Raw genomic sequence first — 144179 nt, forward strand, 5'->3', positions numbered from 1 at the left:
TGGTGTATGATACATCTTTATGTGCTCATTTCTCGAGGCTAGGCATAATACAAGTACTATACTTCTGTGTTAAGGATATAGCGAATCTTCTGTTAATTTTGTTATTAAATCGAAGTTCGTATTAAAAGTATCAACAATAATTTTCTTTGTTTCAGTAGAGTTTTGTGACAAAATTTTCTAAGGCAACCGCAGTCTGAGTTAATTCCTTTGTTTACGTTCTTCGTGCCTATGGTAGATTTACTGATTCCAAAGTCTCGGATTGTAGCGTATAGTTTCACCGTTTAGAAGCCATACTAATTAAGCCATACTAATAATGAATAGTAGAGGAACGTGATGACACTACGTTACAAGTACTTTTTAATATTTTAAATGCATTTTTCTAATGTATTTTCCAAATGTGTCAATATGTACTCTACTTTTGATATTTTACTGATTTTTGCACTCGTGCACATCCTTGTACAATTTTATATATTTACACTTGTCATAAATAAACATCCACAATATAATCGTATCCCACCAAACTGTCGCCAGCTTAAACTGCAAACTCTAAGCTCTGCCAATAACTTAGAACATGGTTCGATGGTAAACAGTGTTCTCAGTGAGATACTGTACCACGGAAGACGGCCAAGTTCCGGAATCATAAAACGTAATTGGTAATAAAGACGGAAGCAGTTAACAACGATGGATTCTCGGTTGATCGAAGACAGAGATTCTCGCTGTTTTTGGCGACAAAGTTTCCGGATGGAATAACCGTTAAGCCGAGTCGAACTAGGGAGAAACGTGGATGGTTTTGGGTCAAGGCTGCGATACTGTCACACTCGAACGCCTTTGTCCACCCTTCTCAAGGTGATCCCCGTCGTTCGCTGAATCAGGTTGATTCTGAGTTTCCGTCTATTGGCAGACGACGTCCAATCGTCGCCGTTTGTAATTCTATAATTAGGCTCGCGCGTTAATTAGAGAACTTCGAACGAACGTAGCGAAAGTGGGCTGTCCACTTGTGCTTTAGCTCCAAGTTTACCTGCCTTTGCTGATAAGCGAAGTTTCGTTGCTCAACAGGAGAACGTTGCTTTCTACTCGTTTGATCGATCGACCAACGTAGAGTGGACTTGGTTTCTGATTTAGCGGCTTTGTCGGTAAACCAAGATGTGATGAAGATTGAGAAGGGCATTGCTTGATACTCCGTTGAATTAGCCGATGCTATCAGGTTACAAAAAATTCGTCTGCTTGTGTACTTATTTTCTTCTAGATAAATTCAAATGAAGTTATTATTGATATGTTTCTTGGAAGTTCTAAATGTCAGGTTTTGAAAGTATAAAAATTTGTTTGTCTTTTATTTATTGATCTTTAATCTACTGCCATAAATATTCGACGTATAAACAATATTCGATAATATATATAGGTAAATGTACGACATAATTATCGCATAGAGAGAAACCAAGTAATGCAAAGTAACACTATATGCAGTATGCGGCGGAATAACATGTACAAGTGGCACATGTAACGATTCTTTCTTCTACACGAGTGTGAAGCAATTTTTTACGAAAAAAATGAGAAAAAAATATAGGATAGAATCTTTTTATTTCCGATTTAGTTTTTGAGAAAATCGAATTTGAAAATTTATCAAATACGCTCGAACGTGGCTAATTCTGGATTGAACAGAAGTAAATAATCGAAAATGTAGGATAAAGTTTATTTCTAAAACGCTTTGTCTACGAGAAGAATAAATTTGAAATTTTTCCTATACACGTGTATTAGACAAATTTCTGACCAAACATGCTTACACTCTATTTTCTTAAAAATGAAACTTCAAACGGATAAATTTCTCTTCACATTTTCTATTTATTTTAAGGATAATCTTTTATTGATTGTTTACTCATATCCAATCGGTAATTAGCCAAGTTTAAGCATACTTGACAAGTTTTTAAATTTGATTTTCTTGAAAACGAAGAATTGTATGAAGAAATTTTATTCTACATCTTCTTACTTTTTCCATAAAGGATCGCCTTATGCTCTCTCGTACATGTTATTCGAATACATCCTGTATAATTACCGAGCTGTAGTAGAGTACGATGAACATATGACATACATATAGGAAGGAATTACTAGGAATTATACATAATAGAAATCTATAGTACGAATTAAACATTATAATCATAACATTTGATATTAAAATATCAAAATTGAGAAATCCTTAGAAAATATAATTGATCAGTGTTTGTGCCCAAATGAAAATCAAGATTAATTTTGTCAGAAACATTTGCATACTTTTAGTGGATATTTGTAAAAGCAATCTAATCATTATTCTCTATGTACTACTTTTTAAATCTGTCAATTATCTCCTATTTTCAATGTTTGTAACAGGCACACTTTTCTGCTTTAGGTGAGAATTTACGAATTTACAAAAACATTCAACTCTTCTGGTAAAGTATACAATTTGAGATTTTCTATGCTGTAAGTCAAACATTCGTGCTTTCCTGGTCAGGAAGAAATAATTCTTAACATAATACTTCCAGGACATATTACCTTTCATTTATATATTCATAGTAATTAGAGTTTCATAATAAATCTCTTTCCAAATTACAAAAGGCCTAGAATTTCCTTCACAGGAAAATGTTATTATTCAAAGATAACCTAACACAGACTAAGATACGCTTTATATTCTTCCTTATTATGTAACATTTGAAATGGAACAAGGCTTAAATCGATTGCCAAAATCATTTTAATCTGATCCTCATTGGAAAGCATTGATGCATTGAATTTTCAAAATTCATCGAGATTTTCGAAGAGGAGATCTGAAAATATCGTATGGTTTACAATAGTTCGCGTAGTATTTGTTATAAGCAACGCATGTCGCAGCGGCGTACGACACTTGCGTGACATCGGTGTGCATGTTCACGAATACGCGAAGAGAGCGTCGCCGATGGAACGTGCAATTTAATTGAAACACGCTCTGTTCATATGCATACGATTAACGTTGGTCGGCGTGCGTGCCTCTCGCGAGCTATTCGCGTGAATAACGGAACGACTAGAAACGGTGCGGTTAACGTGCGTGAAAATTCACGGTGTTCCTTGTACGCTGTTGATTGTTGATTGTATGCTAAACAGCCCGTTGCTTGTGATTTGCTAGACTGTTGGTTACCGCGATGGAAAAAGCTTGTCGGTTTAGAATATCACATGTGTTACGTTCCAACGCTAGTGTGAAGTAATTTAAGCGGGAATTTCTTGAACCATTCTTTTGTTGAACTTTTGTCTCGTGTGATAAATAGCAGTTGCATTCACGATCAAGTTCAATTTCTAGCATAATTTCAGAGTGAAATCGAAGTATGGATTGTTTGGTAGAATATAGCGTAGTATGTATACGTAGAACTAACATTCCACTGAATAATGTATGATACTGTTTATTTTGCTGACCTTTCAATATCAGGTATCTTCACCTTTAACTTTTAACTTTTCACATCTAAACTATGCATTTTTAAAGTAGTTTTAAGGTATTCAATTGCCCGTTATTAGAATATAAATGATAATGAATCTGTGTTATTATTCGACGAATGAATGCATGAAAGTTTAACAATTTTCACCTATTTCTCATCGATACACGAAATACTAGTTTGTATAACAACGTAATACTGTTTCTATCGACTACTTCCGGATACTGCTTTCTAATTCTATCTTGTTGCATTTACTATGCAACTAGGAGCAGTATTTATCTAAATTCCATATTTAATTATTTGGCAGGTATGCAGAATAATTCTCCCTCAAATATACAGCAGAATTTAATGATTCTTAATAATGCAACGCGACGCTATAAACTATCTGAATAAATTGACGGTAATAAAATGAAAGATTATTAAATATGAGTAATAGGTTTCATATTTTAAACTGTCCTATTTGTTATTTTAATCTAAACAATTATAGTATTTAGTCACTAAAAAGCTGATTCAAAGAAATGTATACATTAGAAGAGGTGTAGCATAAGTGGTTAAAGACGATCGTATCCAGCCACTTTTGTACACTATATGATACGTGATGACCTTCAATTATTCTCCAATTAATGGACTGATCGAAATTCCTTTTACATTTAGAGGAGCTTTTTTTTATCAATATTCTCTCTTTTTTCTTGCATCTTCTCTCATTTCTTTCATCTTGCAATAAATCCATTATATACACGACTGCTTTATTGAGACAAAATTAAAATGAAGTACGCAAATCTATATGTTCTATGTGATTAAAATTATTATAAAGGACGCTACTATAAAGAACGCCATAGCTTAAAAAATTGAAATTAAAATTACTACGAAAGAGAATACCATTAGAATATGATACTTCGTTTATTAATTTACTAAATATCTAAATCCTCAAATGGGGGCTAATAATGAAAAATGAGTCAAGCTCTGATGAACTAATATGTAGCTCAACATTTTTTCAAACAAGAAAATTACTTCAAAGGAGAAACAAATAATTTGCACTATCGATGGTTCGCAAACTACTAAAACATCCGTTGAATATTAATCACCTGCGAATAAACTTCTTATCACGGTCGTCCTGTATTCAATACTTGACCGCGTGTAAATCGCTCGCTCAGACGGGTCCAGGTTAATCTCGAAATTTCCTCTCGGCGAACTTGATCGATCAACGGTGCAGAACACGTGTACTGGGAATTTCGGCCATGCAATTATTCTGGGGAAAAGTGCGACCTTGCGAGCAGCACCGTTAGCGATAATGCATGGTCGCTTTTCGGTTGACCCATATCCAGTTTCCGTAGGTTTCGTTGAAAAGGGAGTTTCTATTACGTTAAATCTACTCGACGGATCACGAGGAAAAAGAAAAAATCGGCCTTGTACTGTTGGCGAAGGAACGTGGCATTTTCAACGAAGTGTCGTAGTATCAGGTTACTGGTAATTTAGAGGAGTTTCAAACTGGAAACTTTGCAGTGTATTGAGCAATAAATTTTAATAAATTTGAAGGAAACTTAGTTTAGTAAAACTTATTGTTAGTGAGCTTCGCTGCATTACTTCTTATTCTTCCCTTATCTTTCTTTGCTGTTAATTCTGTTGCGTTTCTCGAATTGTCGTGCTTTAATCTTAATCTCGTGTTAACAAATGAAATAACATTTTTATATCGATAAGAATTTCATTTTCAAACTTAAGCGCATTTAATATATCTGTTGTACTTGTGCATTTAGTATGTTAATAGCAATTTTATTTCTAAACTTATGAAATTTTTTACTAATAGAAAGATATAGTTGAGCCGAGAAAACGGAGAACACAACAAGGTTAAATTAACATAATGATGAAAAATTCTTCTATTGAAAATAGAAATAAATATTAAGAAAGTGAATCTTTATATATTTGGGTATAAGATTGTTTGTATTGTTCATAAATAAGAATTTTTACATTTATAGTAATGTGTTTCGTTGACATAAAGAATAGATGAGAGTTAAGTAAGGTTCATGATATTGAAACAAAATATTAACTTTAGTTGGAGATACGAGCTTTACATAAGAGAGACATACAATGGGTTTTGTTCTATTAAGATAGCACATAGTTGCATAAATTCTGAGAATTAGAGTGAGAAATTGGGTTTCATTCTCGTTACGTACCAATGTTACCTCGAATGATCGTAATCCCCTTTGAAAGCTCGTGTGCATGTACATCGAAGTATCAAAGTTAGTTACATAGGTTCGTAGAACTACGAAGGTGTAATGAGAAACTGTAGATTATAATAAAACCATCTTCCGTTGAATTAATATTTGTTTGTATTATATTAATATGTAGTTAATTGCTCCAGCATTATCTGAATTTGTTGCAATTAAACATCCCCGTAACGAGCAAGCGAATTCGAAAATTTTTCTGGTTTCGATAAGTCAAAAAGACGCATTGTCTGTCCTTTTTTGAAACATCTTTACACATTAAAATAACATATTAATACTAAACAGTATATTTTTTAATATTTCATAACGCAAAAGAAGTAATATATTCTTTCAAAGTCCTCAATAATATATTTCAAAAAAATTAGACAGAAGGAAACGTAAAATCCCATGCACGTGTGACACGGTCCACATAAATTCCAAAGCTATTTCTCCTGTCCAAACAGTCTCCATCGTACCGATCATCCCATTGCTCTCCGCCTTTTCAACCCTCCAAACCAAACACTATTTCCATATTATGCCACCTCCTTTCCTCTGGTTCACAGTCGTTCACTTCTCCCCTTCGACGTTTCACGCTTGTTTCATTACCCAGTTGAAGCCAACTCATCTAAACTGAAAACCCAGAGCCCGAGATCAAATAATCGAAAGCTCCTTATCTCCTTTACCAAACGGCTCACCGTGACCAGGCGAAATTGGCGTGCACACAGGCGAAATACAACCACGCGTTCAGCATCCTGGCACACGATCCCAGCAGGCAGATATAAGCTGCCTCTCGAGCCGCATGCTTCCGGAGCCAGCACCCATCCCTTGCTGCTCGATTTCCTGACCCCTTGTTTCCCTCTGCAGTTTAGGATCCATCGGGACTCCTCTACGGGGCCACGATAAGCGTCCAGAGTTTCGAAACTCATCCCGGTCACGGCGAAGAGTGCACATTCGAAAGCAATCGTATTGGCGTTCGTCGATGCGCCTCCTCCTCCCTCCGGACGATTATGCGGGTCCGGCCACTAGATGGAAAATAAACGTACTCGCCAAGTTCCTGCTAACTTTCAACTCTCCTCGCTGTTTCTCTCCGATTTTCCATTGTATTATTTTTTTCTTGAACATTCTTCCCTTTGAGTTGCATCGTAGTTTGGAGAAAATAGATTTAGCAGTTTGTGATTCGGATCTGTTATATTTTGAATTTTATAAATTACTTTAATTCGTAGTTGATATCGTCGTTTATAGATGATCGTTACACTGTGGATTATTATAATTTTATAGGAGCGGATAGAAAATAATTAAAAATCGACGCGCTTTTTGCCATTTCCATAACAATCGTGTATTCTGTTCGATATATTATATTTATTCGTTGCTCCTGCTTAAAATAAATCCATTTCGTAAAATTATCGCGCCTTCTCGTACTTTTCACTTTACGAACTTTCTTCTGTCTGCCACTGTGCGTGAAATGTGTAAGATGCGGAAACGTTTTTGAGTTTGATCATCGTTGCAGTAGACACGTATTCGAAGAAACTGGTACTCCGATGAACGAAACATGACGAAAAGTTTGAAGACTGCAGTTCATATATTCACAAAAATCTATTTCAGATTTGATTACATTGACGTATTGAGTTCGTTAGAACGTCAATTCGTCGGAATACGTAATCGATGTAACCTTAGAAGTTAGAGTTATCGAGGTTCATTAGTATTGTCTTTAAGAAATTGAAAATGTGATTGGCCGGTTAATTCGTTTTCGTCTATTAAAATTTGATAAATCCGCTTTGGTTAATAATCGATAATAATTTCCTATTCGATCGCGATTTACGTTCCCTTTTTGTATTATACGCATGATAATAGAGGTCAAAGCGCGTGTCAGGTCCACGTTTCGAGGTATCCAGAAACAGTGCAGCGTATCCAGCTGGGATTTCCAGGACGTCGACGAGCTGAAATACAGATCCGTCCGTTGTTGCAAAATAATTCGCTTTTCCGTGTCGGTGAAATTGAAGCTTGTTTGAAGCCAACCGAGTTTACGTTGTTAAGGTGTCATATCTTTGATGAATAGTTTGTCACGTTTATCACTAGTGAATAAAATCTGATATTTGATAAAAGAGATATGGAAATACTATTTTTAAATAGTCGAGAGATTTTATATTATACAAATATTTCCGAATGTGTGTTGGATTGGATTATAATTGTATTGTTTGCGGTGGTTTGAAGTATTTATGAGGTGCAAAGTTATTTTCTCTTTCTTTATTTTAAAATGTAGGTTAAAACAATTTTTATACCTGTTAATTCCGTGGAATCAACGTTCCTGTGACAATTTATTTTTGATTTACTTACGAATGAATAGAGCTTAAAATCGGACAATCATAACTTCGGTGAATTGTCAGGTTTGTCACGAATAAATAGAATCTATAGTTGGTGATGAAATTATTTAAAAAACCGTCTATTTTACATGATAAAGTATCTCTTTTATCATTGAAAATGGGTTAATCTTGTGTGACATGTCCCAATTTTTTAAATTACGACCTAGTTCTAGTTTCGGAAAGAAATTTCACAGTTTGTTTCCACAGAAATTAAAAAAAAAGGAAAGAAAAAGAGCGAGAAAACAGAAAGATTAAAAATTACAAAATAAGAGAAGCCAATAAGATCTTTTAATTTAAATACCACATAAGATGTCCTTCTTTCATATCGGTGAATTATGATCACCAAGAACAAAAAAGCTTTTTCAGATTATAAATCGCCAGAAAGAGTCTATTGGGCAAAGACCATATCATCGAGCATAGCGAGAGGCACATGATCGTATGTTGGTCGTTGTACACGCGTACATACTAACGAGATATTTCATAACGGCAGATTAGCGGGTTCCATAGTCCCCGTGGCGGCAATTAATCCCGAGGCTACGAGCGGGTGCAGCCGCGAGCACGAACAATTTACTGTGCCCCCGAAATTAATTTCACTCGTTCGACATCGACGCTTCGTAGAAAACGCTTTGTGGCCTTTTTCCCTTCTCCGAATTGCAGATTGAAAACCACATTTTTTGCTTTTGCCATTCGAATTCGGATCCACCTTTCGTTCAATGGTACACGATATCGGCGACGCGTGCTTCTTTTAGTAGACAGGAAATAAACGTGAACGTATAAATTTCGTTTGTCTGAAATTCTGGTCAAACAGTTTTTCGTACGCGTGAATGAAACTCGAAATGAAGTTTCAATTTCACTAAAGCGATTTTCATTCTCTTTGGTTTTGGCTCCTGTTCGACACTGATGGTTTTTGCCGAACGTCGGTTCTAAAATTTGTGTCAGTTCTAAGATAATAGCAAAGTATTATATCGTACTGGTAATTTATTTCGTGGCTCATACGTATTTGTCACGTATATTATTTAACATCATATTATATATCATCATGAAATTTAGAATGAAAATATAATGTTAAAATTGTCTAACAAATACATAGGAACCATGTAAATGCCAAATAATGTCAACTCCATCAATAATAATTATTTGGTTTACGAAAGATTAAATACAAATCATATCCATATCATAATAGTATAATTAAAATTAAGAACTTTACCAGAAGTGGATCAGTTTAACTTTTGAGTGGTTCGTAGTGAAACTTTGTAGTAAAATTGAAAAATATTAGTGTGATAATATCGTAAAAAGATAACAGAGAAAATATGATAAAAGTCACAAGGATAAAAATGTTTTAACGACAAAAATTCATGTAAATAAAAAATCAGGCTCAGATAAAACGATATTTCATTTTCACATGTTTTTTCGCTCAATTTTAAATTAATCTCACATCAAGCACGATTAATTCACAACAACATTTTATTCAGATTCCTGCTGGAATTCCATCCTCTATCCTTACACACCTCAGATAGAATCGACTCGTTATTTTAATCCGTGAATGACGTCAAAACCGTCGACCATTGTTCGATACTCATTCGGAGCGAACGGCAATTTTATTCAAATTGGTGCAAATCGTTCCCGTGGAAACATGACACACGTCAGATCATAAAATGTCGCCGTGTTCGCGACCCCTTCGACTTCAACCCTTTTCCCTCCTGTCACATTTAATTATCCCGGCCATTTACGTAACCCAATTCTCCAGTAAATTATTGCGGGGCCACCTGTTAAATCACGCATACGGGAATGCTTAATTGTGCCTTCACCGCGGTGAATAAATCAGGCGATTAAAAGAACGAGAAAACGAGCTGGAGAACAGGGAACCATGAGTAACTCGTCCTCTGCGAAGTCCTGGAATTTATTTGGATCGCAAAATACGTTCTACATTTTGTTATTAGATTATAGCACCAGAGAAAAAGTTTCATGAAAATTCTTTAATTTCTTCAATCTCTAGACCTTCTTCGAAACGATTTTTATTGCAGAGTGAGGTATCAGATATATATAGACGTATAGACTACGTCATGTCTAGTTTCTTTTCAGGACGCTGCTTGGTAAAGGATTTTCCTCCATAATCAAACGGGATCTCTGAGCATCTTTTGAGGATTCCTAGAAACTGCAAACAACTCTACCTGAAAATAAAAATCCACCTTTAGTATTCGTCTTGTTCCGGAAGTGGGGGAATTTAGATCCAGTCGAGTATATTAAGGAGATCACAGACGGTTGACATATAATTTGCGGGAAAGTGCGTTAGAAGATTGGTTTTCCGTTCTCGGTCTTTCGATTTTTGGGTGATTTTTACTTGTTCGTTTTGGTAGTAATTGTTAATTGAGAATGGCAGTGGGGTGGATTAGAAATAATATGCTATTTTTCGACAATGAACGCGTAAGTTGATTTTATGAATTTGAATCTGAGATTGCAAATTTCTTCCTTTTCAAGTGGTTCTCTTATTCGAAATGTACTATTTGTTATAATTTGTAACTGACGATATTAGAACATCGAGGAATTTTACGTATACATGATTTTTGTTACAGAATCAAGTCTTATTTGATTTGAATATTTTCATAATTTTTGTTTCTTATTTTCCTTTAATAGAATATGCAATTGAGGGAAGTCGAATTGAAAGTTCAGCAGTCTCTTCAAAAACTTTCCATCCCATATCGATATTTAAGCAAACGTTCGAATCCACCAAAGATACTAAACGCCGATTGAATATCGTCTACCATCATGGAAGAGTCCTATTTCTAGAAGAAACTGTACATCAAATTCATCGTCTTTCGATTCAATAGGTATTTGTTAATGTTCGATTTTTATGAAAATATAAAGAACAAATGACAGATTTTGGAATTGTAAGTCATGGTCCTTTTTTTAAAGAAGTATGTCAGTTATATCGACTGTGTTATATTAACAATATAATTTTGAATTTCAAATATATTTTCACATGTGAAGGAAAATGTATATAAATGTATACAAAATATTTTATCAGCAAATGTCACCAGAAACACGAGATCCTCGACTACGTCATGTCGTTTCCTGTAAGTTACAATTACGGTTTTAGTGGTGGTTTTACTTTTTCTTTATTTAATATACTGATATATTAGACTGAAACTCGATCAAAACTATTATTATACAGAATAATATAATTTTATATTGCCTGTAACTTGGTTATATAAATTGAATGTAGTATATGAACAAATGCAGTAGTATACAGTAATGTAATAGAGTAGATAAATATCATTGGATCGAGGCTATTATCATACAATATAATATAACTTTCTGCCACTTGATTAAACAGAATACATACGAACTGAATTGTAGAAGGTACGTGAAACAAATATGATCCTTAACGAGATACTTTCATTTATGGGGCTTCTTTTCAAAACGTATACGCGTCTAACAACAGTATTCTTTGCTGAGTACGCTGATCAGAGAGCAGCTTCTGTTCTTTAGGGTAGCAGAGATTGTTTCGTACGGAATGTTCTCTTTGTTCAGGAAAAGTGGAGCGTCGTGTTCTGTGGATCAGCAAAGATTCGTGATTTTGCTACGGGCATGTTGTTCAACTTTGTGGTTTCTCGAGCGTCATCATTTCTGAAATTCGGGACATCTCGTTCCATGAGTCTTTCAGTTCTTCAACGTACACCTTCCATAAATCATTCTTGTTATGAAATTCATTGAGAAAAATAGAACGCTTTGTTCGTTTTTTTTAGTATTTTTCAAATTCTTTGACACTAAAATTACCTAAATCTGGGAAATCCTTAGGAATTTATTAAAACCTCCGATATTATTGTTTGGTGTATAGCCTTGGGCTAAGAAACATTCGTAAATTCTGATAAATAATAGAATTTTTCTTGTTTCCTTCTTTCTGCTCTACACCTGTTTCTTAATTATCGACTTAATTATTTATGTAAACATGCATATGTATATATTTATTATATTTTTGCAAATATTTTGGCATTCGTGTTCTTTTTGCATTAAATTTGTTTTTCTCTGATTCCGCCCTTTATAAATGATTGTTCAAGTCATGAAGTCACACGATGGTCTCATATAAGCCAGTTTAGTTCTCTTTTCAATTTTGTTTAAATTACATCTAATTCGTGAAATAATTTTTTTCAATCTGTTGACATGAAATTTTCAGCTCGTCGATAGTTTATTGTTAATAAACTGTTATTTATTATTGGAGATTTATATCTGCAGTCACGTAGGTTTCATTTATACGTGGTATACAGATTACACGAATTTATATTTAAACATGAGCAGAGACAGATTACCCTATATTTCAAACAAGCTATAATTGGCAACCGGGAAACCAAAATTCGTCGAGCCTCCTTCGGCCAGATTTAATCCAGGAATTGCCGTTTCCGTAGCCACATCAAACGGACTCGTTCCCGCGTAGCAAACCCATTTAATTAATGAATTAATTATCGCGAACCGGTGTAATAACGACCATTAGTCCGTGACTCAAAGCTTCTCAATTATTTACGTCATTTTCATACAACGATTGTTAAGACGTCGAGCATACACTTAACAATATTTCATTACAAAATTTCCCCAGCTGAAGTTCAACGTGACTGGAACAATATTCTTATCATGAATATGAAACATGTATATTTTATGAATATTATTAAAATTCCTCATTATTAATTTAAGGAAAGGAGCTAAGTTTTAATTTTAAATCTGAATCGATACCACAGATAAAAATTCACCTAATCCGCCATTTGCATGCTGGGTCGTTTTCAAACAGTAATTTTAAGTAGTTTCCTATTCTTCCCATATTTTTGGTTGAATTTTGCTTCGCTTAAAAAGACCGAGGTAGCATGTCACAGTAAAAACTATCGGATGATATTCTAGAAACTTGGAAGAGTATTCGAGAATTTTGGAGGGTTCTAAACCCCAGAAGCCTAAGAAAGAACTGCATAGACTTAAACGACCAAGTATGCAGGAAACGCCAGTAAAAATAAGTTTGCAGTTAGAAGGTGAAATTAAAAATTATAGTATATGGTTCATACTGTATTATTTTATTAGTTAAATTTTCTACTTATCTTTCTTCTATTAATAAATGCGTGTTTCAATTGGCATGTAATTGGCACGATCGCTGATATTTCAAATATTAATATAAGCAACGACTGATAAAATTGCAGTACATTGAAAGTATTTAAATTTGTAAATTATTGCAGTACATTATTATAGAAATATTCCAGTTTCTCATAATTCGACTCTCGCTACTCTTTCTCAAAAATTTAATCAGAATTTCATTACCTATTCCATGACTAATTTCAAATAATATCCACCGTTGCTGTATTGTATCTGCATGAAATACTTTAACATCGAAATCAGGTTACAAAGCTTCATTAGCCTGTAGATGCGATTAATCGTTTCCACGCTTCTGCATTCCTTTATCTCCGGAATAAATAATTTCTCGCACGGCAGATGAACCGTGCGATCGGAAAGTAATAAAAGGGAACTTCCCAGATGCTAATTACTTGGAAATCGTTAGGCGACGAAGGGACCGACGGCGTTGCATCGCTTAAAGTCCCTCGGAACTTTATTATATTAGGATGAATCGGCGAACCGTGAGATAGTTAAGTAAAGTAGAGTTTAATGTGCTGAAAGGTTTAAACGGCGGCGAAGTGTGGACGGTGAGCTAGTACTTCTTTCGACCCGAATAACGATTCCATAGTCCACGTTCTCTATTATTAAATCGTTGGATAAAGGAATTCTGTTCTCTGCAATCGGCCAAGCACGCGCCGATGTTCCAACAAAGGAGACGCAAAATTCAATAATAAAACGAATTCTGTAAAATTTTCTTAATCATTTGTGATAAAAAAAAGCGAACACACGCACGCATTTTCACATGTTTATTTTTTAGTAACTATTCCTTCTAATTACGACAAGCGTATAAATGATATATCGAGTAAAAACTTACTGTTCCACTGATATTTGCGATAATTGCACATAAGTGGCTATAGTGAATGAAATAAATAGATACAACCTAAATTAAATTGTAACAGTATCGTACGTTAAAATAAAATTTCATGTCACGGATGGCAGGGTCAGAACAAACCTCCTTGTTCACTTATTTCGCTCTTTTGCTGGTAACAATCGCAGTAACTCCGCGAGTAAAAACAGAATAAATTCCAGAAACTTCATGTATCGAATAATTTCCCAATTCACAATCCTATCTTACGAGCCCCTATTCCACGATTCCTCAATTATTCATGACAAAAGATCCCAACAACAGTCAGCCTGCATCCTAAATAATGCATTAACAAAGAGGCCGAAGAAAAGATGGAGCAACAATCAATTTTCAATGAAAATCACACCGCTCCTTATCCGTCTGAAACAAGTGTAAGCCCTGTCCTGGCGACAGGTCGCTTTGTTTATCGCAAGAGCCGACGCACCAGACCATTTCAGCTTATCCACCCCCTCGTTGTCCCAACCCCCCGACCGTTCCGGACGCAGCGTTCGCGAACAAACGATACTCTTTCTGCCTGGCGGGACACGGCACATTCGTGAGTATGAAAAAGAATTGCCACCCCCCGCCCTCACCGTGCTACCCTCGCCCAACGGTAACAAGAGCTTAATCTCTGCAGCTTTTCTCCCTTTCCGAAAGCTACGATGGAGACTCGGCGTTTGTACGCGCACACTGTAGCGGACGATTCACGCAACCGACGTCGGATTATACCCCTTTTTCAGTCGAAGATAGGGAGGAGGCAGGAAGGGGCAGGAGGAAACGGGAACAGAGAGCGGGCTGAATGGTTTAGCGAAGTTTAACGCTTCGCGGTATCACTATTTTCTTCGATTTTTCATCGTCTTTCTCCAACTCTTTCACGGTAAATCGGTAAAATGGTATTTTTTGAACTTTTCGCTTAGGTCTTGTTTGTTTTTCGTTATCATAGCTCAGACTTAAGCGAGTGGCTCGCAATTTCAATGGGAGAGTAGTTTTCAATCTGTTTCGATAGCCTCGGGGGTTTTCAAAGATCTTTGAAGATATTTGACTTTCTCTTTTGGCATTGCAGTGCGGAGCTTGGAGTTTGGAACTCAATGTATTTAAAACAACCGTACATGTAATTGTTATAATGAATGCTGCAGTACAGTTTCACTATTGATTCCTTTAGTGTCGATTGTAATCAACCTTAACGAGAACTATAGAATTTTCGAAACCTAGAAGCAAACATTTCTATTATACCAGTAATAAAAGATGGGACCAACGGGTTATCAATTTAAATCGTTTCTTAGGAATTTTATTGAGAATAACAAATATTTCTGACGAATCCAAACAAGAACTATATTCTCAATAATATTCCCAAAAACCGGAAACAAATATTAACCAATTCTAATCGTTCTTTAAGAACTGTCATTGAGGACCTCTGTAATAAACCCTGTAATTTGTAACCGCTAGAAAATTGTATAATTTTAGAAAATAACACAATTTTAGAAAATTATACGATTCTTACAGTGAATAATTCCAATTTCACGCGTAATTACCAGGGTTTCCATACGATGGCCCCATAAAGCTCCGAAAATCAAAATCATATTTTCATCCTTCCCCATCAACTCGCCATCTCTTTTACGCGAGATCGCATCCCTCTGGAATCCCTGCCTAAGACCTTCATTCGTCAAAAGAAAAAGCTTCAGAAAGAGGCCCGTCGAAGGTTGCCGATGTGATCGTGAAAAGAACACGCGGACGTGAATCGACGAGCAGGATCTTCTCCTTTCGGATATTATTAATCCATGCCAGCAGCGGGTTTAACCCTTTCGCAGAAAGGATTATCCCGGTAATGCAGCTTCTTCCGTTGGTCCATCACGGTTCTTCTCCGCCGTTTCTTTCCAGTTGGATCTCGCTCGGAGGGATGATGAAAACGCCCCGTTGAGTTGCCGCTGCGCGCACCCCCTAACAACGACGACGAGGGAGGGCTGAGAAGGGGATATAGGGGTGGCGTTCGCGTGATACGTAGAAAGCACGCTCGCCTACTACCACGAATTAGGTCACGAGCCAGCTGCGGGGCACGCGGAGAAAAATACCAACGGGCTACGAGAATGACGAGGGATGGCGGGGGTGGCGTACATCGATCGCGATTGTCCCACGAGCTCGACTTTTGCCAGGTCGCCGGCGAGGGTGGTAGTAAACAAGCGTGGAGACGACCTGCCTTTGTTAAAGAGAAGGACTCGTTACTTCTCGTTCTCCATTCCCTCTGTTTTTATTCTTTTCTCGTTTTGTTTCTTTTCACCTTTATTATTTTGATGTTGTTCCGATTCGTTTTGTTACAGTCGTTCGTGCTTTCGAATAGGTGTAAGGATATTTTCTTTGAGTTAGGAAAACGATTGCGGCAGGAGTTTGTAAGGAGGGTTGTTTGTGGTTCGCTTGCTGTGTATGGTAGTTTTCCAGAATTGTTATACGGAGGGTTATACGTTTTAGACTTATACGTTTGAGACTTTGCTAGTGAGACTTAGGAAGTTGTGTTAGGTAAGCAAGTTATTATTATTATTTATAACGTATAACGGAGAGGAATATGTTACATAATTATCATTTGAAATGTTAGTACTTAATAGTGTACTGTAATATATTCTATATCGTATTTCGTGGTATTTTGTTTTTAATATCGCGAGCGATATTGTTACTCGTATTTCTGCCACTCGATACTATGTTAAATTAATTAATGCTGTATTTTCAATGACCGAAATGTTGTTACTATACATACTATAGTATTCTGCATACCGTTTACCTACTGAGCTGGTATTGTATTTTTAACGCTAAAAACACTATTCTAAATTCCAGTATTTGCATTTTACCGCTTTGTTTGATGAAGTTATTAGATTTTTGGTAAAAAGAACAAGCGTGACGCTAGTGCAACGTTTTCCGTGATACATTTTCGGTTTTATCAGTTTTTAACGGAGTCGACGCAGTTTGCCTGCGAGGTGATAAATATAAAAGTAGGATAAACTCGGGCTTTGTTTCGCCTCGTTTTATCATTTTTTAATCGCGTTGCGATATCTTTCACGAGTGCGCCGATGAAACCAAATAGCTATTTGCTTTTCATTATATTCTTATGGCAATTTTGTACATCGTAAATATGCCAATAAAAGTGGGCGGTCCTTTTTGTGACGCGCATTTTATTTACCTGCCGTTCATAGTCTTTTTATATTTACTGATAAGAGTGGCCATTCGCCAGCCATTCGCTAAAATGGAACATAAACGCCCACCTATACAAGCAATCACAGATGACATTCATATATTTTTTTATGCTTTTTTAGGATCGTTTGCTTCCCCCGTGTTGTGATTCAAGTGACCTTTTCGTTTCGAGTGTCGAATTTGTACTAATCCCCCAGGTATAGTACGCTGTTCGAGTTTAATTAGTTGAACACTCCGTTGAAGATGTACTCTCGAGGTTACAAAGTGTGCTATAATTAACGTTAAATGTTTCAGCTGCCGCTAAATTTGTTTAAATGTCAAGCGTTCCTGACATTACTCCTTATAAAACCAACGATATAAACAAATGGATAGCTTTATGTTTGGAATCATCTGCAACGCAACCTCGTCGTTTGAATTTCACAGTAACATGTTTCCTGATTCATTGTGAGTTTTCATTTCAATTTCACGTTAAAGTCTTCTTCAAATCATTCAAAGTCTTTTTACTTGCCGAAATGAGAACGAGTTTGAATCGTAAACGTAGGAGATTAATATAAAATAAATACAAGTTACACTTTAAAATGTTGAACAGATCTCTGCCCAAATTCTATTTCTTTAATTGTGCTTATAAGAGTATGAATTTGCATAAACATATTTATTCTTCCTCTATTACAATACTCTATTTGACACATTTTTCATCGCTTTGTCCCAACACATTCTATTTTAAACCATTCAACCAATGATTGAAATGCAAAGTAAAATTCGCATCCAGCTCAAAGCTTCTTCCACCAAATCGATTCCCGCCTCGATTATTCGAAAATCATCCGAAAATTCGATGTTTTTCAAGAGCCGGATTCAGGTCAAGAGAAGCATTTCCCCGAAGTATGTTTGCGTGACGATAAAGCAAACGAAAAATTCGCTCGGCCAATCGAGTTCAGAATGAAAGGCGATGCAACGGATTCAGAGAAACTTCTGCAAGATTGCGTGACTTCCTTGCAACGCGTATGTGTGTCGATTCAGAGTAAGGTGGTCTGGTCATGATTTCGCGGCAGTAAGGCTCGTAAAAGATCTAGACGAATCGGCCGGAATCCGAGCTTTCGAATCTTCGTCTTTTACTATGTCATAATATCGACGTTGCGTTGGAACGACCAGGAATATCGATTCTCTATCCTGAATGGATCATTTCTCCCGAGGGAAGATGGTGCAATTTGCGTCACGAGACCCGGAGCACGTTTATTTTGCGTGTTCCCGCTAGAGCAGCTTTATGGTCGCGTATCACTTAGTTTAGAGACGAGCTGACGGAAGAGAATCGTCTCGATAGTCTTGGCATAGGCGTAACCGGGTTGAGAAGCCACGTCGGCTCTGAACGGGGGATGAACTAATAAAAGTCGACAAGAAGAATTTCACCTGGAATGAGAACGTTATGTTAAACGTTTTCATTTATCTCTGGCTGGCTACCGAGTAAGGCAGAAGGTGGAAGAATTCTTCTTCCTATTTTTTTGCAGGTTACTTTATGGAGGAGCAGTTGGCGCTGGTTGTATTCTTCGCTATGGTGTTGGAAGTAATTACTTCGAGTACTCTGTAACGAATAACAGTGATAACTGTTTGAAATTTATTTGTTTCGAACAACGAATAATAGCGTAGGACAAGGGAATGAAATTGGCCATATGCCAGTAATACGTGGGTCTGTTCCAAATTAGTCATAATTTGCTATTATTGCTTTAAAAATTTGAAGTTATAAACTTGTTTGGCTCACCAAAAAACGAACGATGAAATAATGAAGAAGTTGTACGAATGTGACATTATTAGAAGGTAATTTATCTAGTATTTTATTAAGACACGAAAAGTCTACTAAAATAGTAAACATTTTACAAAATACTGTCAAAAACATTGTAAATGCTACCAAAATTTTTGTAACTTAAACATCATGGAAATATCATAGTAATCTTTAAGAAGAACTTAAATTATTATTCTTAAACGTTAATTAAAAGCAAGCAGATCTGGGAGAGAGAACATAAAGCAGTTGGTAATTAAATATATTTTCTCTGCATATCTTTCTAATGCAATGGTAAAGATGAACAAAGTTCAATGTTCACAGAAACGATATCTTTTTAGTCTATTCTTAAATCTACCCTTTTATATTGTACGTGACTGTGAACACAATAAAATTGTCGCAAGATTATCTATTTATGTGATCTTTAAATACTGTCAGTTACGCATCAATCTCCTTTGCAATCAAATTCGTAACAGTTCCATTAGCATTTTCATATAGAATGATAGACGACTGTCAACGCTGGAGACCTCAATGAGTATTGAAAGAAATCACGCGACACGCGACAGAAACGAACGCAAGCAGCATTCGAACAAGAACGTGGAGGTAAACCGTGAACTAAGTCCGAACGCTACGTGTGCAACGAAACGTAAGTAGACTACAATAGATTGCTAGATTGGTCTAGAAACTCCGTAATGCTGAAAACGTAGGCACCGTGAACGTGTGTGAAAGAAGCTGACGGAAGATGTGAACGAGGGCGAAAGGAAAGGTGGCTGAAAAGCGAATGAAAAGTATAAAATGCGACAAAGGCGGCAATGTTGGAGCAGCTCATCAGCGTTCGTCCAGAGAACGAAATTTTTTTGTCTTTGTCGAGATGCTGCTTATTTAAAGTCAGCCCTCCTTTACAATTGCAGCGTAAAAAAAAAAAAAAAAAAAAAACTGAAATTTCGCTTGTTCCCAGGCGTATCTTTAACGTATAAGCATTGTAATACGTGTTTTTGTTTTAACGACTCTTAGTTCTTGTAGTAGGTGCTTTGCCTTTTCTTTCTCCCCATATTGAAATATCGTGCTCGAGAGATTTTGAAGTCAAAAGTTGGTTTCAGTGAAAAATGTTCTAACCTTGCTATGGCAGTGGTAATTAAAAAAGGTAATTTTTTAAATGAATCGCGAGACGTTAAATTATAATTGTGAACATTTAATATCGTATCTTAATTATAATGCATATAATTCTAACTTAAATTCGACTTTATAGAAACATTTGAAATTGCCATTATCGAAATAATTGTTCCGTCGTACGTACTTTTGCTGGTTAAAATGTGGATTAATAGAAGCATTTCGCGACGTAATCTTGAAAATGAGATATACGAGTTTAACGTAAATTAGTACGTACGTATCTACGAATCTGCATCTACAGATCAGACGAGAGGTATTTAGAGCATATTTCTTGCCCCTGCATCGTCTCACTAGCTAACTTTCTAACGATGTACAGTATCAAACACCTAATCACTCACGCCCTCAATTTTTGTAATCATTCATCCATTCACCCTTAACGATCTTACCAAACTCAAAAATCTATACCTTCTAATTAATTCAATGTCTCCAATGTGCATCTACTATGAAATTTACATATCTACAATAGCTACATTCAAATCTGTCGATCATTCATTCATTCATCCATTCGTGTTTATCAGACAAGACTCAAAAATCCAACTTACTCGATACTCCAATAACTACAACACTTACATGTCAATAGCTGAATGCATGTCTGTAATCAAATTTGTTTATACACCAGATAATTCTCATATTCTAACAACATAGCAAATCACCTTATAACATTTACATATAAATAACAATATCCAAACGTGCTTTACTCGCCAGTTTACGAATTGAAAGAGGGGATAACCAGGCAAAAGGCCAATATCGTCGTTCTTATTACCTTAAAGAAACTCGTAGGCTACTCTTCGAGAGGAGGAGCGACACGCTGCCGTAGTTTCGCATTTACGATTATTATAATGGCGACCGGTGGGCTCCATTACCAGGATAGCCAGGCGCGTTCCTGGTTTCCACCATTAGGCCCCTTCTTCTTCTTCCTCTGCGTTTTCTCACCCAGTCCGCGTCCGCTTTCTTTTCTCTAGAAACGATCCCTGTAATAAACCGGCCACGCTAAAACGCCGCTATAAGCTGCCCTCCTAATATCGCGGTGACTTTGCCAGATGGTATTAATAACGTGCCTTTAGTATTCATGGCTTTAGCTCCCCCTTTTCAGCCGCTGGATAATCGTTGAACCCCTCCAGAATGCTCTTTTCCTGGCGGACTTTGTCTTCGGTCCTCCCATCAAGACGTTTTCTTTCCACAAGACAATGATCTGGATTTGTTCCTCGTGGATGATTCGCGGACCCCTGGTTTTGATTTTAGTGGTTCGTTGTAAGGGTTATACGATAAGGATTTTTGGGGTGGATGGCGATTAAGACTTTATTACAGAGATAATTTTTGAAGAAAGCTGCGCGGATTAGGGTGAACGATACACAAGCGTTTCTCGCTTGTTAGATGTAATTAGGTTCGTTGTAGAATGGATCTTTGACCATATTAGTTTGTATGAATTGTGACTTAGGACGTGTTTGAAAAATTTTTAGCTTTAGTAGAAAGTTTCCATTTCTTTAAGAATATTCGAATGAAACATGGTATAAATGGAACGCTTGATTAATATAATTCTCCAGGTCTGAGTAAATCTAACACTAAGAACATGTAGATGTTTTGTACAAAATTAATCGATAAAATGATATTATGTGATGAATTATTCGTAAAATACCTATAAAGTTGATCAGTTTGAAGTGTCTATGAAGATTATAGGGGATATTAAGCTTCAATAGCAGTATTGATATGAAATTGTTAAATGTTATTGGCCACCGTAATAAATTATCCAATATATGTGCATATTAAATATTCTAATATTGTGCCTTATAACGAGATGAAATATTTTGCTAATTATTATTTTATATCGTACGTATTGGGATTGCACGTGACAACTGTAACGACGTTAGGTGCGAAACAATAATGTCAACCATACTATCAAATTTGCAAAATATTAAACGATGTAATATTACTGGCTTAATTACGTTGCATCCAATAATATTTAATCTTGATCAATAATATTGCATAATATTGTGCAATTATACGTATTGCTCGGCAATGAGTATTTTTTCGTCGTTTCATTTAAAATGAAAATTGATAATAATGCAATATGCATATGTAATTTATGCAGTGTAAAACTAACAGACATGACGTTTTTCTAATTTCTTTAAATTTTGTTATTGATAAACTGCGGATGAATGCAACTAAAGGAATGAAATTTAAATAGAAATTTATCTTACCTATCAAACGTAATAAATACTTTATTTTGGATATTTTACTTATTCCTGCATATTTATATTGTTATATATATATATATATATATGCGTGTGTGTGTGTATTTATTTATATTGTATGCATTTTTGCAACTTCAAATTATTCATAAATGTATAGAAATTCGCAGTCTAGCTATTAGGAACTTTCCCATGATTCCCAGTTTCATTTATGAAAAGAATCTTTCATTTGTTATAATATAACATTTTAAATACACCGACAATCTCCACTAGAATACAATCAGAATCATTCAACATGTACTTTTTTAATAAATTTATTTTTCCATTACTTTTCCATCAAACGCAGGCGAATTTCCAGCGAAGCCACCCCCTTCTGCCCGTATCGCGTCGCGTAAAACAGAACGAAACCAAATAAAAGAAATGGCAACAAACCAAACACGGGCAAAAAAAAAAATAAAGCAAGGGAGAAAAAGGAAATTCGTACAATTTTTCACAAGAGAGATCGAACGAATACACCAAGGGGAGCGGGGGCGATACCGGTCGGTTGTCGATTGGATTCAACAATCGAGGCGATCGCATCGTTGCTCGAAAGTAAATAAACGCGCGATAAAACGAGCGCGTGTATCGCCAGCGAATAATGTTATCGGTGATCGTGCAGCGGCCGCGTTTGAACGAGTCGCCTGTAGATTAATTGGCAAACTTCCGGTATGGCGCTTCGAACCCGCGGCACCAAGTGCGACCGGTTTAGTTATGCGCATAACGGATGCACACCGGCGCAGTTTCTGCGTGCAAATGAAGCGGCGACTATTCGACCACCCACGCTCGTTCGTTCGAATAAAATATGGAAAATTCCGCCCTCGTTATCCTACGATTTCCAGATTTCTTTCTTCGTACTGAGTTTCATTTTATCGATTATTCATCCGTTGTTGCTTGTCAGTAGAATTAATGGTTTTAATTTATTCGAGGATGTTTGGTTTGGAGGATGGTTTTAATTTATTCGCACAGTTTGAGGATGAGAGAGGAGAAGAAATCCTGAGGTGGCGAGCATTGTAGTTTGAAGTTTTTGCCGACAAATCTTCTGTTAGAGTTAAGGAAGTTTTGTTAGTTTCTAGATATTGTTGGCGATCTATACGCATAATTTTCTTTGCTTCTAAAATAAAGGAGTCGCTATACATATAATCAAATATAACGTTTTATTTTAATTTGCATAATAGGAATCAAGCTGGTGTAATTTTACTATTTAATATCAGTGTAGTAATACAATAATACAGTTGCTAATAAGCTTTATGAGTAATAAGGTGAATATGCAATTTCTAATAACAGTTAATAATAGTAAATAATACTGAAATATTTCTTTGGGGTAGTTTCGAAGGAGTTTGGTAATCGACATTAGACTTGAAAGATTTGTTTGTATTAATTATATGAAAAACGATGATCGTTCATAATGTGACACAGAAGTCAAGCTATATATAAATCCTTGTGAAACTCATTCGCATTTTGTAAACATTCCGCCTAAAAATACGAAAGGCCTCGTCCTTGGCAACTCTTTAAAACGTGCAAGTGAAAGTGTCTAACCTTGGTCAAGGAGACCAATTGACCGTCAAGCAATCTTCCTGCTGCAAGCCTTTCCTCTCCGCGGGGTAAAAGTTAAAATTCCAAGGGGCTGGAAATTACCGTCTCAACGGGGATGAATATTTCACGTCGCGTTAGATTACATTCGGCTCGAGGGGTTAAATCCCGAGTCGAAGGGCATAGCGGTTCGTATTTTCCCGCTGTGGTACGATGGTCGACGACGACCTTGCCACCCTTTCGAAATACGTTTAAAAATCGGCTGCTCGACAGTTCCAGGAGAGAAGAGCCAGCTTTACGCTGTGCCCGAATCGATAAATGGGGTTGCATCCTCGCCCCTTGTCCTTCCACCCTTTCGTTCCCCTCGTTTCTACCACCTCCGGACACCCTTAAGAGCCAGAACGTGAGATGACGGTTAAAGGTCAAGGCCGGGCTATTTCCTGCACGACCGAACCTCGAATCTGTCGGGCTACGAAGGTCCGCCGAGAAAACGGGGGATGAAACTGCGTGGGCACGCGGGACACGCTACTGAAAACGTCGTGATGAACAAAGTCGTTCGTATGATATCGATCGGTTTGGAAAATCCCTTTGAGGCATTTTTTCTTTCTGATGTGTTTGGGGAATAAAGGAAAATACGTGATATTTTTTGTTGTTTGTTATCTTTGCTGATACGATTGGGAGTTGGTATGGTTTCTAGTCTGGTAGGTTTAGTGGAGTTAATGGGTGTTCGGGGAATGATATCAAAATTGACGGATGTTGGATTGGTTTATATTTAGTTGTTGATAGTGTATTTTTTAAGGGTATTGTTAAAAATTAATGTGTTTTTAGATTATTACTTATAGTGGATATCGTAATGGGGTGGATTCGCAATTTGGTTGTCATATGAAACTGATGCATGTTGAATTTCATTTGATCCTGTAATTTCTATATACATTTCCAGATTGATTTTGAATTTAACTAATATGACAATCGTACCTTATTATAGTAGTGATGAAATTTCAAAATGTTTCATATGGATAATACACACAATATAGATATAAATATTTTCCATACTAATCCTGCGAATACTTTCCTAAACCAGTGTACGTGAAACTTTGAAAATGGTCTAAAATGATATTTAGACTTCAAGCATTTGAGAAAGTCACCAGCAGGAACAAAAAATGGTAGCTGCGAGTTTAACCGAGAAAATAAACAACCGCAAGTGTTTCGAAATCCAAGGCGTGCGAGTTCAAAGAACCGCGAAAGAAATCACGGACCGGAAGCGGCTTCCGTGGAAGTTCGCAGACGTCAGGAGAGGGCAACGTGAGTTAGAGCCGGCAAATGCAAAGTTATGGCTTGCAGAACACTTTAAACAGTCGTAAAATATGAGACTGCAACGAGCGTCGCTCAACCCATGCAGCGAATCCTCAACGCCACCCTTCAGCCCCCTGTTCTACATCCAACAGGGGCATTTCTGCAGCGAGAAAAGTAGAGGAAGACGCCAAGAAGACACAGGGGAAGAAAATACCGCGGCTGTTGAGCATCCCGCGGGCTCGTTTGTGTCGCGAGAGCAAAATGTCGCGAGCAACTTCGTTTGGGCATCTTGTTTGCGAAAGGCACGTCGCGCAGGGTTGCAGTTCGCAATTGATCGTGCCAAGATTACTTCTTTCGATTATATCTAGCGATGAATGTTTTCATTTTTCTCTTTTTTATTCTTAGGTCTTCCTCATTTGTCGTTCTTGTTTCGAATGTTAATGACAGTATATTGAACGAATGGTTAGTATAAAATGGTATAAATGGTACAGTTGGTTCGAATCGATGAAGATAATATAAGAAAGTTGTACCGTAAGTCTATTAACAATAAGTTTCTTGTCTCTCGATCATGTTTATTCTTGTTACAGGTAGTTCTCCTTTTAAGGTTCTTATTACGAAAGTAAGTTATTTAACTTATTAAGAAAGTAGTTCTAGTAAAGGGTGAGACTGATAGTAGGATTTCTTTCTAACTGAACAAAAAGTATTTTTAAATATAAATTGTACAGGCTCTTTCTTCATCTTTTTGTTATTAAAATTTTTATTCAGAGATACGGCATATTGGAAATGTAATTTAGGAATAATGAATGTAGAATGCACATGAACAGAAATAGAGTTACGTGATCGCTGGTCTTCTCGTTGGAAAGTCGTGTTTTCGTAAAGCAGACAACGAAGTCCGCTTTCTTTCGTAGCAGAAAGCACACGGCAGGATTCGTTCAATTTATCCTCATTCATAATTCAACGATTCGAGACGCGATCCTTGCGAGGCGTTTACTTAACGAAAGGAAGGAGCTACGCGATACCCGGTATTTTGTGATTCCAGCCTTTTTATTTGAGATTCATTTACGATGATTGGGGAATGAAATTCCAGGAAAGTTGGAATCAATTTCATCGATATGATATTATATTTCAAAATTTTTCGTTTGATTTTTTAAAGGTTCCTCAGGAACTTTAAAGTTTATTTATCTTTCGACGGCACTTCGTTAGAAGTTTCAGTATTAAAAAATTTATCGCGATAATCTGAAGACAATCGTAGAATTTATTAATGAAATATGTAATTTTTTTTATTTTCGTACATTTTTAAACGAACGTATTTCAAACTATATATGGATAAAATAAATAATATGTATCTCGTCAAATTATTTGGGATTGTGATTTATTCGGGAATTACACCTCAGTGCAGTTTACAAAGCGCGTTATCCCCGTGATAGATAAAATAGATGATGCAATAAATACTAACTACGTAATTTTCCGCATCAATTAATTTAAGCATAATACAGAAATTTGACACGGCTGTGTCAACCAACGAACCAAAACTTCAATCAAATTTCCAATTACCACACACAACTATTTACCACTTAATCACCCCCATTAAATCCTGCAACAACAATAGAATTTACAACCACCTACTGAAACAACCGCAGACTCTATCTTTGCAAAACCACATCAATCAAAATGCACAACCCATTAACACCCAGCCAAAAATAGTTCGATGCTCACCTCTATATCCAATCTCGTTACCGCCGTACCTCCAACGTAACTCATTATCATCTCCCAATTTTCTACTCTTTGTTGTACGCTTTCTTTCAGTAACAAAACACTGTGCAAGTTGGCTGAACAACATTCTTTAACCTTACATCGCCAGTGTCCCATTTCAGAAACCTTCGGTCGTAAACAAAAATTTTACGGTGGAGACAGGATGGGAAGCCTGTGTGCAACACAGTATCCACCCTGTGACTCCTTTTTCTACCTTTCCGCATCAAACGCCCTTTTTTAACGCGGATTTAACGAGGCGGCCAGTTCCGGTTATCTTTACCCGGAGCCCCCGGGAAGCCTTTAAAACCGGCAAGATGGCTGACGATACGTAGCGAGTGCACGCCCACGTGATCCTGCAGCCACCACTACCGCTTTTTCATCCCCTTTCCGGCGGCTAGCTGCGTCAGCCTCGTTGCACGGATCGACAACGAGGGGCAAGAAGTGGCCAGCTTTGCATAAGAGGGAAAACACTGGCGCCACTTTCTCGCCTTCCCTCGGCCTCACCCTTCTCCTCCAACCCCCGATGCACCGCCGACGTGACTTCGTTTAATGGCAAAACGATGTACCCTTGGATTGATTTCGAGACAAGATTGCGATTTTTCGAACGGGGATACTCGTTCTTGCGGATGATGGTTGGTAATGAGGTAGATTCGGTAAATTCTGAGGTGAGTTTGGAATGGGGTGATCGTAGGGGTAGGTAGGTTGTAGCGGTCAGTTAGGGGTGTTCTGTTGTGGCGAAGGGGTTGGAGCTGTGGTTCAGCGTATGGGAGAGTGTTGTGTTTATGGCATTGATACATTGCTCTGTTTTAATGACTCGTTTCTTGATGGATTGAGGCTTTGAGGGTGAATTTGTTTGGATGATTTCTTGTGGAAATAAGTGGTACGAGTGGTGCATATTTAATAGATCACGGAAAGTTTGAAATTCAGAAATTAATAATAATATCAATTATTGCCCAATGTCATTTTGTTGCAGCATGGAAAATTGATCAATTTTTAATTAATCAATTCAGGTTTCTTTTTCGGATGAGTAACAATTGCCTTAAACAGAACATTTAAATATTTGGCAAAAATTTAGAATAAATAATTCTCTTCCGAATATAATGCAGAACTTTGCGAATAATCTAAGAATCAAACGTCCCTAAATCATCTTCTCGAAATTGTCGATTTTTTAACAAAATACCTCGTAATAATCCATCGGGAAATAGACTTCGAATAATATCAGGACTCTGCAATCCGTTTGAATTCATCCGATACAATTCAATTCGTCCTCTGTTCAAAAATCGTTCGGTCGAGAAGCGACCCACTTTCGGCAGACAATGAAATGGTCCTGAAACAACCCTCTTCGGCAGAACGAATCACATCTGCGACCACAAAGATCCCAAACGAGAGTATTCCAAGCTGTAAGATCCTGTCGTGAATCAATAATTCTGCTAGTAAACGGTAACGAGCCATTAAGAGGTTGGTTCGCGAAAGGCACCGACGTTAATGACCCGTAAATAAATCCGTCGATCCACTGTCACGGCCATAAGGGTGGCAATGATGGGGATCCAAATGAAATTAAGGCTTGGCCAAAGGGTTGGTAAGTTCTGAGTCGATTTTAATCATTTCATTATCACGACGCGAATATACATTTTCGTTTCGAATGATATTCTTTATTTTATATTCGAAGGGAGGAGAATTCTTTATCATTATTTTTATTATTAAGGAAAAAAAGAAAATATATAAGAGAAATAAATATCAAATTTAGAATAAAGTGAAGGTATAAAGATTTCCTAACTTTTTGAAGTGCATAGTATGCAGTATTGTTTATCAATCTTTAAAAATCTGACTAATAGAAAATAGTAGTTTAATAAAAATGAAGGGTTGTTCAAATAATAATCCAACCAGATATAACAAATATTACTTCGACATCTATTCTGAAAAATTCTGGAAACTTCTTTTATCGCTCTAATCGAGAATAAAAGTCCCTATCAATGTAAAAGTTAGGCAATCTTTGTTGATATATTTCTAATAAGTAAACTTTGAATGTAAATCAACTATTTTTTGTATACTGAAAAAAACATTAAATTTAATTTCTTTACGACGCATACGCACACACAAAATTTCAAAATATTCATAAATTGATCCCTAAAAACTCAGAACCTCGGAAATTCGATTCTCCTTGGCCCTTCATCAAGAGGAAAATTCTATTTAAGCAAACACACGCAGAATGTCAAAACGAAAGGGTTTGAAAGGGTTGATCGCGTGCGTTCTGGAACGGTGTCAGTGGTTTCATTGTCGTGGCGTGGCGCTATCTCTCATAACCGGCTTGTTCTTACGGGTTTTCTCGGGGAGCTGGTCTATTGTCGACGACGATGCCGCGTCGACGTAGCTGCGCCGTTATTGACGAGGCGCTGTGACCTGTATTCGGTAACTGCGCGTCCCGACGCTCCTCGTCCCGACACTCGTCTCTCTCTGACACTCGTTCGACAAAGACGACCAGCTGCGACCGGTTACGAGCGTCGGAATTACGACGGACGATTCGATCGAGCGGCCTTGAACGGACCGCTACTCACCAACCCATGTACATCATTTCTTCAGCGGCCCTGAGATTGATTCTTCTAATACGCATACTACCAATACAAAATACTACACTAACTCATAATAGTATTGGAACATCTTTATGAATATATTGTTATAGTTAGAAATACCTTTTACGAGTAAATTATGTGTACGAAACATTTTGACATTTCATTAGCATCTTATAAGACACGATTATCATAGTTACATCGATAAAGTTTGAAACAATCTGAAAATGTATATAGAATTTTCGAAACATTTAGTACAAGCATAGCTATACTTCACACAGATTACAAAAGTATCGAAATTGTGAATTATTTATTATATTAATAAATCTCGATACTCGGTGAGATCGTAATATATTTGATATATTATATTATATTTAACACATGTTATGTAATATTTAACATTTATTTCATGTTTAAAGTGACTATTCGCGCTGTGTCCTAATTCTTTTTTTTATATATACATTTGCGATAAATATCTAGCAAATTTAGAAATTCAATTTGAGTCCAGTGACTAAAAAATCGTAAGTTGGAAATAAAATTTCTTTCGCTCTAAAACGCACAAATTTGTATCTCTGGAGCAAACGTCACGATTATACACCTTTGGAAAAGCACATGGGACGATTAACGGCAGAATGTAAAGAACCGCGTAAGCAGTTAAAAATCGCTAACCCTTGTGTTTTAGCGTGCAAACAACCCTTCGTCCAGGGGTTGTACTTCCAACCACTCAACGTGTATCTATAGCACACAGTCCTTTGCGAAACTCTGGTAAACGTTGTCCAACGTCTCTCGAAATCCTTTGTTAAAGAAAAGGCAAACACCTTTCCCTTAGAAAATACAAACTTCGTTTCTTGAAGAGGGTTTCTTCGAGAATTATTCAGCGGAAAATGTAGGCTGAAGTGAAGCACATAGTTCCTGTAATACGAATTTCTTAGCAGGTAATCAAAGTTGATGCATTTTTAAACGAGCCATCGTGGCTATATAGTATTTCATCGAATACAAAATTTATGTCGATCTCTGGGCTTGATTAACTCTTAAATTAGCAGTGTGTGTTTAGACCGACTCCTGCTCCTATTATCTGAAACTCCCTATCTTTAGGAATGTGTAAATTATTTAGGAAATTTGATCTATTTTCACCTATAATGAAATTTCATTGTTTCATTTTGTGGCTGAGCAATAATAAGAGATCTCTTACTTTGTTATTTTAGGTCTTCAAAGAAGGATTTAATCAAAGGAGGAGAAGGAAAAGATGATAGCAATGATATAACAAAATTAATCTGTTGATTCGTGAGCATTCTCGGAACAATTTCACTTTTTTTTGTATATTTGCTACGATTAAAATCTTCATATTTCTTCATTGAGTGTTTTGAAAGAGTTCTTTTATACGTCAAAAAATATTAAAATACATATTTAATGCTAACATATCAATTCTATTTATAAAGATGCTTAAAAAAACTGTTCCTTTTATATTGAAAATCTAACCATACCCACATTCATTATTCTTATATAAAAATCTACTATTATTGTCGTTCTAATATCATCCACTGTAGCTGCAGAAAATAGAATATCCTTTGATACAAACTTCGATACTTAGAGACCATCCCTTGGTATTATTTTACATGTTAAGTAATACAATAAGATTCGCACCCCTGAAGATTGCTCATAAAGGCAACTCTCTATAGACAATCCTCCCATCAAATTCACCCTTTAACAACGAAATCATCCTAAAAGCGTCCTTACCCAAACCCAACATGAAACTTCACTCCTTGAAAATATCAACGAGGAAAACCAGCCTTCTACCCTTCTTTCTCTAGCAGTTATCTTTAAATTTTTCGACCCTCAGGACACAGAAGGTTCGTTCACCCTGCCGTTAATAAAACGTGTTTTATCGCAAAACCGGTTATCTGCCGGTCTTACAGGACGAATTCCCTACGACGTGCTTTCATGGGGAGGAGGGTGGCACTGTCCCAGTTGGAAACGGAGTTACGATATATCCCGGTCACAATGCCGGTCTCCTGGAAAGTGGGGTTATTTGTCGGGGCACGAAAGCCCGCGGAAATAGTTTCCGCGTGGTTCAGACGTATTGATCTTCGCGTTTTCCGTAGCTTTTCTTTTTTCTCTTTCCCACGTTCGCTTCCGCGCGTCACATTCTTCGCGGCCGTCGCGTTTCCTGCCATTTTACTTTCCGATAGATCGTCGCCTACGAGAAGTTGGAAAAGAAGAAGTAGAAGAAGGAGAAGAAGAAGAAGAAGAAGAAGGGAAAGAAAAAGGACGAGAATCGAATTTCGTTGCGAGGAAGTTGGTGAGAAGGATGGAGAAAAATAGAGGGACAGGTCGTTTAAGCTATGTAAATGGAAAAATGGCGGGGCAAATCGCTTAAGCTATGCAAATGGAAAAATAGAAGAGCGAGTCGGTCGTTTTGTTAAAAGGCGGCGGGTTCTTTACGCGAGAAACCGGGGGAGAAAAGCCGGAAAGTCGCAACCGTACGTTTGTTCCTATGTCTTTTTTTTCTCCTTAATTCTTTAGCTCTATTTAATTCTGAGTTTTGTGGTCATTATCCGTTCCTAGGATCGATTTTTTCTCAGTAAGAGACTATCTGATCGAATTTCATCTTGTATGATGCATACAAAGTAGGAATATTTAGACAAATTTTAGTTAGACTTAAGTTGATGTTTAGGGTTGATTACAACATCGGTTTGTCCCTGTTTAATTCTGTTTGAGTTCTAGTTTGGTGGCCACCATCTGTTCGTGCAATCAATTTTTGGAGTTTTTCTCACTTGCGAAATGATTTTCTCTAATGAATTTATTACTCATGATATATATACATATAATGAACAGAAGCATTTTATTTTTTACATAAATTGGTGTAAATTGGTGTTTAAAATGTATTAGTACGCCAATTCGTTCTTCTTTAGTTTTATTTCATCCCTAGTACTATGATCACCTATCATTATCTGTTTGGTCAAAATCGCATATATTTTTGTTGAATTTGGTCCTGCAAGTTGAATAGAAATTTTCTTACAACATAAATTGCTGTTTAAAACTGATGTTTAAAATGCATGACTATGCCAATTTGTTCTTCTTTAATTTTATTTCATCCCTAGTACTATGATCACCTATCATTATTTGTTTGGTCAAAATCGCATATATTTTTGTTGAATTTGATCCTGCAGGTTGAATAGAAATTTTCTTGCAACCTAAATTGCTGTTTAAAACTGATTAGAAGGTCGGTCTATTAAGTTCGAGGCCTGGAACACGTAGAATTAATGCTAAACTGACGTATACTAAGTATAAGACGGATTTATTGCATAGTTGAAACTTAGTAACGTGTATTTAATATAAATTGAAGATAGGTTTGAGGTCTGTATATCCAAGATATCTAATGCGAGTCTAATTTCAGTTTAACCCAGATCCACCGGAACGATGTTCGAACTTTTGCAAGTATCATCGAACGAGTTGATGGTGTTTCTAAAGTTATCGCGAAAGGGTAGCGTCGTCAGAATGGATGAAACATCGATATCGCGTTTCAAAGTCGGAAAGGGGAATTATAGAACGACGTGTTTCCGTAACAAATTTCCTAATGTTTTCTTACCTAAAATTTCACACAGCGATGGAAAGCGTTTCAACTGTCGGAAGAAAGCTCATGCTCTCGTTAGGATAAATATTTGCACTTTCCAAGTTTGTACTTTCGATTGCATACTATTTCGTTGGAGAGAATGTTCGCTCTTTGCGAACGAAATAAGTTTCAGCATTGAATTAAACAATTTTTATACACATGGTTATATCGATTGTTGTTTTTGAATTCTTCTATATTTTCATTCTATCAATATATATTATATGTTTATCCATATACCGCATCCAAATTTGAATACAATTAAACTTTAATCCAAGATATCTTTATATAACAATTCTCCCCCTCCAAAATACAAGCATCAAATTTTTCCAATAATTTAATCTTCAAACGCATAATATGCATTGTCATTTGATAATACTTCTAGATATATCTCTTAATGCAGATATGCTATCAACTTTGAAACCGAATTCGTCATCACCAATGGAACAAAGCTTAGGTTCAATTTAATTTTTACTATATTTGGCTTTCGAAAAAATCAAAATTTTTATCGTTCTGCTAATAAAATTACAAGAAACTGGACTATGCTCAAACTTCGTTATGACGAAAGAAACGGAAAGTGTAGCTATGGCGCGGGAATGCCATTTTTGCTTGTTATTTAAGTCCAAACTCATCGCTTTTCCACCCCTTTTCGTCGACTATATTTATCTCTTTTCTCTGTTGAAATATCCAACGTGTTACGCTCTATTTAAGCGGAGATCCGCGTCGAGACGAGCGGAGCGGCGTGTAGCCGATTCGCTTGTGATAACCGTACGTGACTCGTGTGGCGTTTTTGCTAAACCACGCAAAGTCAGCTAGAAAGATCAGACAGGTAGTAAAACCACGTTAAAGAATCACCGTGTACATTTTGTTAAAGGAAAGAGCAGTCGTAAAAGGATTTTCCGCAGGTTACTATTGAACCAAAAATAATTGAGGAATCGTTTATATGCGTAGATTATGAAACATACGGATTTCGTTACAATATTTACTCTGTAAAATTTGTAAAATTAATGTCGTCTGAAGAGACAGATTTATGTCCTAAATTATACCCGTAGAATGACAGTTGTTTAACATCTTTACAAATTATTAACTATTATATTAATTATTATAATTATTAATTAAATAATAAACAAATTTAGTTCTGACAAAATTGGCCCGAAACTCTCGTCATTGAAGAAATATGACAAACACAAATTTCTTTCTAAAATCATCTTGGTCCTACAAGGATTAATCCAATTCAAAAAGTAATGATATTTGTATTACTCGAGAAATCCCCTACTCATAGACCCCGTGCTGGGAAAATATGAAAATCGGAACAGCAGTCAATCCAATGAACAAGGATATATCGTGCTTTAGCCCGAGGCATAGCACGTGGCTTGGATGAAACCGTGTGCTGGCAATATCGAACTGCAAGACTCAGGAGTTGTGGAAACCACGTTGGACTATTCCAAGACCATCTAACTCACAACTTCAAGATCCAGGAGTTGCAGAATCCATTCTGGATCACCTTAAACTTTGGGAGTCCAAACACTAAATCCTACGAATAGTAAGGAGTCGATCGAATTCATAGATCGTCAAATTCTAAAGTATTTAGTTAAATCCATAATATTATTAATTTAAAAATCTAAGAATCTCCACGAAGAATTCCTACACGAATTCAGGGAACGAATTCAGGAAAGTATATAGACACGACAAGAATAAGTGAACAAATAGTGGAAATAGGTATCAATGAAATTAATAATAACTGTCACTTAAGTTTTATTAATTCTATATCCTTATGATACACGTGTAGTTTACTAACAATTAATAAATAATTGAAATTAATATTTTAACACTTAACACTTTTATGTAAATGAATCCTGTTCAAGGAAAGTCCATTCGTACCTAATATTTTCACTGCCTGTCTGCTTATTTTTTCCCAACTGTCCTTTTTTACGAAGGTGTATATAATCATGAGTCTAGAACGTTAAATGCAAGGTTTTGGCTGTGGCACTAGAAACATGGTGGCGGTTTGGGGTCTGATCTTTAGAGATCTCTTGTGGTCTGATCTTTAGAGTGATTGAATCGAAGGTCCTTGAGCATTTGAAAGATTAATGGAAGTCTTACGAAATTTGGTATCCTATACCCTGAGGTAATCCTCTATGGGTTTTGTAGTTCCAGTCAGGTTCACCGTATTGGATTTGGACATTCTGTGGCTTTCGACTAATTTTACACGGGGCTCGCGAATTTGTGCTTGTCACACAGTTCGAGGATTTTGGAATTTGATACAATGCAAGATTATTCGGCGTGATTTCGATGTACTACAAATATTTCGATAAACGAAAAGATTGTATAATAATTAAATGTTAGATTCATGTGATTCTTTTCCTAAATGCAAAGAATTTCAGAAACCCTCAAAATTTATATTGCTAACGAATGGCAACTGCAATGTGATTATGTTATTCTTGATCTTCGTTTTATTTCGGAGTACAATCTGTTCGACTTTGATCGTATCACAAATTCAGGGAACGAATTTAGGCAAGTATATAGACAAGAATAAATGGACAAATAATGGAAATAGATGTCAATGAAATTAATAATAACAGTCACTTAAGTTTTATTAATTATATATCCTTATGATACATGTGTAGTTTACTTACAATTAATAAATAATTGAAATTAATATTTTAACATTTAACACTGTTATTCGTACCCAATATTTTCACTGCCTGTCTGCTTATTTTTTCCCAACTGTACATACTTTGTAAAAGAAACGTTTTTAGAACACGAACATACAACTAGACTATCGATACTTTTATGAAAACTATAAAAGCGTGTAAATATAGAGAATGCACATGATATGGAAAAATATACATAAAATATCCAAAATAAAGTGCTCGTTAGAATATTCAGTAGGTGAAATAAAATATAAATTTCACTTTTTTAGCTGCATCCATAAAGATATAAAACTGCATAAAAATATCCAATCTACATACATAACGCCATATAACCACCATCTCCGACGACAATCAAGAAACTGGTGATGTAATTGACTAGTCGATAATCGAGGTGATCGTTACATGGCCGCTTATTACAGTAATCGCGAGGGTACCGCAACAACGTGCCGTTAGAGCAGATCCGGTATCGGGACGGCTGACGAGTGGAGTTTGCCGCTTAAATGGAAGTTGGCTTAAGTTCTTAGCCGATCCTTGCCACTGGATATCGGCAAGTTCGCCTCGAGGTTTCACTCGAGGCACGCCTGGCAAACGACTCCCGCGCGGATTAACGCGCGGGGACCTCTTAATCCGCCATCGAGATACTGGCAGCCTCTTCTCCTGCCGACTCCTCGCTCCTTTCGTCGCTGTTTGTCTGCTTGTAATTAAAACAACCCTTAAATAATCGACCGGCCGCGAACCGAGGTTATACGCTGCGCTCCCTCGCCCTTCGTCGGTTTAGTGAACTCGACAGAATCGTGCTGAAAGTTTTGGAAACGATAAGGATGCTGGTTCGTCGACTTCCTTTTATCGACTTCAAAATTCTCTTTGGCATTTTTCTTCGGAGGTTTGTTGTTGTCTTGTTGTGTCGATGGCTTGATGTTTTTTATGTTGTTCCTAGAGAGGATTTTTACTGACGTTTGATGATGGTTCTCTGGTTTTATAGATGTGGTAATTTGATGGAAATGAGCGTTTTAGGAATGTACCTATATACGTAGCTGGGTATACTTCTATATAGAATATGTTTTTAGCGTTGTAAATGGTGAGGATGTTTGTAGGAATTTGGCGATGGCTTGTGGTAATGTGGAAGATAAGGAATTTGTATAATTGAAGTCGGAAATTTATAAAAATGATAATTTTACAACTACATCCAGATCGAATTAATAATAAATTAAAATGAAGTTTATCCGTTTCGACCAACCGATTGCTTTATTGCATTGAAGGATACTTTGATATAATTTGATTCGATTAATTTAATTTAATATTTAATAGTTCAATAACAGTAGATCCAAACTTGTCAATTGATACCTAAATTCCCGAGTAACTTGTTGACTTTCGTCTCGAAAATCGATAGAAAATAAATCTCATTCCCATCTCAGTAGCAGTTTCTTCTAATTAAATTCTAACGAATTTTCAGTTCAAAGAAGGAAGTCCCAAAATTCATCTGTAAAAACTATCTCTATCACGCAGGTTCGTTTGCTCAAGGCAAACGAAAGTAGCCAGCAGCTCTGACCAGAAAATTCCATTTGGGATTACTGAGTCAGTATGTTATCAGCTAAAAGAGCATAGAACAAAAACTGCTCTATTCTAGTGCACAATTTTACCTTATCATTTTCCAATATAGATTCACAGATTTTTGCATTTCGAAGTTTTATTTTAGATGAAGATAATATTCTTATTCGTGGCCACTCTCGTTCACAATTTCGAGTAGCTATCGTTATTTCCTACATTTTCGTTAAAAAGAAACTCAATTTTTTACTGAATTTTTCCTCTTTCATTTAACATAATTACCAAGCTGCGGATTTTTACGTACATCTATATTTTTGAAAATATTATTTAAAAAACAGGATCTTGGTAGAATATTCTCTACTAGATACCAAAGCATCATAGAAAATACTATACTTTGATCATTTTATTCATTTTATACGCCATGTACATGCAAGTTCTGCAATTTTGCGCTTTCAAATTTTCAATACGCGTATAAAAATCTGCAACCTGATAATAATAATTTGTCACTAAATTTTGATTATTTCATCTACAAAATTCTTTCAGCTTCGTTCGGTACAATTGTTTAAAAAAATTCAACGTCATCCAACTATAATCCTACTTTCCAGAAAAATTAAATATTCTATCACAGAGATAGGTTTTTCATCGATCCGTACGAGAATTTACACTACGTCGACGCCACGACTAGGAAAAACGCGAGAATTGCTCGGACGAAGATCTAGTTGGACACGAATTTCCAGCAATACAAGATCGAAGAGCTGTCGAACACGTGGCTGCAAACGAAGCGAGGCGTACAAGCGAATTCCGTGTCGCGTCGTCGCGTCGTCGGAAAGTTTATTCTCTTTGCCGAAGCGGACTTATTGCGAGCGAACTTGTCACCAGCTACAGCTGCAATTCCTTTTCTCTTTCTCACTCGATCAGCCTTCTCTTTTTCCCGTGCCGCGTGAACGGTATTTGTTATAGTGTCGCGGCGGTCGCGAAAGTATTCCTACCTGATCACGTCCGGTAGAGTCTTCGACGAGTTTCCGGGAGAAGTTTAATTAAAATCAAAGTCACGTGAAACGACGTTCCGGAAAGAGGAAATACGATTTGACTGTCGACGAACAAAGAGATTTATCATGTCTGTTTCGTTGGGAGAAAGGAGAAAGAAGGTTACTACGTGATGTGTCGAGGATGTGACAACTCGAGGAAGGATTATTAAATTTGTTTGTCTTGCTTTCAGAAGTAAAGTCACGTTAAAGATAATGATATAATTTCAGTTTGCTGAGGATTTTTTTAACATTTGAAAAGTAGTTCTTTAATTTTGGTCATTCTAGTATTACTTTTTAGTTCTTCTTGGTTTTGGTATTTCTTTCTTGTCGATTGTTATTACTCTTATTTCCATCGAACGTACGTCGTACGAATCCTCGTACTTTGCTGCTTTCAAGAATACTTGTTGAATATAACGAATGATTAATCTACGTCGATTCGATATTTTATTTCGATTAATTTTCTTCGATTTCGATATTTCAACCGTGCTACACGTTAATTTAATGAAAATACATCAACGTAGATACATTATCAATCGGAAAAATATAAGAGTATATTGAAATTCGAAATAGCTTTTAAAAGTTCATTGACTGTGAACTAGATAAAATTAAATATCAGATGCTATTTGGAGCGTAAAGTACGTTATGAATCAAACCTCGGCATCTTTACATTTCCTTCAGGACCAACAACGAAAAAGAAAAATCGCAACTTCCATTTCAAGTTAAATACAAGAAGACATCTCGAACTGAACTTGTCCAATCGCCGCGGAACAATCGGGCCTCTGCGATGAAAAGAGGCGTTCGCCAGAGGGGTAATTAATTTTTAGCCACGTTCAAAGGCAATCTCGCTCACGCGAAACAGCTTATGGCGGCGAGGAGCCGTTTTCCGGCCGGGGCTCCGAGAAATTCATCATCGCCAATGCGGAATAGATTAATGTCGCCTCTCGCGGCTATAGCGAGGAAGGGAGTAGCTTTCATCCTCGTCAATGCTGGAAACTTCCAGGCTCTGCCACTCAGCAAGTTAGGACCAGGCCGCTAAATTACTTCGAATCGAGTTGCTCTCAAAGGGGTCCCCGCCTCTTCCTCTTCGTCGTCCTTCTCCTTCGTCATACCTGACCTAACTGTCCTCCAGCCTGCGTCGTAATTCCACAGCCAGGGTTACCAACCGATCGAAATTGCGAGTCGCGATGCTTCTCGATTGAGTTAAACTGCGTAGCTTAAGAGGAGAAAAAAAGCGGAGACAGGGATTAGAGAGATTGTTGATGAAGGAAATTGGAAGATAAATTAGTTGCGAAGATTCAAGGTACGATCGAATACGACTGGTATCGAGGTTCAGAATTTCGAGCAGATATCTGAGAGAAGCGAATCTTGATGCTGGAAGGTTGCGTTTAAGGTCTTTGAGATCTTATCCTGGGATTTTCTAGCTTTTCTTTTCTTGCAACCTATACATGTCGGTTATAATATTCGAGATTCTTTTTCTCAGTGTTGTCTGAGATTTCTGGAAGATTCTGGCGAGGGTTCGAACTCCGATTGAAATTCTTACAATGTTAGTCGAACGTTCAAATTCAAATGTCATTTTTCGACTTTGCATACCTATGAATGACAAAGAAGAAACAAGATACTCAAAGAAGCAGATAACAGAAATTAATTCACCGATCAATTGTTAAAGAATTATTAAAGCATTTTTAAAAAGCATAAATTTATATCCTACACTGCAAAATATCATCCACATTTCTCACCTGATCATTTTAATAAAATTCTTCCATCAACAATTTCGAAAGAATCTCATCCCTGGTTCTCTTTTTCCGTGTAGAAGCAGGCAGGAACGTAAAAAGAGGAACGAAAGGGGGATTCCTACAAGTTCTAAAAAGATCGCGCGATAACACTTGGCGAGGAAAGGAAACTCGTCGTCGTGAGAGCGATCGGAGCCCTCGTTCCCTATTCCAGTAGCACGATCGCTTCGCCAGTTATTTGAGACGTTGGTTTCGGCGTGTACCCGGCATGGAAACCACGTTGCAGGCATTACTTTCGTCCGGGACGTCGGTCGACCCTATTCTCGAAGCAGGCTCGCGTGCTCGCGCCGCATTGTTCGCGACTTTCTCGCCGATCCACCCGCGTTTTCCGAGTTCTTGCCGTGGCCGATATCGCGGTAGAAATTACGAGGCGTACGCGATGCGTTCGCTGCCCTTCTTCGCGCGAAAAACGAGCCCGCTTTTCCAAATTAACGAGCGATTTTTGTATCATTGAAACAGATTCTTTTTTGTACACGCTACTGATACGTATTTAAAGATATTTATTTATGGTTTTTTTACTTTATTTTTATTCCGATAAAGTATACTTTCAATGATAAGATATTAATAAAAATTGGCAGGATATATTTTTATCAACATATATATGTATATTTCTTTATTTTAAGTAAGTTACCTTTGTTCGTTAAATATTATTTGACTCGGTACGTTATCTTATTCGTAACGTGGAGTAACGTATATCAGACAGTGTTGAAAATTTCAGGCTTGCAATTGAAATTGCTTAAGTTGTAATTTATCGACGAGGCTGGGCTCCTTTGAGGTCGGATGATTCAGGGTGGAATAAATTCGCGGAGATTTGTAGAGGTAGAAGAATTGAATGGCTAGAAGTTTAATTAATTAGGAGGTCGGTGTTACTTTAGAAGGCTATTGGCGAGGAAATGGGGGAATCTGAGGATGATTTATTTCTTGAGAAGAATAATGTGTTTGAAATTACGATGCTCCCTTTTCTTCTCAAGAAATTCGGTCACACATCCAACATTTATTTAATAAATGTTACATCTTCGTTTTCATTTATCCAATATCAAATATTCAAATTCTCTTCTTTTTATATTACATCAATTAATATAACAAGAATTGATAAAGTGTAAATTCTTCAGAGAAATTAAGAATTTACTGATAAAACGGACAAGCCTGGAAAAATTCTAGTCTTTCTCCGGCTTGATCCTCACTGGTGTATTGCTGGCGAGTGGTTAGAGGCGTGCATAAACAGAGGGGCTGCATCGATCTGGCCCCGTCGGCCATATCCGGAACGGGGGCATAATTCAACAACGGCCACAAGGGAATCCCCGTGGCGAAACTTCGAAAATCCGTGCAACCAGTTCGCATGCGAATTGGCCGGCAAACGTCGGCGTTAATCACCGTTCAGCTAGCCACGGATTAACGATATCCACCACTAACCCACATTCTTTATTTCCTCGCCTGTAGGACCGAAATATCTTTGCGGCAGAGTTTGTACGCGCCCCTAAATTCGTGGTTGCAAGCTTGAGGAATTCCTCGCGGGTCGATGGCTTTCGAGATCCTGAGGATCATCTTTGAAATTCTTTAGCGTAAGTGTCTCTTCGTTTAGCACTTTGACAGCGCAACAAAATGTCGAATAATTCGGAATAAACGGTTGAAGATTATTAAAAAGAGATTTTAATAGTTGATTATAAAATTGTATACTCTACAGTTAAGTGTCTTAACCTAAAAATACCAGTTGAGTGTTAAAGGATTTTGAAAGAAAATGCATTTTGCTTTCTAATCGCTGTATGAATGTAATGCTATATTACTTCAAACTCATCCATTACTTTCGGAAGATTTCTTAATCTTCTTACGATGATGTATAATTAGTACATATTTAATCTTCTAAAATTGAAATAATTAGCTTAGAGATTAAACCGTCGTCTGCAACCTTTCTAATAACACCATCTGCATACTGGCTCGTTTATGACCATGCAGTTTTCCTTAGGTTTCTGTATTCCAAAAAATCTTGAAAAATTCTTGAATACTCTTCCACGTTTCTAGAATATTATGCTATGGTATTTAGTGCTACGCGTTACCGTAATTCTCTCAAGCAAAGCAAAATTGAAACAAAAATATGAGAAAAATTAAAAATTATTTAAAATTATTGGTCGATGACGACCCAGTATTCAGATGGAGCGTTAATTTCAACTCATTGTCAAGAATTTATATTATTCCAATATTAATTTTTATCGACAAGATAAAATAAGATATTGACAGACATATTACGATCTAGGATAATTATCTTTCGTTTCAATTTAAAAGTAACATATATGTACGCTTCTCTCATTTCATTTAAAATATTAGTATTTCGAACATTTTTTCGAAATTACTAATAACAAAAGTTTCATAAACTACAAGATTTATAAGCCGGTCAGTTCGCGCACAAATAAACGAAAACTAAGCTCGTATAATCTCCGACGAACGAAGAGAATTATTGAGAAAAAAAGAGACAAGGGATTAGCTTAATTAAAGAGAAAGCGATCGACGAAGACCACCTAACTCGACGTCGTGCCGTTCGCCATGTTGTTGCCTATCCCTTTTTTAATTATCACCCTTTATCTGCTGCAATTCTTCCGCTAGCTTTTCCAAGCCATCGTAGCAGGCTACAAACACCAAATCTCCATTCTCAGTTTTCTCGACCTTATTCGCAGAGGATGATCCCTGCGAATAATAAATTGAATCTCGGTCTCATCCCTGGTTAGAGGGAGGAGAAGGGCACTTTCGGATGAATCTCTAACGAGCAGGCACTTCTGGAAACGAGGGAACGGGAGACGAACGGCTGAAAAGGTAGACGATTCACCGAGGAACAAAAAGAACCGGTGAAAAAATAGACAAATATCGATCGCTTTGTTACGGAATTTTTGAGCAAATAACACGGATAAATGTGGTACACCTGGAAGAGGGAATTTTAGAATTTAGTAAAATTGAATTAATATTCGATTGGCAATTAAGCACGAAGAAAAATGATCTGTGTAGAACGTAGGTGGTAGATTAATCAGAAGAAAAGCGAAAATTTATTGGCATCGAAAGGAGTTTTAACCGAAGTAATTTGGAAATTTGAAAAGAGGAGAATTTATTCCAAGTTTACGCTTGCAACTCCATTTAAATTTATACAATTCTTCTCAAATTTATTTAATTCGTTCGAATTTATATGATTCTGTGAAATGTTTCATTATATCTGTATAGAGAACTATTTGTTATTAATTTATTTGAGCGTATTTTATATCGAAATGAGATTCATTCACATATAGAATTATAATTTTCATAACGAAAATTGTTAACGTCGATTAATCTGTATGCTGTTATGAATAATCTAATGCGAAAGATTAATAGAAAAAAGAAGCAATAAACAAAGAATGGAATATTATTGTAGAAATTGTACTCTCTTAAAACACGATATCTTAAAATATATAAAACTTTTCAAAGATGAGAAAAAAGAAAAGAAAAGGTACCGAGGGACAGAAGGAGATTTCGTTATATAGTACTACGAAGAAAGGTATAAAAGCTAGAAGGTGGAAAAGGCAATAACTATAGGGGGAACGAGATACGACAGGTTTCGATTTAAACTCGACCAGCCTTCGTTCGATTAAATTGTGAGTTCCATTCAGGCCGTTCTCGCGATGTATTTCTACGGTGGTCGATAGCGTGGCGTCGATTCGGGTTTCTGCCGATTAAGCGGAAGCTGCGGACCGCTCGATTTCGAGACTACGTTTCCGCCGCGTCGAACTTCTTGTGCGGCACCGTACTAACCGATAACCGTGCTCAGAGCAAATTAAATTTACGTCCACGTACCTATATCGGGGACACCCTTTGTCCGCGAAATTTGAATATAAAACCGTGCACGTAATTCGAACCCAGCGTCGCAGGACCTACGAAGATGGAGTTTGGTGTCTTGGCACAATTGTATTTGCCATTTGCGAATTGGAAACGAGGGAATACTTTTGAAAGGAAATTTCATTGCGATCTCAATATTGGAACGATCGCGTTACATGATGAAATTTCTTTCAATAATCCTATTTGATTCTGATTTGAAGATGTGGTTTTTAGGTAACTTAATCCTTCGATTACCGGAGCTCAGATTATAATGCAATATGAGAAATTTGCTAATATTTATTTCTATTTATATGAAATAACATGGTTTCGAAATAGGTGTATGTGAAATATTTTTCTTTAGGATTTTGATGAAAGAATGTTACATTTTACCAAAAAAAAAGGGAAAACATTTGAAAAATAAACGAGAATCAAACATGGAACGCACAATTTGTTCGTATTATAAGTAGAATAAATAGAAGGTAGGATCTGTTGGTGCTTGTGAAAATTGGAGTTCTGAGTTTGGAATTGCTTTTAGTATCATAGATCTATGTTTTTTCAGAACGATATCGTACCATAAAAAATATATTAATCTGTACACGAGGTTAAATCTATATAATTATGTAGCAATAATTATTATTTTCAATTATTAATTAACTTTTACAGTTGAAAACATTTCTACGATCGTCACATCCAACTAATAATTTATTCATTAACTCACGTATCTCTTTATGAACCTAAATTCCCGATTATCCTCTGTTTTTGCGGCAACAAAGCGTCAATTAAAATTCGAATTGTATGAGGAAAGCGTTCTATAGCGACGGGGAAGTATAATACATTTCTCCTTCGACGTCCGAATTAATGGCCGCCGACGGTGAGATTAGCAAACCGGATCGGAATAAAAACGCGCGGCGAACGGCGTCGAACTGCTCCCGACATTATTACGACGCCGCGCCGGTATAAATGAAATTTTCCAGCGAAGTAATTTCACAGAACGACGAATTCTTTTGATTAATGGCAAACCGTTGCTCTGCCGCGACTCTCGCGATCTCGCGAAGACCTCGCCACGTTCAGAAAGGACACGTACTTACTTTGTAGTTACGGACGCGGAAAAACTCATTGAGGAAATTTAATAGGTTTTCCGCGAGCAGGCCAAAGAACCGTTTTACGCGTTCTGCTGCTGGAACGTTTTGTTAACTGTACGATCGCGTGAAACGAAAGAAAATGAGTAATGATTTTCGTTCTCTTTATTTTTCGAGAATTCCTCGGTTCTTGCGTTTCAGTTCTTTCAATCATTTGCTTGACAAGATGATTTAAGCGAGCTTGGAAATTAAATGGCAATAGGTGAGATATACCAATTTTCAGATTAGTATAGTTTTTCGAAGGATATAAATGTACATTATCGACCGAACATTTTTGATTACTTTTTTCATTGCCTCAATGCTGAATCTCCTGCTAAGTTTTGTTTTATTAATCTTTAACTAATTCCAGTGGCTAATGAAAATATTCAAACGCTTTTATATTATGTGTATTTATAGGAAACTTTTTAAAATTTTATTAACACTGTACTATCGTAGTTATAATAGTACAATTTGACACCAATCCGAAAATGTATGTAGAAGTTACAAGACGTTTATCGCAAACATACACTTAGTGAAAGATTAGTGTACAGCATGAATAGCAGTCATAAATATACAGTTAGTGCCAGAGATACAGAGACAACATTTTTCCTTACTAATATAATGAATAATCAATTGTTCAAATACTTTGTTCATTTTTATAAAGTTTATGTTTCCAATAAATATGCTGTAACTTCTGTATACATCTTCAGATCCATTTCAAGTTTTACTATTATAATCACGATATATTTGTCTCGTCACTGTTAATGAGGTTTCAAAACGATTCGATAGTATTTTTATTGCAATAAATTTTAATAAACGTTGTACGTATAATATATACATAACGTATGTTCATAACAAGGTTCTAAGAATGTTCGAATACTTTCGTGAGTCATTGTGAGTAATAAACGTATTTCTCTTTGATGAAATTGACTCAAAATCTCGAAACACGAAAAGAAATATGTTTCTATTATTAAGAATTTGCGAAAAAAAATTTAACGAATCGATTATTTGTCTTATCAAATCGATATTGACTTCGTAGAATCAAGGACTCGAGGGATAGACGTTCTCGCACGATCTCACTGGATATGAATACGTACCGAACAGCGAATAGATAGGGATCCTTCTCGGAGGAATTTAATATTTCATGGCGGAAGATTTGAGTTAATTCGACAGAGAAAAGGACGTCGGGAATACAAATTATTCTTGCAGTCGCATTCGAGTTCCGTGAGACTGTTCGCGATAAGATGTTCTATAGGCTCGCGTCGAATTTTTCTTTCGAAGAGAAAAAAGAAGAAGCACGACAAGAAAGTTTCTCGTTGCCCTTGGCTGTGTCTTTCAGAAAATTAGAATCGTTCTCATCCGACCCGTGGAAGGTTACCCTGCGTTACGTGTCTCTACCTCTCCGCGGCAATGAATAAATTTGCCTGAAAAAGTAACGAGCACAGTGAACCTGCGACACGATGCACCCTCCACTTTTCACCGAGAACACTCATCCCTGCGATTCGAGGCTGGAAATTGCAAGCAATTGCGGGACTCGTTGACGCACGACTCTGCTGATGGAATCTTCTCAAGGCGTTGGGATATTGGCAGGAGCTTGGTTAGAATCGGTAGTTGAAATTTAAATAGATAGCGATGCAATTACCGTGGAATTAGATGATGTTAGAAATGTTATAGAGTTTTCTTCTAGTTTCCTGTGATCCTTGTTTAAATCCTTCGCAATAGAATGCTTTTTGGATAGCGGGGAAACTTTTCTTATTAAGTTATTAATGATAAAAACACTTTTTCAAATGTTAAGTAAGACATTTCTCGTTTTATTTAATTATATTAGCTTTGTTTAATTCTTTCGAAATTAATAATTATATTAATAATTGATAATAAAAAAGGACATTTTTTTATGCTTTTGTAAAAAATGTCATAAGAATTCGAATGTGTTCGTTGCCTAATTATTAATTATTTGGCTTATCGTATCAACCAGCAAGCTAAAATTAAAAAGAATATTGATCTTATCCCGAATTGATACGAGTCTTGCTATTTTGATTCGCCAAATCCTAAAATAGGATTTTATAATTTGTGACGAAGATTAAGATATGACGAATAGAAACTGAACATTCATCGATCATGAGGTATCAGGAGTACCATCAATAATATCTTTCACCAAGCCATCTAATACTAAATTTCAATTTCGTTTATGAATATACCCAGAAGATTTATTGGAAACGCTACGAATTAGCTAAAATCAACACGTACTAGTCGATAACTCACCAGCCATTGATTGCATGATTAACATATAGTACAAATATTCCCATATCGAATATATGTACAATTTTCAGTGTAAATCACGGCAAGTGCCTTCATACTACCAGCAATCCCAAATGATATATTCACCCTCTGCTGCAGGTAAATCACCGATCCATCCGTCATATAACAAATTATTTACATACTATTATCATACATGAAAATTTCCAACTAACCATTTACTCCTTTTCAATTCTACTTATCGTCGATCCCATCCCAAATGAGAGTCGGCCTGTTAACCTATCAAGAGATGAAAGGTTGCATTCACATGACATTTAATCTGCAACATCTTTCAAACAATTGGAATTTTAATCATTACTAAATTTTATTTCCAGCCACTAGATCACGGACTTTTGCAGATACATTTGCAAGGAACGTGGCATTTTTCGAAGTTAAAACACACGTATTTTTTAATTTAACAGGTCCTTTTCATTTTCGATAATGCGATATTGCAATCCTTCAGTTTGACCTTAAATTGGAATTAAATCAGAAAATCAATAAAAATCTATTTATCATACATTTCTTACGTGGTCTTTGTCTGTAAGCTGCTTTATTTATGTGTTTCAAAAATGTTTACGCAATTTTTAAGGATAATTAAAACTGTTTGAACCAGACAGCTGGTTCCTGGTAGCCGCAAGCAACGAGAAGAGGCCAAGGTGTGACAGAGCGTGAACCAGTTGCCTTGGCGTTTCTTTCGTGCTCAAAGAGAGCCAATTACTTGCCGAACGATCCCGGAATCACACGGACAGACCAATGGATGGCGCTTCTGTTAGCCAGGGTCGGGTACTGCAATGCAGCTTTCACCCCCTCTTTCCTTCTCTTTCTCGCAACCAGCCAGCTGCTTCTCTCGTCACCCTTCGCGACACCCTCCGTTCCCGTTTCTCCTCTCACTCTATCTCTTTTTCTCTTTCTCTCTTTCTCTTTTGTACACACGTCTCTCACCTCCTCGAGCTCGCACTTCCATTTTACGTGATTCGCCCTCTACGCCACGTCTATTTTCCCTTCGCTTTCGCGCACCGTTTTCCTCTTCAAATGTCACCTCGCGAACGATTAACTTTTGCGCTGCACCCACTCACCCCGTTCTCGCGTCTAGCCTACCCCCTTTTTCACGGCCGTTTGATTGGAGCCAGCTCTTGACCACCAAAGGGTGGTCCATTAACCACTCACCCCGCTAGCCTTCCGTGTTACCTGTCGTTTTTCCCGATTTTTCCAGAGCTGACTTTTCTTTCGAACGTTGGTTGCCGGTTGCATCATGGAACGAAATACATAGAGAAAATTTTGTTAGGCTATTCGTGGCTTCTAACAATGCGCAGAAAATGTCTTGCATGTAAAATGTATTAGACATATCAGTGGTGTTTTTTCAAGTTGTTAAATTTTGAATTTCGTCGATAAATTTTGTTGTTAGAAGTGGAAGCCAGAGTTTAATATGTAGCTTGAAGTCGAAACTATTTATGTTTATAACATGAATTTTTAATAGAGACGAGAAACCAAATTGCTTTTCAAGTATATAACTGTTGTTTCAGATTATTCTTATCGACAATAGTATGCTTGTTTTTCATTATCATAAATACCGATGAAACGCAATATCGACATCAGGAATCTCCTCTAAACCATCAAGTCTAAATCGAAGCTCTGGCAGAGAGCAAACAATGCTATCCAATAGGTTCCAGCCTCATACATCGAAGTTCAATTTAACTTTGAAACTCGGAGCTTCCAAGTTTCTTCGATCACTTATCGAGAATTTACAATACCGCGACATCCGATAATAGGAACCTATGTATTTCGGAAATCTGTTCAACTTTAATTCCACTGAACTCAATTATCTTCCATACAAGAAATAAACAATTCTGTTGCTTGAAGATAAAACGCTTAGTTATGGTTTCAATTATTTTGAACAAAATTTATTATAATATTATTATATTACATATTATATTATATACTATTACATTACATATGTACATAGTTAAAATAACGAAAAAATTCTACTAAAATTCTACTAAAATTAATAAATATATCCTCATCTCATTTGTTTGATTTCAGCATATTATACTATCGATAAATTTCTTAAAATAAAATTTAACCACATGATCTATTCATTTTGTAGGAGAATGATAAATATTTCTTTTATTCGTTAACTTGCCACTAGTCTATATCATAACTAGACTGCAGATCTTTGTACAATTCTGAGAAAGTTAAAAATACAAAAATACGCAGAATGCACGTGATATGCAAAAACGTGGAAACATATAAAGTACAGCGGGTTTTATAATATTTAAAAAATAAATTACATTTTTATCTAGGTCCTTTGCTTGTATCCATGAAACTATAAATTTACATAAAACTCCGTGAAGTATAATAATGGCATTTATTCACTTTTACTAAAAATTATGCAGCATGTTTGAATACTTATAAACGTAGTTTGCGTATTCGACAGTATAAAGTCGGAGACGTATAAGAATTACGCAAGCGAGTTCATCGCGCAAATCGTCTTCCTCTGACATCCACTTTATTCATCGTCAAGCAGGGTTCACGTTTCGAGATGGTCTCTCACAGGGAAACGAAGCGCCGCCAATGAATGGCCAGTGACGAACGACCTCGTAAAGAAGATGGATCGAGACTGACAGGAATAGATACGCGGCCAATTATCTTCAGGCCGCTTCAGGTGCGCATCTCGCGAAAACAATGAATCAAACGACCTACTGTCGCCTAGTTATTTGTGTTTTACGAGGGTGTCGTTCATTCTCTCTTTATCAAATTCTACTTTCTTTAGAGCATGTAAAAATTTCTGAAATTGGTAGTGTTGCAATATATTTAACAATATGTTGGTAGTTCTAAAACATGTATTTATAAATATACTGCGAATATTATAATTATTATCTGCAGAATGTTCTACATACGAATCATTGTATTATATATAATTAACCATAAAAGTATCTAGCCGGATTAAGTATTTAGTATACTTTATCGAAATAAAGCAGTGGAAAGAAAGTCTGAAGGAAATGAATGTTTGACAAATATTTATCATCGCAGTGCTGTTCCAATAAGTTGAAAATAAAGTACAGTGAAAAATGATATTTTAGGAACTACTGCTGAGTAGATAAAATAAAATATTCATCGTAGAATCGTATTCATCGTAGATTTTAGACAGAATCCGAAATAGAAACTAGAATTGTGAAAGAAACTATTTTAGAAGAAATATTTAAGTATAAATTCGTCTATTCTTTGGGTCAGATAATACGAGCTTCCTTTCTATCTATGTTTCAGTTAAGATTATAACAATTTTTAGACGATATTATTTAGTTAACTAATCAACGATCAAATACCAAACAGAAACGAATACCGAAAGTTTCTAGCAACTATTACTATTACCGCCAATAACTAATTACTATTACTGAATTAATTGTCAAAAATAAAAAAATTATCAAAATTATCAAAATTCGATTAGAATGAAAGAGTCATCTTCAAATAGAAATTTATCGGTCTGTCTGGACTTTGAATTCACAATTTCTCCATATCCATGATTCAAAAGTAAAAGATATAATCAAGAGGAAGAAAAAAAGAGGAGAAGGGCTGTTCAATATTTTAGAAGACGACGCAGAGGGATGGCAGAGCGTGTTTATTGAAATCGCAGGATCAGCCGAACGCAGGGTATGAATTTTAAGCGGACGCGGGCGTTTTCTGCGTGTCACCTCGATCAGCCGTAGAGCATCGTTCAATTACGCACGTCCATCGGAGGGGACATTCGATCCGCATGGTCGACCGGTTTCCAATGTTGAAACTCCTATTCTGCCAGTCGCGATTTCGCGCCGCGATATATTTTTCAATACACGGTTAAGCGTGGCCAGGAACGTTCGAGAATCGTTGCAGCGAGTTTCAATATCTATCGCATGAACGTCTTTTATCCGAACCTGTTACGCCATTCATAAAAATTATTCCCTTTAGTTTGACGTTATTTGATTTATGCCTGATGCCTTCAAACGATACGATGTTTCAGATTAGATAACAGAGGCATACTTTATCATATAGATATTGATGTTTGTTTTAACGGCGTTTTCTACGATATACTAGAATTTGTAGAAAAATTCTTGATATAGCGAGTAAACTAAAAAAAGGAAGATAAGTAAGAAATTGATGTTGGGAAAGAGAGTGAAATTTCTTGATAGTTCTAAATTAAAGTAATCGTAACAACGCCAAGTCATTGTTTACACAATTAATTTCACATTAATTTTCTTAATTAATTATCATCTTCATAAATTTCTTATTAATTTCTCATTAACCTCTTAGGTAGAGTTGAATTTTGTGCGGGGCTGTTTCTCTGTACGACAGAGTTTGACGCGAATTACGCGTAGACGATACAACACTGCAATGTGTGACAGATAATGATATTCTCTACGCAAGCACATTGGACTGAAGTTTTTTGATAATTAAATTATAATTTTTCTTAATGATATGATGCATATACTTTAGCTTTAATAATGTACTTTAATAATTAATAATACAATTGAGTGTGATATATTTTAAAGCACGTCGCATGGACCCACGGCACAAATTTCATACGCATAGCGCGATGGTGTTTTTCAAATAGCTCTTTGTTTTCTATTTTGAACAGACATTTTGAGGTTAAAGATTCTAAAAAATGAAAATGGATACGGATCGGCATGTTAAGAAGAGCATCTAATAAAGGTATATCTATTTTAATGGAAAACAACAATTGATATTTGACACTGGCGTATCGAAAACAAAGACTATATATTCTGCCTGTATATTGTTAACACTGTTATAAAATGTTGCAAGGACAAGAAAAGTGTGAAGTAAGACAAATGAAAAAGATTATGTAGTTCAAACGGTGTGCGAGCCACTATAGTGGCGCGTCGTAATATAAGGTTACATCCGCGAAAGTTACTATAGTGGTGCACCGTATCTAAGAGGTTAATCAGTCTCAAATTGACGCTTAGAATTATTTTATCAGTTTTATATACCATTAGCAAATTGTAAATTGCGAAATGCACGTAATATGAAAAAATATATAAAGTATTCAAAATATAGTGCCTCTTAAGTACAATAGTTAGTAGGTAGACTTCTTAATTATACTGTGGAAAATATGAATTTGCATAAAAATCAGCAGTCTAATCATTAGCTTAATTTATTCTAAGATATTATAACACTAATATAAAGACGATTTCGTGTTATTCAATTCTTCTTGCATAAAAATTCCGCAATTCACTAACGCTTACTATGAGAGAATCTTACGGTAGATCTCTCTAAATCTTCAAGGGTAGCTCACCCTCGAATGAGCAACAATGACAGGAGAATAAAATCGGCGCGACAGGGGTCTGTTACCGAAGAAATGGAAGGATCGTCAGGGGTGTGCCTTAATATGAAGAGATCCATTTTAAATTCATCCACGTCACGATGATTACACCGATTCAAGGGCCTTCCCTTCGCCAATCGCATTTAGGCTATCGAGCAGGGTGGATGTAGACTCCCTTCTGTCGTTCTATCTTATCAGTGTAACAAGTCACCAATCAATTGCTGTCTTGTGCTTGAAATTTCGCTGATTCGTCATCGGTCGTTTTAGAAATTTCTTAAATATATCACTCTCCTTTGAACCTGCTTACTATAATGTTAGTATGAGTCATGTATTTTTGTCGGAATTTCTGTAACATGGTCCTGATGAACTGATTGATTATACGTTTGGTTCTTAGAATACGTTTGATTATACGAAAATAGATTTGGGGATATCAACACTACAGCTTGTTATGAGAGCAAGAGATGATGTTTCAAAACGGAGAATCTGAACAAAGAATGAAGCTGCTTATTCCTTTGTTTCTCTTCTTTTATCTCATAGATATATGGAGAGTTGTTTGTTATATCAATCTCTGGTATTCTATTAGTTTTTTTTTATATTTCATAGCATGATATTATGAGAAACACGAGTATTTACACACACAACATACAGTTAAAGGATTAAGTGATCAAACAAATTTTTAAACTGTTTAAAAGCCTAATTTCTCTCAGTGATTAAAAAAGCTAATGAATTCTTCCAACGTCTACTCGTTATTCCATTCTTTGTTGTTACACCATCACAAACGTTCTCGTGTTTTTCGAAAGAAACCATCTTGCATGTTCTCAGATTTCCGCGAGGTCCTCGATCCGATGTCCGGCAATGGCCATTATCATTCAAGTGGTTGTTTCTCGCGCGAAGATTATCGTGAATTAATTTGGGAAAACAGCAAAGCACGATGACGCACACGTTAGACGACGAAGAAAGGAATTTTCTCATTTCCGTTCCGCATCACCAGTAACTCGACGAGTGTACGAGCTTCGACGCGACAGCCTTCGCGCGTAAATTTTTTGGTTTAACTGGCAGCGATTTTACGCGGTCGAACTTGAAGAAACCGTGTTTCAACGATGCGTCGGGGTCGATGACCGCCATGACGAAATTTTCACGCGAGAAATCCACGAAAAACGTTACTTTCACTCGGTTTATCTTGATGAATTTTTGTCAAATTTTTCTTTAAAAATGTTTATCGAAACAGAATATCAACAGAACAGAACTTCCACGTGTAAGTAACAAACAAACAGCGAGAATAAAAAAAAGAGTTATAGTCGTCTTTGTATCCTGAAGAGTCTTAATATCTTTCGCGCTCTTGCATGTGTGTGACTGCACGTATCTGTATGCGTGTATCTATGCAACTATCATTATATTCCAACAATTTTCATAAACTTATAGTTTAAGATTATTTTGAGAAATTATTTTATCAGTAACTATTAGGAATTATTTTATCAGTGAAATTTTTATATCAGGTCATTATTGAAAAAGTAGAAATTATTTTCATTGGAAAATAAAATTATTTACACGTTTTGAATTTATAAAGGAATATAAGTGTTAGAAGAATTTTTAATGCGCTTGGAGGTTTTTGAACTACTTCGATAGACTTTTAGTTAATACAAGCAGCAGTAACTTCCAAGATTACATGGAAATGAGAACCAGAAGAACAGGCGTAATCGTTTTCGAAATGAAGAACAAATCTCAGCGCGAATGAAATCCATTTTAATGAGAATGGCAGGTCCCTTGAATATTAACCTTTTAACTGGGACGTTCCTTAATCAGAAACTCCTTTGGATATAGAGTTGGAAATTGACGAAGGCAAATTAATTGTAGCTATTCTAATTTTAGTCCTTAGTAACATAAATGTGAAACGATATATTCTTAATTCAAATGAAATAATTAAGAGAGATTTTTGGATAAATAAATTATTATTTTATATTGTTACCTTTCTTTATCTAGTTATTACCACTGATTCTAAATTTTAATCGACATACATGGTACGTTCAGATCAGTGGAAACTTACTACCATTGTTCCATAATAAAAAAAATAATTCAATTTTAATTTAAACCATTCTTCCTGTTCATTAAAAATATTCTTGTTTCTCTTCGTCGTTTATTTTATATTTTGTTACCTAGAGCATACATTATTTCATCTTATACGTTGTACTTCTAAAGGAATTAAACTCAGCTTATAAATTCAACAATTGCAACTCTATCATTCGAATTGAAAAATTTCTTGAAACAATTCCAAAATCTCACTGGAACATTTTTAAGCAATCCCATTGCATATTTGTTGTGTTTTTCCGCATGGTACGATGTAATAAACAAAACAAAAGATTGAATTGAGAGCGTCAGTCAACAAGCGAGCTCGACACGATATAACGAATGGAACCGCTGCCAAGAGCAAACGATCGAAAGTCCATATTTGTTTAAACAAATTCGACACGAGAGAAACGTATTTTCTCGAAACGTTTCCTGACTTGACGTTCCATTTCTGCATGTTCGAAGCCACCAGTCGTTAATTATCTGTCCCGTTGCTGTGTCTCTCGCATCTTTTGATAGACGTAACCTGATTTCCATCGAAAAATCTAGCCTCGTGTCACGTTAGATGAAACCTAGTCAATAATTATATCCGTCGTGTGACAGAAAAGGGTCGTTCCTTTTCGAAGAACTCGCTACGACCAACTTAATTACATAGCAGAACATGATCGACTCTCGATCAGCAGAGCTTTTTAGGATTTTGGAAATTACAGGAGCGATCTCTTGATGTGACACATATAATTAACTCCGTTTGAGCATGTAGTTTCGTACTTTTTTTCAACGTTAGTCATATAACATTAATAATACTGATATGATATTTATCATATTTAATTTCGAGGCTGTAAAATTCAAGGCTAGGAAGTTTCTGATTAAGGGGGTGTCCTGAATTAGAATGTTCTAAGACAGCATTTTCTTTGTGATTTTTTTTTAGAAGGGAAAGAATGAAATGAAGTTATTGAATTTTGAGGTATGGTTTTATATATATTTAAAGAATGGAAAAAAATTTTTTTTACTTTAAAAAAATTATAACAGATTTCTAAGCCTATTTCAAGGGTGTCTTGTCGCCGCAGGGCAGGAAAGATCTACCCCGTACTTCTTGACAGAAACAAAACAATAAAAGAGGATCAAATTATTATATATTTTTCTTCTGGGTGAACTAAACAACGGCAGAAAAAAAGTTTATTTAAATAATTGTTGTAGTACCTTAAAGTTTATTTTTCTTTAAAGATCACTTTTTTTCTAAACCCGCCAAAATTTTTAATTTTACATTTTTTCTGCCGTTGTTTAGTTCACCCAGAAGAAAAATATATAATAATTTAATCCTTTTTTGGTTTTTTGTTTCCGTCAAGAATTACGAGATGGGTTTAGAAATCTTAGAAATCTGTTATAATTTCTTTTTTACTTAAAAAAAAACTTTTTCTACTCGTTAAATATATATAAAACCATACTTCAAAATTCAATAACTTCATTTCTTTCTTCCCGTCTAAAAAAATCACAAAAAAACGCCGTTGTAGAACATTCTAATTCAGGACACCCCCATAAAATTTTTAGCTATTAAGGAAGTAGCTATTAAGGAATGAAGATTAGGAATTAATTCCTATTGATCTTTTGATTAATATTATACAATACACGATGTAAATAATCTTGTAACGTCTAAGTAAGTCGATGTTGTTGCTGGTTCTTCTGCGAGATAATAGATAGAAGCATAGAAAATATTGATCAAAAGTTGCTTGGTCGAGACGCGAAAGAAGCGCTGAAAGTGCAAAACTCGCATTTTATCCTTCGTTTCGTAAAAGTTTGGCGTAGCAAGCATACATCAGAATAAAGGAGCAAGTGGTGGTCTGTAGCTGGCGAATAATTGTGTTCGAGATGCACCTCGCGAACAGTAGATAAAAAATCCTAAAAATCCTGGAGTTTTATTAGCCAAGTTCGAGACATCTTTCTTCAAAAGTATCGTTTTTTCCCGATATCCTACCCAAGAGAAATGAATTTCATCTTCGAGTTTTCTTCCCTCTTAAACTTTCAAGCCCTTGCAATTTGAATTAATTAATGGAATCAGTATTTTACATAAGAGTATAAAATTTTATACAGGATTAAAATTTTACATTACAATTTTCTTATACGTGTGTCGCACAAATTAGTGTCGCATAATTTTGTAAATTTTTATAGAATTTTTTTCTAATTTTATATCGTGTATGCGTATTTGAAGATAATCACAAATTTATTGTACATCTAAAAATGTATATATGTAAACTGATTTACATTTTGTGAAAATTCATTTCCCACAGCACTATAACCTTAAAAGCTTTCAACCCCTGACTGATATTCTTGGGTCATGGGTAACCACAATTTGGGTTAGAGTTAAGTTGGATTACTTAATTTTAATCTTCATCGAATTCCATTTAAAGTATACGAGAACTATTAATAAAATTTATGGTATAAAATATGGAATACCAGATAAGATCGGATGTTCTGAAATTAAGGAACCTGTAGCCCAAATAATTGTAGTTATCTGTAACATGTATAATTCAACTGAGAGTATGACATTCAATGAACTTTCAACTCTTCTAAAATATCAATTATTCTACCACTTTTTCTCTCTATGTTACTTCAAACTTAGGAAATATTGCTATCCTCCTTAAAAGGATATGATAATATCTTCGGATAATGATACTTGTTCTCCAAATCTTCAAAATCTCCCACTCAAGACTCCAATCGAAATCACCCACTACAATTATACATTACAAACCAAAATCTCTACTAAAATTGCAATTATTCTTTCGCTTATCTTTCTTCCTACACTATTTCAATTTCAACAAACCTTCTCATTCTTGGTCCACACATACAACAACGTCTTCGAATTAAGATATGCGTTCTCCAAATGTTTTCAAAGGCACCATCCTAAAGTCCTATGAAACTCATCTACTGCATTTATACATTGCAAGCTCCAACCAAAATCTCCACTAAAATTGCAATTATTCTATCAGTTTTCTTTCTTTCTATATTATTTCAATCTTAACAAACAACGTGCTTCCTCTGCACGTGCAACAGTACTTTCATATTAAGATAGCTCTTCGTTACATTTTCCAACTGTGCCATTTAAACTCCTATCAAAATCATAAAATCGAGAGAAAACTCTTGCTCGAAAAACAGAGGTTCGTCCTTCGATATCCATCATCTTGCGAAAAATCCAGGAAAAACACATCCCAGCATCAATAAGATCTCTCAATAAAGGATCTGGAGTCTGCTGGTCGTCTGTTTTTTCTCGCTCGAAACTCGACGGTCTGGGGATGGGTAAAGCGAGGAGTCGAAGAAAACATTTCAACTCGGATTACCAGCTCGGTTATTCGTGTCCCTTTCTCCTCGTATCTTCTTCTTCTTCCTTTTTTCTCGTCGGACCAGTGGAACGGATCCGATCGGATAGTTTTTGGCAGAGGCACGCCCCTACCCTCTGCTAGGATTACGTGAGAGAACTGATCGTTGATTAAAATCTCGAAAGAAGCGGAATTAAAGCTTTTCGCAGGGGACGCCGTTTAATCTCCTCTTCGCGGCGTTGCTTTTCGTTGTTCAGTCGGTTTCCACGAATCTCCGTTGCACCAACTGATTTCAAACGTTTCCGTTTCGTCATCCTGACCAGCTGCAGACCAACAGTTTGCCTCTTCAGCTAGCAATTCTCCAAGAAAACGGCCCAACTTGGCGAGCGGCTTTTGAAACTACACAACTTTTACATTCTGTCTTTCTCTTTCTTCATTTTCTTTTCCGTTTATAGTTTGACGCTTTAGATGGTAGAACTGCAGGTTTAGTGACGGATAAGACACGTGCTTTTTAAGGGTTCTAAACCTTCGGATCTTTCACTCAGCTGTAGATCTATCTCTTATGACATTTCGTGACAAATTTCGAGTTGGTGGACAATAGTCTCAAGTATGAGATTTTAAGATTAATTACAGTTGATGTATTTGGTGCATTATGCAAATATGCGAACATAATGTTCCTATAGATTCTTGATTATTACAGACACTACAATTACAAACTTAAAACGATATTACAAAATCAACTATTTAGTTTATATTAAATTTATTCTTTATTTAATAATAAGTAATTTGAATATTTGGCCTCAATATAAGAGATATTTTATTTATGATAGTATACATACATTGAAATAATAAGGACGTATATGAAAAGTAAATTTAGTGTTCATAAGTTAATGAAAGGATTGTCATAGAAATAGAAAAAGATTATTAATGATAAATTATTAAAAAACGAATTATCTTTTCGGCGAACAGAACTACGTTGACGCGAATTTCGCGTTTCGTAGAGTTTCAAAGTTGCACGTTTTCTGGTCCAGACATTTACTAACGAAGATAAATTATTCGTCGGCAAGCGGAGAGAAAGTGCGGGAATCGAGCAAATATAAGGAGGATTTGTAAACGAACGTCGTAAGGATTTTAGAGTTGCCGAAAACGCGAGACATACAAACGGAATCCTTCATTTTGTTGACCGGGAGTTGGCAGACGGATCTTTGGATAAAGGAGGGGAACGTCGAACAGAAATAATTAGGCAAACACCTATGTCGCGCCGCTTTAATCAAACTTCATTTCAAATTTAACTTTACCAAACTTAACTTTTCATCTTTTGCCTCATCTAAAGAAATACTAGGTTGTCCGAAAAGTGATTTTCTTTTACAGACCCGTCTTTTACAACAACTCATCTTTATACAAACATGAAACCTAATCTGTCGAACGTTGTGATCTTTAATTTGAAAGAACAAAATGGATCGTGAACAAAACGAAAGAAATTTTTCGGACGACCTGATGTATCCATTTTTGGTCTCTTAAATTATAGATATCTAATACAATATCCAATGTTAATATGTTCTACTAGAAATTATAATTTCCTGCATTTTCTAATGCAATTAATTATTGGAACAATCAAGAACACTTGTTGTGAGAAGTAACATTTCACAAGCCAAATATCATAAATTTGTCTTCAACTGCCTTCTAAAAATAGCCGATATTCCACTATAATAAATTACTGCCATACGTATCCATTAACAATATTCTACTTATTATGCTAAATATTTATACATCATTAAACATACTGGTTATTATTAAGTATTATTAATACATTAAATATATACTAACTGGAATTATTATTAACTTATTAATATTTCAAGAATATCCAACAATTCTCAGAAAATGAAACTATATTTCACAATTTCTGTTACGTTTACTCATAACTCTGTACAAACAGTATCCACGTGAAATGATCCCGTCATAAAAATTTCAGTGCTTCACGGTCTATGTACAATAACGAATGTAAAGAACAGAACATCAAGAACAGCCAAAAATCTCCATGTTTTTAGCCAGTATCCATGATACCTGCATAGACTCCAGGCAGAGGAGGGTTCGTGGAATAAAAACTCGTCGAACGAGTGAATAATTCGATCGGGAAAGCAGCACAGGAGCATCGTGTTCCGAGCTAACGAGATTTGTCCTGACGCGATTCCCAGGCGTGCCAGCGTAAAAGTGCAGCCGAATGCGTAATTCGAGGAATTGAATTTCGAATTAACAGTTGGCAAGGGCCAGGCAAATCCGTAGAAAATGAAATTCCATCCGGATCAACGAGAGTCGAGGCTGGAGCGTACGCAACGACTTTGACGAGAAAGAGGTTACTCAATCCTCGTCGTATCGATGGTGTATCGATACTTTCCTAGGCGCATCGACGCCTTCAGGAAACTAGAAAGAAACAAAAATTAGACGTCGAACTTCGAGCAAGAGGATTGAGATAAGTTTTCTACCTTCTTCCATGTTATTGCCGGAAGGGAAGTGAGCCACGTTTCGAAGAAAATACAGGTTCCATATGATATATAGGATTACTTTGTTTGAATAGCCATAATTTGTTAATTTTGAAATTAGTGGACTTACGTTAGTTGTTATTGACTGAAGCTAAAGTTTATTGTGAATAGACGCACTGCATACATTATTTAAAAGTTATCAATTTTTAAAATTTTAATATGGAACAGTGAAATTATTTTGAGAATAAGAAAATGTTTCATTCACTCATTGATAACTAAGTCCCACGATCAGTAGGACATACCTTCGAGATATTAGTGGTCATATATTCAACATATTCAAGAAGATATTTTCAACAAAACAATTTTGAATGAATACTAATCCAAAGTAAAATATTCTACTTTCTTCCTTAATCTCTCCTGCTATACCAGCTTCAGTGAACCTTCCGTTGGCATCGGCAAACCAATTTATCGATCTGTATATTCCAAATTATTTGATATAATTGATCGATATAATATCAATATAATTTCCGACCGTGGTCCAGTTCACCTATAACTCAAAATCACTTTACGCTACCAGCAGATGAAAGAAAAATTTAAAAAACCAACCACAAAATTTGCATAATAAATCAATAAGTTTCCTTCGTGCAATCGAAATCAATAAACGATCGCGGAAACAAAGATCATTCGATCGAATCGGTTGGACGAAATCAGGCAACCCTTGTCCAATCGAGAGATTCGACGGATACAGGAGTCATGTTGGAACGATACGAGCCGGCTACAAATTTCCACGGGTCGACCAATTTAAATATGCATGAGGGACACACGGAGGTAAAAAAAAAAAAAAAAAAAGAGAAAGCAGAGGGGAAACGAGATCGACAGGCAAGACGAGGGTGACTGGGTTGTTTCGCGGCCGACCTCGTTAACCCCTATAGAAGAGTGTCTCGTCGGAAGTGACGAAGGCAGACGAGTTGCAGGCGGCAACAGAGCTGCTCTCACGGATTATCGCGAAGGGTAATCAGCTTTTGCCAGCGAGACCAGGCACGTTGCCGGCCACGGGGATTTATTATTTAGCTTCACGTTCAAATGAGTAAATTAAACGTCCTAGAGGGCGGGACCACGTCGAAGAAACGCTTCGGATGAGATTTTTTTTTATCTTGGTTAATGCCGATGGAAAGAATTTTTTAAGTTGTCTGGATAGTTCGTTGCTTGAAAGTTGATGACCAGACTGTGGGGTCTTATACATTTATAAGAAATTTGAAAGTGCAAAATTGCACAGAATTCATATAATATAAAGAAATGTGTAAAATATTCAAAGTATAGTGCTTCCTAAGATACATAGTAGGTAAAACAACCTTTTATCGAGGTTCTACTTTTCTTTTTTACGTTCTCGAAGGTATGATAATTTGATATGACAATTTGCAGAAAAATCCGCAGTCCATTAATAACGTTATTGATGTATAAGAAATTGAATTGGTCAGTATAATTTGACCGACTGACTTTTATGAGTATTTTATTTTTAACTAATTTAAAATAACTAATGTGGTTAGAAAAACATAAATTCATTTCTCTATCGTCATTTGAGAAATTATTTGATTAATTATTTTTAAGTAGCGTTCATTTAAAATATAATTATACAGTTTTATCTTTTATGTATTATAACCGCAAACATTGAAGTATACGAGTGATTCAATAAATTATTTACTAAGTTGCTTACATTTACAATTTTTAAATATATTATAGAAACATTTAGTAGCCATAAAAAGAAGTATTATCTCGTTGAAATATCGATAAACAATCATAAATATCCTTAGAAAAACGACGATATATTCGAACGTAAAGCTTTCCTTGAACCGAAATCCACTTCTATCTTCATACATAAATCCATAGCGCCCGTAAATGCATTTGCATTCTCGTATCGTATGGCACATAAACCTCGGGCAGGATAGATACTAATTTTTATGACGTGTCAGTGGAATTTAACGATCGTCGTAAACAAAAATCATAAAATTCCGCCGAGGAAATGTAGAGACCTGCCGAGCATCAAGTATTTTTAACGACTCGACGATCATTTCTTATAACTATCTAAAATGTCTTCAGCCGAATAATTATATAAATATATATAATAAAACAGATAAGAGAGAATGATTAAGCCTTTTATATAAGCATGATCTTCCTGAATAGGATAAAATATCTTGACGTTACGAATTTATAAGACATTAAACAAGAAAAATGATTTAATATATTCATCTCATAATCTTGAGATTTCGTCATTAACGTACATTAATATTCTGTAAATTTTTATTTAAATCACCTCTTCGTCTTCTTGCTACAGAACATACTAATTATATGGTGGACGATAAAATTTTATTTCAATAAAGATAGCTTTCCTATAGAGTGTACAAAGTCTTTCGTAAGTGAGTGTAAGTATTCGACATTATTAAATCATATAATTATAAATTTAATCGAATTAAAAAATACCAAATCATTAGCTTTTTTAGAATGGGATGGGAAAATGATAGGAAGAATCGAATGGAAGCTGCTAGCACGGCTGCGTGTTGTCGTTGGTTGCTCACGAATCGCTTGTACAGGGCGATACATCCGTGAATTTCATTCGCGTAGCCTTTATCAGCGGGGCTTTATCGTGACACGGACGGCAAATCGTCGATCGAATATGCACTGGGAACACCGAGGAAATTGACATCGATGTCGTCTGACCTCGTTTAGCTTGGAATCTGTCGGACGACGTCGATAAATTGCTACATGATCGCCGCGATAAATAATCGAATCGGGCGTTGGCTTGTCATTTCCGTGAGTCTGACGCACCCGCATAATAACTTTCCGTTCTGATTAGTTCGACAATCGAATCAGACAGGAATGCCCGTCTTTGTGAGCTTGAATAAATCAGATTTATTTCGTGACGATCACTTTCGTCTTTTACCCCGTCGTAAAGATCTTTCTTCTCGTCATTCTATCGCTTCTTTTATATTAGGTTCGATTGGAAATCTTGTCGATTTTATTTTGAAAATTTGACTATTACTTCGACATTTGTTACTGCAAATGTAGAAAGATCATCAATGTAGTTAAAACTAAATTGCATTTGAATTATCGTTGTATTATCGTCGTTGGTCTTTGGAGGCGGAACAGTCAGGTTTTACTGTCAATTATAATTCAATTCATTTTAGTTATTTTAGTATTTGTTACTGAAGATACAGGAAAATTATTTTTACTACTTTATTTTACTCTTTTACTTTTTAATTTTACAATCAAATCGTCATCCCTTATTGGCCTTAGGATGTAGAGTCGCCAGTTTTTATTATGCAATTCAATTCTGGATGATTCGAATAAACGTCAAATATAAAATGAAAGGAATCACCATAGTTGAGTCTAACCAGCGTGTTTCAATTACCGTGTTAAATTTGAAACGGAATCTCACATTTGAAAACAACACGTCACCGAGCCTCTATTCGCAAGAACAAAAATCGTGATAAAGTAACTCGTGACTAACACGAGATCGGTGCCCGAGAGCAATCGCGTGACCAAGAGACAGGTTAATTTAATTCTCCTACTCGCGACGCAGATTCAGCTCGTTTCTCAGAGCCACTAATCGGAAATTACTTCTAGCAGCTGCATCGTTGTTCTTTCCAGCAGAGAAAAACGAGCTTACGACTCGATACACGTGAAAATGTTTACGCGTGGGAGTTCAAACGTCATCGTATCGTTTGAAAAATACGCGATTCCGTATATTCCTCTGTCGTCGTCGCGCTATTGTTGTCCAAGTTAGCGCTAAGTTATGGAGTTCGTTGACGTTGAAGAGAAACGTCATCAAGGATGAGGTTATTGAATATTCAACGACGTAGCTTTAAATGTTGTTCTGAAATTATAAATTCTTGATGGAGTTTCTTAAAAAGGAAATGAAAATTTCCTTGGAAATAAAGTGGGAGTTTGTGTTTTCCTTATACGAATTGAATTCCAAATTGGATTTGCAAGTGAAATGAAAATTTGTTATTTATTATATGAAATAATAATCGATTATATTTTTATTACATTCTAGATAACATTATTTCAAGAACACACTGTTAACTTCTTATTTCTGTCCTTTGTTTAAATTCATCAACGATATATTCCACATTATTCGCCGTATTGCCTTATAGTCATTTCAGCCAGTTGCAAAATTGACCTGACGTTCATTATTTATACAATCTATTTAACTTTAAATTTAACAATTTATTAGGTTGTCCCAAAAATTTCTTTCATTTTATAAGGAAATAATAGCTGTTCCAGTAGAACAAAATACATAATTCAATAAAATAATATAAAACAAGAAATGTTGTACATCTATTATTTTCTTATAAAACGAAAGAAACTTTTAGGATAACCTAATATAATTCGGATATAATATATTTTAATATAATATTATTATAATATATTTCGGAATAAGTTATGTGATAAATTGAGAGTTCAGAAGGTGAAATCATTTTCAAAATTCAATGAATCAACGAACTGTCATCCTCAACCTATCCAAGATATATCTTCAGAAAAGTCTAGATCTCATAATCTGGAAAAATCGGGAATCTTGTTTTAAATAAAATATATTTCCCTGAGACTGTATTAAAGTTCAATAAATCCAGTATCTACAATTCTTCAAAACTTCTGAAATTCAACAATATAAAGTTCATGTCGAGAACCATCAAATCCTCAAGATATCCTCACTTACAACGCAAGTCGCTCCGAAAGGCGATAAAAGAACGCTTTAAACTCCGACCCTAATACCCATAACTACATTCACGGAAGTAGCGCGAACCTGTTTCCATTAGCATCAGATTAGCGTTAGACCTTTCGTTCTCGATGGGCAAAGGGCTGCCGCTGAAATATCACCACGATACGGAACGTCCTGCAGGATCTCTCGACCGCGGTCATAACTTTCAATTATCCTGGAACCGGGCCGAGCCTCCCGTCATCTCGATAACATCGTTTCTTGTCTGAATCTCCTTTCAGCCGGACAGCCGTTTCAGTCAGCTGCTTCAACGTGACTGGCCCCGTCCATCTTCAGATTTTTCATCCACCCAACAGCCGCTTGTATCTTCTTCTCTTGGTCTTCCCTTTCCTCCTCGAATTTATATGGCGAACGTGACACGAGGAAAACACGCTTGCTCGCGGCGAACAAAGACGAGTTTCATTCATATTACACGTCGCGGATTGCGAAACTACGCGGAAGAAGAGAAATTTCTGACGCGTCACGCGACCAATTACTCCTTCTACCATTGGTTGTGTCACTGATAAGCCGTGCGCTTCTTACTCTTTGAAGTTGATTCAGATTTGAAAGCATTGTTTAGATCTTGGAACTTCGATTTTCCGATTACATCGTACTTGCTCTCGGTTATCTTGATTGTTGGAGAGTAATTAAGGGGAGGAGACGGTTAAAGTTGCTGGAAAAAGTTTGAAAGAACTTTTGGATTCTTAGTTGTGCTGTGATTATATTAAATTTTATTGTGTGTGTCTTGAAGAAAGTATAGCGACTTTGTATTGTACGTATTTATTGTTTATTGTCCGAAAATTCAAAATCTTCTAGAAACTTCTCCACTTTTCTTTCTGAAACAGTACAAATGTCTGAAACTTTAATATAAATAATCATACGTCTATCATAAATCTCTATCAAAATTCCCATCAAAGTACACTCTAACCATTATATTCAATCACTGATTATTACTATTTAATAATTTACGAATCTATGCCTTTAATTATCCCTTTAATTATATTCATAGGAATCTGACAAAAGATCATTTTTCCAAGATAAATTCCTCTCGATGAAGAATGGAAAATAAACCATGAAATCATATAGTTTTTTTACTCTTTCGGTCTTTTCTCTCGAAAGAAGGAAATTATTTTTAAAAAAAGGAGTCTAGATTCCTATAGAAAAGATAAAGAAGGTTTTCAGTCGAGGGTTGGTAGATTTCGCAAGAAGATCAAGGATCGAGGAGAAGACGCCCGCGCGTGAGGACGCGTGGGATTCGCGCTTTATATATCCTGGCCAATCGGTGGAAAGGCACAGGTGTGCACGCACCCGCTCGAATAATAAATCCTAATCGGATCACGGAAGCGCGGCGGTGCATCTTTGACTGCGAGTGGCAACTACGTCGCCGGCTACAGCTGCAACTGACGCCTCCGTTGTCGCCTCGAATTATCCATGAAATCGATAACCGTTCATGAACACGGATTCCGTCGAAGATCGCGCGGATCCACGTTATCGATAAGGAAATTCAGACTACTACGTCAGAAGAAATCTAACAAGCAGTACGTAGAAAGTAGCATTATAGTCTGACGAAAGTCTGACTGATAAAATTCTTACTTAAAGATAGCTACTCTAAGTTCTTTCCCACTTGAAAAATCAAAAACCTAAAAATTATTCATCTTGTCACAACTATAATAATTACAAAAATTTATCGACAAAAATCCATTCGTCTGTATTTTTTCTGCATCATGAGACGTTCTTCTTTAACTAGAAATCTACTAAAATCTAAAAATCACACTCCACATGCTACTATCGTTACAGCAACATCAATCAAGAAAATTCAGCCACAAAAACCCTCTGCACCAATTACTACTCTTAAGCCTAACCCAGACGAAAAACGAGCCTCAGACATCAGCAAGCCATCTACAATCCAAACACCCCAATTAGTTCCCCTTCGTGTACAATCAAACGACCCCATCTAATTAGAAACCTCTATCAGATAAACCACGAAGTTCCCCTAAAAACCATAAGGATCTCGTTTCTGGTTTCGTAGCGTGTCTTAAATCTTCGCATATCTCCACTGTCGTATTTCGCGGTGGTGGCATGACACAAAGGAGTCACAGATCATGGAACCTCTCGACCGCGAGACGATCAAATTGACTGTTGGAAGCCGAGGAAACTGTGTCCTTCGCCTTTACACGGCTTCCCTTTAAGGCGAACGTAGGAGGAGCAGGCCAAGTCCGCAAGGTTCACGGAGTTATCCGGAGAATTCGGAACCGCGAAAGCCGAGATTGCTACCAGGATACTCCATCAGCGTTGAAGAGACTCTTGGTGCAAATTGATGTTTGCCGTGTCCGATCGAATATTGGCAAAATTATTCGACTACCACGGCACTGGTTCCTTTGGTACTCGGATCGAGTCGAGAGGACCTCTTGCCGGAAGCGAACAGCTTTTCTTTTTTCTTTGCTTCTTCGATTTCAGAGCCTGGAACTCTGCGACGTGTGAATTTCCCGCCTGTTGACGCGAGTTTAATTAGTCTGGACGACATTGTGTCGGGCCACTCGTCGAGTAATCGGAAAGCGTTCGATACCGTGGGGTGCTGACGACTTTCAGAGTTGCAACTTTCGTTTTGTTTCATTTTTCATGCATTGGGTTCTGTGCGAGCGTGATTGGTTCAAGTAGAATATTCTTTTGATAATCGGAGGGATGGTAGCAATGTTGCAATGATAGTTAACAATTTTTCTATTTATTCTCTATTTATTCTTAACCTCTTCCCAGTTTAATTTTGTCTTTATCCATTAAAATTTTTTATTATTTTGATGATAAATCTCTTATATCGATATTTTTCCGCCGTAATTTCCTTGTATTAAAATTTCTTTAGGTTTGCAAATTTTATTATTCTCCTGATGAAGTATGTATCAAAAATTGTATTAAAAATAACTATAGTATCACGAGACTCGAATAAATCCCGAAAAAGGTTACCTATAATAATCCACGAAAAATATAAAGAAAAAGATTTCTTATAATATAACAATATACCAATAACAATAACCTCACAAAGTTAAACAGATTTTTTTTATACTTCCAATTATTATATTTTACCCTAACTTGTTGCAATAAACTCATGTTAATCTCGCGATAAAGATCACATCTGACCCATCGGAGCTGAATGTAACAGTTCACGTGGCACTGTGCGGTGCATTAATTACATATAAATAAAATAAATCCTGTAATTATGACACGCGTTACGTGTTTGCGCTTACTGTCGGTGGAAGATCGTCGAAGCACGGCAATTTGCCTGGGCCCGGTAGCATAGCGGATCCTGGAAGCCAGATACATCGCTACGAGACTAAACTCACGCTAATTAACCCCTTTGGGTTCTTTGTGAATGAAGATCGTCGAACATAAGTGTCGAGATCCAGAGATTACGTGTGCATTTGTAGCACGAGCTGTGTTTCAAGATCAACTTGGTTCTAGCATCAGTTAACTGAATTATGTCTTATCTGTCGACCATCGAGTCGGTCAATTGACAAGTGTAACGATCGCTGGTTTTCCTGTTTCTATTGCTCAAGTGTAAAGATACTGCAATTTTCTTTCTTAAAAATTGTTTATTTGCAAGTGATCATTCACTATCGCGCGAAAAGTAGATTATAGACGTTACAGGGCGGAAGTTGTTTTCATGGTGGTTGAATTAGTGCACGTAAATAGAAGCGAGCACTGCATTCTGCGGTAGCGATCAGGTACGCGATTAGTCTGAGGGCGTCGATTCTAAATATTTGTGTTTCTTTAAATGAAGCTTTTTAAGCGAGCGATAAAATTTGATCATCTTCCATACAGAAGATACATTTTTTAATAACAATTTCCATGTTCCAGTTGGTTAAAAACATGTGCTATTTACAAAATTTTTAAGCATTTGAAGATACTACTACGTTTAGAAATCCTGTATGAAAATCTTTTATTGTTCTTGATGTAACTAAACAAATTTTGAGTCACGAATTGTCAAACTTGCGATTCGAGATTGACCATGACCTTCGAAACCGACGACTAAAAAAAGATTCGTCTACAAAAAAGACGACGTAACTGATGTTGAAGGTGGATAATTCGAGCTGGTATCAGATGATATAGAAGACAACCACAAACTATGGAAATTTAACCACAGAAGAGACTGGATACTAATCTGCAACAGTTTGACTCTACTTGCTCCTAAGATGAATTTCTTTCTTTTGTTTCTAAGCGACGGCTGAGTGTATCTCATTCTGAAAACAGACCCGTGGCGAATTATGCGATCGAGAATTAATACATCCTTCCAGAGAAGCAGGATATTCATCTTTTATGCTTTGTATTATATTCTCTATTTTTAAACTTCTCAAAATTAAACAATTACTTAGATCCATAAATAACTTCGTAGATATAATCAATTGAAATAATCATCTGAATGGATAACTCGAAGATATTCCAAGAGTTGGTCGTTGCATTATTATTTGATAAAAATCAAAGGAGTCTGATAAAAGAAACTACGAAAGGATACAAATAACGCTATTTTCGTATAATTCTATTTCATTAATAATTCATTATGCTTGGCAAAATCTTTATAACCTGAAATGCTTCTTTAAATGTATAACTGCTCATACATAAGCGAACATCGATGAAAGTATTTCAGGTGGACGTCTACCTTTGTACGAGTGGAAGATACCGGAAGCAGTTCTAGGGTTGTTATCCAACCATCGACGTATTTTTCCCCCGTTTGTGAGCAACCAATCGCGGAAAGAGGCGTGTTCCGACAAAAGAGCCGCGATCTTTTTCCCATTGTACGAGGCTCCATCTTTACGCCTTTTCCTCTTTCTTAGTTTCCTTTCGTGACGATTTAATGAGCTTGAGACACGAAGACGCCGCAGGCATCTCGCGATTTGTAAGGATTCACTGGGAAACGATGCCGAACAAGTCCTGTTACGAGACGCATTTTCGTTTCTTCCTGCAACATGTACTTAAATATTTCTTTAGTGACACGTCAAATCGATCCGAACGTCGGCAACACGCTGAAAGGTTCCAGTATCTCGTGATCGCATCAGCTGATTCTACAAATTCTCTCTATCTGTATCTCTAACGAAGAAGCAAAAATACAATTTAGGACATATAATCATTTTATATGATCACTTAGCGTTTTAGTATGGAAAAGTGATTATTTTATAAACACTGTTTCTTTTTTTTTCAATTTATCTTAGAACTGGTCATTATCTGTGTCATCCTTTTCCAATGAACGAACTTATGGAAGTAAATCGTTTGTTTCTTGAAAACACTGAATATTGAACATGTATAGTTAGGAAACGAAGAAATTAATAAAAGATAGAAATGATAAGTTTGGTTCCTGAGAGATTTATACGCAAAACGATACTAAAACAACCGACCAAAAGTTCCACGATTACATAGAATCACTTTAGGGTGGTAAACAAAATTCTTTTCGCCAGATCAGAATCGAATAATCTGAAATTAGTGACGAGTAGACAACCGCGTCTATAATCTGGCGTTTCGCCACTTTCGTTTTCGAGGCCACCCTTTGTCTTCGCCATTTCTCTGCGTTGGCTGAACGAAACACCATCGCGGAACACGCGCCTGCCCACTTGCATCGCGCTTTCATCCTCGCCGAGGATTTATTTGTTTGAAAGAATCGATCCTTTTCACGCAGCTCGCTCGCCCGAGAACCTCCTCTCGTCGAGCAGCTTTCACGTTGATTCTTTCTCATCCCCGTTGCTGTGGCTCTTCGTTTCGCGTGTTTCAAGCACCGCTAATTCAACCACGGCAAACGTATCACAAACGAACTCCTTCCACGAGCGGAAAAAATTGCGTAAGGACGCGACGCTCGAACATCATCTCGCGTTGACTGACGGTAATAAATTGCTCGACTCTCTCGATCCATCTGTCTGATCAGTTCCGTTGAAGTTCTGCAAGATCTTTAGCTTTCGTTCATTAGGGAAATGTTATTTTAATAACAATGATACTTGTCGTCCTTTTCACATTTTCGATTGCTCAGGCAGCTGATGGAGTACATTTAGTTTCGAAAGAAGAGATGGTAGCTTTTGAAAGGGTGTTTGTTGCAATAACTAGATTCGCTATGAATTTAAGCAGCGTTGCGAGATACATAGCATACTGAAAATAGAAACTTTTATTAAGCGACATTAACACTCTGTCAGCTATAGATCTTCACTGTCAATCGCATTTATTTTTGACTTTTGTCTATTATTTTATAATTACGATGCACTTTTTGAGGAAATCGCATTGAATTCGTTATTATTATCCAGTTTTTATCATATTATTTTAATTTATTTCGCACGTTAGCGTATTATATGAATTTTTTATTTATTTCCTGACTGTTCCGTGCAGTTACAGAAATCGAGATTATAATCATCTTCCAACCATTAACTTTCACCGGATCATTAAGCTCAGAAATTGCCGGTCTTTTCAGCGCATTTGTAAATCGTTTCGTTTCGATAGGACGCTATCAAAGGCCAGGAATCATTTGTCTCACGCGTAAGTGGCGATTAAATAAAAAAAGAAAAAGAACTGAAGTCACGTAAACGTGACTGCGGCTGACAATAGATGGCTGAGCGAAATCACGTTTACGTGACAGCGGTCGTCAAGGCGTTAAAATTGCATTAAGTATCCTATTCAATTGGATGAACTCAAGTGGCAGTAAACTTGGGTTCGTGTAGTCCCAGTTAAAAACTTCTCCTGTCGTTTCCTTCTACGATTTAGAACCCTACATAAAAATAAGATTCATCAATTTAAAGCGATGACTGAATAAATATAACTATGAAAATTACGTAGATAATATTGTTGAAAGGTTATACTTCCTTATTAAACCATGACGCTGGATATTTATGTCAATAATTAATTGTGATCACGAGGTTGAAATATCTTGCAAGACATTTTACACAGGTTATATAATTTTCAATATCTCTGCGAGAAATAAATTGCAGTAAATAACACCAGTGGTATACAATATCGTGTACAATACCGATGTTTACTGGGAACGAAATGTTTCGCTTTCCAGGCAAACATAGAGTACAAATACCGTGAAAAATATTTTCTTCCCGAAGAAAATACCTAGCGGTTTCCAATGTTGGAAATCTCTTTCAGGATAGTGTTCAAGATAAACATTTCCCAATCTGCATAATAAAACCTTTGTCTTATTTTCGAGAAATTCAAGAAGCATAACGCGCCTCACATTTCTTTCCACTTTTTCGCAGACAGTGATTTCCAAAAATATCGGTATATTTGTAAAAGTTTCTCGTAATTATGTATGTATGTGTGAATTGTGTGTATTGTATGAAATTATCGTGTAATTATTATGTATTGTATGAGACTATTATCATTGTATTGGTAAAGATTGAAAGACTGAAAAAATACGTGGAAGCAACAAGGTATTTAATGCAAGTAGATATTTCATAAAAATTACAAGAATATTCAATGGAGCTGTATTTAATGTTTAAAATGGTTGTTAATGCTCTACTACTTTTTTTCTAATTACAAACTTCCAGTGTAAATATCTTGGAAGCTTGCATACATTTCCAAACTGGTTTCTTATTTTACAAATATATTCATGACGACCATGTTTCATTACAACGATAATGAAATTTCAAAATGTTTTATTTAAATACGTTCGTGAGCCACTGTTCATTTAAAATTCGAAGATCTTCTTCTCCCTTGATAACATAGCAAGCAAGAAACGAATTCGAAGCCAGATCAAGATATATTGTGGTCTAATTACGGGTTTTCGCGTATCTTATAATTAAAATCCTCATACCGTGACTCGCCAAACGCCAGGGTGTCACTGTTTCGTCGACAAATAATTACGTTACGGGCGCCTTCTCCTGCTCGACACCATGATTTTAATGCTGATCATCTCTGTGATGTCGTACGGTATCTCAATTACGATAAACCAATTTCCATCACTGGTATATCATTAATTGCAAATAAAAAGATGTTAAATTCACGTATCAACTTCGATCGTTCCAATTATTCAAATGGTTCGCATTAAATTCTCAAATATGCTATTAAACATCCAAATTCCATGCAAATGTATACGGAGAATGCTTAGAATGAAACCGATGTATCAGAGATGATATCCAAAGAGGTTAAAATTCATCGTAAAATACAACTTTTGTTGGAAAAAGATCGCCCGTAGATAAAGAATTATCGCGGCAAAGGAAAAATCGAAAATTTCATCGTGCCCGTTATTTCCGCGACTCAATTAGACAAACGATCGCTCCGCAGCCTTTTTTCATCCTCTTCCGGGCGCTCGGTTCTTTTAATTTTCGGTGTGGTCTCTCTGGTCAGTCGCGGAACTCGCCTCTATTCGCGGCCCCATTGTGCTCCAGGGAACAATTAATGTTCCACGCTTGCGGGAATCGTTAACGCGATTCACAAAGAGCGAGTTCGCATGCGACTGCGTGCGGACACGATCAATTCTCTCTCCGCGAAAGGGACAATGCCCCGAAAACATAATTAATCGGCCAACAATTTTGGTCCTGTCCTTGGGAGCTTCCCTCCCTTGCTTCCTTCCCACTGGTTCGCGTCGTTGCTTGAAAAGAAATCCATTTGATTTATTTCACGCGAAGAAGAAAGAATCAATTTATTAGTTTAATATGATATTTGTTATTAGGTATTCATAAGCGTTTTTCGATAAATGTCCATAAAATATAAATTTATACAGTACCCTGACTAAGTATTTGGACACTTCAAAAGTGTTGCGAATATATAAAATATACTTCAAATAATGCTTCTTTCGCTTCTTATTTTGTATCTGGCAGCTATAAACAATTAATAAATATAGACAAAGACTGATATCGATTGGTATAAATAAAAATGCTTTGATCTACGAACCTAAGTTAAGTGACTTTAAGTGTATCTGATCAAGATTGTTGAGATGTTACAATGACTGGAATGATAATTTCCAGATATGTTTTAGAAGTTTATATATAGATTTTACGAAGTGTCGCCTATTTAGTAGATATAAATATAGAACTTGATCGATTCACATTCATTTTATGTTTCAGTTTCAATTTAGCAAGACATTTGATTTCACTTAGGGCAGAAAGTAGAAAATTGACAATAGAGAAATATTTTGCTACGTATCATAATGTTGAAAATACAATAAAAATATAATAAAAATATAAATGTTTCGATTGAATTGCACCAAACGTGTACTTATGCACGGTAGCGTATGTACGAAACTTTCTATTTTTATTATTTAAATATTCTGAAGCCTGCATTTTTGTATTTTTATAATAATTATTTTTATAAATAATATTTCTGTCTTTCCAATTAACCAACCACAAAGACAGGTAAACTCAGTATAAATGAAATTAATTCCCCCAATACTGTAACAAATATTACGTATCCATGTTTTATAAAGTTTACTCCGTTACTGTGTTCTATCATTGTACCATTACCCTGCAAACAAATCATTCCATCTGTAACAATTTCGCTTTCTGCCATAAAAATGAACTACTGAAACCAATTAAAATTTCTTTTCCTATAAACAAAGGAACATCTGATCGTAAGAAGTCAAGAGCGACACGAGTATTTTGTCAAGCAGCTGGTTACCAGTTTTCCTGTTCCCACTGACGACGTGTTGTACGCGAGGAACGCTCGTCAGGAAAATACGAACGATCGCGTGATTCCGTCCCGTTTGCATTAATGATGCGAACGATACGGTCGAAGAAACGAGCGTGTGGTTTCCTCGTATATTTCCCCGCAAGCTCTGCCATGGCGAATTGAAACCGCGAAACATTGCCATGCTCTATGACGTTTCCCGAAACGCTTCAAATGAAATAGAGAAACTTACTTAAAGATGATTTTGAAAACCTACAGACCGTTTCAGTCTGACGCTACGTTAACAAGTGTAAATCATTCAATAATATGTACTGACACATGCACAGGATCCCTAGTTCCTATGTATAGCCACGCTTTGGTACATTGTTGATAGACATAACTGACAGATGACAGATATTGATAGACATTAAACTGACAGGAGAAAGAGATGTTTAAAGATGTGGCAGAAAACTTCTATAATTTTCATGTAGCATACAAAATGAATCTGCAACGACATTTTCTTTCCTGTATGAAGGGATAGACGTCGACCTGTCAGGAAAAATTAAGAAAACATTTGAGGAGTAACGAAAGAGAGGAAATGCAAATGAACGGACCTAAGCGACAGTGCACGTTGGTGTCGAGTGACGCAACCCGACGCCATGGCCGACAGTTGGTTGACCGACGGGTGAAAGGTGCTCGTTTCTGTCCTATTCATGAGAAACGATCGCCGTTAGATTGTTATTAAAACAATCGTCGTTATTTATCAAGAGTGGGATCCTTGGATCGCAAGGCGAATTCTCAGGGGGAATGGGTTTCTAGCATTATGAAATCTTCTTATGAAAGTTACAGATGGTTCGAACGATTACTATGAAAAGGAAAAATTAATATAATTAAGTTTGAAGGATGAGATACGAGACATTTTATGAGCTGTTTTAAGAGGTTTCAGAATTCACGTAGTATGAAGGAAAATAAAATTCATTTTAAATGTTATTTACTGATATGAAAATTAACAGTGACAAGTACTCGTGAAAGTGCTTGAACTTTTAGACAATTTTTATGAACATATTATACTTATTAGTTATATACAACTTTTTATAATTTCACCAGCATTGTACCGAGACACGGTTATTTCATTATATCGGCACAGCCTGAAGCAAGTTTAAAAATGCATATTGAAATCAGAAGATATTTATTACAAACATACATGTTGTATGTTGGCATAATCATTTTTTATGAAGTATATTTTTGCAGTAAATATCTTGTAACTCTCCATTGTAACTTACACATTTCTACATTTATTTCAAATTTCACCAATATAACCATGACAGACACATCTCATTATACTTGCAATGAAATTTCCAAGTATTTTACGTAATTTATCATAAAAAATTTCCGCTGTAAATATTCAAATATTTTCTCATGAGCCGCAATATGTATATTTATTTTCTGCGAGTTGTTCGAAAGAAAGAGTTTGTGAATTATATAAAATTCTCAGATTGGAGGAAAAAATTTCTAATCGAAATAGAAAACAAAACCACAAACGTACCACAAACGAGACAATTATTTGCTTACGATCATAAGAAGTAATAGCGATTCGTTTGGAATTCGCGTTTCAATGATCTGTAATTGTTTAAAGCGCAGGCTTTCCTTCGTGCGGCAATCCGCACGTTTCGAAACGAAAGGGACGACAATTGCATTCCGCGGCGTCCATCCAATTGATGGGACGATTCGTTCCTCGTTTGTCGTTTGCCGACTCGCGAAAAAATGCTGGCAAACGAACTCTCGTTCTCGTACCGTTGCGTCCGTTGTTCACGTCCGACTGCTCGTCGTTGTCTATTCGCGAAACAGGTTGCATGAAACAATGATTCCTGACAGAAGTACAAAGAAATCTATACGAATTCAATATTTCTTTCATCTTCCTTTGTGAATTTAAAAATTTGAATGGTGTTCTAATTGAAACACTTTTGCACGTGGAAATTACACAGTACCTCTTAAATCTTATTTCTTTTAATTCGATTGAATCCAATTCCTTATTAAATTCAAGTTCAGAGAATTCAGTCTAATTGAATTAATTATGTTATAATCACATTTTACATACGTCTAATCGTGGTACCTCATTGTTCTTAATTCAATTATATTTCATATTCATAAATACAAATCTGTATCAATGGTCTACGATGATTCCAACTATTTTAATTTTGACAATATTTGAAGCTAATGTATAATTTCATTTAACTCATTAAAGGTTAATGCTATGATTATGGCATTTTTAATAATAACATTTTATTCGCAACTTTTTTCTGTCAATTTACATTGTCAAACTCTATTTCTTAACATTGTGATAATGAGAAGGATTTCCAAGGATTTGTTCAATTTTTATTATAACTTTTCTTCTTTCACATAGATCCTATAATCTTACAAATTACAAAGAAATTGAAATGCCTATTTATAGTACTATGATAAACTATGTTCACCGCGTCATGAAAATTGTCCATCACTGAATCGTATAATACGCTTCTTTAAATTATCTATTATTTTAATACATTTATTAAATTATTAATTATTAGTGTAATATTATTTCAACACGATGTCTAACAATATATATTAATTCATTCATGCTTTAACATTATTCGATAACATCATGCTTTGTGCTCTATTTCAATGATTAGTCCATAATGCACTAAGCATCTTTCTTTACTATCATTCTGATACAATAATTTATTTACATTTTCACATTATTCAGTAACGTCATGGTTCATGCTTTGCTTCAATGCTTCGTTCTTAACGTATTAAACATCTTACAAAATCTAAAGAAAATACTAGAAACGCGAGACGTAATAGCACCCTGGTGCATCCAATTTCTTCCTCGCAATAGACCTCCGTACAGAACCTTCAATTGTCGATTTCTGAAAAGAGCCATCAACGTGAAACGGCCTCATAAATAACTGAAATTACCAGCCACCTCGACAATTAACATCACCGACGTTCATTCGGCCAGCGTGTAATCCTCTTAATCGGGCAGCTTAGAACGCGAAACGTTTAGCTATAGTTCGCGGCTGCCGTCGTGGAGCGATTAAGCGGGCCGGCGTGTCTGGTCGCGAATCGATTCCCACGCCGTTCTTTCCGTGCCGCGATTAGGTTTCCCGAGGAGCAAGATCGAATTTAGCGGTAAGACTCGGCTGTTAAGAAATAAATTGCGAAACTGCAATGGGAAACGTTGCAGTAACATCTGGAAATGGATAGAGGAAACGGGCGACTTTGTTTCAACTCGCAGTTTGTCAATTATTAATTACGAAATATCCCCTTCAGTTCTTCACTGGATCAGCGCTGAGGAATTTCACTGTACCGTGATCTTTGTTTGAATTTTCTAAACTTCACTGTTGACAGAGGAAAGAAAGAAAATGTGCTAAATAATTAGAATTAGAAAATATTAAAAATATTTGAAATAGCTAAGAAACTGGTCGCAGCCACATTAAATATAGAAATCTCATTAATCTACTTCGTCAGCTGAGTAATCATTATTCAGCTTCTGAAAAGTTAAACATTTGTGGTGTATCCTAATGCTAAAATTAAATGGCGTAACCGAATAACGAGTAAATTAGTGGTAAATTAGTTTTGGGTAGGGCACTTTAAAATATTAAGAAAAGTGTAAATTAGATAGTTCTTATGATTGTGGCTGCATTAAAGAAGATGAAAATTCTGGCAAATATTGTTCGCTAGCTCCATAAAAAATGTACCTACATATCCTACTATATACCAGTCTAACTTGTTTGATAACTATATATATATATGCCAGAAACAAAAAGGAAATTGAATATGTAAGAAAATAAGTAATAATTTAATTAAGTCCATGCAGGAATATAGAAATAAATAAATTCCTCAAAGTAACAAAAAACGATGAACACTAATGATACGTAAATCAGAGGAATAAAAATACAATTGCGACTAACGAAAAGCATCTCTAAAGTAATTCTCTCCGCTTGGCAACCTACTCACAAAATCCTAGAAATGACGATAAAACGTGACGCAATTTTCAAAAAGATCAACCCCAAGAAAGGTTCAACCCTTCGCTATACAACCTTCTAACAATATTTCCTGGGCAGATGCCGTCGAAACGATGATATACATTCGGAGCTGTAAGTGAAACAGACGAGCATCGCACGCTGGAACCTCAACGCAGCCAATGTTTTTGAACATCATAGCCCGAAGGTAATTTGGAAAAGGATGCCTTTGCTCGGTTTCATCGGATGAAACGCGATAGAAGGGAAAAATAGGAAGTGGTACGAGCGCAGGAAATTCGAGAAATCCCGCGCAATATCGAGCTCGGTGTATGCCGGCCCGGGCAATTTTTCCGCGGGACGTATTCGAAATCTCGAAATCCTATCAAACTGGATCATCTCCCTACGCGGAACGTTCGAATTGCAGCCGACCGTATCAACCAACGATAAGCCAGCGTTTCCCTGATTACCATAATTCCAGAAATAGCGGCGTCGTTTCACCGAGCGCGTAATATCGTTCCACGCTAACATCGCGTTATGCCTTCGCAACGGAATACGTGTGTACACACTTTGCTCCGCGAGTCTGCGACCAAGTTTTAGAAATGAATATCTGAAAAACCGTGGAAACGTGGAAGGTGGGTTATATACTCGGTGAAAGAGCCGGTTACGATTTGTTTGCGTGTAGATTCGATTCTACGGTGGGTTCAGGGGTCAACTGTGAGTAAAAGGATTTTCTGAAAATAGAATTTTCATATTTCGCGGTTGAATATACTTACGGGATGCGTATTATTGAGTATTATATAAGATGGAAATCGCAGGTTAGATGACGTTCTTGAGGTTTTTAATGTCAAAGTTTCCATATTTGGTCGTTATAGTCGGCCGTATTTCTAGGCTTTTGCGTGACAAAATACTTTCCAGATCGAAGTTTTAATACTTAATATCCTATTATACACATCCGTCGATAGTTATCTATCGTGAATATTAAGATTATCTGTTAAATCTTTCGTTTATGCTGCTTTAGAGTTGCGTGCAAGATCTTATTTGTGAAATTTGCAATAATAGTCCACGTTAAAATGAAAAATCTTCGAATATTCTAAAGCATTCAACTTTGCATCAATAATAGGAACTTTAACGCGTGTAAAGTATCTAATTTCACAGAGTTACCATTTTACTAAATCCATTATTTACTATCTAAGTGATAGATTTTTTCTGAAAAAGAGAAATTTGATTTTTATACAAAGCTATTTTATTTCGTGTTGCCCTTCTGCTGACTTCGAAGGAACTCGTGCAGTCTATCGATAAATGTATCCAGGACGAAGCTTTATCAGAAATCTCGTAGGCCATTTTCCATATGCGGGAAAGGAATCTTCGCATCCGCGTCGCGAGATGGAATCCATTCATCGATACCAGAATAGCACTGACGAGAATGGATATTTCATCGTATCTCCCGGCATCTCTTATCTCGAGGAAAAATAGAAGAAGAGACGAGATGACGTTTTTTTGGATCGGGCCGCGTAGAAGAAGAAGAATTTCTTCACTAGAGTCGCGTACGACTTTACGTCACACTGGTAACGTCGTAACCGAGCATAAATCAACTGCTACCACCCACGCCATTATCTCCTTTCCTTTCTCTGTTCGCTTGTGGCCATGAAAAACGCGCCAGTTTTGCGCGAAAATTGGACATTTCGGTTTCAAAATTGAAAGAAAGTGTAATAAATGAACCGAGGATTTTTGTGCATCTATGGCAGATTTGTCAGTGAAAAAATTTGCAGAATACATACATATAATACATATAATACATATAATATATAATATATAATATATAATATATAATATATAGCATAATATATAATAATAATATAATGCGTATAATAATTGTAATATATATAAGCAGACAAAATATTGAAAATGAAATGCTCATTGTAATATTTAAAAAACGGGAAAAATATCTTTTTTATTAGTAAACCGATTGTTGTTTTCATCGTTACAGTATAACGATAGCTGTAACGCATTTACAGTTATTAATGCGACGTAATTTATCAATTTGCTATTTTACTTATATATCTAGCAACTATATACGCTTAAACGTTAATATAAATATAAATATGTATGAAAAATTCAATTCGAATATGATAAATAAATTATGGTATGCTAAATGACAAATAATCCTCGACTTATTAATTAACATCATCGTTATCTTGAACAGCAACGAGTCCAACGTTTGATCTTCGCACTACCATAAAAAGTAGTAGGAAATATAAAACGAAAATACGTAACATTCAGTAGAAAGCAGGATATCTCGTTTGGGTGAAGAAGGTTCACGAGCGCTGCAAGAGGGTTAAAAGTATCAGGATGGCAGATGGTGGATATCCCAGATGTCGAAGTTGCTGACCCGGAAGTTGGAACCGGGCCAACGACGGAAGTCCATCCGTGGTTGCGAGCCGCGTATGGAATCGCAGTTATTTACCAGGCAAGAGGAAAGAATCGCGTACGAAGGCCGCATTAACGTCGAGAGTTCTAACCGTATTCTCGTGTAACATCGACCAACTCACCGGGAACTGTCTACAGCCGGCAACCTTCACTTTTTTATTCTCGATTTCCGCCGGCGAAATTTTATTCGTGTTACTGGAAATAGCCTGGATTAACGAACTGTGAAAACACACCGTTTTCTAATGTGTTCTAACGAGACGGCAGCCATTATGCCGCTGTTCCAACATACTCCGTGCATCTTCGCAGAACATTTTAATGTTCTACAGGAATTTCTAATATTCCTAAGAAGAAGAACGATGGTGGAGGCAAATGAAAGGTGAATTTCGTGAGTTTAAGATGTACATTGGTCCGAGATCCGAATTTCGTGGATAGAAATCTTTGGTATTTTTATTGTTTCATGTTTGGGTGGTGGCAAATTAAGTTAGAAGAAAATATATTTCTATTATTGATTCATAGAATTTGTAAATATTGTATGCGTGGAAAAGATATTGTAAAATGTGGAAACCTCGCTCGAGGACCTATGTCGGTCATCGGTGTTCACGGCTGACCGAACGCCGATAATCGAAACATTCTCCCACATCGAATCGTTGATGATCGGTTTCAGTCAGTTGCCGAGCAAACGTCAAGAGGTCCACATTTGAGACTTCACCACATTAAGTAGCTAAATAAATGAACGTAATTCGTTTTATTTCTAAATCATTAAGTCCTCTCTCTACGATATTTTAATTAGTTGTTTTTGAGTAAAATATTTGTGTCACGTGAAATTAATAATAATATTTGCAAATGTTATATAAATACTTCAATCACAAATTCAATTAATTTGCAAAGATTTATTATTATTATATCACCTCTTAAAATATCTAACATCATAAGAAATTAATCTAGTACATTCAAAAGAAATGCCCGAGCATATAGAGTTATAAATTACATTTCTATTAAATGAGAAACTAATTTAGTATGATCAGAAGAGCCATACATATGTGCATGATATATGTTATACTTGTAAAACAAAATTACCTGCATACCCAACTGATTATCAAAAGCTAATGGAACGGACGAACATGTAAAAATGTTTCTTTCCACGAAAATAAATAATGGAAGAAATCAAGTAAAACAGAGACAAGACTAGAGAAGAGACAATAGAATGTTTAACAATCCCTTCCTTTGATCCCTCGCTTCTCCGTCACCACGTGTAACTGGGTTAACGAGACAAGTCATTCACGATTCGGCCAGCAAATTGGATGGCACCGCTTTTGATGTCGCGGCAACTCCATTGTGGTCATTTGCCAGCCCGACAACGGGAGATCCATGCGTCATAAAGTTATCAAACAAACGTGGGAGTCAATGTATTCGGCTATGGAGTTATGTTCATCTCTGTCTTCCTCCTCTCTATATGCGGAAACTTTCAGTTCGTCAAGCTACCGGGAACAAAATCGGGGAAGCCAGCCGATGTTCGTTTGCCGTAGTTATGATGCATTGCGTCTTTGCAATCTCTTGTTTGATGTCTATCGTTCTTTTTAACTCGCATCTTTATGCTTTCACTTTTCTTTGCCACGAAGCTTCCGCCGATTCCCTTCGAGGCGTTTCACGAGAAAAATATTCTTAAAATACCACACCTTGTTGACTGGTTAATCGATATATTATCATGAATGGACTCTCTACCCACAGAGGATTTTTCTACTCTTCTATATAGAGCTGTGAGCTGATTTAACTAATTTAGATTCATTAATTAATGTCATTTTAATGGGTAATAAAAAGGGAAACGAAAATTTCCGAAGAAATTGAAAATTCTATCGATGTAAAATATTATGACGCAATACTAATCTAGCCCATGAAATTTGAGAAGCGAGTAGAATTTTACAAAATAAATGGAGCGATTTCCACCAGATATTTCCACCGGAGTATCAAAAAATCCTTAAATATGAAATGTCAATTATTTCCCTACTCGAAAGAATTCAGTAACACGTGTCGTTCGAAATTTGGCGAAATTCGACGGTCAAAGCGAGGCCGTCCGATTAAATAAATTACGGTGTCGCGGCGTTCGTGGGAGAGACAGTCGGCTGCATAATCTGTCATTGTGTCAGACGCAGGGCATTTCCACGGTCGTCGAGTTGCATGCGTAGGTGTGCACGCGGTCGACGACAGGCTCGCTCGCGGCGGATAATGAGTGTCCGCGCGGGAACACGCGGGTCCGGCACCGCCATAACCCAATTTCATCGTGGCTCGACCCCCTCGATGTCGATTAAATAGATCCAGCAAAGGGAGCGTGGCTTGATCGACCACTTTTGCCTTTCATTGGTGCTAGGATAGGCGTCGAAACATGGAAGAGTAAGCAAAATGGAGATCATGGGGGTTGCATTGTGCCGTTGGCTATTGTTATAGAGTTGTCTGACTCCGTGTGATAACCAGGCAGTTGTTTGATTTTGCCCAATTCGGGAAATTTGTTAGGAAAATTATTAACAAACTGCGGATTTTTATGCGTTTCTAAAAAGATTCGAACGCGTAGCAATGCATATATAAAAAAATATATATGGATATATATGTCACACACATATGTAAGCTATAGAATATATAGAATTAAGTCATGGTTACAGTGGATGCATATTCGATCGAACTGGCATGACATACTAATGAATGAAACATCCGAAGACTGTAATACGTAGCTCATACAAATTTACATGCATGTTCGATTAACTTTGGCATACTGCGTTCATCAGAACACGAATTTGTTTGAATGCACACTTATCGTAACCATAATCTAATATAGGATGTTCAAAGTATAGTACATATTATAATACTTAATAAATGAAAGCATTTTCTACTTGGATTTTTCTACTTTCTTTCCAATATGCTGACAGGCAGTCTCATTAAATAGGAAACACTCGGTTCCAATAAATTTTGTTACGCATAAGGTATAATTAAAAACGGATAATTACCAACGAAACACAGTCATCAAATACGATTCGACGTCAAACAGACGCCAATGATTAATAACCTTGTTCTTCTTTCAGGATAATCGTGCGTGAGGAAAGCGCGATGCGTATTTAATACGCTTGTACGAGAGAGAAGTATCAACGATGGCGCGTTATATCGCCGATACGGTGTGCCATTTAACCGGTTGTTTATAGTAGCTGTCGTCACATTTCGATGCAGTTACATCGCGAAAGTTACTGTGCACGCGCCGCATCCCATCGTTCGACGTAATTAGCAACGGTTCGTCATTAATCCTAGTCGTGCCATATTCGGCTCGCTGACGCAAATGCACGGCCGTTGCGCGAAAACATTCAGCCGGGAATGAACGCGTGTCGGAACAATTGCGAGTAATACGCGGACAACGGCTGAACGGACAAAATTAGTTGGACGCCGTGAATTTGTGAATTTCGTCCGTCTTAATTGGACGAAACTGGGTTATGCTTTTTTTACAATCGGAGATGATATTTTTAAATACGTTAGTTTCGTGTATGTTAAATTGCTGCTGAATAAATTACAGGAAAAAGCACTTGATTTTTGTCTGGGAATTGGGAACTTTCGTTCATGAAGTTCGAGCGTGGGGCTTTTTTTCTAAGACATTGCATTTCGCAATGTTCTTTCAATTCGAAACGTCGAATTATTTCCTGTTTCTTTATTTTCCTCTGAGTTATCTTCTTCTAATTACCATCTAACCATCTTAAACTGCAGTATCCAAAACCAACATTCAAATAATCACATTCGAAACTACTCCATCGACACCCAATTCATTCGCGAACGTGTATGATCGAATTGTTGAATTCGAGCCAAAATCTGCTGAACGTTCTTCAATTCCTGAGATCTATAAAATTCTATCTGAAATTATAGCCTGTTAACTGTGCTGCATTGCTAATAAGCTCCCCTGTTGAAGTAGCATTAAACATATATATGTGTGTATATATATATATATATATATAAGGTTCAATAATTGGATAATTCAGGGATCGATTCTGAAGTCTGAAAATCGAGTTTTTTTATTATGAAGTAATTAAAAATACAAAAATAAACAACAATTAATATGCGTCTATAACAATAAATAACGATAATTATCTAAACGGGAAATAACAAGTCTTTGGTACAATGTTTACCTGAAAATCGAGAATCGATTTTCAACGACCTGAGCTACCGATCTTTCTTCTTCAGTCTTTAAATCTTAAATCTTCAGTATCATCTTTAAAATCTTAAATAACTATTCTGTAACCTTGTCTGTCTCTAATGTAACTCTCTGTCCGTCCGTTTGGGAAAAACGTGCTTCTTCAAATGGTCGTCCGTAAAACAAAGGAAGATCGCTCTGTCCGTGAAACACAGCCTGTCGTGCTACCCGTAAAACAAAAAGAATCCCTATCCTACATGAACTCTAGGGAGTTTACATATATATATGTAATTGAAAGGAAGCTCAAACCAATCTTTGAACATCGTTTTGTACATTCACGAGTCCGACACTTGCCAGAAAAAAAAGAAAAACTGGAAAGAAATCAAGGGGGAGGGGGTGGTAAGTGGTTGTCGAGCAGCAATGAAATATCACCGATATACTTTGGCCAATAATCGCGGGGACAGAAACGATCTATAGCTGTTTCGACGTTGATTTATCGCTGCGTAACCAATATATATATATATATATACCTACATTTATACCGACTGTATTTCTTTCAACGTCACGTTTCGATGGTACCCCGATGGTTTTTCCCGGGGTATATCGACTCCCCATGGTACTCGATGGCTCGGCCTCTCGTTCTGATTAGCTCGATCGCGTGCAACAAGCTTAGACAAACACCACGAGGAACGTTTTAGCGGATGGACGCGATAACATTTACGTAACCCCATTTCGTTATGATGATTTATCCCCGAGAGGCGAACTTGTCGATGCTCGTTGTTGATTTACAGCGCAACGATCGAGGAACGTGATTATGCCTGATATAGAAAATTGCTGATCTCCTGATTTAACTGTAGTTTCAACTATTTTTATTTACTGTTCGATATTTTCCCGATTAAATGTCTTATGCGTTTTACGAAGCACTTTTCTTATCGATACAATGGTTTTTGTTTTTTTCAAATTCGTTAGATTCAACCGAGTATCAGATGATTTTAAGTTTTAAAGTGATTAGAGGAAATTCTTGGACCAACGTTATCGAACAGGTTATCACTTCTATTTAAAATCGTGTTAAATATTCTAAGTAGTCAGGTTTACTTTGTTTCTGGCTCGAGACGTGCCTGACTTCGAGAATTGCAATTAAGGAGATCTGGTTCACGAGGCATCATCGAGTCTTACATTTTTAACGAACACACTTATTTCTTGCAGTTCCATAAAATGTTCTTCTTTGATTATTCAGTTATTATTAAATTACAGTCAGTTCTATCTAAAATCAGGATACCATCCTAGAGTATTCTATTATAGGAAAGTAACAACGACATGAAAATTTTCCTTGCTCTTCTCATTTTTACTCTATTTATAGAAATGACGACATTTTCTCCGATGTTCTTCCTACTTTTACTAAAGAATCGCGTTTCTATTTTATAACTCACAAATCTAAAAAATCAATCGATGAAGGTCAGAGCATAAAATAATCCTTGAAATCGATTTTCGTCGATTTTTTTGTCGATCGTACGTACATTTGAGAAGTTGCAGTCAGAAATCGCGATGACTTGCGCGGGACAAGTGGAACGATCGTCATTAGTAGTCACGTTATTATCGTGCTGGCACACCGACGTGCCTCTCTAATCAACCCTGTAGCAAGTTAGTTACTACGTTACTTCGTCGAACTCTGTAATCAACGTCACCATCCGTAGCTATCATTAGGCAAGCACCGTCTAAAACTATTAATTGCAGGATTTCTCGAAAAGCAGCTTCAAGTTACCGCAGTTACGGCTCGATAACAATTTCTTGGCAATTCTCTCAAGTTCTTCGATCATCAACGAATCATATATCTTTCATTTAGTTACTTTCCATTAGATTGGTTAGGAAATTTTCTTGCCTTCTGTCCTTTGATAAGGACAATATTGAATCAATGTATTTTAATTAATTAGTTCTTTTACATATTATTCGTTGTTATTATGAATATATTAAAATATATAAAAATAAAATTATGAAAATTATCTTATTAAACAGTCTCGATTAATAATGCGGTAGAAAATGTGTAGTAATGGATTGAATATTATAAGATGTTACAGGATATTATAGGATGATTAATTTATTCTTTCTTAGTGGAAATTTCGAAAGTAAAGTTGCAAGCAAAAATTGATTGTTTAACATGGACAAATTAATTTAAGGAATTTGTGCCATGGCCAAGTATCACATGAATATTCGTGCATAAGTTTCCATTTTTCCCCGTTTAAGTATAATTATAAAATTCTTAGGAGTCGAAAGTTCACAGACATTTGATTTCTTTAACGTCCAGATAAATGTGGTGTATGGTCGTCCAAGAATTCCACTTTATAACATTGACACGTTGCACGCTGATTATCGCTAGTTTACACGTGAGAATCCGCGTAGCAGTAGACGCCGTTAGATCCCGGGAAAGGATAAACCCTAGATGCTTTATTAAAACCAAGACCTGTCAAAGGTGACTGTAAAAATGTCTATAAAATACTTCTAATACGTGACGTTAATCGCTGTAACATTCTTTATAAGGCAAACTTATCATATTGTAATTTAGAATGCGGCCATGTCTAACTTTTTAACACTGGATTTATGAATTAATCCAAAATTCACACTCATGATCAAAAAACCAAGATCCCCTATCGATCAATGTACTGTCCTAAAAACGCAGAATTGGTGCGTAAAAGGATACTCAGATGAGAAAAAGTGTAAAAAAGGTACACAATTCTTTAACAACGTTTCTTATTTCTGTTTCACACGAATGCTTCATCCCCTTTCCCGTTCACCGTGAGGCGAAACATCGTTTCACGGCATACTTTTCACGGTAAATCCAGATAAACTCGTTTAACTGCATTTCACAGGCAGGCGAGGGAACTTTCGGTAACTGCTTTACGTACTTTCGAAAAGAAGCGTTGCCGGTTGAATCACGTTGGGGAATCGGGATCTCGTTTAATGCCCGGCGAACAAAATAGAACGTCGTCGAAGTAGTTTCGGGTGTTGTCGCCGGATGGTGCAATGGTGCATGTAATTTCCCATAGAGATTAACATGCAAAACTACGAGCCAGGCAACTAGCCGTCGCCTAGATAAGCAGATACATACATTAAAATGCTAATTATTTCGGGCTCATGTCGGAAGCCCGACGATAAAAGTAACAAATGCCACCCCTGCCACCGACCACCCGACCCTCATTAGAACGCGGATGATGTTCTGTTTTGCTTACGTGGGCCTCTTCTACCGTGTTACTCTTCCCTTCCCCTTCTGTGATCGCCGTGTGTATTTTTAAAGTCCAGCAAACAAGAAATCGATTGGTGTCTCGATAATTTATTCGTTCAATTTTCGATTACTTGCAGAAGTTTAAGAAGCAACGATTATTTTTGGTTTGATCGATCGTATTTTTGTACTGATAGTGGATAATTTGTATCGTGAAGAAAACACATTCCACAGATCATTTATATAAATTTGGAGTAATTTGTGTAGTCCTTTCACTGTTCTTATTGCTAATTTAATATTCGTTTTTCACTTATGGAGAAATCAAATTTTGTATTTTGTTTATCAATTTTTTAAATGTACAAATATATGGATTTCTTAATTGATGAACTTTTTCGTTGGAAATGAAATGATAGAAAACAGTGCACGTAAAGACAAATTAGTATACAAAATAGTATAAATATCGTCTATCTTTGTTTAATTAATTTGGAAAAGACTCTTTATTTGTTGAAGAAAAGTTTGTTTTAGGAGATTCTCTAGCGCAAGAGAATTAATCATGTCGTAAATTTTGATATTAATTTTAGGTCAATTTCTTCGAAATCTCTCACGATCTTGATTCAATCGTGTATAATTACATATTTAGTCGATTAATAAATGATCATTTAATCGTGCAGAATTATACATTTCAAAAGTATGTTTATTATAATGAATAATTCATACCAATCGCCGGCTGAAAATGTTTAGTATTTTATCGTAGCGTTTGTACGGGGCAAATATAAATTTACGCGTGTCTAAAATATGCACGAATACGTGCCAGAAACAGCTTCCCAAATTATTATTACTGTTGGCACGTTGCATAACAATCATCGCAATCTTCGTGAATTCTCCCTGCAATTACGTTTCATACAATTCACCGCCTCCGTCCTTCGGCGTCGCGTTTATTTATCCTTTTTATTGCTTGTGCCTAATTATTTCTACGGAAAGATTTATAGTCGAAATGCTCGTGGAACCGAATGATTCTGAGCTCATCGACCGGACGAGTTTGAGAAACCGAGTTGAGTGTAAGCTGAATTTTCAGTGGTAAGATATTGTCTATCAATATGAATTAGATATGAAGTGTCAATATCAAGTAAAAGCTTCTTTGAAAATTTCTTCAAACAATAAAGACCAGAATCAGTATAAAAATTAAGGCTATTAAAATTTTTCTATCGTACAGATATATCTCTTGGTGGACATACGTTGATAAATTTTCTATTTCTTAGTGGGCATTTGTCAATGAATTTAAATAAGTGTTTAAAATAATAATTGCTGTCTAAAATAAAAAGATTAGTCTTACACATAACAATTAGGTTAGTTTTAGAGGGAGAATCTTCTTTATGTTTAAAATATATATGTTTAAATGAAAGATCAATTCATATATGAGCATAAAATGGAAGATTTAAAATTAAAATTAAAACTTCTAAGTGTTCTTTCGAAACATATGCATATTCTAAAATTCGTCCACAATCTGAAAAAACACATGGAATTTACAAAGTGTGCGATAGCCAACAGTATACACAAAATTTGGCCACGATTGAATCCGTTTGGACTCGTTTGGATTAGTTAGTATCTTGACTTCGTTGCAAGGTTAGATAAACGACTCTTTGTAGATTCTTACATAAATCTCGCGTCACACGGACGCGTAATTACGCGCTGATAACAAGCGTTAACGAGCCGCGGAATTTTCACGACGACCGTTTCAATTCAGGTCCACGTGCTAATCGCGAGCGTTAATAAGGTCTGCGCGCATCTCCCGTTAGATTATCCTCCTCCCTTCTGTTGCCAAAAATCTCTGCTATGTCCATCGACCAAATGACACCTTTAATTACTTTTGATTAATATCGGGAATCAATTGAAATTTTTCAGCTTTGGTCGACGAAAAAGGTTTCTCGGTCAACAATTTCTTTTCCTCCTCTACCACTTTTAATTTCCATTATGAAGAGCTAGCATCATCATCTTTGCCATTATAAATAATTTAAAAAATACAGAAACGATTTTCTTGAAAATCATAATGTATCCACCAATGAACCGATCAATCTCCCTTCTTAACGTCTATAATAAATAGATTCTACTTAATATTCATGAGTTGCATAAAACTGCAACCATAGAAACCATAGAAATATCAGAAACCGTTCTTCAAAATTCCTTTTCCTTCTACTCCATGTGTTATATCCAGTATAAGGAATCAGCATCATCATCTTCATCGTTATCATGAATAATTCAAAAAATATAGAAATCCTAACCCCAATCTGTTTAAAAAGAAATATATTATAAATATATTATAATACTATATTATATTATAAGAAATAAAATAAATGTACCGATCAATCTCTTTTCTTAATATTTCCTCGCAAGGAGAGCCGGAAAAATCATAAAGCTGTGACCACACCGTCCTCGCAATTTTATTTCTCCTGCATTACTTTTTATTCCCATCGTGGAGAACTAGCATCATCATCTTCGTCATCGTCGAGCAAGCAAGTCGACCGTGGTTTGTTCACGACGAACGGTACCGCGAATAAACGCGGACCAGGTGGACTATGAGACCTTTCAGAACGTTCACTCTCGATTACTGAATGGAACGACGGAGAACCCGGTGTGTACGTAGATTAACGAACCGTGGTCGACCGCCTTCCGCCTGGTGAGGCCGGTTAAGAACCTGTTTGCGTGCGCCCGGGCCGATAGCTTCTTTCAGTGGGGGCCAACGACGAGCAACATCGTGAAAGATGGGACGGCGCATTAATTCAAGCCAAACATAATTACCCGTGTAAACGGCTGCAGAACCGTAACGCACCATAAATACGCCCACTGCCTGTAAATATGTTGGTTACCAACTCTGTATCCATCTCTGTGATGTCTCTCTCTATCCTTATCCTCATCTTCTTTTTCTTCTTCTTCCTATTCCTCTTCCTCTTCTTCTTCTTCTTCTTCTTCTTCTTCTTCTTCTTCTTTCTTCAGTTATGATTCACGTTTTCATCTGTTCCCTTTCTACGGGAGGTAATCCTATCTTCGATGAGTATACCGTGCCTAGGAAACGTCAAAGAGATTAAAGCGATGGATCGGACTGCTCGTTAAGATGGCTTGCACGTGTTGTGACGGAATTTGTGCCACGTTTGTGCAAAATAGGTATTTATTAGGAGAGGCGCTTTTTGATGTGATAGAAGCATTTGTGTTTTGAGCGACTGAAGGTTCTGCTATATGGTTGCTGGTCTTTTTAAGGAGAAAGTATGATAACATGAAAATCTGTAGCAACGCCTTGTGAAATTTGACGAGTTACGGTATTAATAGATGTTCTCGCACCATATGTCTAATAAGACAAAGAAACTTGCAAGTCGTTTAACTTACAAGTCAGTTGATTGTTATATTTGACATTTTTAAGTTACATGACGACAGTCATAAATTACGACTAACTGTTATTTTATAATATTGCAACAATATTAACGACAATAAATAATTGCAAACAAGTAGTGTGACTAAAATTAATAATTTAAATCTAGAGAAATAGAACAGGGAAATATCCAATTTGAAGAAAATTTAAATAATTTATTTTTGTAAGTTGACCAACACGTTAAATTAAGTTCTATAGTTATTCGTTCTATAAAGCAATCGACTCTGTACAAAAGAAAAGGAAAATAAAATAATACAGACATGATGTGACTGTCGAAGTCAGATTCTCCTCATTACATTGTGGCGTAATTGTTCTGGCGTTTTAAACGTCTATCGAGAGCAACAATAGCGGAAACGCAACAACAGCGAGGCCGGTAGGCAATTATCGCATCGGGTGCAAACTCGTTAGTGGGCTTTGAAGCTGGCCGTTATGTTTTCGCGGAAGTAGAGACATATTTGCGGCGATAACAAATTCCATAGTTGAGAAGAACTCATTTGCGGTCACGACGAAGCTTCTATTTTGAAATTTCGTAACAGCAAGTTTCCATGTATGAAAAAATTTGTTCTCTATAATTCAAAATACTCGAAGTTATTTTGCATTCAGAGCAAAATACCTTTACTGCGTATATTGGCATATTCAGAGAAAAATATAGAGAAGATTACGTTCATTAGTCAATCCTTTTATCAGTTCGTTTTACATTAAGCAATTTTGAATTCGTTAGCTACAATGAAGCTGTTACGTTGCTATGGCTGTTTATTTGGTAAAAGTTATACCTCAAAGAATAATTTTACCAATTCGAATGCAAATATTTATATACGAATTGTAGCTACAGAAATAAAAAAATCCGCGCATATGAAACTTCAATTTGCTGAATTAAACTCTGTATTATCTACGATCCTGCAATTCAAATAAAAATATATGATACACTTGATAAATTAATAAATCATTTGGAAGATAATATATCAATGAAAACTAAATACACGAAATATCATTCATCGCAATTATTAAATCCTCACATACACAAAATCAATCATAGAACTGCATATCAAAAAATCTGAGCCTAAACGTGGTTGCTGGCAAAAGCAAACCGCGTCGAAAAAATTCAAAAAGGATGGGAGTCAAAGCTGCAACTGTGCACCAAAAGAGAATCGAAAACGAGGATGTAGCAGTGTGGCGAGTTTGAAAAGGGAAAAATGAGTGAAAAGGGGGAAAAAGAAGGAAGAAGAAATAGCAGTTCTGTTGCTCTCGCAAATATTTGCACGACGGCGACACCGACTAAAAAATTGAGCCAAGGCTCGTGCGCTAATTCGCGAATACACGCCACAAATGTCACGAAAAACAACCTGTCAACATGATCCTACTGATCGCGCGTTACTTACGTTCTTCTTTGCATGGCCGCGAATTGCGTGCGACCAGAATTATCGCGAGCGAGTAAGTACTTACACCTTACTTATACTTACACGCTTAGCACGATGCGTTAACACGCTTCAATTTCCTTCACTCGTCCTTCAAAGAAATTGGCGAACTATTAGCTACGACTGCGTGAAAATGTGCCACTTGCGCGAAGTGTAGCAGAATATAAATTTCGTTCAGGGATTCCTAAGTGCTTTACTTTAAATTTAAGTCTTGGAATTTTTGTATTAGATTGGTGCATATGAAATTTTGTTTCTATGGAATTTGATGATTGATATTTAGTTTTTATAGACGATGATGATTATTATGTCTCTTAATAGCGTATAGTAATAAAGTAATAAATATTGCGTTTAAGAGTAACATTGTTTATGATGTCCTTCGTAGAGTCGAAATAAGGGCTGTCACTGGCGAAACACGTAGTGCACAGTTCACCCCTCATAAAGGCTAACGTGTCAATGAAACAATGATTTGTGAGGGAATATAGTACAATATTAGGTTCAAATATCAAACTATGACGTACGACTTCTAAAACTTCGTCTGTTTCGCAGCTACAAATATTAATAAATATCCTTTCAAACACTTTTTTGAAATTATAGTGATATAGCTGTTGCAAGATATCTGCATCTAAAATTCGACGTCTAATCGAATATTCCACGTACCATTCCGCAAATACAAATTCCAATTAGAGGCAGAAACGAACCTCCAATTTTGTTCTAACTTTCTAGCCACCTGAAGCGTGAAAACAGTCATAAAACGTAACCACGCCTATCGCCACTTTCCCGAATCGAATCTCTGCGAAATGCAAACGCCGAACACATTCCCGTGGAATAATCGAACGTTTATTCGATTTCCATTTCCCAACACCGGCGAAGACAAAAACAAACAGATGTTTGAGTAGGCAAGGTTCAAAGTTTCCCAGGTAACCGCGAGCATCCCTTGCGTACCGGCATGAACACTTAATCCCGCTCAACCTCGTTTCATAAAATTTTCAGAAACGAGAATCTCTCCCTCGATTGCACGCGGTCGAGTCACGCGTTTACGTTGACCGAGCTTGGAAATTGAATTGAAATCTCAAGCTTCGCTCGAACCTTCTGATTCAAGTGTAGCTGCATGGCTGGTATTTTGTTTTACCCCCGCTGGTAATATCCCTCGACCATTCTCCGACCGTTTGATATCGCATTTCCAACAACCTGAAAGCTCTTCTCCTCTTCTTTCTGTCTACCTTGTTCTTCCGTTTCTGTCGCTTCCTCTTTGTTCTCCTCACCTTTCCTTCGCGTGGGTTTTCTACAGGGTGCCATAAAAGAAGTGTTACCTTTCTGTTTCATCATCTTTTTTCTCTTGATATTATAGCAACTTCGTGATAACAGTCATATAGTGTGAACCATCCAATTTTATCATGGAACGTTTGACGTCGCAACAGCGTGTTACAGCAGCAAAATGTTATTATCAAAATCGATCGTTAGAACTATTCCTTCGTCTGATTTAACGGATCTGGTCTTTTGTCTTCGAGGTTGTTTAAAAACGGAATGTTTCTGTAGGTAAGTCAACCGTGATTGACCAGTTAAATGATAATAATCGCCACGAAAGTTGAACAAATACAATGCAAATTATTTACAGTAGCAGACTAAAGAAAGTTTGAATATAAGTGACACAAGAAATACGATAATCGTACAAAACAGAATTTTATATGAAATGAGAAGCGAATAGATATCGCATAGCACATATTCCACGATAGGCGACTACAGGCAATATGGTGAAAAATATGTAATACAAAAGTTGCCAATATATCTATGTACACAAATAAATTAAATTAAAACTTTCTTTTGCTCGCTGCTGTATATTATATGAGTGATTCAGAATTACAGTGATGTAACTTCCATTATTGATTGCTCGAGAAAAGTAAGCTTTTATGGAATGTTGAATATTGGCAATCTAGTAAACGTATATCATCTCTTCTAGTACAATAAAAATAGTATATATGCAGATAATTCATTTTCGTCATACTGATACTTTAGGATTGTCTCGAATACGTATGCTGTATGGTTTTGTTTTTATTGTAATAAAATTGTAGATACATCGCTATTATTCTGCTGCTTCGTTAGAAATTGATTTATAAACAAAATAGTAATACTTCCTTTATGACACCCTGTATTATACTCGCCAGATTGATTTCTGGACGACGCTCTGCCTCGGTGAACAAGCTAAAAGCGCAAAGAAGAGAGAGTATATACAAGACGAAAGTATTAAAGAGAGAAAAGGATAAAAGGTGGTGGATTGTGGTAGACAAGGGGTGAGAAGTAAGGGAACGCGCTTGTTTCTTTACCTTTCGCGCGAATTCAATTTCCAAGACGTCTTTGGTTAATTGCAATTGCACCTGCGGGCCTGGCAACGAGTCTCGAAACGGTTCTCCAACTTCTTCCGGAAAACTCCGCTTGGTTTTACGCGCCTTCGGGGCTCCCTTCGTGCTCGTCGCCGCTTTGATTTACGTAGCGGGAAATCGCGGGTTAATTTCGTCCCGTGTTTTGCGAACGGGACCTCTCGTTCCGTTACCGAGATTTATTGGCTCGTCGTGTACGTGTTCCGACTTCCGTTTTCCCTACAGGGTTGGAGGGGGGGGGGGGAAGCGTGTTGGTCGTCTGGTTTGCTGGTCAAAGAAACTTTAACTTTGAGAATCACTTCTCATTAGTTTTATGTGGGAGTTTGTAGTTTTTCTTAGTCTGTAGTTAGACTAATTTCAAGCATACGACTGAAATATTAAACGGACAAAATGTTGCTACTTTGATATAGAATGGCCTTAATAAGGTTTAACTCTATCTGTTTTACTCAGCGAATATATCAGTCTCATTATGTATTTGTGAAACTTTTCAAACGACATAGACAAGAATTTAAATACTCCAGGAGTTTAAATTACCATTGCAAAAACTGTGTAAAGAAATTCATCGCTGAAAAAGAGAAACAATTTTTTGAGAAGAGTCGTCAAATTATAAATGGCAAAAAAATCCAATTCTATAAGGATTTAATAAACGTTCGCTACAAATCTTTCGTACGATATGATATTTTCGAACTACCTATGAAGGAAGTAAACTTTTATAAGTATGGAGTATTAAGCGAAATTTCACGAGAGTCATTGAAGCTCGAGTATCGTCCTCGGGACAACACGAAGCGTTTCGCGGAATTATTTCGCAACTTCGGTATCTTTCAGCACGCGTAACGCAAATGCCGTAATTAGACCAGCTAGCCTCAATTTTTATTATCGGCTGACTGTTGTCTGGAGTCCGGGACGCGCATGACTATGCTACAAATCGGCACACCAGTATGTCAAGGTGAGCACACACGTTCTGTCATCGCATACACACATATTCCCGCAACTATTATCGAGCATAATATTTGCACGATCGATAAAACGCGTCGATCAATGACCCTATCAATATTCCAGTATCGTTCAAGACGATCAATTTCCCATATAACAACACTGTATCTATTTATTGATATATAAAATAACAAAATTTATTTAATCCCTTAGAAACATCTTTTCAAGAAATTTAGAAGTTATTTTTACATGATATATAACATATAAAAGTGGAACACATAAGAAAGTCTGTTAGAAGAGGATAAAAGGGAGTAAAATTCAGGAAAGAAAAGCAAGCTAGAAACGTATTTACTTCTTTCTCCTTATTCTTTCTCAAGTGCAAGTGGTACTTGTCGTAAATAAAAGGAATCTTCGTGGTCTCTTTGGGCGCACTGGATTTTCCGATTTTATCGTAGGAAGCAGCTTATTTTCTAAATGGCATCTGATTCAAAGGGAGTGCTGAATATATAACAAGATCGGAGGAAATATTTCGTAATGTTTATACATTATGTATCAAGAACTGAATACCAACTATATAATGGATTGCAGTATCGTCTTCACCGTCTCATTAAAGCCACTGTTGCTCCTCGATGCACAAACTCCGACCTACGCGATAATGATCCTCGAGAATCCTGTGAATCTTGTAATCCATCGTACAGATGTTTAAGTGCCCTTGTTATTATTCAACTTTCTATTCCTGTCATTGCCAAAATTGTTACAATAGACGCATTGGTAAATAGAAAGTATTATATATAAAAACGTTAGACTATGTGTGAACATGATGTTTTCAACGTTCCTACGATATTAGGTGCCTTTTATGAGCCATAAAGTCGCGACATTAAAGTATGCAATGTGCTTTACAATAGGAAATTAATGAAACTTTCGCCACAAATATAAATTATGTACGTAATTAAAGTAGAATTTCATTTGAGTGAAATCATTGAAACATGCAACTGTTTATCGTAAATCTTTATAGTTTTCTCTTCTCGAGTGACAGAATTTTGACAGGTGTTATACAACACTCACATATCAATTTGATTAACAGATATTTACATTTGTATTTGAGGCAAAAGAAATAACTAATTAATGAATAGAAATAGAGCATTTAAATTTTATGGATAACTTTACTTCTTTTATAACTGGTAGCTTTGATAAAATTTAACGAGTCAATGTATCAACAAATATTGATAGCAATCACGTTCTTAGTAGAAGAAGAAATAAATAATAAAAGAAAAATATTGTAAATAAGATTTAAACGATAATCTCGTGATCTAGATATTTTTTCTTTTAGTTTCTTAAATTATTTTAATTAGCTGCAACAAAAATGCCATAACTGTCGTAATAATGATTTGTTCCTTTTTTATGAGAAGCTTATAGTATCGGAACAAGGCGAAGAGAAGTAGAACAAGGAGTTCTGTTATTTTTCCTTATTGGTGCCTTGTCTTTTTTAAATGAGTTCTGTCAACGCGGTGTCAAGGTTCCGCGTTCCATTTTACAGACAGGACGCAAGCAATGGGAACATGACGTTCTGTTACGACTACGATCAATTTGCACGACCTCGCCTCATACGTGATTCACCTGTTATCGAGTAGCTAGGATTCTTTCTCGATCGATAACTCACAGACAGTTCGAACAAATATGATTTCTCTCTTATAATATATGTGTACACATGTACCTTCTATGGAAGTCTTCTATTTTCGAACTTATGTCTTCTTTCTTGACATTTTCTGTGATGATTATTTCTATGATTTCCATTTCAAGTTACTTATAAATTGAATCATTCACTGGATGATCTACAACGATGATCACAGGTACTTGAAAAAATTAATTTTCAATTTATTTTCTTATTTTCTTTCCAAATATTTTCTGTACCATTATTTCTATAATTTCTATTTAAAAATTGAAGATTCACACAGCCCAAAAGCTAAAGAGTTAGATGATTTAAAGTACACAAGATGCAGGAAATTAACTTTCGATTTATGAGAATTTCCTCTACACTTTTTATTTATATATTTATAACAAATAAATTATTAGATTACCAGTTAGCTGATTCAAAACGCGAATACTCGAAGGGAATAATATTCAATCAACGAGAAATTATATACGAGTTAAATTGAAATGAACAATGATGCTGCCTGTTATCTTGCGAAACACGGATTCATTTGTTTGCGGCGTCTATTCTAGTACGAAATTTATTCGGTAATTTGTATGGTGTAATATATATTAGCTGTTGTATTCAAGTATTTGCCAGCGTATCCGTGCCTAAGCAATTATTCAACGTGGAACAACGTTGCAATCGTTCATGCGGATTCCTTTTCATTCGCGATACAGTGCACTTTGCGTGCCGACAATTCCTTGCATTCTACGGAACGGATCGATCGACACGAATGCATGTAAAGGTTTTGTTGTTCGACATTTTCTTCTTCCGAACAATCGTCGTTGTCGTAAATGTAAAGGTGATACAAGCAAAAGGAGAATTCTTTTTTTGCAAGGAAGCTATTATTAAGCTATATTGTTTGAACGTGAAATAATCTTAAGTAACGTTGTTGAGTTTTTTGTGGACTTTGAATTTCGTCTTATGATCACCTTCCTATTATCAATGTAAAAATTACTGTGAATTTTTGTATTTCTCGTTGATAGTTTTCATAGATCGATGAAATGAAAGGAGTCAAATGATACTTTGCACGCACAGTGGCTAGCGAAAGTATTCGTACCCCTTGTCGACATCCCTTATGGGCATATACGTGTGCTATACGAAACATGAGGAAATTTCATTAGTATCGATTATATATAGTAGTGACACGCTATTATCATGGTTATGTTGAAAAAATTGTTAACGATTCTGGAAATGCATACACAAGTTGCAAAATATTTAATTCATAATTTCACGTCTCATTATAATGATAATGAAATATCAAAATGTTTTATAGAATACTCACAATATGCACTTAAAAATTGTCTATGATAGGTGAACGAATACATTTGCAAGCCAATAGTATATATGTAAGAGGTCTATACATATATAGGAATTCTTAGGATTCGAGGCGAACACCATATAAAAAAAGAAGACGATCACAGAATCTATGATGCTTGAGAATTGAAAAACTAATAAGCTAGAAAAAGGAACTCGTGAAATTACTTGATGGGTTCTTTTATTACTATGCAACGAAAATGTTAGAAATATTTCTGTAAACCTTCGCTAAATCGCGTGAAATCACCTTCCATTGTCCCGTCGAGCGCCTAACACTCTATCAAGACAAGACAAATAGTAAAAATGTAAGAAACAAGAAAGGAATAGGATCCGTCTAAAGGGGAATACCGCAAAACGGTTGCATAATATCCACTCAGGGTCGAGTATTTTATTTATGTGCGGTACCGACGTAATATCAGAGAAACATCGCGATAGCTCGTTAAATTATTTAACATTACTTCTCCAATGCAACTGTCTCGTCTATTTTCGTTTCTTTTTTTCTTTCACCTTTTTACACAGCGTGACACAAGGCTCAGGAGGAATCGTCTCGACGTTGGAGTCATGGGGGATTTCGATTAAGTAATTAATTTCTTCGGGCCTGGCAACGATTTTATAGTCGCTATTTTTATCAGGTAAGATTACGCAATTTCCGGATTTTATCTTCGCTAGGTACTTCTGCTTTCTACTCGACGTTTGTTTATAGTAGTGATGATAATCGTTCGTTCATAGAAATGCAGACATTACAAGCGAATGCAGTGGTTACAACATGTGTTTGCAGAATTCAATTGCGTTATAAAGTCCTTTTTTATAATTTTGCAATTTTACATTGCAAATAGAATAATTAGATAATTTTAGGTTTTAAGCTGAATATATTTAATTATATTTCACAATAATAATAATAACAATAATAAGTAGTATAAAATTTACTTCTAAAATTTTATTTATTTCGTTATTAACACCAAAACTACCAAACTTACCAAAATAACCGATGTCAGACGTTCTTCTCTTACAATTACTGAAGACACAGATATTTTGCTAAAACTAATATCGATTTTCGATAGAAACATAATCATAACGATTTACGTATAGAATATTTAAATACGTATTACAGATAGACTAGTTCTAGTGTTATATTTGTTAATTTATTGGAACTAACAACTTGTAACTTGTGACTTGTAAACTTTCGCTAATAATATCAGTGAGTTCAGGTATTATCTGTAATACCTGTAATATGTCTATTTAAAAATTAGTTTGTAATATCTACTTAAAAATTTGTATGTTTCTCGAGTATTTTCGTGGCACTTTTAATTACCGTGACGTTTCGCGTAACTATACGACGAAACTCACGATGAAAAATAAAATACAGAAACTAACCGAATTACTGATAACCGCGGTAAGCCACATAACGAAACCTTGCAACAACCTCGCCTTGTGAGTTCGCTTCCGTGTTCGTCGCTTTCAATTTCCGGCGGCGAGGTTACGTTAATTGTCTCTGGAGAAAACTGGTCCACCGGGATTAAACGAAGCTCGTTTTCGTTGTGCGAAAAAATGGCTGATTGAATCCACCGTTCCAGTTACAGTTTTTTACTTCTCCTCACAGATTGACTCTAGCCACGATGAACTTTTTCTTTTTGTCGCCATGGTTTTGCTGCTCTTGTGTTAATTAAAAGTTTTCAAGGTGATAAGGTAGTGCATGCTTTAGAATTCCGTAAAAATTACTTTGTGCTCCTTTTTCGTTTAAACGATGACTTTGTTTGAAAAAGGTTTCAAACTCTTTCCAAGAGGAGCATACATATAACACGTTTGACAAAACTACTCGTAGCAATTCAAGAATAGTCGTCAAAGTGTTTGATCCAAAAACTGCTTCTCTATAGAAAACGAAAAACGTAATTATTCTTATAGAGAAAATTTTAGATGAAATTTTAGCCTTTTCCTGTGATCTTCATACAGGATGACGTGAGAAAGCTTCTGGCTAGGTAGATCTTTCACTTTATATTACGAAAGCGGAAAAGAATTTCAAATAATATTATACAATTATACATTAACAATACTTGTGTATTATACTATTCGCTTTTATTTACCGTACCTTTAAACCCTATATTACTTAAAATTCCTTTACATGCCGCTTCACGAATATAAAGTTAACAATTTATTCTGGCCGAAAAATCTTTACACTCCACTGTACACGTACGCCTCATCGAGAATGAGAAAGTAAATTATCTCCAATAATAGTATAATAGTTATGAATTCTTCATATATTTGAAAGTTGAGTCTTAAATCTTAAATACCCTTTTTTTTTCTTATCTATCCAACCTGCCACAAAATGCGGTCGTTTTCCTTTTAATTGATTCTCAAGACGATCAATAAAATCTCAGCGAAAAAGGAACCTCCATTCCAGTCAGAAATGGTCGTATCATCGTTTTCCCATGCGATCGACAACGTTACATTTGCCGCGAAGGAATTACAGAGTCGACTTTCGCCGCGATTACAAACAGATTCTTTGGGACGCGAGAGCGTTTTGTAACGGTGCGCGCCGCGGAATGGATAAAACCCGCGTGTCGACTCGCGACGAGGTGTTGTCATCGTCGACGCAGAGAGAAGCCCGACGAGAGAGCCAACGACGACGGCCGTTGACAACTGCAATGATTGTTGTTCACAGCAGCGGCGATAATGCGGCGGGTGTGGTAACGTTGGCGAGAGCGAGTTGATTTCGCGAAAGCCGTTGAACTATTGGACCGACTCACTTGTCGCAATATCTCGCCGCTTCGTGAAATCTCATCCATCTTTCGCATCTACTTTCCAACCATCGTTCTCGATGACACTCTTTAGTACTTTGCCCAAAGCAGAAATCTTCTAACTTGACTTGTTCGTTCATCTTTTCTTTTTGTTCTTTTTTGGCATTTTCAAAATTTTTAATTCTTTATGCCTACAGTATTCAAATATTAACCCTGCTACAGCCCTTCGGTTTATTTAAGACCGAAGAATATTTTTCGAACATTAACAAATATTTTCGCAGTCCAAACGAAACATGATAAAATTGTTATTGGTATACTTAACTTTCCTGATATCGATTTTATGTCAAACATCCTCTCGAAGCATTACAAATATCTTTTGTTTGTTAAAATGAGAGCACGATTGAAATATGAAAATCCAAGGATTGTAACTACTGAAGGAATGTGTAGTATTAACGAGATGAAAATTATTGAAGTAACTTATGTATATTTTGGTATCAATTAAGTTCAGCAATTTTTCGTATCCAGTCAAATTTCTATTAAATCTCGAACAAATAATTCAATATCTTAAATTCCTTAAAACCTTGTTCACAGCATCTTGTAATAATTTTTCTTCTCCAAAAGCTACTGTAGAACATCCATTTTCTATTACTCTCGCATCTCTCGTCCTCGTTACTCTGCATTTTAAATCGCTTTTTATTTAAACAAAACAACTCGGAGCAGCTGGTTTCTTTCATAAAAGGAGTACTTTGAATAAAGATCATGTTCATCGCTTTCCTACACGGGTGGTCCATGGAATCCGGAAGCGAACCGACCATTTATCTTGCAAATTCTTTAGGGTAGGAGGGCGAGGGGTTGACGAACTAAGAACGTCATGTAACAAGCAATGCGTGGTAAATGGATTTGCTGAGGAAGCACTACGTGACATTGATAATTCGCCATGAAGAACGAAGCAGGAAACACAACTGAGCAACGGGATTAAATGGCCGACCGAGTTCATCCGGATCGTTCGCGGAACGCTTCTATCGTTAAAGTCGTGACGTTCGACGAACAAACGGGAAACGACGACGGCAAATCACTGTTATCAGTCATTAACAACGCCGTCGATAGAGCTATTTGTAACTGACTAGTCCCCATTGACTCGTATCTCGATTTTTTCCAACGACGAACATACACGTTTGTAGATCGAAGAAATTGCGTTCTATTCGCATCGTTTCTTAAATTGAATTACTATGATTCGTAATATCGACGAAACAAGATAGGAGAAAGTGGAGTTCTTAATTTGCCCACTGTTTTTTAAATAGTAATATATTCTGTGGTTGATGTTAATTCTGATCGTAATTAGGTCGACACTTTTAAGATTGGCTAGGTTCGTCCAGATTCTTTGATGCTTTCAGAATTTATCCACCATATAGGAATTTGTAATTTGCTTCAGGTATGCGAATGTATTTTCATGAAATAGAAAGTTTAAAGTTCGCAGAGTGACACAAGAATACAAAGTTCAAGGCTTTCATTTTGTTTGAAATTCCAGAAAATTACAACGAAATGGAATAAATTAAAGAAATGTAAATGTATTTAATTATGCGTACTATTAACAATCGCGTTATAAACGCTCAAACTGATCAAATATAAACGCTTAAACTGTCATAGAATCCTTTTGTACTCGGTTTTAAACGCCAAGTGAACGTGAAAATGAATCCGTGTGGAAAACTCTCGGCGTTAAAAATCATACCGCATACATGTCACGGTTCAACCTATATATCCCTTTACAGCATAAACCATGAAGCAACGATAAAGTGATTAACCGGCATCACCAAGTGTCTGATTACAAACAGCCCTATGTCACTAAAAATTTCGTCACTGGAAAGCGATTCACTTGGCGAATCCAGTGTTGCAACGCGATAAAGTTATTACGAGCCGGGCACGATCGAGATTTACAATTCGGCGTTTTTCAGAGCACGCTGGAGGTGAAATTGCAGTCTGCATAATAGCCGTGGTGCTGGTCGAGCCCAGTACGGCGACAACTCGTAAAATAATTTGACCTTTTCACTAGATTTGCCTCGATCAGTGTCAACGAAAGCGGAGTCCCACGACATCACCGTCGGAATGTCGACATTTTCATTAGCGGATGATTTTACCTTAATTCGATCCTTCAATCTGTCGATTTGTAAATCCACGATTTTTTTCAATATTTATTTCTTCAAAATAATATGATTATACCGTGAATATTTTTATAAGTGCATATTTTCATCAGTTAGATTAGTGGAACTGTTAGAAATAATTATTTCATTATTAAGTATTGCTTTTTATTTATTTCTGATTATTCTTAATACTTTTCAGAAATTATTATCTATTGCGTAATATGCAAATATTTTACCTTATCTTTCTCTATCTACTTTTTAAACCGATATAGAAATGTTTTTTTTCGAACGTTTGTTATATTTTTCATTCTGTACCATTGCCTTAGACTTGAATGATAAAGTCTAAAGAATTAGAGAAAATAATTCGATGGTAAAAAATTAAAAGATTCCTTAATCTATAACGTTCTTCATTTTACAAGTATAAATCTATTAATTTATATTATAGATCATGATCCCCTATTTTGAAAATCCTCCACGACTTTCTCGTACGTATATGTTTCTTGTACAAATATCTTTTTTCTTTTTCTAAACAAATATTTCTGTTCTAAAATTCAATCTTAAATGAATTTCCACCCAATTAGAATAAAATAAACTTCGCACCTAAAGGTAAATAAGTCTGTATTCGCAAACTTGATGGAGTATTAATAACGTTCTCCGAGTTATACGTTAATACCTGCATTGTTTGCCAACGTTGGGCGCTATCAATAATGTCGTGCTAAGTCCACAGATACGTGAATATCGTTTAATGTCGTTGTTGCAGTAAATAGCGTCACGCTGATACTGATGTTCCATCGCTTATTAGCCCTACGGACCGTTTGCTAATGTTTTTGGGTATTGATCTTGTTTGCGCGAATCGCAGGTGACGATACGCTATTTGATCGGAAAAGTGTACGCAAACAATGGATCGAGTATTGCTTGGTCGCGGAATTATCAGTCGATCTCGATGGAATCGGAATGGCGAGCTTGTGAAATGATATTAGATTGCGTAATAAATTTATTTGTGCGAGATCGATGTAATCAGCAATATTATGTATCGTTTTGTTGTATTATCTTTCGCATGTGAATTAAAAAGTTCAATCGATTAAGTGTTTACTTGATCGTTTCAAAGTCCTTCTATGAAACATTTATGTATTTTTATAATTTTTTAAATTATTTAATGACATAAAATGAATGTTACATTTAAATTAATGGAAGATAAAGTATCGAGTTTATTAGAACCTAAAATTCATAGAATATACAATTCTACCTTAGAATTCACATCAACTCTCTCAATTCCTTCGTAAGAAAATTGCAAATAGAACATTTTTTCTCTAATCGGAAACACTTCTCGCTCTGCAAGCAATTTCTTCGCCAATAACAAAGAAATTCTTATGAAATTCATATTACAACATTAATAAGATAGACATTTTAGTCTATAGACAACCATATCGAAATAAAATTACCTCGTCGTTGAACGATGTCTGAATTTTCCGCGAACGGTTACGCAACCCAGTCAAAATCGTTGCGGAGGCCGAAACGTCGCTTGAACTTTTCACAATCTGGCTGCTTGCTATTCACTCGGTGAAATACACGCAAACACCGTGCCCGCATCGTCGCATTATAATTCGCGCACGAACGACCGATGGATCCGCGCCCGTCCATCCCACTCATTAATATTCCGCATCACGAGCATACACACGTATTCGCGAGAGCAGATGCGCTTCACGCCAATTACGCCGCGCGTTATTGCCATCGTGTTTCGTTCTCGTTTCACGCGAACCCGTTTAAGATGCGAACTTGCTGAACTCTTCGTCATTAAAATTGGCAATATCGATAAAACGAGGAGTTACGTTATGCTCGATCGAGTGTATATGTAATTTGCAGATTGTAGGTATACAATATATTCCGTTTAAGAAATGGTTTTTTTTTTTAGAATTTCTTGTTAAATTTAATTTCCTGTTTTTTCTTATTCGACTTAATGAAATGAGACGAATTTCATTTTCACAGCGTAGTGATTTAACAATTAATAACAGCAGTGAACTAGTAAGTGAACGTCTTTAAAAAATGAAGAATTTTTTTTAGTTGAAACAGAAAATTCAAAATTTTGAGAAAATAAAGTCTTCTGCTGAAACAAAGTCCCGTTGCATAATAATTTGCCTTTATTTTCGTACCTTTAAAATCCTCTTTTCGTTTCGTGTCTTATTCTTTGCAACGATCTATGTCCTTATTTTCATTCATCATCTTATTCATTATCTTACTAATTACCGTATTCGTTCATCTTACAACCTTCTTTTTATTTTATAAGACTAGCGTTCAGCTTTCGAACCATTTTTCCGTTTTGTAGAATTATAATGTCCTTTCGTTTTGGCTATATTTTAAACTTACGCTTATCCTTTGTTGTATCTTTAAATCCCTCGTTTATCTCTAACCATTGTACCATTAGCAGCAAGTAGCAGAGCAATAAAAATACCTTAGGGAAGAACTGGAAACAGCCAGGTTTTCGTTGCACACGCGTATCAAATGAACGAAATTATAAAATGGCACGATGCACAAACGTTCTTTTTGCAATCGTAAAATCCATAAAATGCCACATGATCCTGTTCGTTGTACCATGGAATCATTGTTTCGCGATTCGTCTAAATCCTCGAGGATGAAATAACCAATTACGGTCAGGCTTCGAGCAACGATCCGACGCGAGCATGCTTCGCTCGCCACTTTATCACACGGCTTCTTCGCGAGTTAATAATTCACCGCGTGGAACGAATAAAACGCTCCCGTGGCAGCCCTTTAATCTTTGCCTTGCCGCGTTCGACCCTTCGGACGCAATAATTCCGACGCGTCACGTCGACCGGGAATATCGCTTCGACAACCGCGAAACACCGCCCCCGTAAACTCTGTAAATTGTATTTTAATAGACACTGTTGCTCGGTAGGCTCATTGGATACGGGAGACTGATTTATAAGCCAGGAATATTGCGTCGCTGAACGATTTCCCAGAGAATCATTTGCCCGCAGTAATTTCGATGGCGAAGAAGAATTACTAGGTTCGTCTTTTATTGACCGTTCAATTTGTCTTTATAATGTTTCTTTTATAGCGATTACAGTGATATCTGGTTTAGTGGTTTAAAGGTGATATTTTGAAAGTTGGGATAGTCAGTTACAGGATTGACTGTCTTGTAATAAGTAATGTATTAGGTTGTCCGATAAGTTTCTTTCGTTTTATAAGGTGATAATAGATGAACAACAATTTCTGTTTTATATTATTTTATTGATATAGGTGTGATACATTTCGTTCTATTTCTATTATTATGTTCGTGCATAATTCAATAATCTAGTATAAAACAAAAAACATTGTTCGTCTATTATTTCCTTATAAAATGAAAGAAACATTTCGGACAACCTAATATTTGAGAAGCATTAGTAGCTAGAATTATATTAATCTTTGGTTGCATTAGGTTTATTTACGCTGTGTTTCTTTATTTATCCTAAAGTACAATTAATTCTTTTACCGATTAGTTCAATCCCTTGATTACTATGAACGAGTGTTTTATGTATTTATTTATACCCTGATTATCAGAATTTAATCGTCATTCTAACAGATTGGGCAAGAAATTTCATTGATTGCATAATTACAAGTTTCACTGTAACAAGTTACATTCTTTCGTTATACACTATTCATTAGCACGAACATATCTCTAGACGTTATTGCTTATAATATTCAATACAACAAATGTCACATCATCGATTAAGTAAATCGATCGGGGATCGGTTCCGTATAGTACAGATTAAATAACAAGGAAAGAAACTATAAAAAATTATCACATTTTGATCCAAAAGTTTTTGTTTCTATATTTAATATTAATATTTGTTACATAGTCCAAAATAAACAATTTTCCTTATATGGAAACAACAAACTTATTACATTATCTGAAAAATTCATTTTAAAAATTAATTTAAAAACTCTTTAAAGTAATTCGTTTTAAAAATTAATACCTTACTATTTGATTATTTACGTTCGCTTTATTCACTACACTGTCTATCTTCTCGGAGAGAAGATTCATCATCTCATCAAATACTTTCCTTGAAACTATTTTTCTTCCTTGCCTCTTTTTATATATAACATTCTCATTCTATCCGTGACTGTTTCATAAAGAATACAGAAATCTCGCTGAAAGTCGAACTCACACCTACCAATATTACATCACGCCGCCAATATTTTCTTAGTTTACGATAGCTCTTCACGTTTGTACATTAGCCCAGTTGGCATTGGTCGAGGCGAAAGCAGGCCCATCGATCGAAGGTCTATCCGCTCGATTCACGAGTCGGTCATGGTTCGCGTTATCCGATGCCAAGTCGCTGGCCGATCGTCGCGAAGCGAAGCCTCGTTCCGGAATACCAGGCTTCCGAGTGACTCGTTGCCAATCACAGCGCGACAATTCCTCTTAAGTCGATCGTCATCGAGCTTTTGGCAAGGCCGTTCGACGACGTGCCCTTGCCTTTTCGTCTCTCGTCGCCAAAAATAGTCGCAGAGACACGACAAACGATATGCTCGCGCTATTTATCATCGAGTATAAATTTGGAAACGTCCGGGCCCTCAACAACGTCGTAGGCTCGTTAGGGAAACGCGTCATTCTATTGCTTCATTGGTTATTGATGTTGTCTTTTGGAAGCACGTTTTGAGTATTCTTTGGTTGATAAGGAAACGATTGTGAAAGGTTTCAGGTTACAAGAATTAGTTTCGTGGAGTTCATGGTGAATGGTATGCGGTGGATTGAGTGGACATTTGGCACTTGAGTTTACATTTAAAAGCATTAAACCTTGTTTAAGAAATGTGCATTTTGCATAGAAGGAATTTGGGGTTTAAATTTTTGTAAACTGGCTTAAGGTCTATTCTAATGTCGAGTATTGTTTAATATAAATTTTCCAGATAAGAGATTTGTATCACTGTGGATTAAATGGGAAGGTATTATAATATCTTGTTTAATAAATATTTTGTATAAGTATAGGCAGTTTAAGGTTTTGAGAAATTGTGTTAAGAACGTTTCATTGTTGATTATTGTTTGATGCAAATTCTTTAAATAAGGAATGTAAATCACTTTGTTTCGAATGAGTGTTTGAAAATTGGATTAAGAATATTCTACGTATACATATTCCTTGATGACAATTCCTTAATAAAGAATTTCGATTACTTTGGTTTGACAATGTATGAGAGAAATGGTTACTTGGAAATACGTTAACAAATATTCTTGTATTATAAGATTCACATAGAATGTTAAACTCCCAGGAAATCTACTCAACGACCTGACATCTCCATTTAGAAATGAATGTTTAGAAATTATCGAATTAAAAGATTGATATTATTATTAGCTTTTGCAGAGGGGAGTTGGCAAAAGATTCAAATGTTATCTACGTTCTTTACACTTTTTACTTGAAAACGTTTGATACAAACGGTAATCGGTATATAATTTACGATTGTACGTTAATATCTTCGAACATCAAGCAGATACGAAGATGTCTTCCATTCAGTTTGGGAACAACTGAAAGGATCGTTACGGTGGAATGCGACGTTGAACGTGTTTTGACGACGCATGGGATGTTGATGGGATTCGGAATGATTAATTGCCGTATTAATGGATGCGTTGAGAATTAATGAAGCTTTCGGAATCAATTTCCACGCTCGTGGCAACGCGCTGAATGCTGCCACATGGGATACGTTCAGTTTTGAGCTAAGTAGTACTCGTGCAGCAACGTTTTATTCAAATTGCTGCATTCAATCGTAGAACGTTCCGACCACATTCGCGAGCACTTTTATTTCATACGGACGAACGAAAATGAAATAATAGTGATCCAAATTAAAAATCGTTCTTAAGACTCTTTAAAAATAAAATTCAAAGATAAAAAGATTCGATAAAGTTTGAAAATTTGTACGACGTTAGCTAGATTTACAGAAATATCGTTTTATACCGGCGAAGATAATAATTTACGCAGATGGATGTTCAACTGTGCGGCACTGAATATGATGCAAGAGATCAATAAACACTTAGGACTTCTGCCAAGTTTGTCACTTGTCAGTTTGGTACATGAAATCATCACTAGAATCAGAGATGAGATTCAGTCAGTGTGTACCTAATTTCAACCAAACTGAGACTTTGTGCTAAATACACTACCTCTGAAGATACTTGACAACCACTAACAGTATTAATAGATTAACAGGATACAATTTATTGGTTATAAGCTCCACTTTTATCATTTTATAATCCTCTTATCAAAGATAATCACATGCCTTGTATGATAACTTGCAGAATTCATTATAAAATTTAATTTCATTCCTTGCTAAACGTATTACTATTATAAAATAGAATTTATGCATAATAGCTTGTAACTTGTGGCTCATAAAATTGTACTAATGACATTACTTCAGTTACGCAAGAGGGTCACAAAGGATCGCGGGTTCACCAAATTATTGTACAAAGACCTCACGAACTACTCGTACTTTCTGCTTTACACACCAATACGCCTGCAGCGTGCAAGAAATTATTTCCCGTTGGTCTGATTCTCGCAGAGGCGTGGTAATATCGCGGATCCGGCTGGTCCTTGCGATGAAACGCACGGAGACTCGCGCGACAAGAACCGTCCAGACGCCATTAAGCGCGCACAATCGTCGAATCCCTGGTCGTTATAGTAATTATTAGCGAGCGCGTGCATTCTCGCGACCACATTAGAGTGTGCAAAATCGCCGTTCCACGGCCGCAATGTGGCCGCCCATTCTCGCGCATGCATCTCCGTTACCATTTAATTGAATTAATCTTCCGAGACTGAGTACGGGAAACCGCTTCTGCATCGTCTTCTCTCGCACTGATTCTCTGCTAACGGTTCTCCATCACGTCGAAATTTTGCAATTTTCACGTGTTTCGATGTTGAAATTGTATAGTCTGTTTAGAGGAGTAATTAAAGCTCTTTTTTTGTTGATGGCATTTTGAAAGAAATTCCCAAGTCCCTTTAAACTTTGTTATAAATTCTAAAATAATTAATTGGAATACATTGTACCAAATATATAGCAATTATAAAAGGTATTTGCATATCATATGTATTATAGCATTCGCGTATTGATTAATCAGATCCAAGTATAGCAAGTTTCGTGTTACGTAGTAGTATTTCGTATAAATCATTCAACTTCATTTCGCTTGTATCAAACTGTTTCACTTAATATTGGTATTTAATTTCCTCATCAGTTTCCATAAGATTCCATGAATTTTATAAATGATTCTATAAAATCGACTCAGATTTTAGTCGCACTTTTCTATCGAATTCACTCAAAATATTTTCAAAAAGACGAATTAAGATATTACGGGGTTAACTTGAAGTTATTCAATTTATTACGTTTCTACAATTTCATCCAACAATTTCCATTACATTTTAATCTATATTTCCTCGCGCGGATCTACGATATTGATAGATGAACCCTTTCTTGATAGTAATAGTATCGCGTTCCATACAAAATCATCGTGTGTCTCAATATCTACGAAATCATATCCACTTTATTTTATTCCGCAATATGATAAAAACTAATCAAAGTTGATGTCCTTCGATGCAATCGCGCGATAACCAACATAATCTATAAATACCTGCAAGTTCTATATTCCAAATCAGATCGACCTATTTTCCATTTGAGCGCGACAATGCACGTCGATAAGAGCTTATGATTGTAATCTGTGCTGCCATCAAGGCCCGATTTCCACGTAAACAAATCAAGCTCTCGTACACTGTTTAATACGACGTAATCGTTCCGATCGGATCATCGGCGTAATGAAAGTCTTTTTTCATTACGTGGAAGCGACGTCCTTTTATCTGGCTCCATCGTATCAGGATGAAGTGGCGGCCATCAAATCAAATTGCATTATCGATCGCGAAGGGCCTGGAATCGGTCAGTTTTATTAGGCGACGTCGTAAAGCTCCGAGATACGCGAGACGTGAAACCATGCCAACCGGATGAGGACTAAGTTAATCGTCGAACCATTATAACCTGACACGCGAATAAGCATTTGCCAACAATATTAATGAACATGGTTTGCTCTGTTCTACCTCGATACGATCATTTGTCTTCCCTGTACCGTTGTTTAATTTAAAAAATGAACTACCTTCATATCGTTTATCTCTTTCACATCAAACGGTATCAGTGGCTAAACGATACATTATCGAAACTATTAAATCACAATTCAAACACATCGTATGAATATATAATATATTCGCTAAAGATTAATTTTAAATACCAAAGAGTATACGTTTATTAATTTAATGTATTTATCTCATAATCAGATCTGTTTAAATTCTACCATAAATTATTGATAAAATAATTGATTCGCAGATATTGTATCGATATATTTTCTGAAAGCGGAAAAGCTGCTCTTAAAATATTTTACCCTTCTGTTACTTGAAAGTAAATCCTCGAATCTCGATGACCCGTATTCTTTAGCTGAAACAAATTTCTGTAATCAAAGCAGGGTACACTTTGCTAAAATAAAATAAATTATCTATTAATAGGAATTATTCGAAATAAAACTCTCAAATTTCCGTAAAGGCTATTATTTTGAATCAAACAAGTCCCAAAGCCAAAACAAATAAAACAAATAAACGACAGAATCTTATTCCCTTTTATGTACGACTCCTAAATTTAACTTACCTGAAACTTTACCACTAACTCAACTACTAACTTTACCTCAAACTTAATGAAGCCAAATTAAAATACTGGCTTAAAACGCGTCATAAACTACAGAAATCTATTTTGTACCGCTTGAAATTAAATTCTTTGATCTTCAAACAAGCTTCTAAAACCAGTAATCCCCATTTCTAATTTCTACGGACCAAGGAAGGAGAAAGAAAGGGAGAGAGGGGAAAAATCCTGTGAAAAAGCGTAAGACCAAAGGAAAGCTATCGTTGACCAATTACCAGCGGGACGGTGTATCGGTGTAATTCTCGGCGGTTAGTGTATTTACCCTCAGCTTAAACTGCGATTTACAACATTTGGGTCCAGTCTCGGGGGCGAATCGATACAGCGACTTCGGTAATTGTGCCGATCGATTTCCCAGTGTTCACCGTTGGCTAAGCGCGCCTCTCCGTGTGCCGTAAGGAGCTTAACCGTCGAGCTAGTATAACATTATCAAATTAATCCTTTCGGTAAGCGAGCGCCGCCGCAGAATTTCCGATTCTCGCTCGAAGCATCGTCGAACACAAACGGTTCGGGCCAACCGTGGCGAATAATTCTGGCCCCCAGCCAGTCCTGCATTGCCAAGGATCGCATTTTATATGCTCACTTTGCGCGTTTCTCGACGCAACCTGTTATGAAGAGGCCGGAAATCGGCGCTTTGGCAAGTTTTGTTTGTTCGGTAAATTTGAGTAACGCCGGTTATGGAAAGAGTGTTTAGGATGCCCTCGTAATTTTTAGTTTCGTCATATGACCAAGATCTTATCGTTTCTAAAAGATTCGATTACCTCTAAGGATAATTAGAATCATCACACAGAGCATCGATGAAGAGAGTGGTCGATTATTGGAATATCAATTAGTAGAACATTTTAGGGATGGAATTTGTAAGAATTTTGAGAGGGCAGAAAGTGAAAAGAGTCGTAAAATATCATCCAAATATGTTTGTTTCAATTTGATAGTAATACTTATTAGGAAGTTAACTTAGAATAGCTTGTATCATGATTAATTTGAATAATTAAGCCTCCTTTATACTGCCAGCTTCGATACTACCAGCCATATATATTATTACTCATTAGATTAACAAAAATGAAATAAATTTTATTATAAGTAAAATCTCTACAGTAGTTCTACAATAAAATAACTATAGAAATTAAGAGCAGTGAAAGAATTTCAATTTGTATTAATGTTTAAATTAATACACAACAAGTGTCCTAATACTTATGGCCTACAATGTACTTATCTATGAAATTATTACCTACAAAATCGCACAGTAACTATCCATCAAAATTCAAAGAATCCTTCGTATTTATCACAACCTTTCAACATCATTGAACCCATCACACCTATGTTTTCTTGCCGGATTATCATTTTTCACTATCTGGGACATGCAAGCAAACAGGGCTCGACCGATAACACGACGTTTGTCCAAAGACAATAACAACGTTACGATTGACTATATTCACTCACGACGAAGAAACTCGTCCCCATTATTCTGTTCTAGATAAAAACCGACAACAGCCGGAACAATAAGCGTTGTTTCCGGTGGAAAGTCGTGGGGGTCACTCGTGACCAAGTGGCAGAACATTATCGGCGATCTTCGTGTCACGACGGCCCCGGTTACTTATGAATCCTATGTTCGCGTGTGGCCTGAAGAATAGAACGAGGGGGAAAGCGAGCCGCCTTCTTCGACAAAGATGCGTTCGAACGATAGAAAATCGCCCGAGGCCTCTCAACAGTGCACAACGATGCTTCGTCGCCAGGGAATTGCATTACGAATGGACGACCTTTTGAATGTAATTGCTGGAAGAGCTTCGTCTTGTCAATGGCAAACGGGGTGATGTATGACTGTTTCTCAATGGCTCATTGTTGTAGTAAGATGGAATCGTATGGGCGTCATTTTGAAAGTCCTTAAATATTTATGGACCTATGTCGTGGTAGATTTAGACGTATAGTTTGTATAGAATAGTCTGTAGTCTCCGTATACTGAAATATACAGAATTGGATTATTAGTATAGTATACCGAAAAGTATAGAATTGGTTTATTAGTGTAGCCTACATTCTCTATAGGTACATTAAAAAACTGAGAATCGAATCATTAGAAAATTATTCATCTATAGATGCTAATCAAAAATGAAAATATTAATTGTTAAAAATTAATAGATATTTTAATTTAGATAACTAGCGATCGTTGAATGTAAATTAGTTTAGTCAGCTACTTCGAGCAAAAATTGTGTGAAGAAATTTGTAATATATAGTTTTATATCAAGTTTTATTTAACTGGTAAATCATAACCAAATAACAGATTTGTAAATTAAATTCAGTTCGATCAGAATTAATTCATTGGTCTTGTAATTTCCAGAGATGCTCAGAAATCGTTAGAAGATACTAATTCGTTCTGGCATCGATTAATTCAGGCGAACGATTAATCGTGGGGACCAACGTCGTCATGTCATAAACTATAGACGAGCGGAAATCGGCGTGGAAAGCGCACCCAGGAAACGATCCTGGTTGGGGCGCACGATCACGGTCGTCCAGCAGCGCAATTACTTAATGGACTATGAAAATCGATCCGCATCGGGGCTGCTTCGAAACACGCACTCACGGTTAATAAAACCAACGGTTACTTGGCTTTCGACGTCTAGGGATGCGGATTGATTGCATTACGCGCAGTGTGATAATATCTGCCGTTATGAAATACCAAGAAGTATAGAAACCTGCACAATACGCTATAAGTAGACAGTGTAAAAAATAGAAAATAGTAAAAAAATGCAGAAGAAATACAAGAGTCAAAGCAATGTCGAAAAACGAGAAGAAAGATGCAGCGGAAAAGTGAAATAGATAAATAAAAAAGGAAGTAAAAGTACAAGAAGAAGTAAAAAAATTAATAGAGAAACATAGTATCATAGGAGTTAGAACTGATATGAAAAAAGGAAAGCAAACAAGGATTCAAAAAATCAAGAAAGAATACCAAAGAGATCGAATCGATTAAAAAGAGAAGAAAAATAGAAAATAATACAAAGAAACGAGAAGCAGCAAACAAAATTAGAAAAGAACGGACAAAACAGAAATAGAAGATAGAATAGTGAAAAAGGAAAAAGGAAGAATCTGTTGAAGATAGGAAGAAATCAAAGGGATCAGAAAAATAGGTTACACGAAAGGGGGCGGAACGAGGGAACGAGGAAGATTCTGAATGTTCGGACACGTGCAAACGCGAATAGACGTAGCGGGCATCGATCCATAATTCATGGTACGATTGTGTGGCGAATAATCAGCAAGCCGGGGCGGGGTCATGCGATGCATAAAATCCACGTGAAAAAGATGCGCATGCATCTCTATGGTTACGTGAATTGTGAGCGTGGCTTGTATACAGCGTTGAGAGAAATGGAGGTAAACAATATCGTAACGGATATCGAGGGTCTCACGACGGAATTTCGCAGGAAATTGCCGAGAAGCCGGAAGAAATTGCGGTGAAATCACGAGCTCGGTCAAGAATCGGGAGACCGGTTTACCAACGTCGATTGCTCAAGATAGCCAAAAGGCAATCAGAGTTGCTTTACACGTTACCGATAGGGGATGTGTTAGTGGAAATATGCCGAATTTGTGCATGTGCTTTCCTCTTCGTCCGTTTTCAAAGCGATTTCAAAACTTCGCTTCGGGGCAATACTGCACGAGGTTTGGGAAATGATAGCACGAGCCATGTTAAATGGTACTTTAGAGACTCACGGTTGGACATTTGGAGAAATGGATTTTGGACATTCGGACGACATTAAATGACTGATGTAATGACTCTCCTTTGACGAGTATCTGGAGGGATTGTATGTAATATACGCAACTGAAAAGCTGTTTAAATTTTATAATTTGGACAAGATACCTTTTGTATAATAATTATTGGGTAAAAGGAAGCAAAAGATAATTGTTATTAAAACTATTAAATAAGCTTTTACTTTATTCAATTTTTTAAGCTAGTTTCAGTCATATCTCATTCCATATTGGTTTATTCGATCACGCTATGGTAACTGAAATATATCTTATACCTTATTTTGAATTAATCTTCCAAAACGATTAAATTATTTCATTCCAAAAGAAACTTCACGACGAATCATCCTCTCGCTTTACTCTCAAACGTACCTTTTTAAAAAACTACAAAACAGCTTATGAGTGGAATTACTTTCCAAAAAATCCTAATTCTTCGGAAATTTTGCTCATCGTCACTTTCTACAGTGGCATCCGCTTTAACAGCGAAGATCCGTGTACAGAGAAGGAGAGAGAAAGAAACAGAGAGGACGAGTAGATGAAAAAGCGGGCCAGAGGCACGAAAAAGGCGTATCGAGGCCGTGGCACGGGTGTGCTGGGGCTGAATCTCCCGCTGGCCCGGCCCAGAATCCCAGAACAACGCGTTACCGACGTCCTGGGACATTTCCCGGATTTTTCAATCGATATTGCGACGAGTCCCGTGACGTCACGGGAGTAGCCGTGACGCCTACGTGGCGGCCACGCACGCGCGCTGTCTCACTGGGTTAATAGGTTAGGTTATCGATCAGCGAGACATCCGACAACACACAGACCAGCCCTCGATTCAATTCGACCCACCCTTGGCACACCGACTGGCCCACCAACCCACCATCCTTTAACCATCCCTATGACCCAGCGTCCTACGCAGCTCCACCTTTCCTTTCCAACGTGGAAGGGCGAGTATTTCTTCCCTTTCGTCCGCTCGCGATGGCTTCTTCGATCGCCCCCTAGATTCTCTATGCACCCTTTGTTCGAATATTTATGTTACACAGGAATATTTGGACGTTGTACGTGCACGTAGTACACTGGAGAGAAATTAGGGTATGACATTAGGGAATTGGGTTCTGGACTGAATTTTGTATCGTTCTGATGTTCCCTACGCACCCTTTGTTTGAAAATTTATCTAGGAAGGGGTGACTTTTGATCGAAGAAAATTGAGCAGCTTTTTTTAAAAATCCTTAATGAAGATATGTATGTATTATACGTATATACGAGTAGACACTACTTAATTAAAAATTGCATAAGTTGTGTACTTTGGTACAAAGACGCTATTTGAATATTTATCAGATGTGTTACATGTCTGCAGTTTAAATTAAAATATAGCGGAAGGAATTTCTCCTATCTGAGACTACAGTGGGTCACGAAAAGAATCTCATTTGAAATGATAAACTTCAGACGGGTGCGTACATGCTTCAGGACATATGAAAAATTTGCTTATTTTCACGTTTTATTTAAATATGGAGCGTACAATTTTGATACTTTTGATGTTATTGCAATACTTTGTATGCGATCCTTTATTTTTTGAAACATATATGCGATAAACATTTGCGATAAACATACATGCGATAAACACAAATAATATTTTTGTATCAAAGTACATACGTCATAAAATTTTTAATTAAGTAGCGTCCGTAAATAAGTCCGTAAGTCTATGGCAAATATTTAAAAAAAGGGTTTAAGATTTCATTATCATTATTATTCACTGAGAACAGTAAAAAAATAGTCAACATAAATTTCAAAATCAATTCTTCCAATATTATATCGTTTTTTGTGAACACTATATCAGTTCTAATTAATGTAAGACAGCAATTAAATTGAATAGTGAGTTGAATTTCGTTTTAATGTTCTCTCTGCTCCCTTTGTTTGCACATTTATGTTAAAGGGTTGTTTGCAGCATCACAGTTTAATATTTTGTATGCACCCCTTGTTAGAATTAATTGTGTTAAGAGAATATTGAGAAATTGTACGCGAGTATAGTCGATTGGGGAAAATTAATTTGATTGGGGTATTAGGAAATGAAATTGCTAGTGCTTTTATTGGCTTATTGTGATATCGGGACTTAAGGTCGTTAAATAAAGAACATTGATCGTTCGGTGATCACAGCCTGCGTCTTCCTGCTGTTTTCTTCTTGTTTACGACTATTGCCTGCCCAGCGCGCTTCTAAAATATATGTATGAGCGCAAGGGAATTGGAATAGGTTCAGCAGAATGATAGTACAAAATTGTGTATGCTTCGTGGTTTCAATATATCCTTCAGAGATTGCAAAAATACGTATTTAATCACAAAATTAAATAAAAATACAGTTTCAAAGGAATTTTAACGTTGCTCTACAAATAAATATTAAAACGAAATTTCTACTTTCCCCTTGTGGATTTCATATGAGTTCACTCTATTTGCACTCTATTAAAATTCTGAATCGGTCAAAGAAATGAATATTTAAACAATAGACCTACTAAACCAGTCAAAAGGTGTGGAATCAGATTTTTTGTTTTTGCCATTGCTAAGAACATGCAAATGTTTTTGGTAATATTAACGTTTATTTTTACTGGCCTAGGAACATAATTACATATATTGATATACTTTCGTTATATCACCTTAATTCTTTAATTTACTATGTATAACACATTGAGTTAGATAATAAATGTGGACAGTTCTAGCGTTAAACAAACTGTGCGATAATCATCGTAGATTAAGAACAAAATTTATTTCTATGTGTGTTACATGTTTGAAAATATTTTTGATATAATACTAAGGCGTACCTTCCATAAACACTTCCCCCTACAAATTCAACAAAAACTAATTTTACGTGTTATTTCCGATAAAGAGAGGAATACAGAATTTCACATAGAAAAGAATAAAAATCGATCACCATTTTCACCCTCCAGATCCACTCACTTACTGACTCGTGCCTCGTTGAATCTCAATCCCAAACAAACCTTCGCGCGAATAGCCAGAAAATTCGATTTCTTGGAGAAACAACGGTAGAACGTAGACGAAGCGATTGGTTAAGTATCGATGGGCTACGATAATTCAGCGGCCGTCCATATGATCGTAAAACGATAGTTACTGCTACTCGAATCCGTCCAATAAAAGCGTAATAATGACGTGATGGCTGCGTTTCCTTTTCGTTTCGCCATAAACAATTACCGAAACGAAATTTACGAGCTCGATAAAAGAGCTAGTAAGAAAGATGAAGTCGACACGGCGAATTCGTGCAGCTGCGAGAGACGTTTCTCGTCGGTTTATTTTTCAGTATCCGAACGTATCACGAAATAATAACTGGCCGAAATGGTGTAATGGGCTTTGATATACGGTATCAAAGGTTCGTAAAAGGTACCGGCGAGAAAAATGGCCGACGATTCGGGCTAAAAGAAGGGTTCTTTCCTTTGAATCATGAGGCGTACACGTATGGTTTCTGTTGACCCAAGGTGGAGATATTTTTTAGGTCTGTTGATTTTCAGGTCACACGAAAGAAAATAATCGATTGGACGTTATACTTACTTAATGCTTTTATTATTATCTATTCTAATTTATTATGTATTTTGCATAATGTATTATGCAAAAAGAAAGAAAATAATGAAATATCGTATACAAATGTTATTAGAGGTAGACGGCGGTTATTAGGCTATAAGACAATCGATAAAGAGGGAGTAAAAATTTGTGGTAAAGGTAATTCTTGCGGAAAAGACGCGTTTTATCAACGTGAAGTTACGACATAATATATTTAACCAAGCTTTCTCGCTGTCAATATTTGAATCTGCAATCCTTTCTTCAGCCATGGTGGAAAACGCAGAAAGAACCTCTAGAACGTTATTTGTATCACTAAAAAGTGATCATATTTTTAAAAGAAGGAAAAACGCAATGTTAAAGTAATACCACGGAGTAGCGTAATTTATTTCTCTCGGCGAAAAAGAAAAGTAGGCCAGAGAGAATCGTTCGATGTTATGAACGCTCTGCTATTTGCCTTTATTAAAGGGAATTTATTAACTTTTTCCTAAAAATATAGAAGCTTTGAATGAAGAACGAAGTATAATAATTATACTGTGCATATTGAAAAATACCAGGAAGAGTATGAGCAATAATCAACACAAGAAGATGAAATCCAAATAATTAACATCTAATTGTTAATGTTAATTAACATTACCATTATACGTAATTGTCAATGTTAATAGACTATTATTTCAAGCATCGAATTTAAAAGCAAAAAGAATCTAAGTAAAACGACTTAGCGAATCTTCTGACGATACTATGAAATCTTCATCGCTGAGGCAAATTTCTGAGAAACAGTATAAAATATCTCGTTATGCATATTAGATTTAAGACCATAATTGGTTAATATTTTTTTACTTGATGTCTGATATTTCTTCGAACCATGATATAAGAAATATACAATTTCATTTGAAAGAAACAAAGTTGACATTGAAAAAGGAAAAGTCGATCCTTCGTGATCCGTGAAACCATGAAATTTTCGTTTACAAAAATTGTTTGATCAGACGCATAATTTAAAGGCTATTTAAGGCGCGCGAGTTACATGAATCATTCTGTATACACATACAATTCACTTATGCTTCTCAAATGCATTAAGACGAAAGAATAAAATATATGGAGAAATGTTAAGAGATTCTAATTTATTGACTAGAATCTATATTTCACATAATTGTAATAATACTGTAGAACTGTCTACGTTCTAAAAATTTATGAATGCAAGTCTACATGTCGATTCACATATCAAAAATGTACCAAACCACGTCTCCACTTGACTTCGTTCAATCGAACGAGAAATCAAAAAATTATTTCAATTCGAGCCCCCCACCCCAAAAATCTTGATTGAAGGGGGTTGAAGGCAAAGAGACGAGGCTAGACAGAACGAGGGCTGAAATAAAGTTACCCTGAAATCGGTCGGCTCGCTTTCCATTCTGAAGAGCTCCTCTCGATCGAAGGAACCACCACCGCGGAGAATTATCCAACGATTCGATTCCCCGCAGAATTATTCGGGGGAATCGAGCCGAGATAATTTCGCCGATTGAATTTTTCATCGGTTCGATCGTTCGAGCGAATTGTTCGAGGATGGCAAGGCGGCCATTTAAGGGATGATTCGCATCGAAGCCTGTTGATCCTTCCTTTACGTCGTGGAATTGCATTTCTCACGGCACTTTGGCCGCATCCTTCTTCGATGATAGATCGCCTCTCAGCCTCCTATGGACTTCAGTTAAATCGAGTTTGCGAGAAATATCAATGTTGTTTATACCTATGCCTGCTTTTCTCGAGAAGTGACGTTCATGGATAGAACAGAAAGAGAAAGAGAAAGAGAGAGAGAGAGAGAGAGAGAGAGAGCTGACAAGAATTCCAACCAATTTTCGGGCTTTGTAACGAAATATGGGAATGTCAGAAAGACATTGTTCCTGTATAGATTTCATTTTGTAAATATTGAGCGTCCTATAAAATAATAATCTGTTCTCGAGACGAAAAGCAATAATACAAATAGAGAAAACAATAAAGTTGATTTTTCTATTTTATTTTTGTAACTAAAGTCAGTGTTTGGAATAGTTTGAATAAATATCTCGTCATTTCAAAGATAGCTATCTTTTCCTTATGATTTGATTTCTTTTGTGTAATCGCTTTCCACTTTGACTAATTGCAAGTATTGAAATTTGAGAGTATGGGATTCGATTTAGTAGAATGTACAGAAAATTTATGTGTTCGACCTAAAGTTTTCATGAATTCCAATTTTATTCCAAACTGTTGCACAGTTTCATAAATGTATAATTCTTTGTCGTAGTTGCATAATACTTGGTAACAATTTGTAGTTCTATCGAAGTAACATTCTCGAGAATTGAACGTGCAGGCATTGTGTCAGCTTCTCTCAGCTACATGTAACGCATTTACTTCGAATTCTTACGAAGTTTTCAATTTCGCTTTTCGATCCAATTCTACGCCCGGAAAACGCAAACTGTGCCTTTCAATTTTGTTCCACGTTGTCGCGATTTCCCCGGAGCCCTGTGGCTGATTCAACAAGATGATGACGTGATTTTCGCAAGAAAACCCTTGAAATTGCGTAAACAAGTGCAAGACATGACGTTGCTCACGAGTCAAGGGTCACACGCCAGAAATACTCTGGAGAGCGAACCAAGGTACATGTTAAGTTTTATTCTCGTCTGTCCCGTTCGAGCTCAGCAATAGGATCGAAAATATCGTTGAAACACGTCTCTGTTGAAAATTAGAACTTTTATTTATTTTGTGATTTATGATAGCTTGAGCAAATTTTCGAATAAAGATAATTTTAAATACATGACCATAAACTACAGATTATGAGGTAATAAATTTTATTTTCAAAACTGAAGTTATTGTTAGTGCATTTACGTGTTTAACGTGCCCATATTATTTGAAATATATAGCTATACTTTTGAATCACTATCTTCCCCTTCCAGCATTCTTCCAATCGTTTTTTTTTTTATTATTATTATTATTTTCATTATGTTAATACTAAAATTTGTCTATAATATCAAATTAACGTAGTAATATTTCGATATTAAATTTTTAATATGAAAATAGTATTGTTTCTAATATTATATTATCACTATCTTCTTTAATTATTACTAAATTCTGTAATAAAATGTAGATGTTAATACTTCTTACCGTTAAAATAGTTTTTGATATGTTACCAACTTTTTTGCACAATAATAACCGCAAGTTTTAAAGAGCGAATGTATTTATACGAATTTACATCTGTTGCATATAAATGTTGCGAAATTCTCGAATAGCGATCACGCGTTAAAGTTATTCCCATCGCTGGTGGTATACGTCACAGCGAAAACAAACAGCTACGACTGATAATTACATTCCTGTGAGGAATTTGAAAATACGTTTTCCGCTGTTGGCTATTTCGCTTTGACGCGAAAGATCGAGTTACAACGACGCTCTTCCTCTCGAAGTTTCTGTCTTTGAGAAAACGAGAACGTTTCTTGCCTGCCGGATTAGAGTTGTCGGGCTATTTCCGCGGTAATGGGGGTAACTTTCTTTCTCAAAGGTTTTGTTCATCTTTGTTTAATGATTGTTATTTCAGTCTTAATGCGTCTCAGTATCCATACCCTTTAGGGATTTTAAGCTGACTTTTTCGGTTCGCAGAATGAGATGACATGTTTACTTAACGAACGTCGTTCCTTCTTTCCATATCGATTTCTCAATCATTTATTCGCTGTTACGAATCATTTATTCGCTGTTAAAGGGCGCTTAGAGTTAAGTTAGCAAAGATAGAATTTTAAAATAATAATCTGGAAGAATTTCTTCCAGAATTCCTTTAATATGTAAATTTTATGGTCCTGGAATGTTATCTTTTTTTCATACTGCTATAGTAAATTTGACAAAGAAAACAGCAGGATTCTATTATCATTTTAATTATTTGCATTTTTCGACATAATTTTAAGTAATAAATTATTTCTCAAGTTAAGCAACCTTCGTAGTAGAGGACCGATGACACCTAAACAAGCAAACGATCACGCGTGGCAATCTCGGGTCCAAATCCAACTAACCGAATCCCATATGGTCTAGTAAATGCTAAAATCCTGGATAACCATCGGGATAGTGATCCTGTTTGTCACAAAATTTGATCAAATCAACTTATTCCTCGAAATATCTCCGAGGAAAGAGAGAAAAAAGATGTGACTTCCTGTGTTTTCGAGGGGACAAACATAGGCCAAAAAGCAAGTGGAGACGCGTGCAGGGAACAGGGCGGAGTCCCGGTCGATATCAACGCGGCCTCTGGCCCGTTTACTCCCGCGGGAACAGACACGAAAATTATATCGTCGTCTGCCGCTTATGAAAACAACGCCGTAAAACACCGCGACGACCTCGTGCCACGGTGTCGGTCGTTTTGTAGAAAGCCACGCCATTTTAACCCTGACCGAGTGTTTGCCTTGCTCCTTGTGTTCCTTCATTTATTTTTCAACCACGTCCGAAGAATACGATGTAAACGATGTTTTTTGTTGGATATGTAGGGTGTTGCGGAATGAGTAGTTGTGATAATTAAAGCGACGATTTCACATGCGAAGGTAAATTCAAAATATAGAATGGAATTTATTCGGGAGACGGTAATTCTTGGGGGAAATTGAATTAAAAAAAGATAGTCATTCACCATGTGGTGATTAATAATTTATAATTGGTTAAGGGATGGTTTTACGTGTAAAGGTAAATTGGAAATAAAGAATTTATATGAGGAGGTAGATTTTGTAGACTTTTTGTTAGAGTGCGGATGTTTATGCGAATTCAAAATATCACGGCTATAATAAATATTAATCGTTGGGAATTTTTAACTTAAAAGCTTCTGTTAAACGAGAATTGACTTAGAACAGCGAAAAGAAAACAAATGAGAAAAGTGGAAGAGATAGAGGCAGTTAAGGAAAGTTATAGTAACATGAGGAATAAATACCTTTGAAAACGATTAACCTATAAATGCCTGGGAAGAAAATTGGTTGAGAAAAGTAGTGGAAGACAGATTTCAAGTTAACTTTTTCCATCCACTCAGTCTTCCTTATATCGATCTTCAGAACCATGAAGCAGCGCAAAAAATTGCGCAAAAAGGTTAAGCTAAAAAACCTATTAAATTTCCAATACCCACACTTTGCACTCACCTGTCAAGCACATCTACATCCTCGCCATCCTCCAACACTCTTCAATAACACTCTTCAATAACGTTAAGCGTATACACGAAACCATTTAAATTTGCAACATTTACGTTTATACTTATCCTCGAAACGCTCTTCCACGTTCGTTCACTCTCTCGAAAATATGTACATATTTTCCAATATCTCGACTTGCCGCGTACTTTCCCCGGGCGCGCAATATTTTAATAGGTTCTCCTTCCGACGAATCCGCGCGCACGACCTGGAAAAATCGATCCCTTTATAGCGGTTTTCGTCGGCTCTCGAGATTTTTCACGAGAGACCCGTAAACCTGCTTTGAGAGGCTCGCTCGATTTGGCGTGACGTATGAAGGAATACAAGCTCTGAGCTCCCAGAAGAGCGGCGGCAATTTATCTCGCGTCGTTACGATTCCTCATGAAAATCGGCTACCGCCTTACAAGGATCACACCGGGTGGACATGCGGAGAAACTCGCGAGGTAAACGAGGCGGTGGAAAGAATGTAGTAACGTAGGGTTATTTCAGTTACCGAAGTTTCAACGTTTTAAAATTCAACCTGCAACTTTATATTTTAATATAACGAGGGAACAATGAGAAAATGTCGTGTATTTTAAATGCAGCAAGAGAAAATGTTAAGAACGAGAGAATAATTCGAAGAAATCTAGGGTAGAGTTATTTGAGTCAGAGAGAAGGACTTATATAGACATTAATGAAACTAGCGATAAAATAACTTCCAGAAATAAAGTAATATGCACATGCTATTGAATTAGGATAATTGTAACAGAGAATATTAACATTAGTTGAACAAATTTTCCATTCTATGAGTAGATGTTATATTCTTATAGGAAAATATAGTCTTCAAGCTGTCAATGTAAGTACACGATATATTTCGCTATATTTCACCATTATATTCGTCGATGATGATCATTAAACCGCAGTTGTATGCTAATGACACCTCATAGTATATAACAAGTTTGATTATTCTATGCAAATTTTGAAATTGAACTTTAAGATGTTTAAGCTTAAATAACCCTACCTGACTATATTTTCTTGTGGAAGATTATATGAAATTAACAACCACATGGATATCTTCGAAGAAATTGGATACCTGCAAAATACTAAATTATCGCGAGGCCGTAAATTGTTAATAGGATGGGATTAATTGCGCGAAAATCGCACAAAACTGTACCATCGTACATTTAGCAAACTATTACAAAGTACTGTAAATTTAGTTAATTACAATGGTAGACACGTGAAATGCAGTTTAACTAGCGCACCCCGACATATAATGCACGCCGAAAATTAACCCCTTCACAAACTGCATAAATTAAAATATAATTTCTCCATCTGACCACGCGGAACAATTCATCCTCATTTATCCTACGTTTCCCCCTCAACAAACGAATTTTAGAAATCTGAGAAAAAACTTGGAAATCTTCGCCTCATCAGTTGGAACGAATGCAATAATAAGGTATAACAAAAGAAATATTAACTCATAATATTAGATCGTTCGAAAAGTTTCTTTCGTTTTATAAGGAAATAATAAATACACAACATTTTTCGTGTTATATTATTTTATCGAATTACGTATGATCCATTTCGTTTTATCAAGATAAAGATCACAATGTTCGACAGATTAGGTTTCATGTTTGTGTAAAGATGCGTCGTTGTAAAAGACATGTTTGTAAAAGAAAGACACTTTTCGGATAACCTAATACAAATATTATACCAAAACAGTTAAAATATTGTATTATTTACATGCATTTATGCTAAAGATTTTATTAAAACACTAAAAGTCTTCTTATTTAGCAAAGCAAGAGCAAAATTCAGAAATAAAAATTTCAATACAGGAGGGTTAAAATAACAAAATACAATATAAATATAAAAATTAATCTCGCTATTTTCAGATAAGGATTTAATACACCGAACGTTAACAAATCTTAACATCCTCGTTATTATCTTCACATACAATCAGATGATCTGTAATCCCTTAAACGACAGGAACATAAACTTTTTCCTTGTGGAGCACATAAAATATGAATTTAACGATAACTATTACCCGACATTCAGCATGTCGTAAAGGAAAATTTTGCACTGTAGAACGCGAATAGTCGTAGCCATTGATTTTACGGATCAGCAATTGGAGCGCAACAGCTTATGACACTGGGAATCTTGGTAGCTGTTTCGCGATTGCATCCAGTATTTTCGTGCAGTCTGCAGCGCACGTTATTCGCCCGATAATCTTACAGAAATCCCGACGAATCGAAACGGCGAAATGTTTCGCGAGCGAGCAACTGAAAATTTCGTATCGTGCATCGTATGCCAGCCGCGTCGATGTGATTGCGATATCGAACGATAATCGCGACGCGTTCCATCGGAATTTCGATGCAATCACCAGCCCTGGGTTCGTTCAGCTTCGATATCGATACGAACGATAGTTAGCTTTTAGAAGTCACTCGGTTGTTCGAACATTGCGTGAATTTTACAGCAGGATAGAAGAAATTTATTCACGTTAGTATTAAAAGGACGAAATGCTTGCGACATGAAAATTTTTACTCACGTACACATATTTATGGAAGATATCTAAAACGATGGAAGCTAGATAAAAAATTATTTTGCCTATTGAATGTTACAGAGTGGACTATACTTTGAATATTTTATTTGTATCTGCATATTATATTCGTTCTATGCATTTCCTTTTATCTTCAACAGCATAAAAATTCGTAATCTGGCCACGATTTATTTGAACGACTTTAAAATTTGATGGACATTGATTAAAAACAATATTATAATTTTTATTTAACGTAATAATTATAATTGTATTGTGTGGCCTTCAAAAAGAGATTTCAAAGTTCGTTTGAAGTTTGAATTTAAAAAAACATTGAGATAACTATTTAAAATTCAAAGAAAGGTATTTTCGAATCTAATTTCCAATTCAATATTATATATGAGTATATGGATACTTTCCGAATAGATTCCGTATATACATAGAATATATAGGAAGTTATACATATAGGATATATATTCTCTAACAACATTCGATTGGTCCATTCGCCAAATCTTGTTACTCTCATTTTATAGTCAATAACCAACGATCCAAAGATTTATCGTCTGGGTGTCCCTCGTTGGGAAATCGTCGTGCCTCTTATACCGGCGATCTTTTAACACCGTCACGCGCCGCCATAAAATATTCCGCGTCGCGGCAGATACGTATTCGCGACCCTAACTTCCGCCGATATCCGAGTGTCGCGTCGATACGAGGATCCGCAAAGAAAAATTTCAGCTCGGTCCGAAGGGGATGAAAAAACAAGGCTGCGTCATGTATGATTTATCACCGTTACAAACCATCCCCTTCTTCTTCTTAGTCTTCCGTGCCTTTTTGCACCGACTTCTTCTACAACTTTTATTACCCACTTTCGAAGTCACCTCGCGACCTTTAAGATCCTCCGTCACCACGCCGTCTCTCGTCTCTCTTTTATGCCGGAGAATTCTTTTTGTCGATTTCAATGAGCAACCAACTACGTAGAGCGAGAGGGAAGGGGTGGGCAGACAAAGAGAAGGAGAGAAAGTTGCCAGGAGGCATTGGAAAGTTGGAATATTCTTCTTTCGTTCCTAACAGCCTGGCACGAGTTCCATGGAAGATAAAGGGGCTGATGAATGCCCCACCGTCGCAGACCGAGACTTGCGAACTTCCGCAATTATAATTAAACTGCACGGGCCCCGGAAGGGCGGTGCGATAGCATTCATAACTCGTCGTGCAAGACCCTAAATACCTGTTGGGAGTAATTCTATCGGTCTGTTGTCCAGTTCCATTTTTATCACTAAGATAATTATTGAAAGCTCTTTAAAGTTCTGCAACGATTAACAGTTTGGGGTGGCTTTGGTCAGACGCAAGCTAAAATATTTCGCAATACTTTATATTTCTGTAAAAACTGATCTTATCAAACTGTTGTCTCATTGCTCTTGTTACTTTGATAATTTATTTTCATACATCTTCTCATTTTTACATTTTTACACATAATTACTTACGAAGCTATCCTAAAGTATTTTCATTTAATACTAACAACATTTTTATATTGCAATACATATATTCACTAATCGAGTCTAGTCACACTATCTCCATCCAATTTCATTTCAAGTCTAAATCACAGAACCTGATAAAACTACACGTCCTTAAACTACCCCCAAACTACTATAACCCCCGCAAGCGCTACAACGACAAAACAATTCTCCAGAAAGCTCAAACGGTCTCGACTACCTGACCCTCGAGAAATCCCATGGAATCTTATTCGACCAAGGGTTAACAGTTCATTACCAAAGGCCGGTCAACAGGAAAATTTCGTCAGGATTGTGGAAGAGAGTGAATTCCAGGTCGATCGACGGAAATCGTTTTCCGCGACTGAGTCGTGAGTATGCTCGTTTCGTCCCTTGGGAGCTGATGCACTACTACGTGAAAAACACCGGTTTCCACTTCTTTATTTTCACGAACGCGTCCCTGGAGGTGCCCCAGATTTCACGGATCCATCATGTGTACTATGTATTTTCTTGGTACGTAGCGTGAGGGATCAAGGGACGTCCAAACAGCCGATGCAAACGATCGAATTGAATGTATTATCTTCATCGATAAATTCACTGTTCTTTCTGTTGAGGAAAAGAGGGAAAATAAAATGCTTTGGTAAGGGGCAGGGTGATAGTTGTTTCTTTAGTCCAGAGGTTAGAAAAGGGATGGTTGAGAGCTGTTCTGGTTGCGCTGCAGGCGATGATCCGTCACACATATACGGACATCCATTCTATCTCTGTCTCTATGTGTTCCCTGAGGGTATGTCTATCGGTGGTCACAAATCGCTTCCTTCTCTCGTGACACGTCTAATGGTTAATGGATCAACTGGGAATCCCTTTAAGACATCCCGCAGGAAGGTACGACACCAGATCGATCGGCATCCACCGAGAAAATTGTTCGCGTATCAATTGTTCTCTGACGAGAAACTGGCACACCGAATTTATGCGGGTTCCGAGGTAGTTTGCGAGATGGATTTACTGGATTATGAGTGTATTTTGGAAGGAGATGCATTTCTCCTCGATTGACCAATTTCAATTTTCCACGCATGTATTTATGCCTCTACCTTTTTATACGCTACTATAATCCATTAACCTTGCACGCGCACAGTCTTTATTTCCCATCTTTTTTATTCGATGTAGCGACTTCCAGGCACTTACACTTAAATACTACTTTTCGTTCACGCCATATTTTCAAACACTTAATTCTATCTCTCGCCTTTCTAAAGCTTTCTAAACTTAATATTGATCTTCCACGCTTTTTCTCAATTTGTGGACACTTTTCTCGCATATTCAAATTCTAAGATTATAGTAGAACTCCATTAATGGAATAGAACACTAAATTCCTTGAATTTCGAAAAGATATTTATATGCTCCATTTGTGGAGCGTTCATGTACAGTCAGTTATATAACTAGAATTTTTTTGTTACCTACATATCTACGATTTCTCATGCATTTATATAAGAGAATTTAATCGGTTGAATTTCATTGAATCGCACTAACTAAAATTTCGTTCCAACTAACCACTGTTATGATACAAATTCCATATTGTATTTTTATTGAAAATTTTTATTGAAAATATTCAGATGTGATAACAGTGATGATATATTTCCAAGAATCGTCGAAGTCAAGAAACTACAAAAAGGTAGAAATCAGAACAAAACACCGTCAAAGACACGCAAAGATCTCTATGATACTCAAAATTCAACGTTGCGAAACACAAAACCTGCGTGCTGAATATTCACGACGGGGAGAGCGAAAGTGGGAAAGGGTCTCGCTGCGTAATTCCAAACGCTTCTCTCCTGAGCCGCGCGCGCAATCTTATCGACATCGAATTATTCTTCTTCGTGCACGATCTCGAGCGGGTTACCGTGGTTCGTCTGCCGATAAGACGGCGAACGGGCTTCCCCGAAGGACCGAGCCACTTACCAAGGGGCTTTTATATCTCTGTGACGTTGTTTCGTCGAGGGCAATCTCGAGAAAAGCTACGATATCAGTACGCAGCGTCTTTTCCTTGCATCTACAGCTGACGGTGACTTTCTTCCAGAAGAAAACAGGGGACCGTAGCCAGTCTCGTACGAGTCTCCGGGCACCCATCCTTACCAAGAAAGGGCAGAACAGCGTTTCGAAGGGTGAACGCGGTGCTCTGACAACTTTTGACGAGATTCTACATGTAGTTGTGGATGTATTCGTCGTTGAGTGAAATTGCAGATAGGTAGATGGAAGATGTGACGGGGCTAGAAATTTCTAAATGACATTCATAAATCTACAGATAGTAGGTTATTTTAGGGATCTATTTTCTAACTGGAAGGAGGTTAAGGCTATTGTGTGAAGGATAGTAATGTGTAGAATGAAAATAATGAATTTCGTGGATTTATAAATATTTTAATTACTGGCATAAATATACAAATTAGTATTCACATACAGGACTACTAATTAAAAATGTTCGTTTGTCTGCGACTGTATATTTCAACAATCAACGTAACAACAACTAATATTCATATAATCTTACATTACTATTTTTTGGATATCTAGATCCACTTTCGCAAAAGTAAATAATATCATTCAATAAATAAAAGTTGCAGGTTATAACTACTAAACTTCTTCTTTGTAATGGTACAACTCTACACCCAACAGAATAACCAATTAGTTTGTAATTTGTGAAATTCATATTCTATAACATAAATTAATCTATTATCAGTTTGCTGTTGGTATACAGGAGAATTTATTAATGTTGATAACTCGTAACTAATTATTAATTGAATCGTACGAGAAAGCCCTGAATTACTCATTCTGATAATTACTATGTCTGACCACACACAGCCTAAACTCCTGTCACGAGTCCTATAAAAGCAAAGTAGCGTCGGACTAAGTGGAGATCCTTAAAAATGCTGTCTCCATTTAACAGGTACGTTCAAATATCAGCTGTCCACCGGCAACGGCGGCTGCTAGCGCTGTTACCGTGAGATATTAGCGAGTAAATTCGAATTGGTCTTCTCAGTAATTGACATATTAGCGTCGCGATGGTTGAAACCAGCTTCTAAGCGGATTTAGGGAACCAACTAGAACCAGAACAAGATATCCGAGATCAGGCGTTATCAGCAACACGCACGTGTTCGCATGCGACTGTTCACGCAAGAATTTCTTGGAAACAAGCGTATTGTTTCTCGTGTAAATGTTTGACGTATTATCTAAGTATCCGTATTGGGCAATTAAATACAGGTATCGCCACAACGACGTCTACAAGCGTTGAATGAGTAATCATTGAACACACAGATCTTTCTTTTTATAAAAGCCAACTATGTCAAGTATATTTTAGCATGCAAAGTTTGTCGATAGAGTTATATCGATATCGAGTGTTACATCATTTATTCTGATAATAGCTTGTGATCGCAACACGTAGTACGGACTGTTATTCGTTTGAACTTTTTATTGGTATCGTTCTCTCGTAGGTGATAGCCGAAAGTTTGGAAAGTTATTAAATTAAACGTATTTTATTATTATAATTTGTATTCGACGTTTATATAGTACCTATGTGGAATAAACCTTACAGTTAAGTATCTTGAAATTAACAGATATACAGATAATTATACTTTTTGCTTCCATTAGATTTATCAGTTATTTTTAAAAGAATTACATCTTTGGACTTAACAGATTGCTTTTATCTTTAATTATGTCATATTAAAACCTTCGTACTTAATGGTAAAGCGAAATTAAAATCAGAAAATCAACAAACGTCTCCTCTTCATATTGAAACAAATTCCTATTTAACTTTCATTTCTCTAGATATGTTGATAAAAGTCTAAATTTGTACAAACATTTACAGTCCAGTAATTACCAACACAGAGTTTACTACACCTCCCCATCGTGAGTTTCATTTTCTTCATTCACTATCCGTTATTTGTTTCAATTATCCAATAACTTATCCAATCTCAAACATTCTCTTTAACCCATAAAATCGCAGAACACTGAAAATTCCGGAGCACGAGTCCGAGTCGACTTTCAGAGATTTCAGAGCTTAGTTTTGCCTAAAATAGGGATCGCTTGATCGTCGTAGCCTTGGAGCAAGGTCGCTTCGTGAAAGAAACGCGGGCTTTTCCACCCTCCTTCACTTTCGACCCGCAGAGAGGCAAAACGCCGGTTGAGAGGAACAATGGGCTCTCGAGTTTCGACGAGCTGCGCGACGTTTTGCGGTGCCATTTGTTCGAGGGCCATTATTTTTTTTTTCAGTTCACCCTTCTTGCCTCTTTCCACGATCCACGGCGTGTTTCTGTTTTCTTTGAGATTCTGATTTGCGCCAGTATTGGAGTCTCGAACGACTTTTGTCCGTAACGATAACGCCTTACATCGTGATTTGCATAATACGCGAAAGAGCGTTGTAATTCCTTGCACTTTGGCTAACTTTCCCCATATATCATACTTTTGGGCGAAGGCGAAGATAGGAAATGCCGCAGACGTTGCCCTCGTTTCGCGAGGGAAATAGCACTCGCATTTGCGACATCTTTCAGTCGAGTTTCTCATTTTTCCAATTCTGACTTCCAAAGTGTTTGACATCTTATGACAAAACCTAGAAAGATTAAAATCAGTGATTCGCATTAATATTCGGACGTTGTTAATATTTTTGTGACATGAAATTTTAGTATTATTTATTTGATTATTTCCTATTTTAAAAAGGTACGTAGAATATATACTTCAACTAAATACGATATTCGTTTTGATATATTAAGAAACAGTCAACTAGTTACAACTTCACGTCACATTATCAATAGAATCGTTTCGTTGCGCAATGGTTTGAGCAGTCAAGTGATAATTAATGACCTTTACATTCACCTTCGTAATGAAAATGTTTTTTTCAGAGATCTCTTTCTTTGACAGAGAACTCTGAGCCGATATTTCATAAATCATGATTAATTACCAGAGGCAGTTTAATGGGGATGCCTTCTTAATAATCATTCTTTCGTTATCTTACGTTTCATTAACTTCTTTTTAAATCACCACTCACCCTTCCCTAAAAATTCCCTTAATGCACGTTATATAAAATTACGGCAGGTTCACAGGAAGTTACGTAATATTTCAACATTAAATACTACCAGTATAAAAATAAAAATGTTCCAAGTTTCTTTCATCCTCTTTAAAAATCACCCGTTTCTAATCTGAAATGTATTTAATATATCTAATATCGCGTTAACTAATTAAATTGCAGATATACTATGGTTCATTTGTATATATAACTTTAACTAACACGATTTTATATATTAGGTTGTCCGAAAATTTTCTTTCGTTTTATGAGGAAATAATAGACGCACAAGGTTTTTTGTTTTACATTATTTTGTCGAATTACGTACGATCCATTTTTTTCCGTTGAAATAAACACCGTGACATTTCACAGACCTTTCACGTTTGCGAAAGAAAGACACTTTTCGAACAACCTAATATTTTACCAATTTATATGTACCAATACGAAAATAGGATCGCTCAAAAATTCTTCTATTATCTAGAAAAAATCAAAAAGCTAATTTTTTCCAATTTCCTAATCTCGAAACACATCAGTCACCTATTTCTGCTTATTAATTCTATACAAAAATAAAATTACACATGCTAATGGTAATAGCAATAATAATAACAACATAAGATACAAATAATATGAATCCTACATATATCCACACTATATTTTAACTCCACTAAAACCAAGAGGAAACTGAAAATAAAGGCATGCGACATCTTTTCCACATCAATATCAAAATCTCTTTCCTTGCATCTTATGAATCGAGCCTTAACGCCACCGGTTATTTTCAATATTATGTTCCGCAATATCTTGCGCGGTTCTTGTTTCCGAAGATTTATGGGACCACAAAGGACAATAAGCTCACCCTATTTTACTATAATATCGTCGACCATTCGTCCGCACGAAAGCGTGGCGGTGTTCGATACACAGCGGGAACGCGACGATCGCTCGGAGACTCGACCTGCATCCTGTAAATTTCGCATGGAAATTAAAGTTGTTGCGAAGTTGCACGATGGCGTCGTCAGCCGTTCGAAAACGCCCAGAACTTGCGCGTTCTGCTCGCCACTTTTTCCAACTTTCCGACGTAAAAATGATTCAATGCCAGCTCGCACACCGCAGCCTCGCCGTGCTTCTTCGAAAGTTCTCGAGTTGACGGCGATTCCGGCATGCCGTTAGTAGCCATTATGGCACTTGTATCGTTTGCCGTTCTTACGATCGCTGGATGAAAGTAATTCACCGTGATATACTGTAATAGGAGGAGATAAAATTGATGAGAATGTATATAGTTCGGTGAAAATGAATATGTTACGAGTGGGATACATGCTGAGTTTGAGATTTAGTAATTGAGAAGCTTTTTGAAAAGAGGAGAAAAATAAAGCGTCTATAACAAATATATATGCAGAGAAAGAGAGAGAGAGAGAGCGTTTTTTAATTAGGTGCTACGTTTCATTCTCATATGTGTTAATTTTTCCTACTACATGATACGGTTCCATATGTTTCATTTGCATAGTATTCAATTTCTGTAATTACACGAGAGTACTAAATGTTACCAAACATATGATTGGTCCTAATTAGTTAGCACGTAAATGGTACAGTAATTACAATGGTGTACCGGTACTTTTTATAACCATTTTAGATACTAAATTTCCTAGCCAAATATTTGAAGCATGACATTTTTATTTAGATTATGAATATATTATATATTAGGTAAAATTATAAATATATTATGTAGCGAATTATAGTGTCAAGATATTTCCATCCAACTGTAATCTCAAATTCTTGCAATTTATACAGAACCGAAGACAATACAATATTTCTGTTTGGTGTATCAAGTCCGGAAATTTTGTGAAATCGAGGTGAACGCGTCATCGTTGACCACATATGAGATGCACGTCTCGAAATATCAAGTATGTTAAACGTGATTTGTCGAATGCAACCTTGACCTCGCTAGCTCTAGGATCGTATGACGATGATTTCTCAATTTTCGACATGGCACAGCAGGACTTGCCGCGATGAACATACAAGGCAAGCCAATCTTTCTCCGAAACGACGGCCACATACATGAAAATGTATTGTTTTAGCAATGAGCAGTTCTGCATTTTGGCGAGGATGTTCGGTGATACCTAATCGTGCAATGAGAAAATATTGATATTCAATGTTGAATTTCTGTCTCTAAATCGCTATATTCTTTTGCAAGATATCAGATCCTGACTATTTTCAATTATTTCTTCGTGTTTTCCTCCTTGCGGTTATATTTTGCAATATCAGATATTCTACAAAAATTCAACACGCAAAAATATATTTAATCATTAAAGTCTCTTCTTATTTCGTACTTAAATGTTAATTTTGTACTCGGTAATTATACCAAACACATGTCTTTCTGTATTTTTCATTGAACACTTAGTACTTTTCTTATTTGCTATAAATATTCGTATATTTTAATACATATAATTAATTAATCATAATTAAGATTGTACGGTGAAAATAAAATAGGTATATAGAACCGCAGATTTTAATTCTAAGTTAACATTAATTTTTGTCGAGAACATCCATAGAATAAATATTCCTATTAATCACAAAAGATAGTTTCTGAACCTGTCAGTTTAAAAAACTGGTGTTAGTAACTTTAGAAATAGGAGAAACCATATTAGGGAGATATCAAGCATAAAAATCGTAATTCGTCACAAAACAACTTGCTCGACAATCTCATATTGCTTTTCACGTGAAAGAAGGAAAAGAAAAATAGGAGCAAGGAAGCTGCACGCGTAAGGCACAACTACGAGTTATCGATGAAACAACAAGAACTGTTTCGCTGCAACTTCGCCCGAAGCAATCGTTTTCAAACTTCAATGGAGTTTTCCTAGTTCGCGCTTTGGCCTGCCTGCAGAATTTCTCGGCGAACGTTTCCGCCGACAATGGAGGAAAACGAGATTTCGATTTGATTCCGTCCGTCGATCTCCTTGTTTCACGGCTTCTCCACCATCCGTCTGATTTTCATTTCACGCTTTGACACTTAATTTCAGAGTCGCGCGTGCGAATCTGGGTCTCGTCTCGCTTGATTACTCCAGACGCGTGTTCTACTCTTGTTTCATTATTTAATCTCGAATTTCAACTTTGAATTCTACACTTTTCTAGACAAAATTTACAGAGCTCTCTCATTCTCAAACTTTCTACGAGGTTTTTAATAAATTTGTTGAGGTTGACTGATAGAAAAACAAGTGGATGAATTTATAATAGAAAAATATATTGAAATAAATAAAGATATAAGTATAAGTATAATGTATAAGTTTATGCTGATCCAGATCCTTACTCTCATAGTGTTACAATACAATAGAATCGATAGGGAGCACGTTCTTATATTTATAGCAAAAGGATATTACCAAAGAAGTTAACCTTATAGCTAAAGGCTACAAGAAACATAATTAGAAATCTATTTATCAGTTCCTTTGTTCCTAGACCTTGCAACCTAAAACATAATTTATATTCAAGAGCACAATAATATGGACTCCTTCTTATTTAGAATATCTTTGTTTCACTAAATTCTATTTTCTGCGTAATAGTGGTCTCCAGGTCATGGATATACAAAAATAAAGATGTAGAGTTTTTCTTGAAATAATTACTTCAACAAAATTGAAAAATATTATTGCAATGTGGTGTTTATTCAGTCTGAGGAGGAATTAGGCATTTGAATAATGTAAAAATATATTTATTCATTAAAGTCTCTTCTTATTTCGTACTTAAATGTTAATTTTGTACTCGGAAATTATACCAAACACATGTCTTTTTATATTTTTCATTGAACACTTAGTATTTTTCTTATTTGCTATAAATATTCCTGATTTATTGTCATTTGTGGATTTATTATCAGTCCGTGGAGAATCTTTGTCGTGAATTGTAATAACGATGCAATATTTAGATCATGTATTTGTTACAAATCATCGACGATTTACTTTATGTTTTATTCCTAGATAGATACTTATAAGGGTTCTTCCTCATTTTCCTTTACATCATTCCATCTTGCCTCCAAAATTAGAACGTTCTGAACGACGACGTTATAATTACGTTAATGAAATTGTAAGGAAATTAGCAAATCCAATATGTATCGAAAGATTCTAAACAAATGTTCAGGTGTGAACGTGCACTGAAAAACTAGCGGCAAAGGGGGACGGCTCATAGATTTTTGAAGATGTCAACGACCGCGAATCACCGCTGCGCGGCGTAGGGTCGGAATTAGCAATGTAAATATTCACGTTGTGCCGAGTACAAGCTCCGCATATGTACATAGGTAACAAGATGGGCCTCGGATTCAGAGCAGCCATTGCATAACCAACATCAGACGTAACATCGATGCGCGCCTCTTCGCGTTTCGTATGCAGATAGTCAAAAAATACCTTTACTGGTCCCCGATATCGCTGCTTGGGCCTCTTTCCGCTCGATCTTCTGAGAATGTAAACAGATATCGTTGCCGTAGTTCTTAAATGTTCTAACTCTACGTTTCAAAAAATGTAATTAAGCAATCGACATATGTCTCATTGGTATACATTATACGAATTCATGATATCCAGTATGATAAAAATTCTTATTCTTAGGAAGCAACAAATATTCAGTTCTTTTAAGTTTTAACTTCACGCAATAATATTAGAGACTTTAGACTGAATTTTCGTACTTTACAAACTAATGAAGATAAAACGATTACGAACTATAACGACAATATACTACAGATATGTAGTGGCAAGTGGTATATTACTATATATTATATAATAATATAAAACTGATAAGTATTCTGATAAAGGAAAATACTTGGCCAAGACAAATAAGTACTGCTAAATTCACGTGTGAATTATCAAAAATATATGAAACATAAAAATTAAGCATAATTTCGTTCCCGATTTAAGCTACAACCAGCGACTGTCGAAAAATAAAATTTTTATAACGACGTCAATCCCACGCGATTTTATCATTTACCCTCAGAGTATCCTGCGTGCAACTGTTCTCGTATAATAAAAACGCTACAATGATAACCGAAAAAGAAACAAAATGGAATGATCAAAAGCGCAAAGTGGCGAAAACTTGCTTCGTAGCACGATGTCCAACGAAATGCCAACGAATCAATGCGAAAATTCACCGGTTCGTTCAATTTTCGACGTACGCGCACCGTTAACGTGTTCCGTTGGGCGCATTAAAAAACGACAGAGTGGAAAGGCAAAAAGGGAAAAAGAAAGGAGGAAAAAACGAGTGGAAAAAACAATTTTTTCATATCGCGAAATATCTGCGGCAAAAAAAAAGAGGAGAGTATCGTCCAACAAGCCTGCTCACTTCGGGCCACCGATCCTGACGGAATGTTTTCATCCTCCATCCACGCTTTTTTCCCCATTTTACATTCTGTTTTCTATTTTTGGGGATCTTTTTTGTCGACGAATACCAGCCACCGATTAACATCACCGCGCACGATGAAATTCTCGACGCTCTGTTCGACGGTGGTGAAATTAATAGTCGCGTGGAAACCGCGTATGAAGATAGAGAATGGAAAATCGCCATCCATCTCGTGCCCAATGTTCCAAATTTTCACCAATTATTACAAATTTTTCATTTTCCTCGATTAAAAGGTTAAGCAGCCGACAAAAGAAAGAGGCGTGTTAGATGTAGCAACGATACACGTAATATTACAGTAAATACGGTATGCACACTGGCTCATGAGAACCCTTAACTGGTACGGTAAAATGAAAATATACTGGCTCACGAAAGTACTTGAACTTTTACCATAAAAGATCTTTATATCTATGTATGCGTTATATAAAACATTTTGAAATGTCAATAGTACTGTAACGAAACACAACTGTCACGATTGTATTGGTTAAATCTGAAACCAATCTAATATACAACCGTGGACAAAAATAAATGGACAGGTAATAAAAAATAGATATCAATAAAGTTTAATCGAACTAGCACTAATGATATCTACTTAAGATTTATTTATTTTATATCCTTATAGTATATAAAATATTTAGTAAATAATTGAAATGGATATTTACATTTTTGTTTAAACAAGCTATATTTAATATTACTTCGTCGATACCTATTTCTATTGTCTGTCCATTAATTATTTTTCTACGACTGCATTCATTGCAAATATATATTTGCCAAAATAATTAATATACTTACGATAATTACATCTACTATAATTTAGTATTAAAATTGGCATAGTGAATAGTCATCCTAAATAACGAAGGTTGAATATGGTTTCACTAAAAATGAGAATAAAAAAAGAATAACAGAGTTAAAGAAGAAGAAAAAATCGTGAGTCGAACTCGGAGGTGTAGACTCACCCCTGGAGACTCGGTTATTGGCAGGCTTGTCCTCACAGACGGCACGCGTCGGCCATCTGTCTCGGCCTGTTTCTTCCGGAAAGTGTAAAAGCCTCGCAAGAACCCAGACCCCGACGCTCTGAGGAAGTTTCTTGCCTCGATACACGAGAGGCTCGATACCCTCGGCTAGGTAGCATGGAATCGGAAGAAGGGGTGGATCTTGTTAGAAGTTGCCCCCGGCAGGATTCATAACGCGGATGTTGGATCTCTGGGTGTGCTCGAGTTGAATGGAAATTGAAGTTTTAATATAGAAGCTGCGTGCGTTTTCGGGAAATAGAGAAACGTGACGACGGGGGAAATTGGAATTTGAAATTTCTAATTTACGTTCTTGTTAGAACAATTCTTGGCTATAAGTGTGAACAATAACCTTCCTTTTGTATTATTGAAAAATTCTTGTCACTGCATATTGTTTCTTATTGGACAGAGAAAATATCATTGCATTGCATTTTCGATGAATTATGTTACTCTCGAGATTCCGGAAATCGTGTTTCTTAAATGCGTCACAGGCTACTGAAAATAGTTTTAGCACAAACGATATTTTACAACGATCAATGTTTTAGTAATTGATAAAATATTCTATATTTTTACAAGCGAAACATGTCTATACGAATATAAGAGTTTTATTAATTTGACTTATTATCAGATAAATCACAGAATATTCATTTGGATCAATTCAATTCATTGTATGAAAATCAATTAAAAATTAAAATAGAAGTGGCCAAAGAGAAATTGTCCGAAATGAAATTTTTGAATCATGCAATTATTGATGGAAAAAAGCAAAAGGGCAAAGAAAAGTACAAAAGTTGGAGGCAACTCGAAACATCTGCTACAATTACACTCGTACAATTATCCTATGCAATCTTGACTTCTTGTCACGAGTTCTGATATTTTATTTTCGTACAACGTGATGGGAAAGACGAACGAAGGTCACGTAGCTTTGATCACGATAGTATTTGACGTTCTGACACGCAAAGGCTGAATGAAATATCATTGCCACAATGAACTTTGCTGTAGGCTTTATAACAGTTCTTTCAAAGCTCTAAGCAATATATTTAAACTTCAAGGTTAAATCATAATTGCATCGTAATATTTTTAAGTAGCCTTTCCCTTTATTAATTATAAACAATAGTTTTAAATATTTTAATTTTTCACAATATGAAAATAAATGAACTGGAACGAAACGATACCATATTTACATTTGGAAGAATTGGGAAATCGCTGCATCTGAAATTAGTTTATCTGTATTAACCTCTTTAACTTCATGATACATATTTTTAATTAAAAGATAATCCACTTAACAGCTTAAAAGTAAAAATTAAAATACTTCTCAATGTTAAATACATTTTAATAATGTAATTTAATATAATCTACAAAGTTACAAAATAATTAGCCACAATTAAACAGTAATTTTGCAGAACTCGTAAAATTGAAATCGGAACGAAAGGTTGCTTTATCCAGTGGAAGATAAATCTGGAACGGTAAACAATATCGGTAGTCTCAAACAATTCTCATCAACGCGCGGAAAATGAGCGACTGGCGCACGTCGATGTTTCCATCGTGGAAACAAATCGCTTCATCGAGCGAACTATCCTCCTCTCCCGGTGTTCCACATTTGCGCGACTGCCGATAATCGAAATTCATTAATACGCCATCAATTAATCGACCCTCTTGAAAATTGCCGACGATGATGCAGCCGGAAATCAGGCTAGCTTGTCGCTGCTTAAATTGAGTGCATCAACGATCCAGTTTTTCCGAAACTGCCGTTATTCTCCGACTAGCTGTTTCAACTTCCTCCATTCTCTACAGCTAATATATCATAGCAATATAAATATACATATAGTTATATATTACTGTTTGTATAGTCTAATTTAAAGTACAAAAATATTGGAAACTTTATCTATATCGTTGATTAATTTTTATATTTTATTCTCATCGTCATTTCTTTGTAGTTTATATTTTCAGAAAATTCAAGTATATTGAAATTTGTATATATTTATTTTATTATATTGAAATTTTGTATGTTTTATTGTCTTATAGCTTCCTTTTTATTTGTAGTAAATTTTGTGTTGAAATTTTTCAATTTTCATATGTTTTGTTAAATTTGAATTTGATTTTTTAAGAACTTCGAACAAACAGCCAGAAAAAGGTAGTATCAGAGAAATCGATTAGGAAGATCGTTTCAAATAAAACAACGTGACGGTGGATGTTACGTGTACGGCGTGAAATCACGATCGGCTGGCGAATAATAGGCGACCGGTTGGCGAAAGAAAATCGCGGCTACAAAGAGGACGAAAAACAAACGGCGGGAATGAAGCAAAAAGCAGGAAACGTGGAACCGGCGCCTCGTAATGACGTAATATCGTTCGCGATCTCCTCTCCTTCTCTTCCTAACTTGTCCCTTCTACATCGCGATAATGGAACGTAACCGAGCGTTCATCGATCAAATCTCTCGCGCGTGTCCGACTTTTTTGCCACTTAACGCAAAACCGTCCAGGATAATGAGACGACTCGCGTTCCCGGCGAGCTACGAATTAGCAAAAACGCGTTACGACGTCGCCGTTCACGCTTTTATACACTCGTCTTCCCGTGTTTTTGCTCTCTTCTCTTGTAAACGATTTGTGTTGGCGTGTATAGACGATTTAATTTTGTATGATGTATCGTGGTATGCAAATTAGAGTTACAGGTTTTCCACAGGCATAAATCTTATTAGAGTTGGCAGGATAATAATTTAAATTCACCTTGATCGGCTTATAAACGATCGCAGATGATTTCATTTTAAACGATGCATCGTATTATTCAAATCTTCGAGTTTTTGAAAAAGATGAATTTTGTCCGAAAGACAGTGACGTTTTACGGGAACTTGAGGTTTGATTTAGTGGATCTGTAAGCGATCAGGATTGATGCATAACGATTACTTAATTCTGCAATGATATATGATGATATTCAAATAAATTTCACATGTTTCGAACAAATAAATTTTATCGAAACTCGA

The 144179-nt window shown here is 36.2% G+C and overlaps 1 long non-coding RNA gene across 1 annotated transcript; it reads left to right on the forward strand.

Annotated features, from left to right (window-relative positions):
* Positions 1-27629: 27629 nt before the first annotated feature.
* On the forward strand, positions 27630-117378 carry LOC125384712. Its single transcript, XR_007223419.1, has 3 exons — positions 27630-28481; positions 114835-115167; positions 115693-117378. It is a non-coding gene; the product is annotated as an uncharacterized LOC125384712 (long non-coding RNA).
* Positions 117379-144179: the final 26801 nt, after the last annotated feature.

The sequence above is a fragment of the Bombus terrestris genome, chromosome 3, assembly GCF_910591885.1.
Source record: "Bombus terrestris chromosome 3, iyBomTerr1.2, whole genome shotgun sequence".
In the NCBI taxonomy this organism is placed as follows: Eukaryota; Metazoa; Arthropoda; class Insecta; order Hymenoptera; family Apidae; genus Bombus; species Bombus terrestris.